This window comes from Chlamydotis macqueenii, chromosome 1 (genome assembly GCF_036417535.1).
Source record: "Chlamydotis macqueenii isolate bChlMac1 chromosome 1, bChlMac1.mat, whole genome shotgun sequence".
Taxonomy (NCBI): domain Eukaryota; kingdom Metazoa; phylum Chordata; class Aves; order Otidiformes; family Otididae; genus Chlamydotis; species Chlamydotis macqueenii.
The window spans coordinates 57341023-57461618 of record NC_141556.1 but is presented as its reverse complement, the minus strand read 5'-3'; the positions used below and the strand labels follow the sequence as shown (position 1 = coordinate 57461618).

Sequence of the window (120596 nt, the reverse complement as noted above, 5' to 3'; positions counted from 1 at the left end):
TCCACATCTTAGATATGCATCACCTTGCTGGGCCTTGAATTGCTGTGGTTTTAGTAACGAAGAATAGTGAGTAGGAGAACTTTTATTCAGCTCAGTGGCTTTTGGATGAAGCCCATTTGCATTGTGATCAGTACTCTAAGAGCTGTCTGTTGCTCCTGTCCTTCTCCACTTCACTAGGCATTTGCAGAGGCTGCTTTTGGAGACAGGATTTATACATACAAGAACATCTGATATGACCCCACTGAGAAGATATCTGAAGATCAATTCAGGAGCCTGGAACTTGCGAAGTAACATGCCATTTTCAGGCTAGGGCAGCTGAACAGTGGTTTTTTTTTGCAACTATAATGATTGATTTAGGGCAGAATGATTTTCTACTCTAGGGACTTATTGTTCAATATCCATCTAAGCATCATTGAATAAAATACGCAATGAACATTGGAAAAGGAGTCACAACCGTAAGTCTGCTGTGCCAGAGGGATCCACTTCTTACTGGGTTACAGAATCAAAACTTCCATCAACTTTGTTGCTGATCCTATGAATCTTCCATTCCCTTTTGCATGAGGTCCAGCTGCAGTGTGGGGGTACTAAAAAAAAGCATTTTACAATCCTGTAGCCTGGTGATTCAAGACTTAGGAGCTGTTTTGATTCCCAAGTCTTCAACTTCTTGATCATTAGCTTAAGCCACAAAGTTACTGTGGAAAATAAGATTGCTGCTACCTTCCCCAGTGCTAGGTACTGATATGCAGGAGAGGAATCACCATTCTGATGACTCAGGAGCCAATTATGACATGTTCCTTTCCCACTAAGTAGCCCCTCAGCCTGTATATCTGAGTTATAATTCACCAATGTTTCCTATATAGTCACAAAGGAGAGGTAAGCATCTCAATTAATACTATAAATAACATTTTACAACTCTCTATTTACATTGAAAATACAGTCCCGAAATCATTGCAACCCATTCCTTATCGCATGCCAAACATCAAAGATTCTGCCTGTGTTTTAACAGCAGGCAATTTTCATTGGTTTGAAGCAATCAGTTTATTATTCCCTTATCATAATCTTCCTCAACCAGAAATATATTACCTGAATTTGCATGAGATTAGGATAATAAGTATATTGTGACCTCAATAGTTCTAATTAAGATCCATGCTGAACTAGACTGTTGTTCTGTTTCTGGTAGCCTGGGGGTTGTCTTTTATGTAAGGAAGGAAAATAAGGCTGAATGGTTTGCTAGAAAAGGAAGCCTGCAGTGGAAAGCCCTCCAAGGCCTCAAGGAACAATAGCTGGAGAATTTCTGAGAACCCTGTATCTCTGCAGGGTAATGGAAAACAAACCCAGCCCATCCTGCCAGTCCCTGTGTAGTGTCTTGTTCATTCAGTCAAATACATTTGTACACGCAATCTTATTCCCATACAACTCCAATGAGTGGTCTCTGCCTCTTCTCCCAACTCCCTACATGCTCCCTCTGCTCTCACTACAGAGATGAAATTTCCATTAAAAGAAACCCTGTATGTTTTGCTCTGTGTGTAGGGAATAAGTAGCACAATGACTTCATGCCTGTTTTGGCCCTTTTAAAGTCCTTCCAAGTGGCTGCTAGGATTCCATATGCTCCAACCTCGATCCTAACAACTCCTCATATTACACGATGGATGTTTCACCATGGCGTCAGGTGAGTGGACCCAGACTCCTCTGCAAACTTGCTCAACAGTAACCAGCTTTAGGTCAAAAGCTTTGTAGATTCATTGTGTCCTTTCCAGTTTGTTGGTAGAGGAGCATGTGATCCTTTCTGAAGGCTAATTTGTTTGTCTAGAAAAGTAGATATAAAGCTATCTGAAACAATTGGATGGCTTTTCCTATTCTTTTTTTTTTAAAAAAAAATCTAGCTCCTTGTGCACATACATAGCAAATTTTTGAGATGAGTACTTCTGCATCTGCTGTAGCCTTGTAGTGTCCTTCTAACCTGTTTGTCCTGCTGCTGCATTCAGAGGTACACAGGATGTTGATGCATATTTTTTTTTAGTTAATTTTATTCACTGCAGATTCATGATGGATGCTGTTTCAGCATCTAAAGACACTCTTTTCTTCCCTTCTACTTGCAGCAGAGACTGTAATACAGGAACACAAGACTAACACACTGGGTCTAAACAGTCAGTCTATCTTGCCCAGTATTCTGTCTCTGCCAATATTTACACTGGATGCTTAAAGCCAGGGTGTAGTAAACATGGAAAAGTATACAGTAAATAATTGAATCCTTAACTGATATATTTACCTGGTATCTGGCCCAGAGCCTTTCTGAGTTGGAGGTTACATCTAAGCTGTTGTAGATAATATGTACTTAATGGCTCTAGTCTTCAGAGATTCAACTAATCCCTTTCTAAAACCACTTGATTTTTGGCTTCATAATGTCTGATAGTAAAGCATTAATCAATTTGTTTGTAAATAAAAACTTTTTTTTAAAAAAAAAAGCACACATTTTCCTGGACTAGTTTTGTGACAGTTGGATGGTAAGTTACTCCTTCATTCTTGTTTTAGCAGAATTGATAAACCATTATTCCTCATTCACTGTTTGAGATGCTACAAACTTTGAGCAAATCATCTCCAAGTTGTTTCTTTTTTCAAGCTGAAGAATTCCATAGTAATTAGTCTCTCTTCTTATAGATCCCACATTTCTGATAACACTTCTGTACCTTTTCTGATTCTACAGAGTATTCTCCTTTGTAGATTAAATGACAAGAACTTAATATGGTATTCAAGAAACATGTTATTTAGCCATGATAATTGGACTCTCCCATTACTATTACTAGTTGTCTCTAACAAGAGACAACTCTCACAAGTTCTTTGATCTTGTTGTACAGTCAGAATTATTTTTTGTCATATGAATTTCTATGTATTTATTAACACTGAATTGATTAATTAATTGAGAGCAGCCCTGCAGAGAAGGACTTTGGGATACTGGTGGATGAAAAATTAGATATGAGCCAGCAATGTGAGCCTGCAGCCCAGAAAGCCAACTGCATCTTGGGCTGCATCAACAGAAGCATGGTCAGCAGGTCGAGGGAGGTGATTCTCTCATGAGACCCCACCTGGAGTACTGTGTCCAGCTCTGGAGCCTCCAACATAAAAAAGACATGGACCTGTTGGAGCCGGTCCAGAGGAGGGCCATGAAGATGGTCAGAGGGCTGGAGCACCTCTCCTACGAGGACAGGCTGAGAGAATTGAGGTTGTTCAGTCTGGAGAAGAAGAGGGTCTGGAAAGACCTCATAGCAGCCTTTCAATATATAAAAGGGGCTTATAACAAAGCTGGAGAAAGACTTTTTTTTTTTTTTTTTTTTTTTGCCAGGGCCTGTAGTAACAGGACAAGAGGCAATGATTTTAAACTGAAAGAGGATAGATTTAGATTAGATATAAGGAAAAAAATTTTACAATGAAGGTGGCAAGACACGGAAACTGGTTGCTCAAGGAAGTTGTGGATGCCCCATCTTTGGAAGTGTTCAAAGTCAGGTTGGAGAGGACTTTGAGCAAGCTGATCTAGTGAAAGGTGTCCCTGCCAATGGCAGAGAAGTTGGACCCTTCCAGCCTAAACCATTCTGTGATTCTGTGGTTCTATGATTCTAATTTCATACCCGATTTATACCTAATATTTCTCCATCATCATTAGATTGGAGTATCCTAGTTAAAATTTTGTCTTTCTCAGTCACACAGATCTCTCAGGTAAGCAATCTCCACTCAGTATTCCAGATCTCCTTGGTATAATACACTAATTGGATAGCCCTCTATCTGTTTGCTCCTGGAGTTCTTCCAAAAATGCTACTAGTTTTATGAGGCATGACTACTCTCTACAAAAGCTATTTTAATTCTTCCTCAGAACATTTCACTCTACTATTTCTATTTTTTGTTACAGTTTCTATTACCTATCCTGTACAAAAGCCAGCCTGATTGGTCAGTAGTTCCCTGGATTCTTCTCTGAGTACTCGTCAAAAAGTTGCATTTGCTACTTCTTTTTCTCTCATACTGAAGCCCATTGAAGCCTTTGATTATTTACTGCAATTGCTTGTTCAGCAATTGAATTTTTAAGTTCCTTTACAGATTTTATTACAAGAAAGCAATTGAGTAAGAATGTTGGTCATGCAAGGCTTGTAAAGAAAGTAATTGCATTTTATTAAACTGAAAGATTTAATTGGAAAAGATCATAAGTTATCATTTTTCTCTATATGTTTTGCTTCATTTACTTTTTCAGAACATTAAGACTACAATAACCCTACCTTTACAGTGTGGGTAGACTTGCAAAAGGCCTAAGTTAACTTTTGAGTTTTTAAATTATTCTTTGAACAGCCCCTTTGGCACTGAAAACATTTGACCCTCTTAACAACTTCTTGGATTTATTTTTGCCAGTCTTGTTATTTTTATGTATGGCCTTAAAACATTATTGTAGTAAACTTGTGTCTTTTGTTATTTCAACTTGTACTAAGTCTCATATATTATTCAGGGATAAATCGTTTTTTTTTTTTCTTTTCTTGTGAGTACTTTCACAAATAGGTCCAAGAAGCAATCCTTTAGAGTGGCTAAAAAAGTAGAACCTGTGACTAGGTCCATACTAGCAAATAAAGTAGGCCAAGGTTAATTTCTGGCTGTAAGAGCAATTGACATGGAGAAGTCATGGAAGATTCATGTATTCAAGCTCTTTCCCCAACAGTACAAGGTGGCCTCTTTCACACTTCATGTTGGAAACCATTCCTGGCTTGCTCATTGATACGAACAAAAGCCATGTCAAAGAGTTCACTAACAATGCTCAGAGTCTATTATCTCATTCTGGAGCTCAAACCTTTGCCTTGTTCTGGTTTAGTCTACCAGTGCAGGCATAGCCTCATCATGGTTCACTGTGATGTTTACCTAGTCTAGGACAACTGGAGTGTCCCATTGTTACTGTTTGCCCTTCAGGCTCTCTGGTCATCTCTAGCATTCCACTCACCTCCTTTTGGTCAGAACATTGATAGCATAGCACTAACAGTATACCATTCCTTTTAGCGTGGAATGAAATTCTGCAGCCATTAAAATCGTGGAGTACAACACAACTGTGGACACATACTCTGTTTGACACCATACTTTCTTTAGCATTAATACGTAAATGCAAACTACTCTTCTTGTACAAAATGTATATTCTTGTATTAGTGTTCCACTTAATATCTTATTTTCATCAAACTCCCATAATGCCTATTACATTTTAGGTTTTTTTTTAAAAGGCATTTGCCAATGGTTCTGCCATTCAAACCATATTTTAAACCAGAAGTATTTGTACAGACATATTTGGGCTTTTATATGTTCTGCTTACCTGGGATATTGTTTTTCTTTGTTTTTCTTTTCTTACCTTCTATTCCATCATTTTTTCTAAGTCATAGGCTTTCCGTTATTTCAGACTACACATATATATCAATCTGAACAATTTACTTTCCATACCTGGCATGATTTCCTCGGTTTTCATTTTAAAATTGCCTCATAGTGTTTTTAATCTTAAATGTCAGCAGCGCTGATTCCATTTTGATTAGGTGTAACCCATCTCATATAAACTTAATCTGCTTCAAAAATTTACCACATACTAATAAATATAATCCCCTTTTCCCTACACAGTTTAATCAATCATGACTGAGCCTGTTATCTGACACAGTGTATAAAACCAGGCTCATTGAAGAATGCTACTATGTAGGATCGCATTTTTAGCCTCCTGGTTTAAACTTTGTTTTCAGGACCTCTCACCTGCTATTTCTTTTGTGTTTGTGTGCACACAAGCCATAACCATTTGGTCTTTCTTAGCACTTACTAAGACAATGTTTAGATTCCTTGTGGTATGCACCATCTTTTCAACTGCATGGGCCTTTTCTAGTAAAATGTTTGACCATGTTTTTATTTACTTGGTCATGATCTTGTTTAATTTTGTTAGAAATGAAAGAGATATGTTATTTTTTCTACTCCCAAAGGGAGCCTATCCCACTTAAGATACCCATCAGCCTTTCCTGTACACGGTACCTGTTGAGTAACTCATGGCACAGTGTTAGCTAGTGTTCATGTCACTCAGGAGCACTTTTTGGGGGTGACCTTCTCCTGGAGGTGAAGACCAGGTGCAGTAGATCCATTCGGCCCACCCAGGGATACCTGGCTACTGTGATATCGATCTGTGTCACCCCATGCCAGAGAGAACTTGCCTTGAGTGCAAGAGAGCCTATGGATGGCCTATACAGATATGACAAGACCCACACAGTGTCTGAAGAATGATTTGGTGTCTTCATGTCCTATCTTGGAGCTGAAAGGCTTGACTTGTCCATCCATTCAGTCAAGTTATATCTCACTTTGGGTTAAAAGATTTTAACTGGCTAGTAAATGACCTTTAGGTGTCTTGTCAATTCACAGTTCTGGGTTTTCTGAAAGGATTACTTAAAGTCTTTCTGGTCGAAGTGCCCATCACAGTAGTTCTGAAGAGATTACCACTGAATTGATGTCAATCTGTTCAGTGCTTTATATATGTATATACCCATGAATGCTGCTTTCACTGTGGCTTGGCAAACAGAGCAGGGGAAATCCAGGGATTTATAATTCTTTTGGTTTTTTTTTTTTGCCAGTAGAGTTTTCTTGAACCTCTACCCTAAATTGCTGCTAAAGGTTGTCACTGAATTTCACTTTAGGTTGGGAATGAACATGCCAGTTAAGTCCCTTTGTGAGGCCTTTAAAAAGAAAGGCATCCCTTCACAGTCTGATTATCGAGAGGAAGTTGCCTTTCAGCCTTCGGAAGCCAGAGCTCTTCAGGCCTCTGTAGCACAGGTATGTCATGGCACAGTGATTTCTCTGCAAATTAACAAGGTAACTGACATTGTCAGACTCTGCTATGACACTGGAATGATGAATTTACTATCACTGATTCAGATGCACTCCATGTGAGCTCAAGTTACTGTAGCAGTTTGGCTGAAGAGGCATGCCTCAGTTCCATCCAAGGGAACTTTAATCTCATCTTCACCAAGCATTGCTCTGTTGCAGAAGCACTCCTTCTGATAGGTAGGATCCATGGTGCCTAGGGATGCCAAAACCTAACTGGAGTAAATTACGTGAGAGGAGTAACAGAGTATTGCTTGGAATCACACACAGTGTGAGTGTGCTTAACAAGCATGAAAAGAAGAAAAAGCAACTACTTATGAAAGACTGAAGTTTCAAGAGACATAGTGCATGGGTATTCAATACCAATCCTCATTTTTCTCCACTGAGGTCTCTGCATGTAAGAGGGATAATTCTTCTGCCTGTTAAGAAGAAACAGAAGGGATAAGCTTACACTTCTTTTTAATGTGTGGAAGAATCATGAAGAGAAGGAGAGTGCATGTGTGCCCTTCGGGGACTGCGAAGACAAAAAGTCTCCATTCTCAAGGTCATGTCCATACACTATGTGCAATGATCACTTTTACAGTATATCCTGAAAATTACTGCCAAGTAGCTTTCCCTTCTTTTTTCTCTCTTTGGCTTACTCTGCTTTTCTTTTAGCATTTAAATTTTTTTAATGGACTTTCAGCTGCTACTGATTCATAAGAAATTGTGTATGCTGCGGAGAATGTAATCCAAAGTTGCCTGAACTGTGGTACTTTCAACTGATAAAGGTACTGCCCCAAACTATGGTGTTCTCTTCACAGAGACTGCAGTCCGGGTTAGAGAAAGCAGTAAGAAACTTCACCATCTCTCACTAGATGCCACCACTCCCTTTCATTTTTTCCCTAAGATTAAGAAGATCTAAATATATGTTAAACTACACTGTATCCATTTGAGTGTATATTTTCCTCACTCCTACAGATGCAGAGTGATAAATTAAAATAGGTAAATAAATTAAAATACATAAATTAAAAATTAAAACACTTAAATTAAAATACATAATCAGAGTGTGGCTTGAATTTTAATCCCTTAACAGTGTGGTTTTAGTTTAAGCAGAATCCACATTTCTAGTGCTACTATTTGGACATGGACAGTTTTATACAGGCCAGGCTTAGCAACAGCAATGTGTCTTTAAGACAACATTCACAATGTAAATTAATGTTTTATTTAATGACTGTTTAACTTGATGGCAATTAATTTCCTTTCAGAAAACATTGCACACAAGGGGAATGATGATTTAAAGGATAGATTTTGAGTGCAGATCAACAGAAAAGAGAACAAGAAGCAAAGTTCTGCCTCTGTTAAGACATCATTACATCTTATTTGCAGAAAAATTAGTCGCATTTCTTGAAACTCGTTTAAGCAAAATATAACAGTGAAAAGTACTTCCTTCTCTCTTCTTCTTGTATGACATCTTATCAGGAACCCAGTTGCTCGACCTAGGCTACAAAGAGGAAGGTCAGAGAGAAGTCAAACATGCCCCTGGTGCTGAAGACTACGACAACACAACTGAAAGACAACTAGAGCACAGGCTTATGTGAAGGGTTAAGGCTGTGGGTGACCCACTGGCAGTTGCATTTGCACTGACTTTGTGTGAGAAATAAATAAGAAAGTCAAACAACCACTTGCTGTGAAGCACCTGCTTTGAAGACCACTCAGCGTTCAGGTAAGGCAAATGCGTTGTTACTGTGGGAAAGGAATTGGCAAGGAGCCCTCTTCTCAAACAAACAAGGACTTAAAAGCCCCGTGAATCATATCTTAAAGCAAAGAAATAGGAGGATTGGATCTCTTAGTTCACCAGAAGTACTTTTTTGTGAGTAGGGGTGTCAAGAGAGGCAAGGAAGTGTTCCTCTTTGGACAGGTTCATGATTCAGTGTAACAACAGGATGTACTTTGTACGGATCAGATGGGTGAACCAACATGGGTAATTAATTCCTTCTCATAACTTATGGGTTATTTCTTACTCTCAAGGTGATGGAAGGAGGTGGAAAATCCTATCATTAGTTCCAAACAGCAAGCTTTATCCTTGTCCTCTGGTGAAGAGGCAGAAAGTTTTCCCCTTAATAAATTATCTTCATAAGATGTGCTCTGAGAGATCACATCAGTGTTGATGCAAGTGGTGGTTGGGGCCAAGAGAAGGCCCAAGACTCTTGCAGCTAATCTTGTGAGTCTTGCTTTCAGCTACAACCAGTGACAAAAAAAAAGGAAGAACAGTGACTGTGGAGCATACATTTGAGGAAAAACAGCCAGTGGTGCAGACAGTTGCTGTCTGACAAGATCATGCTTGTGTGCAAAGGTGTAAAGATGAGAGAGCTCATCAGTCTTCTTCTGGCTCCATGCTTGGTTTTGGGGGTTGGAAATATTCAAGGTGAGTTTCAGACTCTTTGCCTCTATTTTTTCCTCCTTTCTTTTCTATTATTGCCCCTTTTATTTTAGCTTGATATTTCTCCATCCTCCCTTTATCTTCTGCTTTCATCTTGGTGACAGAAAGAGATTCTGAGTATACACACATGTAGTTACCAGGGCTACACCAAACACTCCAGATGTAGGCCAAAGGCACAGTTGTGAATGGTATTTAGGCAAGACTCCAAACTTCATGGGCTAGACAATGTTCAAAGCCTGTTAGTTGACCTTAAATTGACTAGTCATGAAGTTTCATTTCTGAGTAGGCCTGACTATTATCAGTATGGCATGTGACTTTGCCTGTCCCATTGGTAGACAGAATTTTGACTTATACCGAAAGAAAATTTTTTTCCAAACTGACTTTTTTCCTCAACAATAGGTGTGCTCTACTAGGTCTGTTGACTTGTCCTGCCTCTGAGTGATCTCCTTCTCTTTACAGTTAGAGGGAGGGCTTGGCTGCTCCCTAAGAGACATGGAGCTGAGAGCTAGTTGATAAGAAAGCTGGCAGAGCAGAGGCACCACACCTGTGCCAGTGAGGAATGTAGTCATTACTCGTAAGTGTTGGAGGCTCTGAGATATTGAACGTGGTTGAGGTTTTAGCCAGTGTTATGTGGCCCTTTTGCTTCAAAGGCATGAAGTCCCATGAGGCTTAAAAACACCAAGCTTAACCCTTCTTGAAGATTAATTTTACCTATTACAACACAATTCCAGCTTTTCTTCACAGGTTGTAGACCAGAATCTTACTTTTCTTGCATGACTACTTTGATTTACAAATAAGCAGAGTCAAAAATTTGAGGCCTTCTCAGTCATAAGACTCACAATAAAATTCAGACAAATGGCAACATACTGAAGTCCAGCCTACTCTAAGAGCAGCAGCTGCTGTTGGAGACTTGTTGCTTTCAGGCTTTCCCATGAAGGGCCAAATTTTATTTGTTAAATCCATGAGCTGAACAACATCAGGGATATTCCCAGCAGATCTCATCACCCAGCTCCTCACTTCTGTGCCTCTGCCTTCTCTAGCACAGTAGCAGAGCTTGTGTTCATTTTACCATTTCCCACTACCTCCTTTAGTACCATCCATCTTCTCATTGTTTCCTCTTCTCAGGGAGCATCCCAATGCAGACCCTCCAGTGTTACAACGACTACATATCTCTTACGACTTGCACATGGATGGTGTGCTCAGAGGCTCATAAATTCCTGAATGTAACGCTGAACTTTGAAGAGTAAGTGCCTGGCTGATGTTCTGTGAAAGGTCTAAAGGGGCTTGGCTGCTCAACCTAAGAGATGGAGCTGGGCAAAAGAACAGTGGACTGGGCTTGCAGCCAGCATAGTATCCAGCTTGCAGACACCACTGTTATGTCCAGGCTAGGGAGAAAGTTGATTCTGTACAGGATGAAAAAGAAAAGGAAGAAGAGCATGCTAATTAAGTAATTTTCATTATCTTTTCAATCACTCTCCCCTGCTTTTGCTGTGAGAGCCTATAGCAGGACACATTAATTATTGCACCAGAGTGGAGAAGGATGTGTTACCCTAGATACCTACTTAATACCACCTAGATATCGTGGTGGTATTAACTAATCAGAGTGGCAAAGAAGGCTGCTTCTTCCTTGTGCCCGTAAGAGCATAGCTATGTTGAAATAATTTCTGAAAAAAAAACCTGTGAGAAAAACAGAAGTTGTACATGTTTGTTTGACTCATTGGGTTTCCTCTCAGAGATACTAGGCTACATCTTGCACTATCTTTTTAGTGATTCTGCTTCCTTTCAAGGAAAAACCAGAAGAGTCAAACTGGAGAGTATGAGGGAGAGGAACACACAGAGAAGAAGGAAGAGATAAGGGAAGGAGAAAAAAGAATAATAGCAGAAGCAGGAGATGCAGGAGTAAACAGCAGAGAGATTGGAGGGTGGGAAGAAAATATGTGAAATAAGAATAGGAAGAAGTGATCTTGGTTTTATTTTTGAGAAAGAGCTTCACTCATGAGTTGACCTGACAGCTGTTGAAGTAAATGGAGAAGGTGCTCCTTACAGTCTCTACAGTATTGAATCACATTACAAGTGTTAGCAGTTTGCTGTGGATTGAAGTCTACAAACCACAGAAGTGTTCCTGTGGCACAAAGGACTCCACAGTCTGCATGGAAATATTTATTTTGTAGGAGGATTGCAGTCTCTAGTCCTCCAAAACTTCTGTCCCAACTGCTAGTTGCATTTCTTTGGTTTACCTTCTTTGACTTCTCTAGTGTAAGCACAGCATAACATACCTATGTACACATGTAAACTGCCAACTCTACTGTTATGGAAGCAACAAACTTTGCTTGCTAAGGGAAGGAGAGCTAGGAGCTGAGGGTGTGTCCTGTTTTTGGCATGGCATAATTCCACAGTACAAAGAAAAGCAGAACAGTAAGAATAATCAGAATCATGCCAGAGAATAACCAGAAATGCTAACATAATGCAGTGATAAGCACTTATTTAGAAACAGAATAAAATAGCATGTGGCAAAGGTTTCAGAAACCACACTTTGGGTCATCTAGCAGCATCCTATTCAGATAATCATGCTTTTTTTCTGTGTAACCAGGGACAAAGAAATGACCTGCAGGTCTCACAGAGGTGAAAACCATGCTGACTGCCAGAACTCCACAATGCACTGGGTGTGTCACATCCATGGATATGAACAAGAAACCTACAACTTCAAATTTGACCTGACACTGCATGCAGAGCTAAATGTCCACTTGTTTCAGAATGGTAAAGATGAACCACTAAGTCTTGCCTCTATTCTTGAGTATTTAAAAGTTTTTCAGAGTAATAGACTGAATATCTAATCCTAAAAAGATAGTTAGGTGAGCCCTTAACCTGAAACATAAGCAAGATTGAAGTTAAACGCTATAAGGCCATACTACCACCTTCAAATTCAGTGCATTTGGGAGAGACAAAAGATGAGTCTACCTTAAATTACTACAATGGAAAAAAATGCGTGTAGACCTACCAGCTAACTAGTGTCTTGATTGGGATGCGGGGAAGGTATCAAAAAAGCCTTCTCTTTCAGCACTATGCTCTACGTGCATTACAGCACATTCTTTCACAAAGTTGCTATGAAACTGCACAACAGCACTGCCCTCCCTACTTTTCTCTTCTGTTCATGAATATACTTCATAGGTTTTGTAGACTTTGTACTTTGCAGTGAAAAAGAATCATGCATTATTTGTAGCACTCAAGGGAAACTGTTAAATATCTAGATTCTGTCATTCAGAGAACATCAGTAGGGATTTTCTTCCCTTCTTCATGTCCCTGTCCTCACTATCTCCTCTCACGGGTTGTACCTTCACCTTCCAGTTCAGACCCTCCCACCTCAAAACCTCTCAGTTCAGACCCTCCCACCTCAAAACCTCTCAGTCAGCTTGATGAGATCAGGAGACTTCTTGCTGACCTGGAAAGCACCTGATGGAAGCCAAGGGCTGGGCGATGCACTGGAGTATGAAGTCACTTATAAGAGGAAGTGGGAGTCCTGGGAGGTAAGAGTGGAGGAGCTGGGCTGTCCTGGTTCAAGCTGCACCCTTTTTGGGCAGTTGAGATCCTGTGACAAAAGCTGTGCAAATGAATGGCCTCTCTGTCCTCAGGCACTATGAGGAGATGCAACAAATGTTGCTTCAGGTCAGGTGGAAGGGTCTCTTTTTCTATTTGCAAGTGACTTGTCCAGTGAAATACCATTTGTCCTGAATTGAATGCAAAGATCTGTTCCTCACTGTAAAAAAGCACTGCACTTGGTTTTGAATTGGAATTGATTTTGCCCTGAATCCCTCCCAGATGGAACTAAAGCACATTTCAATAGGAGCCTCTGTGTTCATGTGGGAAAATAGCGAAGTACTTTTGAAGCTGCTTCCCTACGGAGGAGGATGCACTTTGGTTTTTAAAAAATTTTTAAATGTGCATATCCCCAAATTTTCAGTTTCCTCACTCCTCATTCCACCTCCTTTCCCCCAGCAACAGCAAGCTGTCTCACTCTTGCTCTCCAACACCACTCGTTGCCATCTTGGTCACAAGGACCTTGTCCCAGAGACCAGCTACGTTGCCCGTGTGCGAACCAGACTGGGGCAAGCAAGTGGCTCCTCGAGGCAGTACAGCAAGTGGAGCACAGAGGTATCATGGGAGACTCCAGAAGGTAGCGTGGAGCAGACTGGGGCCGTGCAGCAGTGGAAGTGCTGGCTGACATGCCAGACCTGTCCTGTCACTTAGCTTGCTCTCATCTTCTCTGAAGGTGACCTTCAGCCCAAGAACCTCCGCTGCCTCTTCAATGGTGCAGATCGTCTGACATGCAGCTGGGAAGTGAAGAAAGCGATTGTCACCTCTGTCCTCTTTGGCTTGTTCTTCAGGGCCACTCTAGCATCGGCGTACGTGTTCAGCCCATGGAAGCATGCCTGCCCCTTTCCCATGGTGTTTTTGCTCTGTCCCGTTCCCCCTGATCTCAGCACAGCCTCTTTTTCTCCCAATAGAGAAGAGGAGTGCTCTCCTGTGCATGAGCAGGCTTTGCCCCACATCCCATATGTGGTCCAGAGCTGTGAGATCCCTGTTAGCAACTCCAGCAGTCAGAGGCAGTACCACGTGTCTGTCCGGGCCAAGACGGAGGAGAAACTGATTGAACCCTGGAAGAACAGTGAGTTGCTGTGTTGTTTCTTGGTTCTGCTGGTTGTTTCTTGGAGAGGTGCCCTGCTGGGCAAGTTGGGCTGAGGACAGTGGTGGTGAGGAAAAATGGATGGGAAGAGGAAGAGACCAAGACAGATGTTTCAAATATTGCTTTACTATTTTTCTGTACACGGAGTGCTGTCAATAGTAATGGACAGGGATTTTCTGTTATTTAACGGTCTACTGGTTTATTGTATTTGACTAGAAAATGAAGTTGCAGAGCAACAAGGAGTGTTGAAATGCTGAGACCTCTTACATTGCATAAAACAACATTGTTTTTAGTCTCTGGAAACTATTCACAGTGGTGAAAGTGAGCGCTGGACCAGTATCTTGATAAGTACTCTGAGACATTCTGTGTGTTCCAGTTAAGGTGCTGCCACCTGCAAATGTGTCTGTAACAATGACCAACAGCCAAGAGTATGAACTGAGGTGGAAAAAACACAGTTTAAAATATGACTTCATAAAACAGAGATACCAAGTTGAGTACTGGAAAAACAACCAATACGAAAAGGTAAGTCTTTGAACGTGCCCGAATCCTGGATTTCCCTTTGCTGGGCAAATGGGAAAGACAGTTCCTCTCATCTTCATCATTTCTGCTTCTTTCTTCTCCCTAGACTGTCCAGAAGTTAAATATCAGCAACGATGAACCTCCTTACATCTTCACCCTTCAGATGCTGGAATCATCTACAGAATATAGGGGGAAAATGCGTGCAAGGGTGAATACCCCTGTGAGATATGAAGGGCCTTGGAGTGAATGGAGTGAGGAGTTCACCTGGAAGACTGAGACTGGTACTTGTATTGCAGACTACTTCTGTAAGGTTTTGTGGACAGTTAATGGCTGAAACGCCTCCATAGAAAAACATGTTCTCTCAGCTGGGGCTGAAGTTAGGTCCAGCCATGAGCTAGCTGAGGTCGTTTAACAAGGTGGCTGTCCTGTCTGCATCCTTGCAGTACAGCAGCAGTGCTAATGAAGGAGGTGAGCAGGAGTGACCTTTTAAGCTTCTTTCCTACTTCCCTTCACAAGGTGAGTACAACCAGCCATTAAGTTTTCCACATGGAGAATCAAGCAAAGATCCTGCCCAAAAGATCATTCTTGTTTCCTGATTCCAGTAGTCCACTCTGCTACCATGACACGAACAGCCTGAGACTGCAAGAAGACAAAATATAAGCTACCAGTCTTTTATATTTGCAGAGTGACTACTGGGTTGTGTAAAACACACAGTAGAGTCTACTGGAGATAGGAACTTTTACATGTTTTTGTAAAAAAAAAAACATAGAGGCAGAATGTCTGCTATCATATGGTCTTGTGCCCAAAGGAATATGATCTTCCATGATTTTTCCTGAGGAAGCTTGTAGTGGTAAGACAGTAGGCAAATTTAGACAAGTGTACTCAGGAACAAATTGGCATATTCTTAATGATCATTTGTGGCAATGAGCAGAGGAAGCTCTTTCTTAGAAAATCTCTGAGACCTCCATCTCTTCAGGACTGTACAGAGTAAGCAGACCTAAGGTGCCTGAAGACATGCCTGTTGTTCATGGTGGAGTAAGGTACCTAACCATTTTCTTATTAGCATACATTTTTTACTGTGATGTCGGGGAAAAAAAAAGAATCAGTGAAGGAAGGGATGAACTCTTTTGATCAGTAAGCTGTTCAGGCCACATTTGGTCTGTCCCATGTTGGAGGGTATCCCAACAGTTTGAAGGCCTCATGATCCTATCCCTTGTCCTGCCACCTACATTTCTGTGATCAGCTTGTGTGAAGAGTGACCAGAGTGAAAAACCTGTTACAGGAAGCAGCCACTCTGCAGCTGGATACCTATTTTTCTCTTCTCTGTTTCAGTTCTGCCTCCAGTATTTCTCCACTTGGTGCTCCCAGCTGTCATCATCACTTTGCTAATAGTTGCTTATTGCAGCTATAAGTATCTCCTCAGGTGGGTTTGCGTTGGGACGAGGAGACTTGGCAGCACGTTGGCCACGTAGGCTGCATAAAGGCTGAGGCTCTTCTTGTCCCCCATGAGGAAGAGGTCTATGTGGAGATGAGCCTTGGTGTGGGCAGCCTTGTGCATGTCTGTGCAAGGATGAAAGTTGGGTGGTGGTGTGCCAGGGCCTTGGTGGTGCCTGGCTGTGTGAAGCGGCACAGTGTACGGGGTGCAGTCTTGTCTGCTTGCAGGCACACTGAGAAGCAAATCTTGAAAACGCTGTGTTGTTGTTGCAGGAAGAAGCAAATGTGGGAGGAAAAGATTCCGAACCCCAGCAAGAGTCTCCTGATCCAGAGCTACCTGGGGGTAAGAGGAAACTGTACTTTCTAGGATGCTCCTGAAGTACAGCATGGAGTTATTCCAGGGTGAAAAGAAAGAAGGGAGGGGTGTGTTTGGGTATCTAGTTGAGGGCAAGCTGCCAACTCAGGCTCTGGACTGTCACTGAACAGACTGCTGTCCTGTCCAGGTGGATTCTGGAGCCTGGCTAAGCCTCATGAAACCCTTTACTACTGACTTTGGTCTTCAATGTATTTTCCTACCTCAGTATCCAGGACCTGAGAGTTGAAAAATACAACCCACTCCCCGCTCTGACGCATCTGGTCAGGTTTGCCATACTTTGCCTCCAAAATGCCTCCCAGAATCCTCATATATGAAACCTGTTGTCCCTAAATGGACTTGACTTTTCTCTGTTACTGGTCAGGATATTGCCTGACTCTCTTCAGTGCTACCTTCTATTATCTCTGCATGATTACTTCCTTGTGTACTCCTCTGCAGTCACTGGAGGTTGACTTCACACTGTGAGAGCTCTATTTCCTCCTACATGCTATTCTTCCCGGACATGGACATTCTCCTCCATGTAAGAAAGGAGAGGGCAAAGAAAAAGAAATTTTTAGTTTGCACAGTCATATCTTTGGAGGCATTTTTAAACGTAAATGGCTTGTTTTTTCTTCTATCTCTCTCCCTCACCCATTTCCTGATTTCATCTGCAAGGGCCATGCAAATCTTATGATCCAAAGAAATTATACCCTGGTAGGTGGATATCACCAAAAGAGGCACTGCATGGAGCATACTTGGCATTTTATGAAATAGTGGCTAGGTTCCTTTCTGGAGCTGACTCTTCCGTGTTTCACTTTCTCAGTATGGTAAGTCCACAGCCTTATCTATCTGTGAGCCTCCCCTGGAACCGCTGGATTTGTATTCAATCTCACATCTCTAATGTCTCTGTCTCCTTAAGGCAATGCTGCTAATCTCCATCCTACAGACAGGGTGCTCATGCTATTTTTGTCACTGTGTTTTATCTTCTACTTAAGCTAAATGACTTCCACCTCATTTCTGGCTCCCTGCAGTGCAAGTCAGTGATGCACAATTCCAGGGACGAGTGGTCTTTACAAAGATTAACTTAACAGTTGCTTCTCCAATTGCAACATTTTTAGCTTTCCACCCCGTCTTCTCTATCAGCCTCATCCCATACCTTGCAAGTCCTTTTGTCCCATTTTATGTTTTCACCTTAAGTGGAATGCCTGGTCTTAGCGTTGTTCTTGAGCCTGATGCATGTGGTGGGCTGTCATAGTCCTCATCTAACTCTTCCTTTGGCACCCAGTATTTCTCAGCCCCTTATTCAGTGAGCAAGCAATGTCTCTCAGGCATGCATCCAGTCAGCAGCTGATATAGGGGAAGTGTGGTACAGCAGACTGCTTTACATGATGCATATCTCCATGTTTTGCAGGATCTGATAAATCCCCCTTGCAGATCAGTCAATGTTCTAAAGTTCCTTCTGATTAATTTGGCTGTCAACAGACTTCATCAACTTATTTTTCTGCCGACACAAAATAATCGATACCAGTACAAGGCTGTCCACCACTCCAAAAAGCATCACAGTAGCTTTGTTACCTGTCTTGTACCCAGCTCTCCATCCAGAAGTGCTCACTGTTCTTAGTCTTGTGGTTTTGAGAGTTTTAAACTCTGCAGCAAATTCCCTTATCCTAAACTTTGTAAACATCTCAGCAATTCTGTTTCTCTGGGCAGTCAGCGCAGAAGGACGGTCATTTTAGCTCTACAGGTGAAACGTTGCCCAGAGTCTCCCTCATGTGCTGCTGAACCAGAGTAGGGATTGCACAAAACAGCAGCCTAGAGGTTTATTGTGACAGGAACCTGCAGCTGCAGCAGCCTCTGACTTCTATGCTGCATAATGATAGGTCAGGGATAGACAACGTGGAAGTGAAGGAATAGTCTTCTGGAGGACAGGACATACTTCGTAGCCACAGTGATAGGATTGCTTCCACATTACCATCCATTGTGACTTGAAGAGCAAAGAGAAACGCATCTCAGGTTGTTCTGGCTAGAGAATGAAGGTTGAAATGTGAAGAGGATCTGCAGATTGGAGCAAGGATGAAGGAGGGAAAAGCTGATCGAAGATGTTAGAACAAATCAAAGGAGTATGAAGGTGCCAGGAATACTTTCAGACTGGCAGTTTTTTAACCTGTAGCAATGTTTCTACTGTGTATAGGTGGGGAAACAGCATGGTCCTAAAAATGAGAACAGCAAGGTTGTTGAGACAAAAGTTATTTGGAAAAGATTACTTCTGAAACACCGGTTGATAAACTGGTAAAACTAACTATACCATGTGAATGGCTGGAAGCTCATTCTTGTCCTAGGTGTTTATCACAAATGTGCTACTAGCCTTCTTCCGCTCATGGCTTCTGGTTCTTCTGGCCTTAATGTGATCTCTCTTTCCTCAGAAGTGTTACAATCCTCATCTTCTCTCTTCAGGAATCTGTCAGCCAATGCTCAGCCAGCCAGGTGTGCTTCAATGGGCAGAATACTTCCAAGGAGTTGGAGCAGATTAACTGCATTCAAGTGCTGGATGGGTAAGCAAGCAGCCCACTCCCTACTCTTTTCTGGAAAGGTTCCTTACTAACCATGGGGTAAGAGCAGGTTGTGCATGGATATCACCCATTGTGATGGGGAGGACAAAGCATTTTCACCTATATATCTCCTCAGTCTGTGTACACCTTCCAAACATCTACGGAAATTGTACTGAATTGCTGCAGCTACAGATCTTGACTTTCCTGGCTGGAAGTCTGAGGATAGAAACCTGCTCCCTTTCTTCCTCTGTACACTTTTGTAAGTCATATGAAGGAAAGATGGATTACTTTTGTTAGTTCTTTGAAATCTTTGTCTTCTCCCTTTGTCCAGAATCACATTCAGTGTTTGTAAGAGACAGGGGCCCTTTATTTTGAAGAAGTAACTGCAAAGTATCACTGAAAGCTCAAGAGCTTCATAAATGCTGATGCTAGCAGCTACACTGCCTGAGCCTATACTGCTAAATAAATCAGGGCCAAGATGTAGTACCAAGCACTGCCTTGTAGCTGCTTGCACTGCTTTATTGTCAGCACTCTCCCTGCCACGGTTTGGCCTGTGCCAAACAGTGCTCTCCAAGATAACTTCCTGGCACGGTTTGGGAGATAGCACAGGGTAGCAAACATTCCCAGTGGGCAATATGGACACGACTGCACTTGGTTTGGCTGCGTCCAGTGTCCGTCAACAGTGTTCTAGCAGGCTTTGGACCCAGGCCATGCAACACACATCCTGTTTCACACTACAAATACAGCTGTAACACTGTGGTCACATTATGTCATGGACTTTGAACTGAAAAAAACAGACACAAAACCTTTGCTGTGTTTTAGACTGCAGAGACACTTATAGACCCAAAAGACTACCACGGCTATACAGTGTGGACACAGACAGTCTATGCCATCTTACCAGAGGGCCAAAGAATGGTCCCCAGCTCTGTTTTATTTACATCAAAAACACTACTTTTCTCAAAAGCTGATTTGTGCTTGCATATCTTGGCATTAAGAAAAGTTGGAGTCAGCAGTAAACAGTTGATCTCTTGCTGTGACAAGGAAAATGCTGAGGCTTGCATCTTCTGAGAAAGGTACCAAAAGAAGTGGCCAAATGTTCCTTCTAGTTTCTTGGAGACAGTGTACCCCCTTAGAGCATCTCCTGTTTGTATGCAGTTATCACCTTAGAGAGTTGCCAGTTAGAGAACTGTCAATAGCAGCCAAGTCCTGTGTTTTTTCACCTGAACAGGATGACTAAGAGTCCAGCAGAGTTCCATGGAGCCGAGGCAAAGACAGTGCCATTTTCCCATGCTACATTGGCTCCACAAAGCTCCTGTCAGACGTCTGGAGTGCCACATCAAACCTCACTTTCATTGTCCACACTTGTCTGCTCATTGAATCAGACTGCTGGTCCATCCTGCCTGTTTGCCAGGCTTTCAGGCAAGAGTGCTGCTCATACAAGTACTGCTTCCCAGACTTGCTTTGCTTTCAATGGGCCATACTTGTACAGCTCAATGATGTCCTCCCAGCCTGATATGCATCACGCCCTGGCAGGGGACCCAGTGGGAATCCGTGAGAAATCAGTTTCCATTCAGTATGTGACCCTCCCAAAGGAAAACAGTCCCCAGGCTCCACAGAAGCAAGAACAGCCAGGAGCAGATCTTCCACAGCCCTTCCTGCTCCCAGATCAGAAGGAAATGATGCAGCACCTTGATGATGATGAGAAAGAAGCCCCATCAGTCAAAGCTGAGCTGATCAGTGACATTGCTAGCACCTCTGTGATAACATATTTAAGAAAGGGTAAAAACTGCTGCACAACAGAAGCTGGGAGAGAGGAGTGAGAATACGTGAGAGGAACAACTCTGCAGACACCAAGTCACTGAAGAAAGAGAGGGAGGAGGTGCTCCAGGTGCTGGAGCAGAGATTCCTCTGCAGCCCGTGGTGCAGCCCATTGTAAGGCACGCTGTCCTCCTGCAGACCGTGGAGATCCATGGAGGAGCAGAGACCCACCTGCAGCCCGTGGAGGACCCCATGCCGGAGCAGGTGGATGTGCCTGAAGGAGGCTGTGATCCCATGGGAAGCCCGTGCTGGAGCAGGGTCCTGGAAAGACCTTTGGCCCTGTGGAGAGGAGCCCATGCTGGCGCAGATCTTCTTTCAGGACCTGTGACCCTGTGGGTGACCCACACTGGAGCAGTCTTGTTCCTGAAGGACTGCACCCTGTGGAAGAAATCCATGCTGGAGCAGTTGGTGAAGAACTGTGGCCAATGGGAAGGACCCATTGGAGAAGTTCATAAAGAACTGTCTCCCATGGGTGAGATCCCACACTGGAGCAGACACAAGGCATGATGAACTGACCGCAACCCCCATTCTCCGTCCCCCTGTACCACTCGGGGGAGAACGCAGACGCAGAGAAACTGGGAGTGAAGTTGAGCCTGGGAAGAAGGGAGGGGTGAGGGGAAGGTATTTTAAGATTTGGCTTTTATGTATCATTATCCAACTCTGATTTGCTTTGCAATAAATTAAATTAATTTCCCCAAGTCAAGTCTTTTTTGCCCATTACAGTAATTGCTGGGTGATGTCCCCGTCCTTATCTCGACCTACAAGCCTTCTGTCATATTTTTCTCCCCCCATCCAGTTGAGAAGGCCAAGTGACAGAGAGGCTTAGTGGGCACCTGGCAGCCAGCCAGGGTCAATCCACCACACCAAGTAAATAAGAAGACAATGCACAGAATATTGAGGTCATACAGGTCTTCAGAATACTGAAGAAAGCTGTTATGGAAAGGAAAGCAGCCAGCTTTGAGATAGAGAAAAGCCTGCTGCAGTTGTAGGGGTCTTAGATAACCAAGACAAAAATTTGAAAAATGACACCATTACAGTCCCATTTTCTTTCTACAAATACTACCTCTCCTCTCCAGCTTCTAGTCCAACACGGTGAAAGATATCAAGCAACTCTACTCCTTTCTTAGTTCTATTAATGTATTTGGTAAAAGGGACAGGCCATAATTCCTATGTACCTGCATTCAGATAGGCTCACATTCCCCTGATAGTTGTGACTGGCAAGGGAAGGAGCCAGATTTAGCTAGGGATCCTTTCTAAAAACAAATAATCAATTTCAATTCAAGGCTCTCAGGTTATAGGAAAAGAAAATTATTTTGTTTGGGCACATAATGAGCTTGAACAATCAGTTTTCCTGCTCAAGAGAAATGAATCCAAAGGTTTAAAAGAAAAGGAACTTTAATAAAAGGGATAAAATGGTAACTCAGCATAAACACTAGCAGACCTATTTACTAAAATCACCAATACAACCTGAAAGCTTCTTGGTAATGTAGCCCATTCCCCTGTTTTGCCCAGAGCTATGAGAGTCCATCTGTAAGAAGATGCTGCTCTTAAACCTCCCCTTGTTTCCAAGTGGGATGATCCCAGAAGTCGTCAGAGGGTTAAATGGAAAGCAAAAAAAAAAAGATTGGCTGGAGAACATAAAATCTTTTTAAAAAGTTATATTCTGCAGCATGATCTGTGCCTCAGCTGTGGGGGACGCATAAGCCTAAACTGGGAAATACCCATATTTGCAAGAAATACTCAAAGGTATGAGGAGAGTGCTGCAAAAGCTTGGATGTAATTGGTCTCTTCTATTTAAAATTGCTATAGTACGTTTATCTATTTTTCAAGTGCATTGACTGTTTACAGATGACTGAAACAGTTCCTAAATAGCTATTTTAGTGAATGGTTTAGCTAAATCAGAGACAAACCCATTTTTTCCAAAGTTCTGCCCTGTCAGATAAAAACATTGGCTCAGAGCTGCCACCCAATGATCAGACCTTGTAAAATCACTTAAACACAGGCTACCTGTGTTGCACAGCCTGAGTTCAGGAAGACTATATAGCAGAGACCAACTATTTTCTCACTGCACAAAAAAAGACAGTGAAAGGCCATTTCCTCCTCCACTCCCTTTCCACTCCTCTTCCCCAACATCTGCATAGCTCATAATTCATTTTCTGGCCTGCAACAAGGTCCTTTGCTTAGAAAATTTAATTTGTTAACCTGTTAACTTTGCTTTTTTCTTCTGTATTGATTTTCTGATGGTTTATCAAGTTGAATCAGTTCAGAGCATAGGCATGGAAGTGTCAGCACCAGCACAAAACAAGCAAGAAAGAATGAACTGCTGAGAGCAGAGAAATGGGTAGAAGGGAGATTTCAGCTGCAGCGAGCACTTATTTCTTGTCTAACTGCATTCAACATGCTATTTGGAGTTTCCAAAGCTGGCTTTAAATATGCATGTTTGGCTACCCAAAGCACACTAGTCAACAGAGAGTGCCACACAGGGTGATGCTCCTTGCCAAGATTCTGGCTGAATTAGTTTGTTCAGAGCACTCAGCGACTTCAGGTATTGATTGCTCCCAGTAGCTGCTCTGTCTCATTGAAAGCTATCTCAGTTATCTCTGCAGCTTTCAAAGTGTCATCCATCAGAAAGTGTTTAGCCCTGGCTGAGCTGTAACATTTGGCAAAGCAAAGAAGATAAAGGGGGATTGCCACATGTACATTCATTTGTCATCAAACAGCTGTCACCCATTTGAGTGTATTATACAATGCCAAATATTTTGTACAATTTAAGTGCTTATAAAAATATTATAACTTGTAAAAAGTGTACAAAGTGACTTTAGTCCACTGCAAGAGGCAAACAACAGTTTGTGGTAGAGTGCAGTGGTGCACCAACAAGACCTTTCAGTTAATTTCCCTTCTGATCTAGTCTCCTCATGAGCCTTTCATAGGTAGCAAAAGGCATTTGCTTCGAGCTGTACCGTAATTCTGCAGTCTGCCTTTCTAACAAACATTAGAAATACATCTGTAAATCTATATGCTGATTCAGCCCACATGTTATGTCTTGTGTGTGTATCAGCTAACTGTGTTGAGAACTGCCTGCTTTCAGGACACCAACCAGTGCCAGCAGATTTCTGTTCAGCTCCATGTTTTCTGGATTAGGACAGGCTGCGGTGTCAGAAGACAGCATCTGTTATGTACTTGGAGTCATGTTGGTCATCAGTGCTGGACGCAACACGGAGAACAGGGTGTTCTGAGAGAGCTCTGCAGTTCAGATGAAGCTGGAGTGGTGTGTGTTCAGACAGGAGCCACTTGGTACAGATGCACAAGAAAAATCCACAGGGAGGTTTCAAGAAGCTGCCATTTGACCAGTCTCCTTAATTTGAAAGACTTGGATGTGTGCCTGGAAACATCTGAATTCCAAATGGTTAATTATTGCTGGCAGAAAATGATTACCCCTTGATTATCATTAGTTACATTTTAACCTCCTTCACTACTTTTATGAAGTCAGCATATTGTTATCTAATCCCCAGTCGATGAAGGGTGAAGCAACCATCCTAATTGTGCCCCAAACCAGTTCACATCAGGGAGCAAAGCATCAGCCTTTTAAAATGGTGAAAGCTTGCCACTAGACAGGAAAGATCAGGGCATCGCTGTTCCCAGATACGTACTTTGTGATTGCTGCACCGGATTGCTATGCTTTGAAGCTGGAAGGCAGGATCCTGCAATACGGGCCATTAAATACTGTGAGAAAAACACATCAGGAAGCCCTAAAGACCCTGCACGTCCTGCATCATTCAAGCCCTTGGATGGTCCTTGGTTAAAGTCCAGACACACTCTCTGAACTTCAGATTATGCAGACTGTATGGTGGACGCATGTGCTCCTCTCTGAGAGACATTTATCTGTGAGTTAGGGAAAGCGCTGACAGGGGCGAGTGTGGCTTACGAGAGCTTCAGTAAGGGTCCATTCACATTGTGGGGTGATCTGCAGATTGGAGAAGTCCTGGGGCTTCTTGCAGCTTTCCTGTTCCCTTTAGGTGCGATAAGCTGGGTTTTTTTTGCATTGGCTTGGTCTGCAGTGTGGGCTTTAGTGAATACCCTGATGCCTCCTCTTCTCATGTGAGTTTTCATTTGCTTTCACACATTACTGCTGCTCCCTGCCAGAGTAAGAACTTTCCCTGAAATCCCCCATGTGGCAGATACAACAAAAGTAGAGTGGTGGGCAAAGCGCCCTCCTTCCCTATCCCCTGTAGGCATCTGGTGCCGATCACACAGTGTTGTGTCCCAATTATTGAGCGGACGCTTGTCGTGGTTTAACCCCAATTGGGAGCCAAGCATCAGGTAGCTGCTTGTTCCCCCTCACTGGGGGAACAGGGGAGATAAAATATAATGAAAGGCTCTTGAGTCAACAACTAGCATGCAATGGGCTTATGTGGAGGTTTACTAGATGGCTGAGGAAAAAGATCTCTTGCCGAATAATTTCCAGTCCTCAACCTTCATCTTCTAAGGCTTGTCTTTTTTCTTCCCATATTTGTCCTCGAATGCTTTCTGCAGGTTAAGATTTAGGGCATTTTTCTGATGCCATTTCCCTGTAAAGAAGGCAAATCACAGTTCAGTCACAGCCTCCCTTCTAATGTTATTATCCCCCAAGGATTTTTCTAGCTGTAGAGCTCCTCTCTTGTGAAAATGCCAATTTCTAGTCCCCGTGCACCTTGCCCAAACCCATCCATTTTCCTTGGCAGAAGCAGCACCCATCCCAGGAATTCAGCAACTGTCCTTTTCCTGGCAGAAGCCATACCTAGCTCATCAGTCTTCCTTCCGTACCAGTTGTTGGGATCCCTGGTTGCCTTCTTAATTATATCAGGGGTGTAGGAATCTTTCATCAAGCTTTGGGCCTCCAGTGCACCACCTGCAAGGAACAGCAAATAAGGAACTGTACACAGAAATGGCCCTACTGTAGTCCTGGAATTGAAGCAGAGGAGCAACGCCAGCAGTTTCAAGGGCTCAAGAAAAGGCCTATGTTGACTGCAACACGTTTGATCAGCTGTGTCCCTAGGTGCTGAATAACAGCCTCATCATCTCCCAGCAGGGATCTTTTGTTTGCCAATTTATCTGCTTTTCATCCTCAAGTATGAGACACACAGAGGGTGCCTCAAGGTATCATCTTTATTTGTATCCCAGTGCCCTTTCTTTAATTCAAGTGCCCACTTATCTCCTGTTGAATCCCCTCATTCATGTGACTAACTTCCTGTTCAGCAGTACAGCTCCACAAAAAGCACCATCTTACCACTCCAGGCTTTCTTGAGCTCTTTTTCTGCCACAATACTAACAAATAGTTCCCAACTGTGACTTCTCTTTTTATACCCTCTTGACTTTTAGCCTTTTGAGGGGGCTTTATTTTAGTCTCTCATCCTTTCCTCTTCACCTTCTTTTTTTATTGTACTCCTTCCTTGATAATAATGATTTTGAGCTCCCTGGGGAAAGATGTCCTTCCTTTCTCTGTGACTGCACAAACCCAGGACAATGCAATACACAGCAAGGTCTTGTCATGGAACATACTGTATAAGGAAAGGGTATCTGTCTCATGCTGGTATATGAGAAACAGGAATCAGAGACAATGATTTCAGAGTTTCTTGGGTACGATGGTAACAAAAATGCCTAGTTCCCGATGCTTGTTTAGATGGAGGGAGCCCTGGGGACCTTGGAAACAGAGGTTTGGAGAAGACATTTCAGAGCCCCACATCTCTAAAGGTCTTGAAGAGAAATAACATCAGTATTGGAACTGGAAATAGCTTGGGACTGGAGATCACAGGGGACATTGAATTGAAAATTGCAAATAGTGTCCATTTGGATAGCTCTGAACATGGAGAACAAGGGCCATGATATACCTTCACTTTTCAAGAGTGAAGGAAGAGAAAATAAAGGGATAGAATACATAGAAAGGGTGGCTCTAGCTTTCATTTCCTCTAGCACCACAGCTTGGAAAAGTAGTGGCTGTCAACAGAAGGAGTAAAAGGGGAAAGTAAGGGTCACCTACAGTCAGACCTCCACCCAAAGCAGTGTGGCTGCCCAGGCAAAGTGTAGATGGAACCAGCTTGAAGGTCAGGCATACGTATATGTGTCCCCTCACCTTGGAAGATATTTGACCTCAGGTTAAAACCCAGCTGGTTGTAATCAGTAAAAGATGTAGAGTTCTGGGAATATTTTAGCATTTCAGTACGGTCGCTGAGTCTTTTCTGTCCCATGATTAATGCTGCCTGGCACCGAGCTCGCTGTTCCTGAAAACACAAACAAGAAGGAACCACTGTCAGTCCACACCCCCTAAGTGCAGCAAACTCTTGGCATTTCCACTCCTGCATAGGTCTTTGAGCTATGACTAATCTCTGGGACCTGGGTCTATCCTTGAGTCTCCCTCAGCGGCTTCTGTAGGCATTGAAATTGCATAGGATAACTGGGACTGGTAAAAAAGTTGGTAATTGGAAAGGGACGATAGTGTTGGGCCCTGGACTGGGTCCTGGTACCACGCTGTTTTGCTTTGCTGAAGGCAAGGACTCTGCCTGCCTACCGGAACCTTACAAATGAAAGGAGGATGGAAAAACAAAATTAAAAAAGAGATAGGAAAGCCTGTCTACAGAATGTGTCACTGCCCCTTAGTGTGAAGCCCAAATCCATCCCTCTACATGTTTTCTAGAAACTGCTAATATCCCACCCACACAGCCCCCTACACCTAAAAACAGCCTTCAACCTGCCACAAAGGAACCATGAAATGGCTTCCTCCAATACCTCTCCATTGCTGGCAAGTTCACCTGCACTGGCAAGTTCACATTTGCTGTTAGCATGAATCAAGGTGTTTCTCTTCTCCAGACGGAGCTTCCATTCCGCTTTCATATCTGGTCCTAATGATGCTAAGGACCCTTTGGGACTTAATCTGCTGCAGGTCTCCTTAGCTTTTTCATAGCTGGCTTTGACAGCCTTCTGTGAAGACCCAGGTCCTCTAGACTCCAGTGTTTGGTGCTGGCCTGCTACTGGTTCTTTGGCATTTGAGAGGGATTTGGTGCCATCTGCTTTTCTCTGCCTGGATACTGCAGGCAGGTGGTAAATGCTGCTCCTCCTTCTTGGCTCATGGCCCGCTGTCAGGTCTTTGGTGGCAGAACTATCTTCTCCTTCCTCTTCAAGTCTTCTTGAATGAAGATTCTGCAAGGAGGGAGTTTTGGCCTGGAGACTCTGTTTGTTCTGTGTTTTAGTCTGAACACACTTCGCAGAAGTAGATGTCTGGGATTTCATAGATGCCAAGGTGTTCGCTATCTCCTGAGCCACTGGGCCCTTGGGGATCTTCCAGGTGGCTCTGCTGGAGCTTATTTGGGATGTTTCCTGTCCGCTGGGACCTAAGTCTTCTGGAGGAGGCTCTTTTTTCCCTTCCTTAGGTTCCACTTAAAGACAAAAATAATAGCTCAATGAATTTGATGCTGTTTGGATGACAAGTGGTACCATAAAAGGAGTTGGAAACAATGGATATGTCATTGCGTCATTGTCAGACAACAAAAGAAATAGTAAAGGTCTCAAAGAGGGAAAGAAAAGAAAAAAACCCAACACCCTAACTGTGTCATACCAATCTCCCTGCTGAACCAGGCAAAGGTTCCTAAAGAGTCATAAATGCTCTTGAGAAATGAACATGCACATAAGTACGGAAGTAAAAATCTTTTGGCCAAACATGCACACAAAGGTCTGTGTTTTTGTATGTGTAGGGGCCCCTCCAACCCACGATCACTCTCACACTTGTGAATGTGTTCTTAGCGTCTCTGTGGCTCATCGGTATTTGTTGATGAGTTTACAGCACAGCAGCAGCTTATTGTGTTTGTGCAGGGAGGTAGTGAGACAAGTCCACCAGTGGAGGAAGACAAGCTTGGGGAGTGGGGATTTTAACCCATCAGCCCATGGCACATGGGATCCCTGTCCAAGTAGTTTTCACTCACAAGGGTACATGCAATTCTGGACTGCACGCAAGGAGGGAGAGAATGACACACAGCTTCACAAGCTGTACTGCAAAGCAAGGCTTGAAGGAGGGACAGCTTCTCTGCCATGTTGCTTACCTGAAGTACTGTTGGCCAGCCCAAAGACATTTTCTACCACATCAGGTGTAGGGGAAGCTGGAACCCCTACCACACCCTTTGAAGAGAAACAAAGGCCATGTGAGGCTCAGAGGTGGGAAGGGGACAGTGGCCCTGCTAATCTTAGGTGACATATAGATTATTCTCACACAGATTTATTATACGCCTTCCTAGACCAAGATAGAACTGTCCCTGCCTGCCTGCACAGTTGGTTCTACAACCCACGATCCTCTCAGATTAAAAAAAAACACAACAGTTCTGCAGGATTTCACATTAATGGCTCACAAGGGACAGCCTGCCTAGGAGACGGCCAACCAGTGCCTCTGGGGAATAATGAGCTGCAAGAGTTTTTACAGGCAGTGGTGCAGACACAAGCCAAAATTGGGGAAAAAAAAAATCAGTGAAAAAGTCTTTTTTTTTTCATTCTGAAGCACCTAGAGATGTCAGACCTATTCTGTGCTGTACAATTACAACATGTCCTTCCTTTGATGCATTAAAGTAAGGCCAGAAAAATGGAGAGAGGAGGTGACCAACATAAAATGCCTATGCAGTGCTAGCTATGCAAAGGAAAGGAGACAGACTGGAGAAAGGGCTTCTTCCCTGATTCTGGCACACACTGTCCTCTCTTTTACTCTGCTTGTCCTGCTGACGTGATTGATCCAACACACAGCCTTTGCAAACTGCATCCTGCACTAGGAGGAAACTCATGTCTTTCCTGCGGAGGCAAAGCCTGGGTAAGCCTCAGAGATGTCCTGCTGATTGTCTGTGTTCTTCATCCCAGCGGGACTCTGCAGGCTCAGCCCATGTGAAACCTGGGACAGGTTACAATGGAAGCCATGGCCCACGGTAGCTGTGAGCCAGCTGGCACTAGCAGCAGTACAAATAGAATCTGGATCAGGTAGGGATGTATGTTTGCGTTTGACAAATTAGCTTATGACATGACATATACGCGTACTTTCTGCTCTTAAGACTAGCTATTGAAACGAAGACACGATTGCTGATGGGGCAGGAAGCCGACTGCTTCAAAGTCAACTCGCCAGGGCTGACATGAACCAGCAGCTCGTTTTACACCGTGCCAGTCCTTTGCAGTAGCACGTCTGGTACAATACTGAAGCTACTGTATCAGTCAAGACTCCAGGAATCAGTGCTGTGTGCTTTGCAAATGTATTGAGAGAGAACCTCTCCCACAAAAAGAACAGGGCCATAAGACATCAAGAGAGGAAGCCAGTCTTGGCTCACAAGGCAGGATTTGCTTCTTTTCCATACCGCTTCTCATTCTTTTTAAAGAAGAGCCAAACATTTACACATCACCAAAGTGCAGGAATCTGTGTTGCTAAATAAACTCCTGTGTTAACTGTCACCTCCTACTTAAAACAAACGTCTGTTTGTTATTATTACTATATTCAGTGGAAAGAACTTTCCAGTCTGCTGCTGTAGAAAGTCCCCGTCCCATTTCTTCCAGTGAAGCAGAATTTCTGCGTAATGAAGCAATGTGCTTAGTTCCCAAATTCTGTTCATTGACAGCTTTCATTTCCCCAGTTCCTCCTGGATGAAATGATGCTGAAGCCTGCAACTGTTCCTACTTTCTCGTTTGTAACTGTATATGATGTTATTGTTTTTGCTTATTGTTCACTTTACTTCCGAGCCTGAAGGTCCACAGTCGAAGTACCACTCTGACACTTCTACATCTTGATGCCAAGAAGGACTTTAAAGCCATTTGACCATCCTCCTGGATAACAGAAGCGACAGAACTACGTCTACTTATTCCTTTGCTAAGCCAATTCTGTGAGGAACAACAGATGACATACCAGAAAAGTAATATCTTCATCAAAAAGCTAAAAATGATAAAACTTGGATCTTTCTTTCCGAATGAAAAAAACACCCAAAATGTATGTTTAGTATAGCCTAAGTCTATGACTTTCCTGACATGAAGGCAAGGAGGGAGCTGTCTTTCCCAGGCAAAAAATTAACCTTATCAAGACAGGAGTAGGAATTGGTATGCCATTCTCATCAGCCACCAGATATGGTCAAGAATGGCCTCATATACCTTCCACATCTGGCCAGACCTCCAAAATATGAGGAGATTTCAGTGACTTTCCAGACCTGAGAAGCCCCATGGGTGTCAAAATGACATTGGATCTTTTCTCTTTGCCACTTTAAATCCAAGATTTAACAAGAGGCAAAGCCTCTTCCATAACTACCTCTCTCACCTGGTCCATGATCCCTGATGCGGTGCCACAGAGATGTACACAAGCAGACAGGTCCTGTGGAAGTGCAGGTATGGAGGTGGGACCAAGGCTGAAGAGCAGAGATGGTTGCTAAGGAACAATCATCCCTCTATGAGCTATGGTCTCCATGGGAACCCAAAGAAACATGGCAGAGATCAGGGTCATCCTTGCTGAATGAAAAAACAAACAAGGAGGACAACAAAAGGCTCTGGCCTCATGAAACACCTGTGCCCAGAAGTCCTCATCAAATACACAGGATTTCTTGGAGACTTTCATAACACAGTCACCATAATCAACAAGACTATTTCAGTAGAATTGGATCTTCTATCATCTCCAAATGCTTCACATGAACTTACTCACCTCCATCAGAGAGGAAGGGGAAGGTGCTTCCATTTTCCAGATGCTGGGCTGGCAAAAGGTCCTACATTCAGTCAATGACAGAACCACAACTTGGCCCTCCTTTGCCGAGCAGCCAGTGCTACATTTTAGCCCCAAACTTTTCATTCATCCTGTTCCATCATGGACCTGAGCTCTCACCAGGCCACCAGAATTTCTGCAAGTCTCTAGGGAACGATGTAACTCTCCTTCATGTGGCAAAGCTGCTTTCCCACCCAGCACAAGCCGGTCACACGCAACAGAGAAGAATTAGAAATATTCACAGATGCATCATCTTAGAAGTAGATTTTATTCATTTTGAGATACCAAAAGACTGACAGAAATCTACTGATCATTCTTAGAAAAACTGTCAAAATATAAATCAGCATGTTTTTTCTTTACTTGCAGCTCCTCCCTTTCCCTGTACCCTGGGCTGCAGACAGCTGCTAGATCTCATTGGCCAAGAAAAAATTCTTCCTCTAGGCCTTGTTGCGCTTCAACTCAGAGACCTTGTAGCGAGGTGGGGCACGGTGGAACCACTCTGACCAGGAACCATCATAAACAGCCACATCACGCTTGCCACACAGGTAGGCTGCCAAGGCAATGTGACACGCCGTGACACCTTTGCGGCATGTGGCTGTCAGTGGCTTTGAGAGATCCACTTTTTTCTCACGGAATATCTGTTGGATCTCCTCAATACTCTTCTCATGGCCAGTTTCTGTTAGGAATGAGTGGAAGGGTATGTTCACAGCGCCAGGGATGTGACCAGATTCCAGCCCTGCAAGAGTGAAAAAGAAAAGGAAATATGAGCAAGGAGACACTAACGTAAGTGATGAAAGACATCTACAAAAGAGATATGAAAGAGAGATCACTCCAGATACTCCCACTCTCTCCAAGATACTAATTTGTTTCAGGTGATGATGAAGATGCAAAGCAGCATGGGGCTAAAAAAAAGGAGGACAAAGATTATTCAACTTTGCTGAAGTAAAAACTTCAAGAATATTTAGCAAACTATTTCCCCCCTGAAAGCAATGAGAGGTAGGAATCTGAAGAAGCCCTAGACATGACAAGAATCAAAGAACTGCCACAGAAAAGATCCTAACAAAAGCATTAAGAGGATCTGAGTAAAGAGAAATGTAGCAGTGCATTTCTGACCTTCCCCAGCAGTGCGTAGTGTACACAGCTTTCAGAAGAAGAATGGGCAGCTTGTATTTGAAATTTGTGAAACTAGTTATCTGTCCACAGTTTACTCCTGTGTCACCTTAAAATCATACTTCAGAAAACTAAAGCAACCTTAAAGTTGGCCACATTACTGCTGAGGCAGCTATCCCAGGGCAATGGGATCAGAGAAGTGAGAATTTAGGTTTTTTAATCACTTTCTATTCACTCCATCAATGAAATTAGCACAGGTTCTGTTTTTCTACTGGTATAACTGACTACTTCAGGTAAGCTGAAAGTTGTATCTCAAGAACAAGGTATTTAGAGAGAAGCAGATATGATGGACAATATTTTCATCACACCTTTGAAATTCAAACCCTGTCACTGCAGGCTTAATCAAAGTCCATTACACTCCATGGAAGCTTTTGAACTGACTTTGAGAGGCTTTGGATCAAGCCTCACTGGAGCAGGAAAAATATATTAAGTTGAAAATGCATTTCAGGAAATGATTCCTTGCTAGGTTTGAACTTCTAACAAGACAGCCCTGGGAAAGTCACATAAACAGTAATCTGTTTCACTGACAGCTTTCCACTTGCCTAAGTCATCAGGGTAACCAGTCTCAGGAGATAGGAGAGATTGGGGCAGAGAACCTCTGTCATAGTCAAATGATCAAAGTATACCTAGTCAGAGATTGACATCACACATCATAATGACACTCCAGTTTCATCGCTCATGCACAGTGATATCATGACATAACGAGAGATGTCATAAGGGGAAAACAGGGCTTTGGCAGGATATTGATGAGGAGATTTTTGCTCTACTGGACAAAGACTGAGTACCTAAAAACAACCAAATCTGCTCTGAGTCAGCTTCACAAGATCTCTCCCTGTTCCAGATGGACCTTCTTGGTCTCTTGATTCATCCTCCCTGAGTGCCTTAGAAATCTGGCACTGTAGTCTACTAGTCACCTCATGCATCCTTCAGAAGTGTTTAGTGTTACAGGGAGAAGTCAGGAGAAAAACTGCTGACTTCTGGAGGGACTAACATTAAAAAAAAGGTAGGGTTTTGGACTGATGCTTTCACCACATTTTTTCCAGTTCCAGAAAACAACAGTTCATCACTTCAGCAGAGAGAACTGCAAAACTATGCTCATTAATACACTGTCTGTATGGCAGAGGGGAAATACAATACAGAAAAGAAGTGTGAGAAAACCCTGTTTGTAGTTCTCAGACTGCAGAGCTCCTTACCGGTGAGAGTTACATGACTGGGTTAGGCTACTGCCTTGCCACAGAGTGAATGGTCCTGACCCTGCCATTTGGCAAGGGATTTCTGCAAAGCTCTGCTGCAGTACTGGCGACCACCCCGATAAAGACAAGTCTGGGAGCCGCAGAACAATGCTCTCACACCATTCTACGGCACTGAAAAGTGTACTGAGATCAAGAAGTCCTGGGAGCTGAACTAGAAGGGCCAGCTCTTTCTCAAAGAAGCTTGCTGGACTGCCGGTTCAGTTCTCAGGTATCTCAGGCCCTGTGGTCATGATCGCTTTTCTAAACTGTTCACAGATCTTAAAATAGGTAGGTTTGTACCCCTCTCTTATTGGAGACTGCCATGACATACGCTCACCACTCTTAAACAACTCTTCCATTAGGAGATTAGTTGATCTGAAACGAACTGTCTCACTTTAGAGCATTTTTTAATTTGATCTACAGGGAGACTTCCTCGCTCCAGAGATTCAAAAGTTTGTTGGAGCCAGATACCACTGCCTGCACTCTATGAGTGAAAGATGGGGAATTCTGCAGAAACTGCACTTACTCATGTATGTGGATGTTTAGCCAAAAGAAAGAGCTGACATTGCACAACCACAATCCCTTGGACTCCCTAAGAAGTGGTTGATGAAGTTGTATCAGCTCTCTCTCTGCTAGGAGAAGAGGAGAGAAACACAGGACTGGAAGGCAAGGCTGGACACAGCTGGGATCTGAACAGGTGAGAAGATACATCTGCTCCTGCTTCATATGACACAAAGCATGCTCCATGCCAGACTCATGCAATCACCCTTAGAAACTCCAGGAAGGAACCCTAGGATTACACAGCCTGGCTGCCAGCTACTACAGTGATCACTTTATAAGCTCCCTCTCATAAAAGCATCCATCTCAGAACCAGTTGGGATTCTTGCCATGAAACCTCCCATATTAATTTCCAACATTAAGTTCGTCACGGTCAGTTCATACATTATTTATCCTTGAGTTAACATTGCCCTGCAGCTGAAATAGTTTTTCTCCCTTTCTGCTATTGCTCCAACACACCAACGGGGAGTCCTCAGCACTCCCAACAGCCCGTGCCCTTAGCCTAAACCCAGTAGGAGCTCATTAGATGCATTTTTTTGCTGCCTCGCTCACCCTAGAAACAGTTCTAGGTGACCACTAGGCTTCTAGGTAAGGAAGTGGCACTTCCTAGCATCTCCACTGCTGGACAGGAGGCTAATAATTGCTGTTGTCAAGACCAAATCACATCTGAGGTTCTTGCAACCAACTAATTCATCCAAGTCTTATCCTCTTCTACTGCTTCCAAATGTGGATCTCCAGCTTGTAAGAGAAACACAAGCAATTAAGTGTTTCAGGCTGCTAAGCATTCAGCCTTACTCTCCAGCGTTCTATTTCCTGTCACTTCTATCACTGCAGGTGGTAACTCACATAATACTCCCCATGTGATCATTTAAACATTCCCAAGGCTGTGCCAGCAGCACATTTCAGTAGCAACTCCCTATGTACAACACCTCAATGATTCACAAAAACATGAAATAAAACATAGAAGCCTAATGATGGGACCATGCTGGCAACTTCCAGCCCCACAGATCTGCTTTCAGCAGAAGCTCTTCTCATCTCCCTTATCTCCCTTTCAGTGAGTTTTTTTTTTTAATATAACAGTACTTGTGCTATTTGCCCTCTTCTCACACTGAACTAATAGCTGCCCCTCTGTCCAAAGTATTAATGAAGTTGAAACTGAACAAGTCTACCTCATGTGTGCTTCCAATGGCTGGAAGAAAAGATCAGATATAACTTTCAGGCATGCATGTTCCCATTTCTGTTATCTGGCAAACCAATTCTGTTGGCAAGGAAATAGAGCCCTTAGCTGCAATGCAAGTTTACCAAGGTATTTTATTCAATTTTGCCTTAATTTCAAATATTTTTTTTCTTGCAGAGTTTTTTGAAAGCCTTCCAGTCTACCCCTGTTATGAAAACAGATCAACAGCTACCTAGGTTGTGCTGTACCTCCTATCTTAAACACAAATACAAATCTTGCTAGTGTTTCTGTCCTACAGAAGCATGCTCTGATTAAATTTATTAAATTCTTGCCTCATGGAGTTGTAAAGTCATATGACTGATTTTTGACACATATTCAGGATGGAGATCATCTGCCTCTCAGATGTGAGCACATGGATATCTTTTGGTTATACTTCCTCTTTAGAAATTATATTTTCTGCTTCTTTCCCCTTCTTCTTGCTACTCCTCCCCCTACTCTGCAGACTTATCCTCAGTTGAAAAAAAATAATGGTAGCACAGACCCAGTAAAATTCTGAGCCTGTACAGAAATAATCTTTCATCTGGAACCCCTGCTAACTGCATAGCAACCCTATTTACTCTTTCTCTCCTTGTTCTCTTTTTATTCACTTTGCTCCAGCAGTTTTTGTTATTTGTTTTAATTCTTTTTGCCAAGTCTCACTCAGCTTGGCTTCTGGCAATCCTCCCTCACAATTTGTAACCTGTAATACGTTATCTTCCTCACTGCTCAATCCCCTTTTCCACATCTGTTAAGATGCTCTGCTTAAACAGATATTTTTTATGACCTTTAGATCACGTTTAAAAGTCCCTTTCAACCCAAACTATTCTATTCTATTATTTCTTTGTTCACTATTTATCTAGGTAAGACTACAGCCCCTTCTCTCCAGGGTTTCCCTTTGCAATGAAAGCTCCAGATGGAATTTCTCAACGTCAAAAAGATAAAAGACATGCCTTGTCCACATTTAACTCCCCGTGGTCTTGGAGTTGGCTGGCTGCAGATAGCTGCTCCTTTCCAAATGCCTCTGTTGCCTCCTTTTTTATCTCGCTTCCATTCAAGCTGTATGCTTTGGAAGGGACCATTAGTGATCTCACTAACCTACCACGAACTCATTGGAAAGAACACTTTAAGCTTGGTCCTGGCCAGCTCCCCAAGAGTCCTTGCAGCCAGACCAATAGGCCTTTGCCACCCACACCAAAATACTGGGTGCCTATACAGACAGAAGAGTCAACTCCAAGAACCAGCAGGGCCATGGTGCTAATTCTGGCAGCTGATGTTTGTCAGCCTTGGCACATGAATGGGCGGCTTTGGACTGTAGGTTCCTGGGGGATGAAACAGACTTTGACAAAGTCTCTCACTCTCCATGTCGCGCCTTCATGGTCAAAATAGAGCCAGTCCACTCCCAGCTGCAGACTCCACTTGGAGAAGAGAGGGAAAAAGCAGCAACATTTCATTCTCACTCCCACTACCTCTGAACATTCAAGCCGAGCAAAATCTTTATGTTTGGGGCAGGGAGGACTGAGAGGTGGGGAAATGGGCGAAACCGTAAGTCATGTATGCACAAGGGAGACAAGGACTACCCAAGAGCTGAGAATAAGAAGAAAAATAATGGAAGCTCATGAAATGACTTTGGGTTTGCTTTCTTTTTTGGACAATGGATTTCTTGCCTGGCAACTTTTCCCTCTTTTCTCAGGTGTCTGCAAAAGAATTCAGAAATTTGCAACTTTTCTGTATGCATTTGTTCAGCTGTAATTCTTGTTCCTCACTTTTCAGTGCCCAATACTCAGAGGAAGTCACCACTGATAACCATCACGTAATTATTTTTATCATCTGCCCCTGTATTGCCTGGGATTGTCTCAGTTCAGGCTGGTCCCACAGACCCGCACCCTGTAGTGCCTCAGTAAGCCGATCCTTGCAGGACCTGGGTGGGCCATTGCTGAATCATTGCTAGTGAGCACGCCCAAGTTGCTAGTTTGTCCAGAAACACAGCACTGTGCAGGGACACCTTTAACCACTCAGAGCATGGGTCAGGTCTGCACATCTGATGGGCTTACACTGCACATCATACATGAACATCCAAGCTTTTCCATCAAAAGGACTACCTGCACTTAAGACCTATGAGATCTGGCATGCAAAAATGCCATCCATTTTTCTCCACCCTGGCAATCTCGGTAAAACTCCCCCAGCAACTAAAAACTATCCACATATTACAGCTTATCTTAAATGCTCCAGAGGTCTAAATCCCAGCAAGGCAGCGTAAAAATAAAACAGGGACAACTAATTCTTACCATAAGGAACTGAAAAACTAAAGAGGCAAAAAAGTCAGCTGAAATTAGCCTCTTCTAGAGATGGAGTTCATGGAACTGGAGAGATTAATTGACTTAATTAGGAAGTCAAGAGCTGAGGCAATAATTAAACTGAAATCACCTGAGAACACAGCAAGTTCCTTAACCTCCAGACCATTCTTCTCTAAATTGCAGGCAATGTTTCTCCTCCCTGATTGGATGACCTCTGTAATTAATCAGCATTGATTTCAAATTGCTCTTTTAGGTGTAAGCGCTGCCTTTTACCCACTACTGGCTGTAGCGCAGCGACTGGCTGGCCTGGTTCAGAAGGCTGTCAGACTCCTGTGGAATGAGCAGCTGTAACTGGAGTGGTTATCCTGGTGGATCTGCTGTGGGAAGCAAAACTGGACTACCACAAATAAACTGTTCCATGCTGACTCATTTCAAAGGAAAAATCTGTTTTCAAGATGCTGGCAGTGACTGCAGTATTTGTCACCTGGTCACAACCCCCACTTTGGGAAAGAGAATGTGAAATCCACCAGCTCCCAGCGAGGAGCATTTTATCCACGTCTTGAGGCTAAAATTCAACCTTTACTTTGATGGGCTGCAGCAGGCGAAGAAAGAGAATGAGTGGTAAGCCTAACTCCCCCTCTTTCCCTGCAACAGTCTCCTGTCACTCCCATTGCCTCTCTCACCCTCTGCATTGTCTTCCACAGGTCAAGTGTGCTTGGGCAAGTAGTAGACACTTATGTGAACCACGTGTACAGAGCCATTTACAGCGAAATGCTCCTAAGGTTCAGACCCAGTAATTTATTTCAGGACATGGTGTCACACTCAATGGCTGTACAGCAGCACATACGTAAGAAAACAAGAACAGAATGACAACTGACCTGCAAGGCAGCCGCACAGCACTGCCTCAGGACCGCAGAAGCCTGCTTGCATGCCCGCTCCTCCAGCGTGGAGCTTGACTCAGACCCAACAACTGTTGCTGAGCTGTTCTGTCCTTTGTTTTGAAACCCTGCCTTTCTTTTAAAACCACTTTTCTGTGATTCCCTTTTGGAAGAGAGGTTATTCTGGGACATACCAAGGCTTAAATGACACAGTAAGGGCCTCCTTTAACAACCAACTTGAATTTAATTCCAGGCACATTGCAGTACCAGCTGTCCCCACCGCACAGGACTTCTCCCACCCCTGCTGCTTGCGTGTCCAGTGTTTGACCAAGGCAACAAAATCAATTTTTGTTCTGGTTACTCGTGGCAGCCAAAAGAGAGAGGCTGACAGCCCATACATTCAGGAAGCGTTTGACGCTTTTCTTATTTAAGCTTGTTAGATTTAACAGCAGAGAGCAAAAGGACAAAGATCAGCTCAAGCGAGTTCTCTATTTGCTGGGAACCAGAGCAAAAAGGAAAATGTCCTTTGGGTTTCTGTGTTGCCTAAAACTCATGCTTTTGCTGATGCATTCATTATTGTGAGAGGTGCCTGTATGAATACTGACAGTTTGTGCGCGTCTGCTAGTGTTAGATAGGACCCTTAAAAAACCCCTGGGAGCTCTCACCTCTTATGTTTGCATTCTGCATTCTGTCTGATTAACTTCTGCAGGGTGTGGAATGGGGATCCTGGAGCCAACTGACTGCAGACCTTTTCTGCTACTTCCTCCTGCAGCTTTACAACCAACTATAAGAAAAGCAACCTGTGAGGGCACTGGGATCCAAACGCTCAATTGCAGTTTCCTTAAGTAAATCAGTGAGTTAGGCTAAGGCATGCCTGTGCATTAAGAAAAACTGTTTGCTGGCTGGGAGAAGTTGTTATGCCCAGACTAGTATTGACACTCATCCCGATCTGGTGCAGGGCGCAGGTGCCGATCCCACCTGTGTTACCTTGGTCCAGCTCGGTCCCCCGGAACCGGCCCTCAGGGCGGGAATCCACCACCTGGAACTGCAAGGACCCCACATTCTGCATCATCTCTTCGAAGGTCTTCAGCAGGACTGTGTTCAGCTTGGCCTTGAAGACAGCCGGACTGGGCTGGCTGACCTCCGCCGTGACGGGGTGGCCCTCCTTCACCCAATTCTTGAAGCCACCATTCAGCACAGAGACCTCCTTGTGCCCGAAGGCCCGGAACATCCACCAGGCACGGGGGGCATAGAAGGTGCCCAGCTCATCCCCATCGTACACCACCACATGGGTGTCGTTGCTGACCCCCAAGCGCCCCACGTAGTCGGCGAAGTGGGACTCACTGGGCAGCATGAAGTCGTAGGGGGAGGACTGGTCCCGGCACTCCTCGATGTCAAAGAAGGACGCCCCGGGGATATGCCTCTCCTTGAACTCCTGCCGGGCATTTCGCTCCTGCGGCGGGTACCAGGAGGCATCCAGCACCCGCAGGCTCGCCCCCACCCGCCCGGCCTGCACGGCCTCCGACAGCCATTTGGCGGTGACCAGCGCCCTGCCGAGCCCCTGCCGCGCCATCTCGGAGGGCCCAGGCCGGGAGGGGGCGCCGCCGCTGGGAACACACGCACGCACACACACAAAATGGCGGCGACGGGGGGACACGGGCCGGGAGGAGCGGCCCGAGAGGGCGGTGCGGAGGCGGGCGGGACCGGCCCGCTGGGAGGGCCCCGGCTCCCGGCCCCGCTCGGTTCCCACCCTCTCCGCCGGCGACGCCATGGCTGGCGGGGACGGAGGGCGGGTGCTGCTCGGCTGAGGCCCAGCGCGGAGGTACGGGGCGGCACGGCGGCCTGGCCTGCGCTCCTTCACCTGCCACTGCGTGGAGGGAACCGCAGCCCCGCCGCTGGGGTTGGGAGTGTCCGGGGCGGGAGGGGTCGCGGCGGGGGTCCAGCCTGCGTGAGAGGCGCCAGGGCCCCGGTAAGGCCTCGGCTGGAGATGGGCTCTGGGGCGGTGAGAGCTGTGGGGCCGAGTACCTCCTCGTCGTGGGGCCGTGCTTCTTCCCGGGGCGCTTGTCCCGTGCTCAGGGTCCCTAGGGCTGCCCTGCCCATCTCTTACACTTTGTCAGCACTGGCTGGTGGTCGCCAAAGGTGGAGAGGCCAGGTGGGCTACAAGGGGGGCTGGGCGCAGGACAGGACTGTGCCATGGCTGTCCTGCTCAGGGCAGGGTTAGAGCTGAGTTCTGTGAAACTTTCTTTTCAGGGCTGGAGGATTTCAGACCCCTCAGTGTAGGCTTAGCCCGCACCTCTGTGCAGACACAGGTCTTTGGTCCCAAAATGCATGTTCATTGAGTTGCTTTTTGTAAGGCTGGTCTCTAATTTGTGACTTTCTTCCTTTTGCAGTCAGGTGGATTGAGGCAGACCCTAGGAATCAGGTAGTTTTGGCCAGGACTCGGGAACAATGTCGCAACTCCTCTACCGTGCTCTGGTCTCTGCAAAATGGCTTTCAGAAGCCATCAAGTCCCAGCAAGCTGGTCTGGCCTTGAGAATTGTGGATGCATCCTGGTATTTGCCAAAGATGAAGCGTGACCCGAAGCAAGAATTTGAGGAGCGCCATATCCCTGGCGCTGTTTTCTTTGACATTGACCAGTGCAGTGACCGTACTTCACCTTATGATCATATGCTGCCCAAGGCTGATGACTTTGCTGAGTATGTGGGGAAGCTGGGTGTGGGGAATGATTCCCATGTTGTGGTATACGATGGCAGCGACCAAGGTCTCTTCTCAGCGCCCCGTGTGTGGTGGATGTTCCGGGCCTTTGGACATGAAGCCGTCTCCCTTCTGGATGGAGGCCTGAAGAACTGGCAGCAAGAGGGGAACCCACTGAGTTCTGGGAAAAGCCAGGTAGCTCCCTCCGAGTTCCACGCCTCCTTGGACAAGTCCCTGGTGAAAACGTATGAGGATGTCTTAGACAACTTGGATTCCCACCGCTTCCAACTAGTGGATGCACGTGCTGCAGGACGGTTCCGGGGAGTAGAGCCTGAGCCCCGAGATGGTAATGTGCCTCCTGAGACATTGGCATAATAAAAAGGGGCTTCATTTAAGGTGCCCATCAGTTTGACTCCTGTAGAGGTAATGAAGGGAAATATGATTGTCCTTTATGGGATGGGACTTGAGGCAGTGTGTCCAACTGTCCTCCTTTCCTTTTGACTAGAAAGTCCTGCTCTTTGAAAATTCAGGAGTGGGGGGAAGCTGTGCATTTTTTTTTTTTTTTCCTCTCATGAGGTGCTGGGGTGAAGAACATAGCTTTTATGTGCCTCAAAGATATTCTTTAGTCTCTTCACCTCAGAAGGCCTGTGGAGGTGCTTCAGTCAGTACCTCACCAGAGTGGGTTGCTTTGATGTGGGGAAGATGTGGAGGAAACTGGGAGGAGGAACAGAACTTGGCAGGATTGTGTCCATGTGGTAACTTGAAGGTTAGAGCCATCCTTCTTGACTAATCAGTGGTCTAGTCAAGCAAAGTTTAACAAAAATAAATGTATTTATTTTAACAACATACACTAAATGATAAATATCTCTCAGTAAAAGAGAGAACAGGTTTTGTAATGTATTTGTCTTAGGAATTAACATCTACTGTCTATCTCTGTTGGTTTTCCTCCAGGAATTGAGCCTGGTCATGTCCCTGAGTCGATGAACATCCCCTTCACTGATTTTCTGACAGAGTCTGGCTTAGAGAAGACACCGGAGCAGATCCGCAGTCTTTTCCAGGAGAAGAAGGTGGACCTCTCAAAGCCGGTGGTAGCCACGTGTGGCTCTGGGGTCACTGCCTGCCACGTGGCTCTGGGGGCATACCTCTGTGGCAAACCAGATGTCGCTGTGTATGATGGGGCCTGGGTGGAATGGTACATGAGGGCACAGCCTGAAAATATTATTTCTGAGGGAAAGGGGAAGACAGCGTAATAAGTTGCTTTGTCTCCCACATGTTCACATAATTTGCCTTGAAATAGGATTTGAAACAGATGGGTTTAGCATTCCTGGTTAAGTGTCGTGAGGTGAAAGTGTTGAATAACAAGTGTGGGCATGTGGTGCTTTGGCACTTTCTCCTTACCCTACTACTGCTGCTTAGATGCATAAAGATGACCTGGGCAGTCAGCTCTAGGTGATCCTGGTTGAGCAGGTGAGGTGAACCACATGGTCTCCTGAGGTCCCTTCCAGCCTTAGCCATTCTGTGCTTCTGTGACCTTTTTACTGTATCAGGTGGAAGAGAGAGAGTGCTGGTGGCAGCACAGGGAAATAATTGAGTCAAGCCAAGCTCATGACTCAGGACATTCCACCATATTCACTCACAGGATGGTCATGCTTGTATAACTGTGCCTCATGATCCTGGTCTCTGCCTCTGTCCTAGAAGCCATCCATGCACTTTATGGCTGTTTTGAGTGCAAAACTTCTGGGAAAGACATGGCTGTTAAAGGAGCAAATATGGCTTCCAGGCTGGCACACAGGTTAGAGACTTGATTTGTATTTCTTCTTGCACTTGGACTCTTTAACTGCAATGTGCACTTAACCAGTTTTGTACCCCCCTGGTCCAAAATCCCCCTGGGGGGGGGGAAAAAAAAAGAAGATTCTGGGATTAAAAAAGGGTAAATAAACATGTGTTTCAAGGTCTCTCTGCTGAATGGAACTTACCTGGGTGTTGCTTGGGTGATTCCTTTTCAGGAACCCTTTTTATGGGATCGCTTTGTTTTAATGATTCACATGAGATGTTTTCTTCTCTGCATGAGTAGAACTACTTTTCTTACCCTCAACAAGCTTTTTGGCCACAGAAGGATGATGGCATGCCTTTCTCTTGGGACTTTTCACCATCTTCCTCCTTTCAGTCCTTGTCCATTTGCTTTCTGGCCTAAAACTCCACATTAGTCAGTCACAGCTCTGTTCTTTAAAGACTGGATGTTCACATGGTGAAAATTGGACTGCATGGGTGTTTGCATTCTTTCCATGAGACTTACCATGTAACCTTAAAACACTTAGGGGAACTGAGACCTACAGAGGAATAGCCCACAAGGGCAAGTATTTTTCCCCAAGACCATTGTCTTAAATCCTCTGGGCATCCCTGACAATGTTCAAGAATTTGTTCTCTCTAGGATTCTGCATCTACTCTGGCCCACTGGTAACTTAGAAAGACAGGTTCTACTTTTGGTCTTGCCACAACAGGTACCTGTGGACATCTGAAGATGATGGGGTCATCCTCTCTAGGGGATGCTATGGATGCTTGTGGTCACAGATTTGCAGGATCCCCTCCTAGCCCCTGAAAACAAGGGCTGGATCCTTTCCTACTGGAGAGTGTTTATTCTTTGTGTTTCCTTTGCCCTCTTTTGACTGCAGCCCTGGCTTCTTCCTGGGCTTAACTTGCATGCACACAAGCTCCATTTTTGCTCACCTCCTGTGGACCTAGAGTTCTGCTGTCCAGATGATTTCTTCCTCTGTCCTCCCCACCCACACATACAGCCTGACCCTTCTTTCCACCTTTTTCAGGTGACTGAAAGCATTCAATTTCCCTTCTTGCATCCAGTGTAACAACCTAGCTCTTCAGGGACTTGGGACTGGCATTACAGCAAGTCCTGGGTTTACATGGTGTGCAGTGGTCTAAAATGGCTGACCCTTTAGTAAACAGTGCAAGTACAGATCTGGATTAGAATAATAAACCTTTGTATTTGGCAGCTTCCATCTAGTTCTTTGGGCTTAGACTTCCCAAAAGGGCTTCCTTGGCAGGTTACAGCATGCCCTGCGAATTGTTAAGACTTTCAGTTCTGGATATAATTGATAGTTTAATTAATTTTCTTCTCCTTCCTGCTAGGTAAAGGTTTTCTACTCCCATGCTTTATGAATTTCCCCACCCAGGTAATCACTGTGTTTTTAAAGGCTGGTAGCAACACCTTGCTTATCCTGAGTAAGGTAATTTTCTAGCAACTGCTTCCTGCAGGGGAAAGGGAAGAACAAGTCAGTGTGTCACTCAGGACATCTGATTGCAGTCCGTAACTGAAAGCACTTAAAACTTTTAAAGCTAAAGTATGATGTTGACATGAAAACAAAAGGATAAGCACTGGCTAGGAACAGAAAGTGGTGCTAAACTCTCTATGGAGGGGCCTCCCAATCTGAGTGACACTGGTGCTACTTTTTAAGACACTTTAAGTTAAAGATACTTGTACAGACAGTGTTGGCTAGTATGGGATCTTATAGCAGGATCTGGCTTTTGACATATTTTCGGTTCAGGATTTATAGCTTCTCCTACCATCAGCCAAGCTAAGAGGCTTTCACGTGGTGGGTTATTAAGGTTGAGTACCCTGGGTGTGGCTGGGAGGTGAGGCTGAGTTTGTGAATACGTGGCCAGGCCCCTGTGTACAAACAGACAAACAGGAGTGCTGTGCCTGCTTTATTTCTCCAGGAGAATTTAGTTATTAGAGAAAATTGACATATTCTTTCAGACTTTGATAATCATTTTCAATGGGTGCAGCGGGCTGGCTTTTGCTCTTGTCCTTGCAGAACATCTTGCAGTGCAGCTTAAGTGCTGTGTTTCTTTTTTCCCACTGACTCCAGCAGTCCCAGTGGGAATATCTGCTTCCTCTTGAGACTGAGCTGCTTTTCTTTGTCCTTTGTGTTGCAAGAGGTGTCTGATGCAGCCCAGCCATCCACCTGGAGATTGCAAACTAAGTGAAAGATTTCCCTCTCCCCGTGGTCTACATTTTGGCTGTCTGGCTTAATGACATTTAGCAGGGCGCTTCCCTCTCTCTGGTGTGTGTGCCAAGGTGCGCAGTACTCAATTGCCCTTCTCCTGGACAGGTTTTGAACCACAAAATCTCAGCAGTTCTTCATTTTTCCCAGCTTTTGGCAAATCTTTTACCAAATGCTTAGCTTTGCCTTCATTTCCCTGCAGAGGAGAAATTGAGAACTTTCCCCCCATGACAAAATACTTTGTCTTTCTGGGGTATGCCCTGTTACATCATATATCAAAAATCTGTCCAAGAGTGGCTTCAGATATCCTCCCTCCTTTTAGTTGGGATGTGTTCTCACACTGCAAGCTAAGCACTGGGAACATTGTGGAGACCGAGACAATGTTTTCAAAGCCTGGAGACTGCAAAAACCTATTTTGAGCCATAACAGATGCTACTGGACATATGGAACAGCTGAGGGGACTTGCACCAGGACTATAAATGTTCTGCAGATCTTTACGTCCCTGACTTGGTGGGTGGGCTTCCTGTGGGAACTGGAAACTGGGAAGGGGACAAATGGGTCTGAATGCAAATCACTAATGTTTATGACTCTCCTGTGGAAGATTTGCCACAGGGAAGGGGGAATCGCATATCTTTGGGCTCACGGTGGCCAAAAAGTAGCCTAAAAACCAGCCCTGATGTAGGAAGAGGGTCACATTGACTTGTGGCTAACTTGAGACTGGAGCTCTTATAGCTCTCTCTATAAATTTGAGAATCCCAGGCCCGCATGTAAGCTCTTTATTGATTTATTGGCATATTTTGCTATCTGTAATACTTTTGTCCTGAAGCAGTTTTGGACTCTGTGAAAACAGTCTGGTCAATGGTTCTGCAAAAGCAGTCCCACAGTCCCTTGTTCCTCACATGTCTTCTTCATCCCCTGCCTTCCTTTTCCTTCCCTACTGCTGCCTATTTCACACTTCATTTCCCAGCGAACCTTTTGTCCCCCTGCAAACTTCCCCACATTCCAAAACAGCCCTTCTCCCAGCATCGCTAGTCCCTTAGCACTAATGACTGCTGCATTAGCAATGGTAATCACTGTTCCCTGCAGGGGCTTTTCTTGTTCCTCCTGTTTCTCCTGGTCCCAACTCACCAACTGGGTGCTATGCAACTGTTCTCTTTCCTCTTCCCAGCACCTGTAGAGCAGAGGTGCTGAGTGATGTACATGCACACAGACTTTACGCACTGTTTTGGATGCAGGTGTGTTGCTCACAGATTGCACAAAGCACAAGGAGCTGGAGAAGGATTAGCCGCCTGCATGCTGTAGGACCTTTTCCTGCTCAGATATGCTGGACTTGGCTGGCAGTCTGTTGGCTGCAAGTGAACTGTCTTCCTTTCACCCTCAAGTCCAGTGTGGGGAGTTTTATTTGCCCAGTTCACTGTTGGCTTAATGGCAAATTTCAGAGCATTACTTGTCCTCCTCACCCCACTTCTTGGAGAGAAGAAAGAGGAGACAGTTTTTTCTCTGGTACCTCGTGCCACAGTGTGTTCATTAACTAAACGATCACACAAGTTTGATCCCAGATGTGTGTTCGCAGTCTGCCAGAGCGGCGACACTATCTGTGCCAACACACAGTGACCCCTGCTTCCGCTGACGGTCCACAGTGCAACGATTCTCTAAGAGCAGCTCCGCAACATCAGTGATGCATCCTATTCTGTGTACTCGGCTGACTCATCAGGCTGCAGTGCATGTACGGGGCACTGCAGCGTGTGCAGCATTCTGCGGGTTTGCATTGCAGGCCTGCTGGCCGCTGAACCAGGAAGCTCTCTGCTTATCCCCTGCTGTGTTCTCCTCAACTCTCGTTCAGCCCCGTCACCTATCTACCCAGTGGCTGTCCAGTTTTTCCTGCCCCCAGTTTGTCTGTGCAATTGTGCCTGTGATTTAACTGGGTTACTCGGCTGGGCTGTACGACATTATGCAATCACACTGCCCTGTGTAAGCTCTTGCTCCCGTCTCTCTGTTTCTGTGCCTGTATTTATATATAGTTGTCATCAAAGCAGGAGGAACAGCCATTGGGTTATTTAATTTTATTTCTCCTCTGTTCTGTTGCTTGATTTGAATGGACCTTAACAAGGGCATGCAAGCTGCATCTCAGAACTGTGCCTGGTGATGGTGCGCAAATCAGGTCTGTATTTAGTCCACACCAGTGACCCACCATGGCATTTCAGTTAGTAACTCACCCCAGACTGACTTCTTCCTAAAGAAGATTTTCACGTACTATGGGGAATGCCCTGGCCTGGGGGGTTTCCAGTAAATTTTATGCTGTATGTTGCAGAAAAGGAGGCTCTGGGGATGGGAGTGGTGTACCTTGACCTCTTCCCTTACTCGTATATTTCTTTTGATTTACCAACTAACCTTTCACACCATGGCCCTGGCGCAAGCAAGACTTGAAGTGCTGGCCACAGATGGAGGCTGGTGTTGATGGAAGAATGTGTGCTCTGAACACAGATCATCCCTGACCCGTGAGGAGCATTGGCGTGGGAGAGGTTGGGGAAGAAGGCGTTGAGCATAAGAGATGGACCTAAAAAGGAGCAAGAAGCTGAGGGGCTATGAGAGGAGGAAAGGGAGACAGGGTGAGCCCTCGGTAGAAGAAGAGAGAAAACTAAGGCAGGGCAGATTTCTTGGAGGGGGAGATAAAGGGCTGTAGGCTGCCACCCAACTGCTGCATTCATATCAGACTGCCACAGTCCTCACCCTAATTCTCTGCTGGAGCTATGGCTGGCACAGACAGGGTCCTGCATCCCTTGCACACCAGAGTGCAGGGCAGAGCTCTCGGATTTCATCATAGAATCACAGAATGGTTTGGGTTGGAAGGGACCTTAAGCATCATCTAGACTCAACCTCCCTGCCCTGGGCAGGGACATCTTCCACTAGACCAGGTCGCTCAAAGCCCCATCTAGCCTGGCCTTGAACACTTCCAGGGATGGGGCATCCACAACTTCTCTGGGCAACCTGTTCCAGTGCCTCACCACCCTCACAGTAAAGAATTTCTTCCTGATATTTGATATAAATATACCCTTTTCCAGTTCAAGGCCATTACCCCTTGTATCCCTTGTCCTATCACTACATGCCCTTGTCCATCCCCAGTTTTCTTGTAGGCCCCCTTTAGGTACTGGAAGGCTGCTATAAGGTCTCCCCACAGCCTCATCCAAGCTGAACAGCCCCAGCTCTCTCAGCCTGTCCTCATAGGAGAGGTGCTCCAGCCCTCTGATCGCCTTTGTGGCCCTCCTCTGGACTCTCTCCAACAGGTCCGTGTCCTTCTGATGTTGGAGGCTCCAGAGCTGGATGCAGTACTCCAGGTGGAGTCTCACCAGAGCAGAGCAGAGGGGCAGAATCACCTCCCTCGACCTGTTGGCCATGCTTCTTTTGATGCAGCCCAGGATGTGGTTGGCTTTCTGGGCTGCAAGCACGCATTGTCAGCTCATGCTGAGCTTCTCATTTGGCATGGTTTGACTCAGAGCCAGAAGCAGGAGGGCAACAGTCCCACAGCCGAGAGCTGTGTTGTACTGTGTGATGCTGCAGTTTAGATTAGTGTTAGTCTGAGTGTCTTTGATGCAAACCAATGCTCAGGAGAGACTGGTCCAAGAGCTGGGCACTAATTTGGGTCAAAATCTGCTCCATATAGGTAGGCAAAAATAATTTTTCATCCTCCCCTGTTATTGGTTACTCTAGTGCTGACTGTCTCCTGATAGAAATTCAAGAAGATCCAGAGTTATTTGAATTTACACTCTGCAGCAGCTGAATTGTTCCTGTGCTTAAATCAGCTGGAGGTCAGCAATCTTGAAACCTTTTCCTTGTTACCCTCTCTTCCCCTCCTCCCCTTTGCACTTTTCCACAGAAGGAGCAAAGTACACACTTACACTGTCCTTGTGAAGGAAGTCCTGGGTGATTTGGGGGAAGGGTGACACTGACTTCACATCCTGTAGTAATAAAAGGGAGCAATTTGGAAGTAAAATAGGAGCAAAGGATGAGAAGAAAAGGAATATAGGAGTAAAACAATATTTCTTTTTATCCACCCTCTTCCCCCAATAAACCTTCACCTCAAAAGACAAAAATACCTGGGTGCAAGAACAATAAAGTGTCTGCAAGGCACCACGTGTCTGTGTCTCTGCAGTCCTGCATTGTCCTGGCAAGGAAGAGCCAGAAAGCCTCTTAGGCGAAGGAAAGCTTTGGGCCACACCGTTGTCCCAAAATTTGTCAACATTCAGCTGAAACATCAGCCTCTCCTTTCCATTCCTAATGTGCTCGAGCTGCTGGCTGTGCTTAGATGGGAGTGGGAAAAGCAGAGCTGCTGGAGAGAGGGCTCATTCCGGTTGTGCCTGTGCCAAGGAGTGCATCTGAAGAGTCCCATGGGGCACGAGTTGCTTGGCCGCGCAGGAGCAAATGGAGGCAGGGCTAGATTCGCTACGGCAGGATTGGCACACCGGCCTCAGCGGATAATATGTGCCTGGGGCAGAGGTAAAACTCCACGCAGAGCTAAGATCTGAGCTTTCTGTTGCCTGGACACAAACAGGCATGGCAGGAGCGCAGGGGAAGGATACAGGAGGTCTCTGTCTGGCACGGTTTGTGCTGGCAGGGCAGCGCAGAGGGGGAGTTTGCTGAGTCAGTGACTCTTCCAAGCTGGAAGAAAAATTATTCCTGCCCCCTGCCAGCACTTCGTGCAGATCCAGCACACAGTTCGCAGAAGTGTCCCTACATATGTTAGCGAGAAGACAACTGTCTGCACATTTTGCAGCAAGAAGAGCGTGGCAACTGATGCAGCACTGAGCTGTGAGCCTGCGGTAATGGATCTCCTGAAGGGAAAGCTGTGGAGCACGGTGCTGATGGGCTTGATCTGCTGACTGCAAGGAAGCAAGTTGTTCTTTCTGACTTTGAGGGAGCTTGCAGGCAAGAACCAGGACTGGAAGCAGGCAGACTAGCAGCCGCAGGGCTGGGCTCACGTAGCACAGCGCAGCCCCCTTCATTACAGCATCCTCATTGCAGGGACAGCGGGCTGGGAAAACTACAGTTCCCAGCACCCTTTTGGGCATGCCCCTGCAAACTACAGTTCCCAGAACCTTCTAACGAGCCAGAGAAGACGTCTATGGAAATTAATGCCGACAATCTTTGTATAACAGCCTGCACCTCCAAAATGCTGGCCGGCCCTTGGTTAGTGGAAACGGGAACAGGGGAAAAGCCAGGGAGTGTCAGCGCTGTGGAGCTGTGGTTTTGCCCACCCCCTAATAGCTGCAGCGATATCTTCCCGCACACAGCATCCTTCCTCCCCTCGGGACCCCCTTGGCAGTTACAGGGAGGACCATGGCCCCCAGGAAACAAAGCTGCTGCGGAGGGAGAGGCAAATAAACTACAGATCCCGGCATCCCCCCGCAGCCAGCACCTGCGGCAGTCCCTGCACGCCGGGGCGGGGAGGAGGGGGTGGGGGGTGGGGGGATGAGGATGAGGATGGAAGGCGGGGAGGAGAGGCAGGGTGCCGTGGGGCTCCACTGCAGCTGGGACATTCCGCCAGCCACTGGCACCCAGGCCAAGTGGGTGAGGCTCAATGTGGGGGGCACGGTCTTCCTCACCACCAGGCAGACCCTGTGTCGGGAGCAGAAATCGTTCCTCTGTCGCCTGTGCCAGGGTGAGGAGCTGCAGTCGGACCGGGTAAGGCAGCTGGGTTGCCTCCCGCTCCCTGCCCCACCGAGCGCGGGGAGGGCTGGAGGGATGCAGGGGTGTGCAGGGATGGAGCCGGAGCCGGAGCCTGACTGCTGCAGGAGCAACCGAGTGAAAAATGCCTCCTCTTTCTCCCCCCTCTCCTGGGAAGGATTTCCTCTTGGCAGATCCTGCCTTGCTGTGTTGTAGCCTGGCGTCTGTCTTCCTGAGCTGGGGAAAAGAGAAGCCATCTCCCCTCCGCCCCGGCTCTCCCCACTCTCCATCACCCCCCACATCCGCCGGGTCTACCCCCTGGCTGTATCTGCCTGACTAAGCCTTGTCCCCTGTAAGGGGGCTCGCTGTTTGCTCACACCAGGCCTGTATGCACAGTTGCAGAAAGAGACTGAGGCCTATTTTTTGGCTTTCTCGGTTGGTCTGTGCTGAGATAGGCATGCTGAGCATAACAATACGGGAGTTGAAATCTAGGCTGGGTGGACTTGGATAGGGGCTCTCCGTAGTCCATCTCAGGAGTAAATTGCACAGGTTGGTGCCGTTTACCATGGGTGCCGTTTACCATGTAGAAACCCAGATTTCAACCAAAACTTCAGAAAATCTGTGGTTCTTTCCCCAAAACCTGTGATGAACTTTGCAAAAAGGCCTCTACCTCACCTGTGGGTGCAGGTCAAGATGTCCCCCTGCCTGGCTGTGCTCTTGCACGGTGGCTGGCTGTTTTCCTGTGTAACTGCCTGTGCATGCATGTGCTTTGGGATCCTTATGCTTTGGTTCATCATCCTCCTGTGGATCATCTCACAAAGAAGTGGTAGTGGCGTCTTCTTCCACTGGAGAACTTTGCTGTGTACACCACATAAGTGACAGTACCACAGAGGAACTGAAGCATGGGCAGGGCCCATGGTTTCCAAGGAGTCTTAGAAATAGTGGTCATTTTTGTTTGGGTTTTATTTTCTTATAGTCTGGAGCATTTGAGGGTTGGTTACAAGTTTCCCATGGGATTTTTCTCCTCATGGTCTATCTCTGTTGCTAGGATGAGACTGGTGCATACCTCATAGACCGGGACCCCACTTACTTTGGACCCATCCTGAATTTCCTCCGTCATGGGAAGCTGGTCCTAGATAAAGATATGCCTGAAGAGGGTGAGTCTTGGAGCTCAGAAACTTCCCACTTAACATCATTACTGGAGCCAGTACACTGCAGGACTTGTTGTCGACCTTGTTTTCTCTTATTCTTCTTCCGGAGGTTGGTGTGGGGCAATTTGAGAAGGCTATCCCTGCAGCTTTTGGAATTGATATCAATGTTTCCTTTACTGATGGAGTTTGGAGTAGGTGGGAAAGGCACCCTATACATGTTGTGGCTTCATGACTGTTAGTTCAGCAGAGATGTCACTGAGACAGAAGTAGGCAAGATCTCTCAGCCTCAATAAACTGTTTTATCACTTGTTCCTGATCCACTTTTAACCAAGCTTTGTGAATGAATTTTCTGTTAATGACTGAGTGTTTCTAATTAGAATAAAACTCAGAAGACCAAACAAGACCAAAGACCATCATTAATCAATGATAGCAATGTATGCTACTTGTACTCTGATGGGTTGTTGACTGTGGCAATTCCAGAGGAGCAAGCCAGACAAACCAGTGCCTCATTTGAGGTTGACAGAGGGTCAAACAAGATAACTCAATAACATCATCATGGTGTTAGCAGCCAACAATCCCCAATGCCTTGTTATTTTTTGGATGCTAGAGTCTAACAAGCAGCCAATTCCAAAGACAGGCTGTGCTGCCCAGCCCTTGCCAAGCACAGTTTCTGCATGCTCATTGGTCTTCTTGCCTCTCTCTCTCACATATTTGTAACTAAGGCAGCAAAGTTTTCTTCAGAATTGTCTTATGAATTATAGTTCCAAAAATATATCTGAGCAATGGTACTGAATTGTAGTAAATACAATTCTGAGTTGTTTCCTGCTTGCCATTTCTTGTAATCCTGAGGTCTGACTCAGGATGAACTCATGAACTTATGGATGAACTCATTATGGAGTTCATCCATAAGTTTTAACATCAAATCTGAAGCATAAACAAGACTCCCATTCATAGCCTGACATAGCCTTTTGTTCCCGTTAAGACACTCAGACTGGCATGAAACTAACCCGTGAGCGGACTGGAAGCTGAATGAGGGACTCTGAAGCGATCTGAGTGTGTGAGGTAGAGAAGGATCAATCTCCCCTCCTGTATTGACTGTGTACTGCCCTGTGAACGTTGGCTCCTAGGCTCCTTCTGCTGACTGACCCGCTGAGAACCCACCTCCCTTTCCCAGAAGGCCTGTTAGCAAATGGGTGAGTCTCAGGAGAGGTGATGGATGCAGACACCATAGACAAAAAAGCCAAAACACTTCTCTGTTTACCTGCTTTGAGGTGAAGCACAGGGGAGAGAGCCAAAGTTGTCTGAAGTGATATGGGGCTGCAAGGTGGGTGCAACTCCAACTGTCCCAGGAGGAATGCTTGGATTTTCTAGGGTCTTATGGTGACAAGGTCAGAACAAGTTGTGGTTAAGAAGAGGGCCTGAACAAAGTAATAACTAGTGGTCGTTAAGAGAGGCTGGAGCCTACATTTATTCTTCTTGGCAGTAATCTGGGAAAGGTATTAGCAGTCCTTGGCACAAGCCTTCACTGGCAGTGCCTGTTTCTGTAGTAGCAGGCAGCATAAGGAAATTGAGGTGAGCATTAGAAATGCAATGCAGAGAACCAGGGTTCAATTTTCTGCAGTAAGAATTTCAGGCAACAGAAACCTGTTAAAAAGTGAAGCTGGAGTGTCATTTTTCCCTCGGGACCTTGTGAATCTCAGAGTTGCAAGCCAAAAAACAAAGACAGGCTGTTAACTTTCTGTCTTTGTGGTCCTTCTTTCTTTCTTAGGGGTCCTGGAAGAGGCTGAATTCTATAACATTGGTCCTTTAATCCGAATAATCAAGGATCGACTGGAGGATAAGGACTACACAGTAACTCAGGTATGCCATTTCTCTCAATGGCAAGGAAAGATAGAGTGGTGTGGATGAAGGAGGGACTGTGGAAAGGGAGAGGTGGGTCTAGAGGGAGAGCAGACTTGGGAGAAGCAGCAAGGAATGGAAAGAAGTAACTAATTAGAGCTTATGTGCTAATCTCTGCATAGCAAAATCTTGCCAGGGACAGGCTACGACCATTTTAGTTACAATGAACAAGTGACAGGTTTGTTTTGCAGCCCCAGAGGTAGTGCTGGATGTAGCCCCTGAAATTAAATCAGTTCCTCTAGCTTTTGGAAAAAGCCAGCTGGTTGCTGTGGGCTATGGAAGGATGTTTGTAAGGAGACCGGAGGCGTCATAGGGAGGAGGGCTCTGGTATGGGGAGTCCTGGGAGTGTAATCACAGTGAAGAGCATGGCGATACCTGTCGAGAAACCTGGAAGGAATAGGTGAAGGGATGTGTGTGGAAGAATTAAATGCAGAAAATCAGGCAGGAGGAATGAATCCTGTGGCACGATTACCTTGTCCTGACCAATAACCTTTTAAAATCTGTCTTGTGGGAGTGTTGACTGACATCTCACTCTTCACCATGTCTGCCTCGGGTTGTAAGCCTCCAGCAACACAGTCACTTTGGGCTTGCAAAACCCCACCAGCATTTGTGACATTTGCATAAATGACTTTCTAATGACAAATGCAAACTCCTTATCAAAAGAGCCCAGTGTCTTCTGGGGACAATGCAGGAAGCTTTCAGCTCAGTCCCTCCTCTGCAGAAGAAATAGCATTGCTCTTGCTCCCCACGACAGCATAGTAAAAAGTTGGGTTGTGATTTCCACTCCCCTTTAACCTGGCACAGGGGGAAGAGGACAGGCCTATCAATGAGGGATACTGCCACTTCCTTCTGCAGGAGGGGAACAGCCTTTAGCGTTTGACTGTTGTCCACATGCTCTGTAATTTTACTGTCAGGTGCCTCCTAAGCATGTCTACCGTGTGCTACAGTGCCAGGAAGAGGAGCTCACTCAGATGGTTTCCACTATGTCAGATGGATGGCGCTTTGAGCAGGTATGGAGAGGGTAGAGGAGGCTGGGCAGGAATTGTCTTTTGGGGGAAAGATCATGGATGCCATACAGTCTCCAGGCAAGACATCTTCCCTTTCTGAGAGTTGATGAGGGTCAGTTGATGTTGCTGTCACTGGCTCTATCTTGCCTCTTGTCCAGAACTTTAGAGGATGCTGTGTGAGGTTAAGCTGGTTTGCATCCTGGCAGACTTCTCTCCTGGTTCTCTGTGCTGCCTCCTCAGCTTGGTTATGGGCCTTTCTACTGGGGGTAGGGATTGGAATCCATCCTGCATGGTGGGCTTTGTGTCTTGCTGTAACATGCGCTTATGATACTTGTTCCCATCTTTTCTAGCTTGTGAACATTGGCTCGTCCTATAACTATGGAAATGAGGATCAGACAGAGTTCCTGTGCGTGGTCTCCAAAGAGCTGTACAACTCTCCCAACGGTCTGAGCTCTGAGCCCAGCCGCAAAGCCAAGGTGAGACTAACTTTGCTATGGCCCTGCTCCTGTTGCCTATGAGACCCCTCGCTCTTGTTTACTCCCTCTTTTGTTTCCTCTCTCCACTGTGAGACTGTGGGCTGCCTCAGGGTCTTGTCCTGGTGTTCAGCATTATGCTCGTCGCCAAAAAGGAGGAGTGCATGTGTTAAGAGTGGTAGTGTCTCACTCTGCGTGGCGAATTGCTTTAGCAAGCGACCCTGGCACTTCTCATGCTACTTTAATATCCCCCTCATGCCTCCTCATGACCATGCTCTGTGTGTCACTTTGCTGCTAGGGTGTGATTTCCCCGAAGGTTTTGCAATGTTCTCTTTCCTTTTGCTGAGTCCCAGCCTAAGGGGCAGGAGATGACCTGCTCCCCTTTTGAGGGAAGGAGAGAAATGTATGGCAGTGCATGACATCCTGTAGATGCCCAGGATGCAGGAAGGAGCGCTAGCAACTGATGGCAGTTGTTGGGCAGTGGAATTGTACCACTTGTAAGTGGGTTAGATAGCCCTGACCTGATGCTCCAGAGGAAGACAAATCTGCTCTCTGACCTAGAGTTGTCTTGGGCGTGGGGAAAGGTCCCTTTTTATTCCAGTGTCATGACCATTGCTTTATTCCCTTGTGTGTCAGAAAGAACTGCCATGGCTCATCTTCCAAGTATCTCCACTCTTTCTTCCCTTTGTCCTGCATGCTGGGCCACAGAGCACAGAGGAGGACCCGGAGGAGGAAGAGCAGGAGGTGGAGGAGGAGGAGGAGGCAGAGGCAGAAGCAGAAGCAAAGGAGAAAGGTGCAGCAAATCCTTGAGGACAATGATAAAAATAACTCCCCCAAGCATAGACCCGTCCACCTTTCTGGTGAGAGCTCACAGCTAGCAGCAGGGAAGGACTAGGGCAGGTCTGGGGTGTGGGGGCAGTGCTCTCCAGGAGCGGGAGTCTGTCTGAAGATAAAGCTCACAGGGGAGAGCTGTTACCATGGGTTCTGCTTTGTGTTTTAAGCTGTTCTGTTTATTTATGGTTTATGGTTATTTTTATTTGCAGACTGTCCATCTATTCGGGATTCCACTAAACTCTTTCTTCCTCCAGACCCCCCTTCCTGCTCCCCTCCACGTCTACCCCAGCACTGTCACTTGCCTCCCACCCTGCCCCACTCCCCAGCCTCCAGCATCTTTCCCCCTGCTCTCTTTGCCCCCCGGTGCTCAGTGTGCTCCCTGCCCCGGGGCCCTGTCTCTCTCTGCTCCTCACTTTTCCTCCTCTGCAGGTGCGTTACCTGTCCGCACTCTCAGCTCCTGCCAGCCTGAGCTCTGCATGAGTGACTCACTTCCCTCCTGTGGGTATGGCCCCCATTTGTAGAGCTTGGGGAGGGAAGGCAGGGAGGGGAGGTTGACTGATCCCTGAGGTGGCTTTTCTGATTCTTGTTCTATGTGTGCCTTTACCCCACCAAGCAGGCCCTACAGCTCCGGACCAGAGGCTTTGGCAGCAGAAAAGGAGAGCACAGCTGGGAGAAATGAAGAGGGCTGGAAATGAATGCAAAGCAGGCAGGGGGGGCAGGGGGAAGAGGGGGAAGTCTGCCATGTGTCTGCCTGACGTGCATACCAGATCGCTTTTCCAGACTGCCGTCCGCAGCTCCTTTGCCTGCCAGCCCAAGCATGGTTTGCAGAAGGCAGCTCGTGATTTTCCCTTCCCTGCTCTCGCTTCCCTGGGCTTTTCCCCCACTGCCTCTGCCAGGGTGAGAGGAGAGGGTGGTGAAGGCAGAGCAGAAGCTTGCCAGTCCCCATTCCAGATGTTCTTGCAGCTGTGTGCAAAATGAGCCTCCGTGCTCTGACTGCTGCTCAGGGAGACTGCCTGGCTGGGGTGCATGGGGCTGGGTGCAGAAAGCTTTGAAAAGGGGATTCCTCTCTCGTACTGGAAAACTGTGGGGCTCTTAAACCAGAGATGTTCTGTGCCACTCTCCATCCTGGTGCAGGGCACTTGTTAGCTGACTGACATTTCTCTCTTCCTCTGTTTGAGAGCCTCCTTGTCCATTGCTGTAGGACCTGAGTGTTATTCTCCTAAGTCAGTGTATGTTAATCATGCATTTTCCTTCCTTTTTCTCTGTTCTCCCACCCTCACTCCTCATCTTTTTTCATTTTCTTCTGTTCTCATTTCCTCTGCCATTTCCCTTTTCCTGTTTCTCACTTTCCCCACCATGCTCAATAGTTTTTTTTTTCCTTGCTGTTGATTTTCTTTCTTTCTCTCTCCTTTTCTAGCTGCTACAAGCCAGAGGTCTGAGGATGTGATCTCAGCACTCCACTCCAGCCTTTTAATTTTTGGTTTATATCTTTATTTTTGCACTGCAGTGCACGGCAGCCCCTTGTCCCACAGTGACACTCCCCAGCCCCCTTCACTTTTCACAGGCAGCCGTTCTTTTGTACAAACTCACCTCGGAGGCCTGAGCCTCAGCCCGAGAGGAGGGCAGATGCTCCAAGGAGCGTCTACTTGGATGCAAGCATCCAAGGATGCTCCAAGCCCAGCGCCTGGGCTGCTGCAGGGACCGGAGCTCGATGCGCCCTGCCATGCCTAGCAGGCTGGCTTTCCTTAATGTCACAGTGGCCCCTGCTGGGGACATCAATGATCAGCCACTGCAGCCTGCGGTCCCTTCCCGAGCACCCTGAATGCGACCGAGGCCCTGAGGTGGTGGCAACTGCTGTAGGACCAGTCCTTGCCCTTTCGCTGCTGCAGGCAGCTGGTTTGGGCTTGTGGCCAGAAGGCAAATGCAGAGCCACTGCCCTTTTCTGGGCCACCTGCACTGCTCTTGGAGTGTCCCTGTCCCTATCGCACTCCTTGGTGCTTCCCTCCCTGTCCCTCAAAGCAGCTCTGTGTTGCCAGGGTGAGGAGGAGACAGCGCTGCCCGGGTATCGGGAACACGCTGGCCCCTGATGTCGCATCTGCTGGCACGAGGAGATCCCTACCTCGCAGAGCGGGGCATTCGCTTCACTGCTGTGTCTGAGGACACCGGGTTGTAATTCCTGAATAAAATTCACAGTCTGTTCCTCCTTGCCGCCTCTCATTTCAAGTGGCAGAAGTTTGGTGCTGGTAGAAGGGAGTGGGGGCTGGAGAAGAGGAGTTTGGATTCAGCACCTGGAGCCGCCAGAAGCTGCTTGTGTCACGCCTGTCTTTTAGGGGCTGGAGATTTGTCCTGCTGCATTTGTGCTGCATCCCCACTGCAGAGCAGGTTTGCTTATTGGTGTCTGCACCCCTAAATCATAATGATAAGCAAGGACCACCAATCTAGCTGGTGTATTGACCCCACCATGCCTAGGGGACAGCTGGGAGGAAGGGCAGGGGTGTGGAAACTTTTGACAGTTGCCAGTGCCAGGATTGGAGTTTGGTCGGTAAGGTACAAACCCCAAGATAATTTTTAACAGAGTAAGGCAAACTGGAGCCAAAAAAACACCTCAAATTAATTTTATTTGTAATTCCAGAGAGTGGCCCATTGTATATATACACACACACACATATATATATCTGTATATCTTTAGTAAAAAAAAACAAAACAAACCCATAGCAGTCAGCATTGTGCCTTATCCTTCACCCCCTGGATTATCTGAGTGAGGAGATGGAAGCAGCCGAGATGCCCTCACGTTAAAGGTATTTAGGAGGGCTGAGGGAAGGGGACGGGAGGCTCCTCCAGTGTTTTTGCTGAGGGGTTGTGGCCTTTCCGTGAGGAAAGTACAGCAGTGGAGGCTGGGTGCTGCTCCAGCAGGCAGGCGGGACTCACGCTTGGGGGTGTGAGGCTGGACTCGTGCCTGGGAGTCAGTGAGATGTGAAGAGCTGCCTGGCTGAGCTGAGCAGCACGCCGAACAGCACGCGCCAGCTAAGAAAAGAAGCAATTAGGGAGATGGAAGAGGAGGAGTGATGGGAGGGGAAGGGGGAAGAAGGACGAGCAGCAGGAAGGAAGAGGGAGGCAGATTAATTTCACAGTTACTGGAATCTCTAACTACATCAGTCACATTTTCTTTCAGCAAATGTTCCAGCATAAGATTGTGGCTGAATCACATGGTTCATGGAAAGTTCAACTCCCCTTATTCCTTTTCTCAGAAATCATCAACCTGGGACCACTGTTGTGTGTTGTGTTGTTCCTACCCCCAAACTCTTTTGGATGGATGACCTAAAAACACCTTGGGATGCTCCCCGGGAAACACTGAGGGGGAAGAGGGTCTCTGCCTGCTTTCCTCTACAATTCCCAGTGCAGGCTTTTTTTTTACCCTGCTCAGAAGAGCATCCTAGGTCTGACGACATCCCACACAGAAACTCTTTCTCTGAGAGGCAAGTGAGCAAGATCAGGAATGAGTGCCATGTGAGTGTAGGTCTGATGGGAAGAAGGCAGAGATGCACTTTTCTCAGCTCATAGTTTGATTCATCCAGCCCAGCACTTGAGTGATCCTGGTGTATACTCCATAGTGATTTGGACGTGCACATCCCATTCCCCAGCTGACCAAACCAGCGAGAAACCATCTGCCACTGGGTTCCTTGCAGGCCAGTGGACCTCCAGAATCACCCTAGAAAAAGCGAAAGAAAAATAGGATGATGGTGATCCACCAGCTTCTCCTGCTCAGTGATTACACTGGGTTTGAGTCCCTCTACATGCAGATTCCTTTATCCCCTCTAGTCATGCCTAGGACATCTGCAACATCCCTTGTACCTTAGAAAGATGTCAAAAACAGTCTCCAGTGCAAACTTTTGACCCATTGTTGCATTCTTTCATCATGCAAATTCCTCCCCCTTAGCCAGCTCCCAAGTAGCTGACAGCTTTATTGTTTCCTTCTGCTCCATGTGGCATTTCCAAATATGTGGAGAGCAAGGAAGCTGGTGGAATTTAACTGGATACCCAGAGGGACGGGAGACACATCAATTCCTTCAGATTGATGGTAATGAAGGAGCAGACAGGTTACTGTGTGTGACAGATGATGAGGCTGAGGGGGAAGAGACAGATGTAGACATGGAAGTGGGAGGTAAAGAGTGAAGAACGGGCTGAAATGAGAAAAGGAGAAGTTAAAGTGTATGTGTATCCTGTTTAAGGCAAAGATGCTGGGAAGAAGTGGTCCTCAGAGCTGTTGTTGGCCACTTAGACTGGAGGAAGGGTTGGGAGAATCAGGCATTTTATAGAATCATAGAATCATAGAATAGTTTGGGTTGGAAGGGACCTTTAAACGTCATCTAGTCCACCCCCCCTGCCAGAAGCAGGGACATCTCCAAATAGATCAGGTTGCTCAGAGCCCCATCCAACCTGGCCTTGAATGTTTCCAGGGATGGGGCATCTACCACCTCTCTGGGCAACCTGTTCCAGTGCTCCACCACCCTCACTGTAAAAAAAAATTTCCTTATGACTTTTCACCCTCGTTTCATGCTATGGAGTGCATTCGGGAGACTTGGGGCACACCCCACTTCTGGTAGTCAACCCTGATCCCACAATTCCTCTGTCACCTGGCAGGCATCTTTCTTGCCCTTCTGGTACCCAGCACACAGCATCCTGGGAGTAATCATGTAGTGATAGGCCTCACTGCAGATGTCCTGCTGGATGAGCTGCACATCCACCTTCTGCAGAACATTGCTGATGTGCCCTGAGGGGTAGAGCACCAAAAGCAGCACAGGTGAGCAATGGTGGAACTTTCCACTGTTTACCATGATCCCCCAGCCCATGCCCATCTCACTGAGTGCTGAAAACTGCCATCTGAATTTCTCTTCTGCTCTCCACTGGCATTGCAGTCCCTGACTTTCAGCAGAGAACTTCATCCTGCAGTACCTTTCCCTACATGTTGTAGGCACACCAGCTTTTGGGATGAGGGGGATTTTGGTTTGAGGAAACCTCTGGGATATCAGAGTTTTGGGTTTGCTTCTCATTGAAATGGATGTTGAGCTCTCCTGACTAAGTATGCAAACAAGGAGTGTCCACTTCTGGATAGACCCCTGAGAGATTCCAGTTAGGAAGCAACTGGAACAAGTGTGTGAGTGTGAGTGAAGGCACTAAGCTGACCTAGGTGAGCACATCTGGACTTTGGGGCTTGGGCTGCTCCACATTGTGACCATGGCTGAATAGCCCCTGGTCAGACCCCTAATTCCTGAAGGGCTATTCTAGTCTGTGGACAAAGGAACACAAGCTGTTCCTGTATAGCTTACCAGACTCTCATGCCTGCCTCTTCGAATGAGGTTTCAAGGCACTCAACAGGTAACTTTGGCCAACCTATGACCCAAAATCAAAGGAGCAAACAGAAGCCTATTCTGCCTACCTCACATCTGAACCTATGTTTCCACCTTGGCTCCACCGGCAAAGACCTTGCACCTACCGCCTTCCTTGAGGGCTCCCCAGCCAGTGATCCAGCAATGAAGGCCAGGCTCAAAGAAGTGAGAAGGAGCAGGCAAGCAGATGGGCTGGATTAAGTCTGAGGTGATCACAGGATGGTCCAGCTGGAGCAGGGCCACATCATAATCATGGCTGTCCTCCTCATAATAAGGGTGGAGAAAGAGGTGAATCACCTTGAAGGACACCTCTGTGTGGCTGGTCACATTTTGAAAATATTTGCCCAAGTAAACGGTCCAGATGGAGGCAGAAGCCAATCTGTAGGACGCAACCGAGATGAAAATTAATCATATGAACTGTTCAATGGATGGGCAGAGCCTGGCTGCTTCTGTCACGGTGTTTTGACAAGTCTATGATGTCGATGATAATTTCCCTCAGAGGGGCTTCTTTTTTCACTTAGCTACTCTTTTCAGGAAACTAGGTGGGACATGTCTCTGATGCCTTGACATGCCTGTACATTGGGACTAACTTTTGGCAGACACTCATACACACAGGCTATTTGCTCGTATTTGCTTATTCTCCTTAGCAAAACAGGTTAAAAGGTGTATGTAGGTTAGACAAGCAAGTGGGGCTGGTCATGGTCAAGTGACTATGATAGTGCAGAGAGCAAGAACTGGGCTGTTGAAGCAAAGCTTCAAAGAAAAGAAGACATGGAGATGGGGACCAAGCTCTGAGAAATTTCTAAGAGGGAGTGAAGTGAGAAAAGCGGCTCAGAGGTGAGGGCATTAAAAGACATGACAGCCCTTTACCAAATCAGGGGCTAAAGCTGGTGACATCTCTGAGAACAGAACAGCTGAGAGCTAACAGCCAAGGGAGACCCTTGTTTCCAGCAGGAGGGTGAGGAGCAGAGGGGAACTCACCCTGGACCAGAGCAGGAGGAAGCAGGAAGAGGGCTGGTTTTAAACTCAGAGTCCTGTCCATCTTTTGCCTTACACATGCCATTTTCTCCCATGCTGCCCCTCTGAGTGTGAAAAATTCCCTGATTTATTTTGACCATCTCTCTTGCTCCAAACTCCCCTTCAGGACTCACCTCCAGCCTATTGCCTGTACAGACTGCTGCCCATAGAACAGCCCACCCCAGGCTGCTGCTGTTCTTCTACTCCTCATTTTTTTAACCCCTGCTTCTTATCTCTCACACCCCTTAAAATCTTGCCCTGAGAGGCACACACATATGCCATCTAACAGGGCTGTGCTAACTCCATCCATCCAGCACTGGGGCACTCAAAAATGGCCAAATTCAACCTTCATGGGCCACTCGAAAGCTCTGTTCCCAGTGGCAGTGAGCTTCCTTGCAGGGTTGTAGGACATGGGTAGGAGCATGGCAGGAGCAGGGTGAGGTGAGAGGTGTCACCATACCGAAGACAACCAGCAGCTCCTCCTCCCTGAGTTCACATGGCATAAGGAGGGAATGGCAACCGGGGAAGTCCAGCAGCAGTAGCTGGGAAGTGGGGGGATCCCCACTGGCTCACTGGTAGAGGAAAAGGGGTGTTTGGCGGAGGTGGAGACTGGGCCTGAGGCTGCACACTCCTTCCCCCACCGAGCCTTGTGACCCAGCACAGCTGTGGACCTTCCTCTTCCTCACTTCTTCCCAGTTTGAAAGAATGAGTGAACCTCCCTGATCTGTATGCTACTGCTGCTGTTGTGGTACGTACACTGGGTGAAGGGAACTGGGGGAGAGACTGTGCTTCCTTCTGAAATGGCAGGCCCTGGAGGTGGGACAGCATGGGACCCAGACAGCATCCTCTGCAGGTAATGCTATCCTGGCCCCATCCTAGCACATGGTGGTGCCTCCGTGGTTGTGACAGCATAGGGACAAGCCAGGGCCAAAGCAGAGGTGAAGCCGTGAAGTGTCTTCCACTGGCATTTCCCTCCCAAAGCTGCTCTGTGAATCCCAGCACTGTCCTTTTTTTTCCCTGCATGCATGCCCACATACTAGGGAGTGTGTCCATACCCCTTCTCCAGCTCCAAGCCATGGAGAAGCATGCCATGGGTGCCAGATAAGGGATGCAGCTGTCCTGTGACATTTTCACAATCCAGATGATCCTCCTATCATGCATGACATGCAAAGCAATGCAAATCCTCTTCTCTCCAGCACTCTCCCCTCTCTGTTTACCTCTCATCCTGGAAGCAGTGCGCAGCCGAGACCACCCAGCGGTCAGCAACGAGCGTTCCCCCACAAATGTGACGTCCCCGAACTTGCAGGCTGGCCTGCCATGGCCATTCCCCTTCCACGGAATTTGCACCACCCACGATCCTGCTGAGAGGGGCTTGCAGCCCGCAGTCTGAGGAGGAGGAGAGACAGCAAGTACTTCAGGGGAGGAAGAGAACATGATGGACTCTGCCTGCCCTTCCTTTCTTACTTAACTAACTGAAGAAGTGGACCTCTGCTCCTTTGTCTTACACAGCCAGCAGATGCTTCATGTACTGACAAGGTCAGGTCTAGCGAACACTCCCCCTCCCAGCCCATGCCCCCACTGATGCCTGCACAGCCTTACCCCACCTCCAGCTGCAGCCTGGGGATGCCTTTGGGGCAGCTTGCTGTCTGTGCTACTTGCTGTCCTGTCGGGGAACACTTCCAGCCGTTCCTTTTCGCTGCCCACAGAGGCTCCAGAAATACCAAGCAGGGAAATCAAAACATGAGCTCTTTCCCTGTCAGTGACCATGCAGTCACGGGTGATTTCCCTGGCTGGAGCCTTGTAGGATGGCATTACTTCACATAAGCCAGCACAGTGGTCCAACAGGCAGCCTGTGGGTAGGACCCGGCCTGAGAGACACGTCTGTCTGGCCTGGTGTCCCTGCCTGAAGGAGATGGAGAGCAGCTGTCCAAAGAGCAGACAATGCCTGCTGGCAGCTCAGCACAGAGAGCTGGCTTGTTGCTGCAGCCAGGGCTGCTGCAGAATGGAGCAATGGCGCTGCGGGGCCAGAGTAGGGAGATGGTGGTGTGACAAGGGAGGGTGGGTGGATCTGCTGGGGTGGCAGGGGGAATAGGGGGTGACCTGCAGCTGCCTGGCATCCTGAACCCGCCTGGCTGACATGCGACTGAGCATTTCCTCACCACAGCGCTTCTCGTCGGACAGGTCCTTGCAGTCTGCAGTGGTGTCACACAAGGGGTTGGGCTTCTTCACACAAGTCCCATCTTCACAGCGGTAGGTGAAAGGACCACAGGGAACCCCTGCAAAGAGGAAAGGGAGACAGGGCTGAGGGAGCGATGCAGGTTGTAGGTGCAGCCTGAGTCCTTCAAGTGCGGGGGATAAAGGCAACAGAGAGCTTGGGGGAACTCCATAAATGATGACAGGGAGTTTCCGGAGCAAACTTGGTCAGCTACAAACAGAGTAAACATTGTGAGCAGGTCAGGCACGTTAACTCCCAGCTGGTGCCCTTACCTCACAAGAGCAAAGTACGCTACTAACAGCCTTGGATCCAGCGTGGGGGAAGGTATTTGTCAACCCAGTGCCGTCCCCTCCCTACCTTCACCGCACTGCTCCTCATCGCTGCCATTGACGCAGTCCAGCTGCTGATTGCAGACCCGGCTGAACTCGATGCAAGTGCTGTCCTCGCGGCACTGGAACTTTGCAGGGCACACTGTGCGAGAGGGAAGTGCCCGGGAATTAGGCACCCAAGACAAGGCATCAGATGTGAGTTCAGGGTCCTCAGTGTACCAGCAGGCTCTGCAACCTCTTCCTCCACCTTGTAAGTTGTGCGTAAGCCCAGCTCTGGTATAGTGCAGCTGTGTAGTTTTTGCCTGATCTATGTTGTAGGTATGCCTGCACTCTGTCTTACACTGATGTTGACTTAATTTTCTCTGACTTCTTGGCTTTGCATCGAACTCCCTCATCACTATGGACTTGTCTTGTGGTCCCTGGACTCTTGGTTGACCCTGGGTTACCATCACCAAACCTAACCTGCTTGTCTTGTTCAGGTGCTGTAGGACTGCATCCTGTCTGGTGAGGTCACTGTTCTTCCTGCCTTGCTGTCACCCTCAGCTCCTGGGTCACCTTCCCCTACAGAACAGCTGCTCCCCTTGCTCTCTGATGGGTAAGTCCTGAACATCAACAGATTCCTCAAAGTCCATGAGCTCTGATAGCTGCTCAGGATGGAGATGTGCCTAAGGTACCCATCACAGAGTTTGACTTCTGATTGTACGTTTTCATAGCAGGAACTTGTCCTGTGTTTGTGTGTATCTATGTGCAACACCAAACATGATGGGCTAGTACCTCCCGGGCGTTTTCTTACTGCAATGACTATGATTTCTTCAGTAATTAGTGTGAGGCTTCCAGATGACTAAAGGCAGATGAAGGTCTGAGGCAATGTGAACACTGATTTTAAAGGCTGAGACTGTTCCATACAGACATGGAGTGAACAAGCAGAGATGCAACAGTGGCAAGAGTATAAGAAAGGAAGGAAATAACAATGTTTCTTTTCTCAAATATAAAGGGATGTTTGAAAACACTGAGAAACAAATACTTTTTTTTTTTGTTCAGTCTTGGTCTGTGTTAACCTGTAGAACTGCATGACACAAAATATTCCTGGGTCCAAGAAGCTAACAAGATTCAAGAAAGGCTTAGATATTCAGAAGGATGCACATGTATCCATGTCCACATGAGGGAAGCGGGCAAGCCCTGATGTCAGATGGATGATGGGACAGAGTACACCGTCAGCAAGACTGCAGACAATACAAACCCCAACCTCAGCCTTCCTGTGAGAGCTCTCACATTTCCAGCACTGAATTAAAACTTTCTTGACAAAGACTTCCCCTTCCTTTCACTTTAGACTCTTCTATACCTTCCTCTGAATCTTGCAGAATTGGCCACTGTTTCTAGTGGTTTAGGGACCTTTCTGTCTGTGAAAAAGCAGCTGTAGGGGACAACTAATGAAAAATTATGGCAGCAGCAATGTGTTGAGCGCCCCCCCGCCTCCCGCTAACACCAGGGATGGGAGAATAGATAAATTAGGTGTCATGCCTGAACCTGAATAGCTGTCCCTATGAGAATGGGGCTTTGCAGGAGTCCTGGAATGCTGGGGATGGTGTCTTCATCAGCACTAACTGCTGTTGGCATGAAAAACTGATGGCTGACTGAGGACTTAGATGGTCCCAAACTGGGGCACAATAGATGGGTGAGGATCTGTTCAGATCAAGTGTCACAAGTGGCCTGGGGGGAAAGGGGAGAGAGAGCAGCAAGTAGCAGGGTGGGCTTGGGGAGCTGTGGGCAAGGTGGGAAGGCTGGGAGGGGGATGCTGAATGGTGCGCTGGCAGACGGGGCTGTAGGCCAGGGCTGAGGTGGATTGTAGGGCCTTGGGGGGCGGAGGCGAAAGCAGGACAAAGTGGAGATAGTGTGGGCGGGGGCCGTCTTTCAGGCTGCCTGGAGCTCTAGGTGCACGGATACTAGGGGCTTCTCCCAGGAAGACTGTGCTGTGCACAGGAGCAAGAATTGTTGCTGCTCCTCCCTGAGCAGGCTGAAGCCACAACGCAATGGGATGAGGCTTTTAAGGATGCAGAGGTTTAGCTCCTGGGGAGGAGGATGTACAAGGCTGCACCTAGGCCAACTGAATCCTCCCCATCTCTCCCTACCTTTGGAGGAGCAAGTGGCTGTGTCCTGCTGAGACCAGGGACCAGCAGGGAGAAGAAATCACTCACCACAATTTCTCTCATCCAACCCATTGGGGCAATCTTTGATCCCATCACAGGGTGGGACGCATAAGCCGTTCACCGAACACAGGAACTCCCTGGGACAGGCTGTGAAACCACCAGAGAGTAGTTAGTCCCCAGTGACTGGAAACCTCCTTGCAGCAGAGCTCTGTGGCTTGAAAGTGGAGCGTGGAGCTGCACGCTTTCCTGACCACACGTGTGCTGCAGCAGAGTGTTGGCAGCACTCGCCTGGCTCCCCAAAATCTTCCATGTCATCTGCTTTGAACAAAGGCAAATGGAGCCAGGCTATGCAAGAGAGGAAGGAGGGCTTTCTCCCTGCTTCATGTTGTACCAACGGGCGAAAGCCAGAACAACCACCCACCTGGTGTGCTATACATCTGGTGTAGCACTGTTTCACGACTCCTGAATGCTGTGGGAAAGCCGAAATACATTCTTTGGAGTTGTTATTAAAACTTGGTTGGGGTCTTGAAGGGGTTGGTGTTGCCATGTGCATGGTGTTGCCATGTGCACGTATTCAGGGACTGGTATGCGTTACAGGCACCCTTTAGGTGGAGATGGAGAAACCTTGGAAAGACTGACTGTGGGTGTGCATTTGCATATGGGCATATGCGTATTTGTGTGTGGTTTTATTTGTCTCTCACTTGCATGGATTCCAAGATGAGCTCTCTCTAAGAGCTCTTATAACCGAAATAAAAGTCACCTCAAGCCAGAGATGGTCTCACATTGAATTCCCAAGGCCAGTCATTGACGTGGGCACAGGTGTGAGCCTGCAGGCAACTCTTCAAAGCCAGGCTGTGGCACATGGATGCTCTGGCAACAGGAGGCAGGGCCACATGTGCAGAAGCAACCTCCCCTCTTCTTTCTGGCAGAGCTGCAATGTGTGCATCACTGCATTTTGTGAGCATGTGCCTGAAGGGCAGGTGGCACCTAGGGCTCACAGGATGTCTTGTGTTTCTCCTAACACAAGCCAAGTGCTGGCAGGCAGCTGGGACCCCCACCACCGCACTAAGGAGCGAGAAGGAGCCTGAACTTACGATCAGATTGGTTGTACAGGCTGTACGCCGCCTGCACGCCGGGGCCAGTTAATGAGATCTGTGAAGTGAAGGTGATGGCGATGTCGGCTGAGGATGTGACTGGGATCCGCTCAGCATAGGCTTGCAGGGTCCGCAGGCCACACAACCTGAGGAGCAAACACAGGCAGGATGTCCTGGGTAGAGAGGGAGGAGGAGACAACAAACTGGGGCAAGGGGGTTCAGTGGGCCTGGGATGTAAAGGGGGCCATGCAGGCTGGGTGTGTGTGGGAAGCCGGGAAGGAAAAGTGCCTTCAATATGTCACGAGATTATGAAGGATCAATGGGAAAAAGCTACGATTTTAAACCATGACCTGTCAACACATGGGAGAGCTGACACTGGGTTTTGCTCTGCCTGGTACATCTTGGTGACTGAGCAAGGCCAGGACAAGGAGGGAGTAACCCTGGTGAAACAAAGGGTCCTCTCTGGGTGCAAAGTGGCATAACTAACCTAGGAACTCCCCCAAAATGGCTGAAGAAGTGAGGTGAGGAAGACTCAGAGTTAAATAGGGACAAAAACACCACCACACATGAATGCTGTAGTGGAAACTGATGCAGAGAGAGGAGAAACAACTGGAATGGCTGTGATATTCAGCACCAAATAATGAGAGGCAACAGAGCAAAATGAGGCCTTGACAAACAGGGTGAATACAGTCTATGGGTATGGTGACCCAGTTCTGCCCTCATGCCACGTGTCAGTGCAGAGTGACCCTGCAATCTCTGGACATTTCCCACTTTCTGGGCAAGCACTGAATTCAGGCCACACAGAGCAATTCAGTTCTTAAATTTTCTTCCCTAAGAGGCTATGTTGTAAAAACCGTGGTGTTGACAGTTTAAGAGAGGAGGGCAGGGAGAGGAAAAGTGAAAATCCTAAGTCAGGGGAATGTAGCTTCTGGATCAGATTGTGCAGAGTGAAATGAATTACCCCCATAGGAGCAGTGGAGAGGAAGTTAATGAGATGGGCTAGGGGAGGTTTTGGAGGGAAAGGGGCAATTTTGCAGTACGTGGGAGGAAAAACAAAAGCTATCCAGCTCAGACCCTGCTTTGAGGAGATAGGAATGCAGCAGCTCTCACTCCTTTGCACCTGGGCAGTGGTGGCAACGGCTCCAGCTGTGTAGGGATGCTGCTTTTGGGAAGTCCCGCAGGGGGAAGTGGCTGTAGGCAAAGCAGGAGGATATGGAGCTAGGTGGAAGATCTGTACAGAGGTGGATGTGAGGCAATGGCACATGCAGATAATATTGCAGAGGTGGTGACAGTCAGATTTGCAAACAGGAGACGTGGGAGGACACCAAGGTTACACAAACAGGGGAAAACTAGGAAGCCTGATGCAAATAACAAGACAGAGAAGGCAGGCTGGTAGCTCAAAGCAAATTTGTAAGAAATGTGTTCACTGGGGAGCCTGCAAACAAGAGAAGCTGAAAAAGAAGCAGGCAAGCAAGAGACACCAGCAAAAACAGTGGCCCTTGAGAGTGGTGATAGGTTCTGCTTTCTCAGACCTGGTTGCTGAAGTGAGCAGGGAACCTGCAGAGGTTTAATCACAGGTGGGAAGTGAGAGACAGAAATCAGGACCCCAGCACACACCTTCTGTTCTGGATTATCCACTGGCCTTGGGTACAGGGCAGATCATGCTTCTGTCTGCTGAGTGCGTAGGCTTCGAACCACAGAGTGACCCCATAGTTGAGGGATGGGACCTGGAGGCAAGGGGATGCAGAGCAGAGTAAAAGCAGAGGTCTCAAAGCATGGTAATTCCTAACAATCTACTTCTGCCTTTAAGAACTCCTCTGGAGATAAGATTTCAGATTTCTCCTCAGCTATGGCATCTCTGTGTCAGCATGCGATACTAGACTCCTTCCCCTTCAGAAACACATGTTATGTAGAGGCTAGGCAGGCTGCCACCCTCTGCTTGCTTCTCATGACAATCTGACTGAGACCACTGTCTGTACCCCTCGTAATGTGGGGAGTGCTGCATGGGTTTCAGGGATAGTGTGGATGCTTTTGTGAGAGCTGGCTCTTACCGTCATGTGCCAGGTGCACTGCGTGTTGGGTGAGTAGTAACTGGGGTAGTGTGGGGTGCCGATCTTCCCCTGCTGCTCCAGGCCTTCCTGTAGAGTTATATTCACTTCACAAGCTGTAAAAATAGATATTCAAAGCCCTCAGCCTCAGCCTGGGGATGCCATTTACTCATCCCATTGTAGGAAGGGAGAAAAGGGGCTCTAAGACCTGATGCTAAAGGTGACTGAGATGTTCCACCACCCTCCCTTCAAAGGGTCATTTCAACCTTGCAAGACTTTTAACCTCCTCCTTTTGTTCAGAGAAGGGTAATGGTAATGTATATTGCTGCTTTAGATTCTTATATTGGATTTACATTTATCTGTGAATGCATCTGGATGTGATGTCCAGGCCACATCTGGTCTGTCCATGCATGAGAGCTTGTGCTTGCTCCTGAAGTATCGTGATCACTCAGGCTCTGCTTGCCAAATGCTAATGCACGAGTCCAGGTGAGGGAGCAAAATCCAACCTGCTTTTTACTGACCACCTCTACCCTTGCAATCTAGAGTGAATTCCGCCCTTAATGGGGATGGAGCACCTCTAGGAGCTGTGATGTTGTAGGAAATAACCTGTCTCCTTCCTGCATCTATGGCCTCCCTTCTCCAGCCTTCCTCACCTTTGAGGGGCACTGCCTGTGCTGAGAGGATGAAGGGGTCATAGTAGCTGTACATGGCTTTCTTCCACACAATGGACATGACAGGTCCGGATGAAAGGACTTCCACAACGGGCTCCTGCCGGCTGCAGCCATAGATCCTCAGCGGAAAGAGACAAAAAGATGGGAGTGAGGCAAGCAACAAGCAAATGAAAGAGGAGAATGAGGAATAGAGACAACGGAGGTCTGTGTTATCCACAGCACACGCCTGCTGTGAGGCACTAACTGAATCAAATAAAGGGCCAGCAGAGAGACAGCTCATGCTGCTGTGATCTCTCAGGCTGCACAGCTGGCTGTGTGATATCCCACATCAGTGACTTCAGCTGATCAGTGAGAGGCAGGTTCTGCATCAAAGAGAATTTCCTCTGATGTAGTCTAACACCTTCCCCTCCTGTGGTGTGTCGTGCCATCCTGCCTGGCTTCCCCGCCGTGCTCGCCCTGCTCAGGAGCTACCTACGAGGTGATGAGATGTTTCTCCAGGGGCCCGGCTGTATCGTACATAGCCAGGCGATCCCTGCAGTCTGGGAGAGTCCACTCGAGGCGTAGCTTGATCATGTAGCCCTTGAGGCTGTGGAGGTGCCAAAGACAACTGGAGGCCAAGTAGTCAGGGCCCTCCAGCCTTAGGATGTCATCCTCCTGGACATAGCTGTACCTGTAGCAACCTGAATCCAGGGGAAAGATACAGGGATTTAAACATCAGGGTGATGTACATGGAGGCAAAGTGGGGCTTAGGGGTGGTTTTAAGGGAAATTAAGATCTGAGATTGTCACTTGTGATATCAGTGTGGCACCGGTCCCCTTGTACCAGTGCCCCATTTTCTCTCTATAAGAACTGTCACTTCTTCCTTGGTTAAGCCAATACTACCTCAGGCTTTAAATAGCAGCACAACATAGTTATCTTCCATTGCCTTAATTTTCTTTTTCATATTTTTCTCCTCTCACCCCCAAATTCTTCCTGGATTTAAATCCCTCTCATCTGATTTCCAGGTTTCAGCAAGCTCCCTGTCCAGGATTTTTGAGTAAAATGCAGCTTGAAGGTGAGTTTCTAATAGCATGTCTAACGCGAGCTGCCAGCCACAGCACTTACAACACCACCTGAAATTACTAAAAGCATCTTCAAACATCGCTAAAGCAACAGATTCCTAAATGACTGACAGAACATCCAGTGCAGAGCCACACAGGGAAACCCCTACCCCACTCAGCAGAATGTCGTGGGGTCTGGAATTAGCACCATTGTACCAGTGTACCAAGCTATTTGACAGGACCCATCAGGACAAGGGCAAGACTAAGGTGGCTGCACTGCCCCTGGGAGCTGGTATCCGTGCACAGGGTTGTGCTGCCGGGGCAGAGGTGTCGGGATGCTCAGAGCAGTCCAGCATGTTGCCGCGTCATGTAGTTTGGATCTGGCCAAACAGCGGCAATGGTGCTCCCTTGCTACTGTGCTCATCTCCCCTTCCCAGGATTTACAACTCCAGGAAGCCGACAGACTTTGTCCCTTGTAAAAATCCCTCCCACAAAGCCACAAACTCAAAAGGAACGGAAAATATAGCCTACCCAGAGTGGATTTCAGCACTACTATGTCTTTCACACTGGATTCTGTTAGAAAGGAAATATATAAAGGAAAATAAACAAAAAGATAAACTGGCAGTACCCGAATGCTGGCATGGCAGATGATGACTCCTTTCTTTCCTGCATCAATGGCTCATAACCTCAGCATGGGACACGCTTCAGGTGTTTGTCTGCTTTCAAGGACCAGTTTCAATCATGCCTTCCCTACCCCATCTCTCTGGGAAATCTCTCAAACCTCTGCCCCCAATCCAACAGCACCAATTCATGCTTTCCAGCCCACCACAAACTTCTCTGCTTCTTTATCTTGAGTGGTTTTGTGTGCTATTTCAGGACATCTTCCTAGGAGGGATGGGCATTACCTCAGGCAGCCACCCCCTTCCTCCGCCAGCCACACCACAGAGTACAACCCCATTTCCCAGAGCCTTCACCATCTGCTTACCCCTCCCCTGCTCTCCCAGTTTAAATAACCCTCACTGAAATGCATGGGAGTTACTGAGGGTGGGGAAGGAGGTCTCCTTTGATGACCACTGGTTGATAAGCTACTCAACATCCTTATAGAGTCCACGTCTGGAGAAGAGAGATGCAGAGAAAACCACCAGCAAGGACTACATATCTGTGCAGAACAGAGTCACAGGGTGGACAACGCTTTTAGGAGAGCCGGGCTTTGCTCCAGCCTCCCAGCTGAACTGGAAGCGGCCAGACGTCAGGTGCTATTGGGAATAATTGCCAAAATAAAAGGCACCATGAGGTCAGTCGGGTGTGAGAATTACTGTTGGGGGCTTGCCTAGGTCAGGGCTCCGGTCTTTTGTACCTCCTAAGCAGCGCTTGCAATTCTGTGGGGATAGCTGAGCAGTTTTGCCATGGTAAAAACAAATGTTGTGGAAAAGATGATCCTGCAGGCATAAGGCAGGCTCCTGGAGAAGCTCATGTGCTGTAGGGAAGGACGAATGCTGAGCTGATATTAAGTACCCTTTTATCTGAAGGTAATAAAACTGAGTTTCTGTAAGAAGAATGATGTCCTGAAACTCTTTGGGAGAAAGAGGAGACTGGTGTCCTGGGGCGAGTGTAACTGCTAGGAAAAATAAAGCATTGGGGAGGTTGTAGAGGTTCCTGTGCTCATCAATAGTTTGCAGCTCTGTGTCTTAAGGCAGGCTGCAGCAAGACTTAACTGTCAGAAAGCAATGAAGTGCTAAAGACTTGCTATTAGCTAGCTAATTTTTCGCTCCAGTTTTATAAAGCAAATGAAGCCAGAGGTTAAGTCACTGGCTTGAGGTCACCCTGGCCCAGCTGTGTAAGAGGCTTCTGGCTTTTGCCTCAGTTGCTAGACTGTGCTTCTGACTGGAAGAGGGAAGCAGAAAGGGCTAGGGAAAGCAGAAGAAGCTGGAGAAACTACAACTGGTGTGTTAATTCCAAAAGTAGTGAGTGCTGCTGAAATGAACAAAACATTGAAACAGATCCAAAGGGAATAAGGGGGAACTGGAAACAACTAAAAGAATGGCACCATCATTTTTATTTCTTCATGAGTTACATTATGAAGTGAGTAAATGAAGAGAGAATGCTAGATGGGCTGACTTGGAAGCATTTAGCATATTGTCTTATGATAGCTTTCTTAAGAAAGTTAATTTAAATTGGCTGAGCATCAGGTCTAGTATGCTGGAAACAAATCATAAGTAGAAGTAAGTGACTAATGGTAACTGAAGGAGGAGATGTCTTCATGAGATGCTAATGCAGCTTCAGAATAAGATCTGGATGAGGGAGAGAAAATAATTTTGAAGAAATAAAATTTTCTTTGAGGACATCAGAAAACTGACCCTCAAATCAAACCAGTTGAGATATGGAGGCAGAAGCTAAAGGAAATATGAGTGGGATATATTAAAACAAGATCCACCTTACAAAAATGCAAGATAACATATCTGGGGAAAAAAAAAACTTGAAGATGTAACATTACATGGGAAGAAGAAACTTGGAAATGAGAGTCCCAAGGGGAGAGAAGGTTTGAGGCTCTGTAAGAGCGATCGGATCAGGCTGAGAAGTTAAGTCTTGCTATAAAGACCAAATACAAATTCCATCAGACTTCAATGCATTGAATGTAGACACATCTCCTAGTCCTTTATCTAACACCTATTTTAGAGCAGTTTTGTAGTGGTGGCTTTTTAAGTAGGCTGTAATCTTCACTTTGGGCAGTGATAAACAGTCCTTAAAATCATATACCAGGAATTGAAGTGGCAACAATGCTTTATTTCAGAGTAAGGCTAGTGATGACTTGGGTACATTGCCTTTGTTCTTCTCTCAATCAAGTAGCCTGGAATAATCTCCCAAAGGAAAGCAGGAAACCTAATTGCTTGCTATTTTTGAGCTGAGCCAATAAAAGTCATGACCTCTGTAGGATCTTACTCCATAGAAGCCAAAACTGATAGAAGGAAAAAAAAAGTTACCTTGCTGGTCTTGGTCAGCTCTATCTCCAACAATCTTTAATCCTTCCAAGGAAGGATGCTTTTTAAAATCAAACTTCAGTTCTCCTCTATCAGGAAAAAACATGTGTAATTGTATCTCGTGATCCTCACGTCTTCCCTATCCTATTCAGTTTTCCTCTATCCCCTTCAACAGTGACCTCTGGCCTCTTCTAACTTCCCTTCAGCACCTTATGAACCTTGGAGCATTCTTGCCCGCTCAGGCCACAGCTGAGCAGCTGGTACTTACCCAGCAGAACCAGCGAGTCTGGGTTGACCCTGTACTCCATCTGGTAGGACAGGCTGCCCGAGCTGTTGAAGCTGGTGGAGAGCTCTTGGTGGAGCATTGTGTTTACCCTCTCAGTAGTCATGTCCTTCTGCTGACTCTCGGGGATTTGGAGGGCAAACCAGAAGAAGAAGGTGAGAGCCCCCTCCCTAACAGAGAAATGGCATGTTAAATATCCTCTCTCTTCCTCTCCAGAATCACTGGAGAGGCAAACCCCCACCATTAACGTTCCACTGTTTTTCCACAAATTAGACATATCTGTGTGGACTTTCCAGCTCACTGCTGCGAACCAGAGGAACCACTCTGAGTGGGGCAGGAGAGCTGCTATGTCCATGGTGCTAGTTAATGCTCAGTCCTTTGGGGGAGGAAGTAATTTTATCCCATCTGGCTTTAGTGATGACCGTACGTAGTCAAATTAATGTGATAATTAATCAAAACTGGTCTAATGAGTAGATTCATTTCAGGTAAAAATGACCTTTGGTTACTGCTGACCAGGGATTCAAAAGAAACACTCAAGACTTGATTGTCTCATCTCCCAGTGGTAGCAAGGGGATGATTTATGACTCAGTACCTTACCACAAGCCATTAATGCTGGGCAGGCTCAAGCTGCAGGAGATTGTGACTGGGAAAGCTCTGTTCCACCAACTGGCAGAGAAAATTGGCTGGGGGAGGGGGAAGAGATGTTGAAACAAACCTTTGTTCAGTAAAAGCTAGAAGAATTGCAAGTGAAACTTTCTTTCCCCAGTTGAAAATGGAGTTGCATCAAAATGTCAACTTTCCTTAGCTGAAGGACAAATTTAGGGGTGTAGTTTTCCATGGAAAAAAAATCAGAAGCAAATGTATACGTCAATTTGGAAGTTATTCCTGTTTTCTTGGTCTACTGTGATGACCTATAAAGCTGTAGTCCCACATCTGTCCCATTCCGCTGTTACCCTATTCCCAGGTGAACCATGCTTCTTGGCTGGAATACCTTTTCCATGGTGCATTCTAGCCTCTCCCTTCTCATGCCTAGAATCAGGCCATAAAATTACATTCTTGAATTAGATAAATTAATTTCCAGCTGCTTAGTTTCTACTGAGAATTCCAAGCCTAGATTTATTTTTTTTTTTCAGTTCTTTACAGTCAATTTTTTTCCTCTCTTGAACTTTTGCCTCTCTGAAAAATTTCTCAGTTTTGGCATTTCATCACGACCTTGGATGAACATTAACATGAAAATATCCCCAGCTCTGTCATGCTGGAACTATTCTGGATCTGGACTGCCCAGCCTAGCCTAGAGCCCATGATGAAGACTGCAGCAGTTTATTATGACTGGATGTCAGTGAAACCAGAGTACGATTGACTGAAAGCTTTGACATATGAACAAGCAAAAATGCTCTGGGTGCTACTCACCCAAAGGCATACACTGTGCTCGAGTTGTAATATCGACCCAGCTCCGTGGCATGAATCAGTTCCTTCAGCTGCAACGAGAATGTCGTCTGATAACCACCGCGCAATGTTACAGTGGAAAAGGACCTATGGTCAAATGGCCAACCCTGTATTTCATTCCTCTTGCTGTACAGACCCACCAAGTCTGTCACTTGGATGGGAGTACCTGACCCCTTCCTCCTTCTACTCAGTGAACTGCCTCAGGGCAGCTGTGGTCATGAAATTGCCCTCACCATCTTCTGGAGCTTAGCTGACTCCAACCAGAAGGCTCTGGACTCCACCTGCCCAAGGTCCGGGGAGTACTGGCGGTTGAGAACCTGGAGGCTGCCACAGTAAAACTGCAGGATGGCCGGTTCCAGGTGCCATGGTCTGTAGTCTGCCAACAGAAGACACTACTGGATTACCTTGCTGATATGTAGGAAAAGGGGGTTTACCCCTATGTATGAGTCTGTAAAGATCACCCAGAGCCACTAACGCACTTTGGGCTGGGCATTGCCTTGACTACACTCCATCCGCCTCCTGCGTGGGGACAAAACATGTTGAATTTTTACCTAGGAAATACCAGGTTACTGCAGCAGCTCCAGCCAGCAAAAGAAAGACTATCCCGAGGGGCACATAGCGGAGGCAGTCATGTGACTTAGTCTCTGATCCGTCCTTTGAGAGGGAGTTGGCATCTTCCTCCTGTTCCTCGGCCTCCATCAGGGGCACCTAGTGACACAGCACACCATGGTCAGGCTGGGTTTTCTGTATCCCTTTACATCTGTCTCTGGAGGTCTCCTGCCATCTCTGTGCTCCTCTCCCAAGATCTATAGCCCAAAGAGATCTATGTGCTAAGCATCAAAGACTTTGCTCAGCAAGTGAATATGAGTAAAACTCCTCATGCAGTGTTAGACAGGCTTCCAGGACACTGTCCTGTCTATGCCTCCTGGGTTATTTCTCAATTTTCAAAGGCATTCCCTAGGTTTAGCTTCTGCCAAAACCACAAATGAATACAATAATGAATTTATCCAGAGACAAAAGTATTGTCCTCCCAGGCTGGGAATGGTTTTAAAACTGGTATTCTATTGACCTAGAAATCAATGCAAAAGAAAATCTGTGACCTCAAGGGCACACAGAAGTTGCACACAACAGCCCAGCCTGGGAGCCTGAAGTTGCACTTTGCCTGCTGTCCCATTTTGCTCTCAGTCCCTGAAAATAAGCAAACTTTGCTGTTCCCACCAGACCATGTGTCCCAGGGCTAAGCCCATGCTGTCACTGACTCACTGCCCGAGCTAGTGAGGAGAGAGTGCCTGACCAATATTCAGCCCTCCACTACCCTCTGCTTGTGCTGGGAGACACCTTCTGGCTTCCTTTGCCCCTCATCTACACCAGGCTGCTTCTTTTGCTTTACCCTGACCAGCATCCCTTCTGTCAGCCCCAGTCTCTGAGGGCAGGAAATGCCATCTCCCAAGAGAGCCACCTTAATCTTCGTTCTCCATCTCACCCACCTTCCTTCTCCTTTCCTCTGCCATCACCCAGTGCACAGCTGCCACCAAAGGCTTTCTGTGTTTCTGTAACTGGAGAGGAAAGGGATGTGAATGCATCCATGTGGGAGGGCACAGAGGACTGTGGGAATGCCGGTGCCGTGTCTACGTGTCTGTGAGTCGTCTTCACACACAGCGGTGTGTGTGACTGTGTGGGCATGAGTGACAGGAGGGGCTTGTTGCAGATGTGGGAAGAGATGGTTGGCCTCGCGCCCATTTTAGCCTGCGTGGATACCCCAGAGCGTTCACATGTTAGGTGCGAGCCATCTTCTCGATATCCCTGCTTTCCACCAGTTACTGAGCCCTGAGCCCTCCAGGCTGCCTTGCAACACAGAAACATGCTCGCAGAATGTAAGCACCAGGTAACTCACTCTGAAACATTAAACCCAGCTTGGTGAGCATCGGCACTTGGACAATCAGCCGCACATCTGCTTGCTGTAATGCACCCTCCCAGAGAGGCATGCGGTACAAACAGGCCTCACACAGGCTCCCCTCCCTTGCTTCTCAGGGCCCACCTTTCTGTGCAACCCCTGGGAAGGATCTCCTCCCCAGTGAACCAGGGCAGGTGGTCCTGGGAGCAAGGGCACTTCTCTGCTATCACAGCATCCCTTCAGAAGCAGCAGGCACAAGCAAAGAACCGCAGACGGAGAGGTGGGGGGAAGAGGGCAGGAAGCAGCAGTAGAAGAGCCTCTTTGTTAGAAGATTTTATGGTAGGCACTGGGGTTTCCCCCAGAGCTGCAGACCTACCTTTGAAACCTGCTGTTGCCTGTGAGGCCTGGCCCACACCCCCTACACGAGCCAGATCACACATACATGGAGCGAGGGAGAGAGAAGGACATCTATTTACCCAGGCTCAAGGTCTCCTCAGTGATCAATAACCCGATGCCATGTACCTTCAGCTCGGCCTTTGTCCTGCACCCTCCCGCCGCGATGGGTCAGCACGCCTCATGCAATGGCTTTTTTCTTTTCTGAAATGGAGGTGCTGGAGGCTTGCAAGGGGAGAAGATCCGCAGGCTGAGCAGAGGGAGCCTGCAAGAGGTCAGGGTCTTCTGAGAGATCCTCTCTCCAGCAGTGCAGAGAAGAACAACCCAGGAGGCTGGTGCAGATAGCTTACATTGTCCTCCTCAGGGGACAAGAAGTTGCTGAGCAACTGCTGTATTTCTCAGCTACCCTCCTTGGTCCCATTGGAGGGAGAGGCAAAACGCAGGGTGTGTGCTCTGCAGCACAGAGATGGAGCAGATGCTGGCTGGCAGATGTAGATAGCTTGAAGGAGGGAAGATGGCAGTAGACAGCGGGTCTGGTTGCCACAGCGGTCATGCAGATGAAAGCAAAGCACAGTGTCTCTCAGTCTCCACCTGTAAGAGTTCCTCTGGTCTTCTTGTGCTTCTTGCTGCCCAGTCTCCTGATGCTGGGGTCCCCACACTCCGTTGCACCACAACTTGCTCCTCCCTGCAGCATCTGCTTTTCTTCTAGCCCCAAGTCCTCCTCACCTACCTTGCCTGCACCACCTTCTGCTTACAGCCCCACAGCTCTGTACATGTCCCTCCCTTTTTTTTTTTTTCCCCCCAGAAAAAGCAACCACACTCTAGCTAGAGCAGAGTAAATAGAGTTATTCTGTCAATAACCTGGGGGAAGGGGATGGGGACATGGGCAACTCTTGACCTGTGGCTGAGCTCCAGCCAGTGGCATTGACCTGGGGCTGAGCTCATTTGGGCCAGGGCTTATTTGGTCTCATTTTGGCAGTTGGGCAGGGATAGCTGTTTTCAGCTCTGCCATTTGGTTTAGGCTGGGACTGCACGAAGACCAAAAGCCATTGCTCTAGTTGCCTTGTGGTGGATTCTAGTAGATAAATGTTACACGTGAATGAAAAGCTGCAGTATTTGACTGGGAATGTGTCAGTGTGGTCATCCTGACTAACTCATTGGTACATATATGGGAAACTTAGGCATGCAATGAAGTAAGAAATGCTTTCAGAACTGCTTGAGAGATTTAAGAGACTAGATTTCACTTTTAAAAATTACTTTCAGCCAAAAGGTCCCCAGATAACTGGAGTCTATCTGCATCTTTAGGCATATATGTATATGGCTTTCCCAAGCTTGCACTATGAGGGCTTGGCACAGTGGGCCAGAACCCAGCTGAGGGTATTTCCCGGTGCCAGAGACCTTACTTTTTGTATCCATCTTTCCTGGAAAGAACATTGTCCTTCTCTGGTGTTTTCAGCAGAACAAATAGTATAGAATCTCAATCTGATCTATCTAAGTAAACATACCACATCTATCACCGCAGGCTTTTGAATCAACCAAGGACCCAAAATCTTGATCAGATTTGACTTCAGAGGAATTCCTTTGCTGCAAGTACCCTTTACCTTCTGCGTCTCCACAGTAAAAAGAAGGAAGGGATGTGGGAGGAGGCTGAGAGTGATGCTGCCTATTTACGAACAAGGTATCCTGGAAAGAGGGAGATGAGAGATATGACAGCTATCTTTGCTGTCTCCAGGGTTAAGATAAAGAGAGGACTCATGTCTGTGGCTAACATGTGGAAGAAAGATCTTAATATTTTCCACACAGTACTGGAGTTCAGCTTCGATTTGCCTCTGGTACTGATGGATGCCATTGCAGCATCTTTCTTTGGTTTTGAGAACCGCACACTGTGCGTTCACATCAGCTTGAGAGGGGACCGCTCCCTGTGCGACATTTCCAAACAAGTCTTGGGGATCCAGCAGAGAAAGGGCCCCATATCTCTGAGAGTGTTATGCCTTTGGTATTCACAACCTGGGTTACTCACATACGAGGCCACATGATCTTGTCTTCCTGGAAGAAAAGTCCGGTTATCACCAAATCTGATGTTGAGCACTTCCTGCCACAGTGTGTCACATTCACACCCTGCGTGGCTGCGAATGCAGTGCCAGCTTGAAAGCTGTCAGCATTTTCACAAGGAGGGGGTAAAAACACCAAGCCAGCAGGATGGTCCTCTGGGGCTTGCAGCAGGATCCCTTCCAACTCTGCTTTCTGGTTTAAGTGGCTGAGTCCCTTGGGGAAGGGATTAGGAAGGAGTGATAAAGGTATATTGGTCTGGGAAACACTTTGCCTAGTCCCCTATTTAGAAAAGCTGTTAATCCTTTCCCTCCGCCCCAAAAGACAGAAGAACACTGTAGATTCCTTAATATTTATTTTATTTACAAAGAGGCAATTTTTTTTTCTTTTATACTTATTTAGCAGCAAGAATAATTGAGAAGCTTATGAAAATCTACATTGGGACAGGTTAACCATCAGTATAACTAGGATCCTTGGCCCATGTAAGACAGCAAATTGACCATCAAGGGCAAGGGATTCAGTGTCTCTTTTTGAAGTCCATCTGGGAAGATTCTCAAAGTAAAGCAAACAGCTGGCCAAGCCTTGTACTTCCTTATCTGTGAAGCTGTGGGGTCTTCTTTACCTGCTGTCTCCTGAAGACAACAGAGCAGTCCACATCTTGATACAGGTGATGAAGAAATTGATGAGAGGAGAGGTATAGCTCCCTCAGAATCTCAGCTGCAGGCAAGCTCAACTCCTTTGAGCTGCTCTTTTGAGGTGAAATCCAAGCTGGTGGGTGACCATGTAGCTGGGTCTCATAATGACATTCAGGCTGCACAATGCAAGGTCAGGTAATAGTGTGGCACCAGGACAAAGGGGAAGTTCAACGCTTGTACAGACAGGTAGGGAACAATTAGTTCTGGGTCATACTCACAGAAGTGTCAGAAGTACCAACAAGTTCAATACCCTTGACCTTTTTGATATAAAAACTCTTAGAATAAAGGTCTTTAGCACAGGGCTGGTATTTTCCCACTGCTGAATAGTCAAGAAATATGGCAAGAAAGCAGACAGAGAGTACAGATGTTGAATACAGGGATGGATGTAACCAGAACAGCTTGTCTTCCTTTGCCTTACCACTTTTCTTCTGTGGTGTGCTGCTTCTTTTCAACCTAGATCAGCAAATGCAGAGGAAAAAGAAAGAAAGAAAAAAAAGTAGTCTTTGCTATCCCTATTCTTTGTGAGTGGATTGAGGTTTTCTTTTCAGCAAGGGTGCTGATTTGTGGGTTAGTTTTCTGGGCTCATTCACCACATCTTTGCTGCTAATTAGGCAATGGTTTCCCCTGAGCAATGGAAGGAACGGGCAGCGCTGTTGCGATGTTTTCCACTAATACAGGATGTGGGATGAACTATTCTGCAGTCAGCTTATCATAGTCAAATAACCGTATTTTGCCAGCAGGGCAAAGAGGCTTTCGATTTCATGAAAAATATTACAGCAAGAATAGGAAATTGTGTGCGTTTTTTTTTTTTTTTATTTTACTGCCATCATCAGACCTGGGGGAAAGAAGAGGGGAGGAGGGGATTTCCCCAGTATTTTTAACCCAGTAATGGGGATTTCTTTTTACACTACCCTGCTTAGACAGTTGACACAGTTGTGGCTCTGAGATGACCTTAGAGACTTGAGTCTAAAGCTGGACTGCGTAGCTCAGAACGTAATCTCTGATTAAAACCTGAAGTAGAGATATCACAGAAAAAATTACACCCTTGGTCAGTCAGGAGAAGATGGCTTCATCCATTTCGTCGTCGGCCCCAGCACTTACTGGCAGTGCTACTGTCCCTTGCACAAAATCTCATACCCGCCTCTTCAGGCATCTCTCCCTCCCTTCAGAGATTTTTAAGCTGGGACGAGGCAAACGGACCACATGCCTCAAAGTTGAGTGCTATTTTACACCAAGATGCAGAGCATGGAATTGGTGGTACAGGCTCCTACTGGGAGCTGCGATGGAAAAAAGCTGATGAGGTTCAGGACGGCAGTTGAGCTGTGTAGCAAGGGGTTTCTATGCCATTGGATCCAGTAATAACAGAGGAAAAGGTTCAGTTATGAAGGTGAGTCCTTGTTGGCCTGTATGCCTAAGAAACAGGCTTCTACATCTCCATTAGCTGTGTAGCCACTGAACAGCTTTAATGTGCCTTTATCATTCTCCATGTGTTGCTTTACTGTCCACTAGCCCAGTTCTCTATGCAAAATGTCCTTTCATTGCCAGCAGTCTGTTTCACTAACACTTTACTTTGGGAACTAGTGCTGTCCAAGTAGCCATTGATGAATTTACACCTTGTGCATCCTGTCCCTTTTCTGCTTTTGCAGCCCTCTAGAGTTTCTGTGTTCTCCAGCCTCATTAATAAATGGTGCCAATGGGTTTGATGCTGAAGTCATGCTCATGTCCTGAATAGAAAAACTGTCCATCTAGCCTTCTTCCCTGCAGAGAAGGCCTTTCCCACCTGTGGGTTTCCTCCAGGTAGATCCTAGACAGAGCAATGACTGTACTGGCTTTGGAGGTCCCTCAGAGAAAGGTAAGCACCAGTGTTTGGTATCTGGCTGGAGAAGGCTGTTCTGCATGGATCCTCATCCTGGCTTTGCCTTAGAGGTGGAGGCTGAGAGAAAAAAGAGGTGACGTGGGCTGCTGGTGTACAGGGGTCAATTGGAGGGTCTGCCTTTCCACTCCTCTCTGTTACATCAATAATATCACTGTCATGCAGGTCTGGGTCAGGAAAGTCAGTGTCCAGCTGGCTCAGGACCTCAGAAGGTTGTAAAGCTACTTTGTCCATCACCTTCTCATCCTGTTTCAGAATTGGTGTTGGTGAAGTGCCTTCACTTGACTGGAGAGCCCCAGAAATTGCCACAGCCCTCTGGGCTTCACCTTCTATCTCTTCCTCAAAGGAGGTATTTTGGAAGCCTTGGGTCGCCTTGATACAACGAAGGAAGTTGTGGGACAACATGGGCATGTCTTCCGCCAGTGTGCGGACGTCTGGGGAGGGGAGATCATGGTAAGACTCGCCATCCTCACTACCACTGCCCTCCTGGGTGAAAGGCTCATAGGTGAAGTAGACCTGACAGGGCTCAATCTCAAAGGAGTTGGGAAGGTGCAAGAAGAAGTAGCCTTGGTTGGTGAAGCAGCTGGATACAGAGTGCCCACTGGTTTCTAAGGGAGGATCAGGAGTCAAGGTTCCCTTGGAAAGTAGAAACTTGGATTCCTGGTCATTCTTCTGCATCACCTCGAGCACAGAGATTTCTGGGATTGTGCTGTTCACACAGTAGGAAGATGTGGAGAATGGAGAGGAGAGCCATTTCTGATGGAGAAGAAACACAGGAGAAAGACTGTTACACCCAAAGTATAACACATTCAGTGAGGAACCAAAGGTTTCTTCTGATGAGTGCCCACAGCAATCAAGTGACCTTTTCTCTGTCCAAGCAAGAGTTGCCAGAGGGGGTGGTAGGGAGGAAAATTCACATTCATGATGTCTCATCTGCAGGATTTTCAGAGAGAGTATATCTTTCTGACAGTTCAAAATCAAGAGAGGATCTTGCAAACCTATGTTTTGAGACTTCTGGAGGGGGGAACGGAAGATGGAGGATTAAAGTGAAAGGAAGAAAAAAAATTACAAGACCATAAAATGAAGTGAAGGTGGAAATGTGAAAAGCAGTATTGAAATGCATCTCCTGCAGTCTATTCCTAGGTGCTGAACAAGTTTCTGATACATCTACATGGCCCTATGCAGATTTCTTGTCTAAAGTGCTATTCCAGGTCCTTTCTGCCTAGATTTCCACATTCACTATGAGTGACATCCTGCAGTGCATCATTATCCTTAAAAATAAACTGGTTTTGATAACATCCAACTTCATTGCCTTTCTGGCCAGTAAAATCACCTTTTCCTAGTTCTTTCTGCACTAAGAAAGCATATTCAGTGCCTGCCTCACACCCCTGTCCCCCTACTCCACACTCTTTCCCTGTAATTTAAGCTTTCTAAGACTTTTTACACTTAGGCTTTTCCAAAGCTTTGCTGTCCTCTGGACCCTTTGCAGTTTGTTTCCACCCTTCTTAAAGTGAGACGCCCCTTGGGATCACCTCCCACGTCTTGCTTCCTACACTTCCTTTAATACTGCACAGAATGGTAATTGTCTCCTTGCAGCTGCCCCAAGTCATGGAGATATTAGGTGAAGAGACAAAGTAGGGGTGGAGAAAGAAGGGAAAGAGACAAGAATGCAGAAAACAGCTAAGTGCCATCCAGCGTGATGGCAATTCACATTAGGAGCAGAGGAAAGGCTCACAGCCAGGAGGAGAAGATCACAGCAGGAAATCAGGAGAAGAGCTGAGCAACGTAGGACAGGCAGGGAGGGATCGAAGTGGGGTGGAAGGCCAAGGTCCCTCCCGCAAGTCCCTTGTATTCTCTCAGGCTCCCTGTTAGGGGAGCAGGGTGCTGAGGTTTGCGTGGTTTGCCATTTCTTGGTTCTGTAATGAGAGACACCTCAGCCAAGTGTCAGGTTTTAGAAGGTCAGAAAATAAAACTCGAGTGGAGAACCCAGCAGCTGGTACTACAGGCACGTGTGTCGTGTGTGCACATGTAGGTCTGACAACTGGCTGTCGGTCCAGGGCATGTGCAGCTGGACCCTTCTTTCCCTCATTTCTCCCTCATAACCACATGGCTCCATCCCCAGTTACGTACCTGAATGTCACCTCCATGAACTGAAACGAGTGGGGGAAAGAACTTCTCAGGGTCTGGGATGTGAATCTTCAGGATGTTCTTAAACCTTGAGAAAAGAGAATGAGAAGGAAGAATGAAGCAGGGTCTGATTCTGAGCAATCCAGCACTGTGGTGGGGGTAGGAGAGAGCATTGCAGCTCATGGGTACTACCCCGGTGTGGGGAAGATGTGAAATAGTAACAAGCCTGAGGGCTCTCCTTGTTCTTGAGTGGTCTGAAACGCAGTAGCTGAGGGGTGGGAGGTATAGAGATGAGGCTGTTAAACCTGACATTGGAAAATATGCTTCCCTCAGCTTTTTCCTGGGGGAAGCACAACAAACAATTCACTGGTTTCTTCCCTGCCTTGGCTGGTCACCTTAACCTCTCCACTTGCCTCCTTAAGCCTCTGTCCTAATGACAAGCTGGGCAGGTGTCCCGTGTTTCCAAGCTCCAGCTGCTGTGAGCTGCTACCTCTTTGCTTTGCTGCCACCACAACAGCTCAGAGGACCACATAGCCTGAGTGGGACCATCACTGGCAAAGCTCTGCCGCAAAATCTCTGCCCTGTTAGCAGGATGCTGCATGGCATAGCTAGGACATGCTGGCCATGCAAGCCATCTGACTATGCCTTGCATCAGTCCAGAGGCCTCTACTTTACTGAAACCAGTGTGTTCTCATCCTGAGGCAAGAAGTGATCTAATCTGCTCTTCAGTCCCTCAGAGAGGCTGGCTGATCCTGTCAGCTCCTTGCTGAAGCTTTGCTGTGGGATGCACTGAGGAAGGACCCTCCTGACCTCTGGAGGCAATCAGTGTACTCTGAAGCATCAGAATTTGCTAGTTCTTGCATATAAACTACCTTACATCACTGCAGATGCTATTTTTATTCATGCATGTCTAATCCTTCCTTGGATCTTACCTCAGCATTATCCTCTATTCAGTTCCCCCAGGTTAATTATACTCTGTGGAGAAAGGAGGCCTTTTTATGTCTCTCTGTGCCATACCACAGCTAACTCTGTGCTAAGCTAACGCTTCCTCACCTTTCTGTTATGACTCAAGGCAAAACACAGTGACCAGTGACTTTCTCAGTACCTCTCTTTCTTCAATACGCTTCTCTTTCTTTCCTTACAGAGAAGCCATCCAGCCTCTACTGTCTCCCTGCTCCCTGCCATGAACATCAGCACCCTACTTCTCTGTGCCCTGAAATGAGAAAACTTGAGGTTGTTTCTAACCTCATCATGTTGACACATCACTCGCTATATTATTGCATGGGGTAACCTTGTGGGACACTTTCAGTCCTGAATAAAAGCAGTGTCTGGGTAGAAATGCTGGCAAAGAGATCTTTAAAGCATCATGTAGATGTTCACCAGCATGTGATGAGACACTTCAGGACTGCACAGACCATGAAGAGGAAGAATTATACTCCTCACTCAGGAGTTTTAACCTACAGACCAAACGTCATTGAGCTCTTGATGGAGTGTTTAAGTAAGTAAGAAGTTAGTAGTACCTAGGCTTGCTTGGTCTTTTCTACTGAGGCAGTGCTCAACTCACTGACCTGCTTTTTAAGAGACAATTTTGGTGCATCCCTGCCAGGGAACAGCACTCTAACGCATGGGCAACAGAAGTGCTTGAGGCAGTTGTTTTTAATTCAGGCAGAGCACTGCACCAGCTCACAGGAGTGTAGCACATATGACGACGGTGGTGAAACCACGTCATGTTGGGTGATGATGTGGCTCCCCAGACAAACGTCAGCCTCAAAATGTTGGGCATATTTTTAAGTCACTCTCTATCCTGAGTAAAGCCAAGCAAAAAATAACCCTGGTTTTGAGAAGACACACAGGATACAGGAGAGGAAAAGAAAGGAAAACTTGATTCTCATTTACCATTTCAGGGTCCATAAGTTAATAAGGAAGGCAGTCCCAATGATCACGAAGATGCAAGTGCTCACTATAAGAGCTGGCAAGACCGACCGGGATGTTTCTGCAAGATGAGAGGGAACAAGGAAGTTTACCCAGGATTCTGGAGGTAGGAGCTGCATCCCTTCCATGGCTGTTCAAGCTGATCAAAGTGGACCTTTATTATAATTTTATATAATACAATATATAATATTGCAGAAAATTATAATATATAGGTCAGATAAATTAGCTCCTCTGTGTTGTGTAGGATGCCTTTGAGCTGAGATGGGTTTCAGAGTCTACTTGGCATGGCTTAATAGATAATTTGTGCTGAACAGCTTGAACTCCCTCCCACAGCTGAGGGTTGCAATAGATGAGGTGCCACAGCCTACTGGTTGAAGTGTCCATCAACCTGTCTGTTTTGTTGCAAACAAAAGCAGAGAGTCCTAAAATCAGTGTAAGTGGGGTTGGGCAACTGAAACACCATTATCAGTCAGTGGGGGAGACAGAGTCATGGGGTTCACGGGTCTTTGATAAGGCAGGAGGACCAAGGATGGAGAAGGTTAGAGATCAAGGGGCTGGCTTCTTTCTTTGGAGAGGTGTAGGAAAGCTTTAGGAGGGTAGGAAGGTTACAGCTTTCCATCACTTAATGATTTTGGTACTTGAATTGTAGGGTTAGGAAAAAGAGACCAAGTTCCCACATTGCCAGCACTGCCAGCCCTCCTCGAGCTTGTGTGGCATTGTCTCAAACTTTTCTTAATCTGTCTCTTTCACACACATCTCCTCAGTGCACTTTTGCTTGGTCTTGCTATTCTGGTGCCTGCCTCCTCTGGCTGCCACCCCCATCTCTCTCCACCCCTAGTAACCCTTGGTCTGGGCCTGCAGAACTCCTCTGGAGTAGTTGTGAGGGAGCAGAGAAAAATAAAATAAGGAGACATTTTCAGGACATTCTTTCTTTGTCTGTCCTTGAGATGCTACTCAGATCAGTTTGTCTCCTCTGCCTCTGGTACCCTGGTTATCTTTGGGTCTTGGTTGCTATGACAACTGGTTGCGGCTGTATCCTATTCATTGACATCACACACTGTCAAAATTTGATCGCCACAGCAACACAGTGCCCTTTCTAAATATAGCTCCTCTGTTTATACCAGCACCAGGCACAACAGGGAGGGGTTGAGCAGGGGCAGAGTTGGAGTGGCATGAGAAGGAATAACATCTATCTGCTTATTTTTTGGAAAAGAAATGACAGACATCACACCCAGTGACTTACCAAAGAGACTTGCTCAGGGCACTATCTTTCAAGGCTTAAGGTGTCCTCCGTGCTGTGGTTCATGGTAATGAATGATGCAAGTCTCAGCAGACCTTTTTGGAAGGGACTTACATGCGTGTAAGTCTTTTTCATTCTCCTTTGATTCAAGAGCGGAGTGCTCTGTTTCACTATATTCCACTGATTAATGGCTCCAAAGAACTGGGCCATTTTCAAAAGCTGGATTTATGTTCCTAGGTCACAGGAGCACCTGGGAAAATGCCAGTCCTGGCCACTGCTTCTGCAGGTCAGACATTTGGTCTTACTGCTCTGAGGAAGCAGTCCCTGATTTACATCTTGTGGATTTTGCCTGGCTTCTGGAAGTCAGAGGGGGTCTTTTAGGGTCAGGAGGTCTTTGCCCTTAAGCCCTGTTAAGCCAGCCTGACCTAACAGATTAGGAAGGACAGATCATTTCTGACCTTTCTATTGCTCTTTGATTAACACAATCTTCCCCATCCATCTTCCTCCAGCTTCCTAGCCTTCTTGGCCCTTCTACTTTATTTTCCCTGAGTCTCCTTTTTCCCCTCCAAGCCAGACTGTCTGACTCCGATCCTTACGGTTAGCATGTGTCCTCCACAGTATTGTCTCGCTCCAGTCGCTCCACACGCCTTTGTAGTTACTTGAGGCACTCGGCCTTGCACGGACAGCTGCCTCATATTTCAAGTCGGGGGAGAGGCTCTCAAACACCGCCCACATCTGGTCCTGCACAATGGTGAAGTTCCTGGCCTCCTGGGAGTAGGGCAAAATTAGAGCATCATCAACACCCTGGCTTACAGCCTCACATACCCGTCTCTCCCAAGGCCCTCAGAGATGACCTGTCTCAGATCCCTACAACTTGTGGACTGCTTGTTCACCCTGGAGGACAAGTCTTCTTCACTTTGCTGCTTTCATCCCTTTCAGGTCTATCCTGGAGCTATCTGGATTTCTTTGTGACAGCACTAAGTAAAACAGGATTCCCATCTGCCTCCATGTCATCACCAAACACTGGCAGCAGGTGACACAGATAAAAGTGTGGGAGGTGTCATCTGCTCTCCAGCTTTACCAAAACTGATTTAATACTCAGGGGAGGTGCAGGAGCAAGTGCTGGGTGACGTAAAGAAAACAAGGATTTGTATGGTGACGGGTCCCTTTGCCCCACTCCATACTCACCTCCCAGGACTGACTCGTGGTTCGGTACCGCACTTGGTATTCCCGCACTCCATCCAAATAGTGAGAGGAAATATTCAGGCTCCACGTTAAGTTATATGTGTTTTCAGCTCTGCTAACCAGCCGAAGATTTCCTGGAGGCCTCAGTTTTACTGGAAAGAGAGAAGGAGCAGGGCTGATACCTCTGCACTCTCTGCCCACAGCAGGGCTCCACCACAAACCCCATTGCAGCAGGGTTCGTGTCTTGGCTGTGCTCATAGACCCCAGCCAGCCACAGCCACGTGAGATGGTTAGTGAGTTCCCCCTCTCTGTTCCTCCTTCTTCCCCAGTGTCGCTGAAGGCAAAAGGCCTGTTGTCTCTGGACTGCGTTAAAGGCAGCTCCTCCTGAGACCCCGCAATTAGTGCAATCCCACATGGCTGTGCATTGTGTCTTGTAGGGATGATGCACAAGGCAATTGTACAGACAGGAACAGAGCATGGTTGAGGTGATGGCTGCTTCCCAGTTGCTCTTTCAGAGAGCTACAGCCCTGTGGAATGGAGTTACATGGACTGTCTGGGCCAATCCTTCCCAACCCCTGACTCCAGTCATGCTGTCCTATGCCACACCTTGCAGCAGCACTATTGGACCTCTCCTTGAACCAGGTACACTCACACATCCAGCAAAAAAAAAGACCCAAGCAGATGTTTTTCTGCTGGATTAGTGAGTTGAATCCTTTCAGCAAAGGCTGATGCATGCCAAAGCTGGCTTAAAGGAGGGTGGAAGCACATATCTGGTAAGAGGGGCAGGGGAAGAGCAGCAAGGCTTTCCCTCCTTCTTGCAGTGTGTGTTTTTGAGGAGAACAGCTGAGCTGCCACTGCCTGTTTGAAGCCAGAACTCCTAGTGCAAAGCACTCTCATTCAACAGTGTCCCTGTCACAGGACAGGGCAGGAAGTGGCCGGCATGACATTACACGTTAGCGGTGCAAGTGGCAGGAGTCAGCGTGGCTCACCTCTGCTAGTTGTAGCAGGAGACAAGGAAAAGACACAAGTCTAAAATCAGCTACGGGTGTTGCATAGGAACCGATGGGGAGGAGAAATTAGCTGTCATCTTGGGGAGAAGCTTCAGAGACTGCAAGACAGATGAGTACTCACTATTTGCAAGTGGACTGAAATCTTCTATTCGCACAGGTATGAAACTATTATTTTCGACCTGGCAGTGTACAGACATGGTCAGACGGTCTGAACTGGTGAAGCATTGAGTCTGCAAGGAAAATTTAGCATTAGCAACATCGAAGCCTCATCAATAAACATTCATGTTTCTAAGCATTCCCTACATATAAGAAACTTAGGAATACTTGATGATAAATATGTATGATATTTGTGGTTGAAAGACATATGCCTCAGTGGTGAGTAGAAGAATCAAAGATTTATACTCGATGTGGCTGAATTTTTTTTTTGTTCGTTGGTGAGAAGGGCTCAAAATATTGTGATATGCTAGTTTGCTAGGATTGCTGTATGTGCTGATTAAGCAGGAAAAAAGTTACTTTCTATGAGTGAAATTTGTTGAGAAAAAATATTTTTACTAAAACATTTTGTGTTCATTGGTAAGCCTGAGAAACATCAGTATGAAATATTACTCTTGCAATGCAATGATACTAATGGGCCACATACACCATACAATATTAAATAGCAATAGAAAAATTAGCTTGATTAGAAAGAAAAGGTTTTGGAGCTGTTTATCAACTCTACAATTTATCTTTGCACATGATGTACAAATGTAAGAAATCTTGTCTGTCGTTTGAACAGGTTGTAACTTTATCAATAAGGAGAATCAGGTCATATTTGGGTTGGGTTTTTTTTTTCTGAAAGAACAAGGGCTACGGTAATTCTGGGTATGACTGAAGCAAGTACATAATGAGTTTTAAAAAGACTGATTTAAACAAAGAATAATAGCTAGAGAATTTGCATCATCATTAGCTCCTGTGATGTGTAGCTGTTGCATCTTGCATTTGACACATCTAACCAGGCTTCACGGTACTCAATGATCTGGAAAATGGTAGTGACCTCTTCAAGGAAAATGAGATCAAGAGGTGACCTCAGAGCTGGTGATGCTGTCCATCCCTCCTCAAAGGAAGGGATTGCGGCCAAACCAATTTAATCGAGAAGTGAGAAACTGCATGTGATCTGTCTGTTCTGCACCTCTTCTGCATGTATCAGGACAGCATGGCCCAGCTCACAATGAAGCCAGTCCTCCCAGCAGGGGAATCCACAAGGGCGATGTAGTATCAACAACACAAAACTTCAAGCCAAACCCCAGGACTGAAGTCAAGGATTAGGTTTGGGCTTTTTATACTGCTCTTGGGTGTCACACCGTTTATACACCCCAAATCCACATACAAATCTTGTCCACCTTGTCATTAACCAGAACATCCCAGATGAATTACTCACATTACTGTTCTTGCTGAAGGACTTGATACATCTCCTCAGTCCTGTCATGTGTTCTGCCTGAGGTAATTCACAGTACTCCTTGAATTTCTCACAGAAGGAAAATGAGCTAGGTTTAAGCAAGAGAACTCCAGTGAGCTGGGGAGGCTATTTTGTATTTAATCAAATTTCATGTAACACCAAAGGCCTTTCAAAGCCTTTTGCATCCTAACATGTTTGCTGAACACCTTACAGCAAGGGTGTAATCCCACTTTCCCTTCCCATTGCATCACTTGGACAATTTTTTTTTGTGCTAGTACGCAGAGAATCAATGCATCCCAGTTATTTAAAGCAAAATATAACAGTAGGTTTCCAGCTTCCAAGTATTCACAAAACCCTCTTGCTACCTTCTCTGCTTTCTGTTGACATCAGAGGGCATGCAGAGCCCACAACTGCGCTAACATAGCGCTGAAGACAGGTGCCTGTTTCAGCCCCTCTATGGTTTACAGGTCTCCTTCAAGCCACTGACAGTCCTGTAGGATCTCAGATACCCAGTGAGATGTATCTTCTGAACCAGGTCATATCCCAAGCAACCACAAATGTACATCACACTTGGCAGCGCTACACCATGACCTCTATTCTGCTCTGACAAGTGCGGCTGGACAGCCTAAGCTGAGCGATAGCACACAGGGTGGGAGAGCATCTGTGGGGTTGCAGCTGAGTGGGTATCAGATTGAGCTGGCTGCTCCAGCTGCAAGGTCAGATCAAGCCTGTGACTTGTTGATGACTGGGAGATGTGGTGTCCTACAGCCCTGATCAAGCAATGGCACAGTTCCAAATCCAGCCCAAATTCCATCCCCAGCCCTCATGATTCAGTCCCACAGAGCCACAGAAAATTTTTGGCTTTCTCAGTCCATGCACCAGGCCCCAGAATATGTTTACCAATCTCACCTCATTGGAGGTGTCCCTATGACAGCCAGGAGCAACCTACCCACTGCCAGAATCACACTGAGCCTCTCCTTATGGCATGCACCCAGGAAAGTCCTGAGGTGGTCTGGTAAGTGTCTTGGCTGGAGATGTCGTACTTGGAGACTACAGAGACTTAGCCAACCTCCACTCCAGTAATGGTCATACATCTACTTCTCTGGTGGGAGATGTGTGGGAGGGGAAAATATCATGAACCAAGAGAGATGAAAGGGCCAGGAGAGATAAGGGAAACAATATTTTCCTTCGTTTATCATCACTCAGGGTACAACATCCCAGCTCATCCTGGAAATGGGTAAATGGTCTCTGTATAACTTTAATTCCATCTTGCTCTGCCCCCTCTATATATTCTCCTTTTCCATTGAAAATACCTTTCAGTCCAGAGGGTGCCTCTGAAGGAAAAGGTATTTTTGGAAAATGAAGCACAGACAGAGCTATGGAAGCTGGAAGATGGGTTGCACTAGACAGTTTGGGATCATCAGATTACAAACTCTGAGCAGTGGCCAGCATCTCAGCCCAGGTGGGATTAGAGATGGAGTTCAAGGCAAAGACCTTCAGCTGTGTGACTCCACTACACCTGGTCTGGGGAGGGGGAGCCTACATTTATGTTAAATGGTAAACTTTCCAGGACACTTTTCATTCAAAGCATTGGCTTTCCTCAGCTTCTCCAGTCACCTACCTCTCAATAAAAGCTAACTTTGAAAAAATCTCCAGCTGGCATTTTGCTTCAACCAGGTCCCTGCCTGGATTCCAGTCACAGAAGAGAGCCGCCCGCGAGTCATACCAACACGTCAGGCTGGAGGCACCTGCCAGCAGAGAAGAGATGGACAGTAGCGTGGCTGAATTAGCAATGATGTTTGGCATTAACCATCACCCCAGAGAACTCTGCCCCATCCAAAACCACAGACTGTCCTCTGCTGGATAACTGTCTCTGAGCAAGAAAGGCAGAGCCACTCACTTCTCTATGTCCTTGGAGGTCGATGTGCTCATAAGAGACCTTTAACTACTGCAACCTCCTCTGGCTGTGCGTTACAACTGCACAGCAACACACCGTGGCACAGGCACTCCTCCGGCTGACCCCCCTCCCTGCTCGCCCAGCCAGCACGGGTGATGGGAATCACTTCTTACCTTGTGGCGAGTCTGATACCCCTGAGAGAGGCGCGAGGCTGAACAGCCAGAGGTGACACAGAAGCAGCAAAGAGGGCTTCATCGGTACCGGTGACACACTGAAAGAGAGAAGACGCCCCCCCTCAACACAGCTCAGCAATGCAAATTAGGGAGATATCATCTCAGAGGAGGGCATCCACTCTCCCAAGGCAGGGCTCAAAGCCAGGGCCAGTCTTCCAGGCATCTACTCATCCCCTTTCCACTCTGGAGTCTGTGCTTTTCCCTCAGCACCTCATCATGTTCCCACCTTGGGTGCTTTGCTCAGCACTGAAACTGTTCGTGGTGCAACACAGACAGGTTGTTTGCAGGAGCAATGCCTTCTGGAAATGTGCGTGTGAGCGCAGAGCTGTTCGCATTGTTTCAGCCTGCTTGCTGACTCAGGTAGAGAGTGCTGCCTTGGCTTCGCATGGCTTGCATTTTGAAGAGCTGCTTTTCTTGGTAAGCCCTAGGGCTGAAACAGCTAGGTGCTTGCTGAGTAAGAGGGGTCTCTGGCTACAACTGACAAAAGTTAGTTGTAGAGCTCACGGCTTAGGGGATAGATTTTGAATGGCTTGTTTAGGACAGGGGAGAAAATCAGGGAGAAGAAGGAGTTTACCAGGTTGTGGAAAGTCAAGGCTTTACCGTATGACAAAATATGACATAGTCACACAAAAACCATGCACCATCCTCTCCAAGTAGACTTGGTGCTGCCCTGGAAGCTGTGCTTTTAGGTGTAGCAGAAAATTCAGGCTTTATAATTAGGAAACTCTGCAGTACCCCTCATCTACGTGTGGCACCCGGGGAGACTCCTTGTCTTACAAAGCCCGTACAGCCATGCTCCATAATAGACAGACTGGGCTTACGGGCTTCTCATCCAAGCCTTTCCCCATCCACCTGGACACCTGTACCTCAAGGTCTGCCTCTGCCCACAGGGGAAGGGACCACCCTCACCTCTCAGCAAGCCGGGAGCTCAAGCAAGGCTGAGCAAAACAAGACAGAGCCCTGCTGGACCTTGCTGGGACTGCCAGGGGAGTGGGAAGAGAGGGTTTATAAAAGGCTGGCATGAGGCATAATATTGATTCCCGTTGTGATAAAAGATTAGGTTCAGAGGAAGAAAAATATGACGACAACACAGTCACAGAAAAAGAGGAGAGAAAGAGAGAAAGAAAGCAGGCAGTGTGGTTGTGAGATGCGGGGTATGATTTGAGAGAACTGCGGAGAGACAGAGAGATAAATACGTGCTCAGCCCTCCCCAACGGTGAGATTCAGTTTGTCAGACCGAAACTCCCTCCAAGACGCTTTTCAGATCAGCCACCCCCATGTGGGAGAGAGCTGGCATCGCCCCCTTTACCTTCCAGCTCCAGGCACTCGATGGTCCAGATGAAGGGAGTCCCTGGGGACCAGGTCACGGGGTTGGATGGAAGCAGGTACTCGATGTCAAACTGCGAGGGGAGCGGGGAAGTGGGGAAGGAAGAGGGATGGAGGTGGGTATCCTAGCTCAATGCATGTCCAGCTGTCAGCCAATGCTGCTGGAGTGAGAGCGATGCCTCTAGCCCGGCAGTTCTGCTGCAGAGCTGTTCCTCTCATATGTGTGTGGTCTCTCTGTCTTCTCCCCCTCACCTTTGCACAGGAAGTTGCTGCTTACTTGCCTTGTCAGACTGAGACGAGGCCCTGAAGTATCGAAAAGGCTAGAGAGGCCAAGAATAAAAAGCCCCAAACCACGTCCTACTTCCTGCTGGTAAAGCAATAGGTGCAGAAACAAGGGTGGAGGGATCAGGTGTTATATTGTGGTACTCAGATATACTGGGACCAATTTGTAACTATTGCTGGGAAGCAAAAGAGAGAGAGAGAAGGACCTGTCCTCTTGGGACACCATCAAGAGACCCATAGCTTCCTCTTTCAGACACACAGACAGACCACTCATATCGCTCTCAGAGTCTGCACACGTGCACAGATCAATTTGAAACCGAGGATAGGAGTCAACCTGCAGTAGAAATACCGTGGACCACTTTGTGAAAAATAACTCGAGTCATTGACCTAAGCAACACCAGAACGAAACCAGCCTCCCCACCAGTGCCCCAATTTCAGAGGATCCATCCTGGGTCAGAGCGGGAGTGGAACGAGGGCAGTGCTGAGTGTGTGCAAGCTTGAGGCACAACCCTCATGTCTGCAGATGGTGTGACACCACAGGAGCATCCATCCCACGACCTCCCTACCCGACGTGCTCCACAGAAGGAAGAATCACCCTCTCCGACCTGAGCCTCACAGCTAGTCCAGACAGGCAGCACCTCCCTACAGTATCTGCAGTGCCTGTTTGGCATAGCTTGTCCATTCAACAGGCCGTAAAAGGATGCAAAAAATATGTCCACCTTCTTCCAAAGCTTCATGTACCCTCACCTTTGCCAACAGATAACCCCTCACAGACCCTGCAGGGCACATTTAGTTTTAGAAGATCCTTTTACCACAGGCAGATGTCTTCCCCAGCACATGTTGCCCTCACCTCCCAAGCCAAGAGAGATGCACAAATGCAAATCCATAGTCCAGTGGTTGCCCAGTTCACAGATAGGCATGCACATGCATACGTGTCCCCACAGGTCTCTCTTTTTCCATACACAAATATGATTCTCTGAAGTGCAGCACATCACGTTTCCTGTCTGGTCTGGACTGCACGAAGATGGCCGCTGGTATAGGGCCAGATTATGAGAATCTCCTTTTATACACACAGTGGTCACCACACTCTGCGCTCCTCACCTTTCTCTCCTAGAGCAGCTCAAAGCCCAAGCTCAGGTCCAGCAAGCAGATTTTGCTGACCAAAAGTTGTCAGAGGCTAATCTCAAGTCTCCAGGCAGTTCCTTTTTAAGGACTATGTAAACTTGGAGGATGTGGCCTCCTTTAACAACTAAGGGATCTTGGTTTCAGGTAGTGGAAAAATAGTGTGGGAGGACGATAAGTTTTTAGTCATAGGCAGCTCAGCCGAGAGACTGGATCTCAGAAGATATCAGACTTCAAAAAGAAAGAGTGTTGGAGAAAAACAGTGATTTGAAGGCATAGATAGAACCATTTTGAAGAAGACTTCAATAGTGCATCCTCGTGGCCATTTCTAGGAGAATCATAGAATGGTTTGGGTTGGAAGTGACCTTTAAAGGTCATCTAGTCCAACCACCCTGCAAGAAGCAGGGACATCTTCAATTAGATCAGGTTGCTCAGATCCCTGTCCAACCTGGCCTTGAATGTTTCCAGGGATGGGGCATCTACCATCTCTCTGGGCAACTAGTTCCAGTGTTTCACCACTCTCATTCTAAAAAATTTCTTCCTTATATCTAGTCTGATACAAAGTCATTTAAACCACTACCCCTTGTCCTATCGGAACAGGCCCTACTGAAAAGTCTGCCCATGTCTTTCTTATAAGTCTCCTTTATGTATCGAAAGGCTGCAATAAGGTCTCCCTGGAGCCTTCTCTTCTGAGGCTGTTGAGGCTGAACAACCTCAAGTCTCAGCCTGTCCTCACAGGCGAGGTGCTCCAGCCCTCTGATCATCTTTGTGGCCCTCCTCTGGACCCATTCCAACAGGTCCGTGTCTTTCCCGTGCTGAGGGCTTCAGAGCTGGACGCAGTACTGCAGGTGGGATCTCACATGAGAGCAGAATAGAGGGGGAGAATCACCTCCCTCGACCTGCTGGCCATGCTTCTTTTGATGCAGCCCAGGATATGGTTGGCTTTCTGTACTTCAGGTGAACATTGCCAGCTCACTGCCAGCTCATGCCCGGCTCTTCATCCACCAGTACCCCCAAGGCCTTCTCCACAGGGCTGTTCTCAGAACATTGCATTTCAAACTCCACTCCAGCATCAAGCACCCTTAGCCAGCGGCCTGGAGTGCAACACCTCCTTCCTCACCACACAGGACATGGACCAGCTGTCTGAGAGGTGTCATTTGGATGCTTTTGCTAGTCATCTGAAGACTCCTTTTATGGCCACCCTTTGTGAGGGCTGGGAATCTGACCAGCCAGCCTCTGTTGTAGAGGAACAGGGGAGAGGATGGGCTTCGTGCTCTCCTGCATGCTCTCCTGCTCTGGAAATCACTGTGTGGTAGCTGCACTTTGGAGGCTCCCACCAGGGTGGAGCTGTAATGGCACATATCACAGGCACAGCTCGTCTTTCCCAGGACCTCTGAAAATGAATGCAGCTTGCTCTGGTGCAGAAGTCCTCAGCAATGAAGTGCTCTGTGAGTTAACTCTTTGGTATCACCAGCTCTGCAGCTGCAATGCAGTATTCATGTTAACCATCATTTCTCCTGTTTGTCCTTCAGACTGAGAAATCTGTGCCCTCCTTCAAACTAGAGATCACTCTGGGAAAGTAAGACCATAAAGCACCCATTTATTGTTCAGCTTATCAAGAAAAACAAAACAAAACAAAACAATTCCTTTTGGTTTTTTTTTTTTTTTTAGTTTTTTTTATTATTGTGTGAGAATCAGATGAGGCTGGTTGTACACTGTGGTACCTGAAATAGTGGAAGAGGAAAACTTAACATGTAGTTAGTCCCTTGAGATGAGTGGCTGCTTGCTGAAAACAAGGATTTATCTGGTCAGTCAATTCACTGGCAACTGTTTTTTTTTCTAGATCTGGGTCCCTACAACAGATTCTTATGCAGTTTTTTTGCTATCTGGTAAGGACTGCTGTCACATTGAAGACTTTCCCAACAAGAGTCCTAACAGAGAGCCAGCTCTCCTCTATCCAGCCACCTTTACTTAATAGTAGTAAGGGATAAATCTCTTTCTTTGTCAAGTGTGACTGGAATTTATTGACTTTTCCAAAATTGTGGAGGGAGGGGGAATGGTCTGACGGATTAGCTAAGAGACAGCCAAACAACAATGCGTGGAGACATAGATTGCCTCAGCATGTTTAATTTCCACTGGAAACACAGTTTAAAATGGACTAAAACAACAACTGCATGGCAGAAGTAAGAAAGGGTTTCCTACACAGGCATGATACTATGATTGTGTCCAGACTCCATCTGATACAGATAAATACACTTTCTATTAGCACAGTTTTCAGACTTGATGTTGCGTTACTGAGAATTTGGCACTTTTTTTTCTCATTTACACCAACATCGTTACGAATGGTGCCATTTGCAATGTGAGAAGCTAAACAAAACCACACTGTTAGCGAAGCGTGCGAGGTGTTCTTGTGATTACCTTCCTGACCCCATAATCGTGACCGAGATGGGTGACCTCACTAGTCAGTGTTGTTGTTCAGTGTTAAAGCACCAGGTAAAAGTGTGGTGTTGGAGGTTTGATTGAAGGCGTTGTTTGGGCCAGACTGGTGTTTCAGAAGCAATGTAAGGCTGGAACAGGTGCTTACACACAGGCTCATCTCCCCCCCTCTCCCCTGTTTTCATTAAAGAGCAGTACTGCTGAAACTTCTCATTTTCAGTTGCATGTCCACTGAGAGTCTCTGCAGAATGGCAGAGGTGAACAGGAGAGCAGAGAGAGTGAAGTCTGGAGGGCAAAAGTACTACATGATGTCAGATTATCCCGTGATTCATCAGCTCATTAGCTGCCATTAGGCTAGGCACATCCCTTTGCTGGCTCTCGGCTGGGACTGGAGTCCCAGGCTAACTGGGATGGCCTTGCCTGTGGTTTACAAACTACCCAGCTCACCAGGGATGAGCTCAGTGGAGGGCTCAGCAGATCCATCTCAGTGTCCTGTCCCCATGACAGTGAAGCAGTGGGAAGGGAGCAGAGCTAGCAGGACGTGGGTGGATGAAGGCAGAGATACCCTGATGGCCACCAGAGTTTGCTTCCTGGCAGGATACATTGTGAAGATGTCTAGACATTCTGTAGGTTATTTTTGGTACTTTCCAAATAATGTTGTTTTAACTCTAACCTTTACATTGAATTTCCTGCCATTCATATATGCGTGCTTCTCAAAACTACGACATTGTTCTATATCTGCCGTTGTTTTCCCCTTAAATTGTGGTTCTACTCCGAAAAAAGTCTGTTAAAATGGCCCTGTGGGGAACCACTGTTTATTGTATCAGTGCGCTCTTTATTGAATTTGTTCACATTACCAGGGTTTGCTTTGTATCAAAATGGCAACCTTGGGCTGACATTAAAGAGTCAAGCTGGTTTTTTTCCCTCCTGCTCTGTGATCCCTAGGGATATTGCTGCTATAGGCTAAACTCTGCCCTCAGGTTACTCCCCATCACTGTGTTTGAGTGGAGGGGCATTTAACCAATGGAGTTTAAGTTCTGGGATCGGGTACCACAACGGGGTAACCGTGCCGGGCAGCAAGCATTAAGTCCACGTACTCAGCAGGTTATAGTCCTGAGTTTCTTCCCTTCCAACTTCTGTCTCCCAGAGAGTGTCCTCATAGATCAGCTTGATAAAAGTCAAAGACATCAAATATACAGAGAAATACACAAAATATTCAAAAGTAGGGATTCCCTAGCCCTGCAGGATACAGATGGAAGTGGTAGGAAGCTGAGGCACTTGCAGGCACTCTCACCCGCGGCAAGTCTGGGGACAGAAGTGGGAGGGGATGGAGGAGTTCACTTTCACTCCCTGCTAGTGATGGTCACAGGCCCAGAGAAGTGGGGAAACAAGGCTGGGAGGGGAAGCATGCTACTTTCGAGCAGTTTCACTCTTAGCCTGCCTGGCTGTGAACACAGCTATGAACTCATGAGCATGGGACTGTCATGAGATGCCCCTACTCAGGACCTGAGCCCTGCCTCCTTGTTGTGTTTGGGCAGAACTAGACAGTGTCAGGACTTTAGTCTGAAGACCTGGAGTTCACGCAGCAGACTCAAGTCTTAAGAGAGCTCCTAGGTGTGGATGGGTGCTTGTGGTGCCAGAAGGGCTGCTCAGACATTGAGTCCCTCTGTAGAGACACTCATTGAAGACCTGGCTGTCACCCTGGGCCTTACACTCCATGTCCCTCAGTACTCTTGGGCCCAGCAACATGAGGGAAGATGAATACTTACGCCCTTGTCTGAGTGTGTGGATATAGTTTGGGAGGGACAGCAGGCATTTAAGCCACAGCAGTGTGGCAAGTGATCTCTGTCAGCTGAATCACGGTGTCTGTGTATGCAGATGGCCTTAGCCTGGCACAGCTGCAACGGAAAACTCACCAGCGTGAACTGGAAGGAAAGCAGTGTACCCATGGGACTATCAAAGTATCTGTACAGTTCTCACATCCTCTCGGCGTCTCAGTTTCCACAGCAGAAAAAAAAGCGTAATGGACATCTTTCCATATTCAAGAACTCAGATTCACAGACCAGGCACCAGATTCTGTGTCACACACAGGTATCCACTGCCCAGATCTGTAGGGACACTATTGACTTCTAGCATTAAAATGTCCCTATACAAGTCCTTAAGGGTTCCCGTTGCGCTGAATGCTGAAGAAGCACGGCCAGAGTGCCTCATGAGCACTCAGAGACCTTTATTAAAAAGGGGGTACCTGTGCGAGGTATATGATCTACAGGAGGGCAGCACTGCATTCAGAGACCAGCCTTATACCAAATCTATGCCTGAGCAAGACAGTAAGCTCAACACTGTCCGATTTGTTTTTCAGCATCAGCGACCACTACCATCCTTAAGGGAGATTGTTACCTTGTTATCTGTGTGGTCTTGGAAAGATAAAACCCCCCTCTGTTTTGCAGCTTGCCAATGGGTCACATCTCTCTCCATTTAAAGTTAGAAGTGCTTGTGTGCAGATGCCTGACAAGCTTAATATGAAACAATGATCACTTCCAGACCTAATAAATTGAGAAGGATTCAGAGATTTATTGTACATTCAAAATTCATTGGAGGCAAGACATGATATTGCAAGGAGATTCTTGGGAATAAACCCTCAGGTGCTTTGATTAGCAAAGCCTGCTCCCAATTTAATCCCATTTCCCTTCCCTCTCTAGAGGAAAAAATCATTACAATAACCACCCCCACTCTGCTCAGAGCTCTCCTTGCTCCTTCTCCATTTTCTTCATCTCTGTGCCTGAGCAGTTTCTAGAAAGGGAGTTAATTAGATTGTTGATTTTGTTTTAAATTATGCTTGATGATGTCATACTTATCCAAAGGCCAATTTGCTGCTCACCCTTAAGCCCTTCCGAGGGTTACTGATTTGTGGCTATGGCAATTATTAGTATTCATGTCATTAAAATGCCTGAACAGAAGTGACTTGTTTGCAGGCAGCTGCCTGTCTCCCTACAGCTCGGTGCTCAGGAATTGTGCTCCTGTCTCTCCCCTGGGCTCAGCCAGGACAGCCATTTTTTCCCCTGCTCTGTGGTTTCCCAGGTTCAGCCCCCCTCCCATTTCCCCCTCTAATGTTATGTGCATGAGGACTTTACCCTTTCTTCCCCACCTTGGGAGGCAGAAGATATGATGAGAAAGGCAATGGCCACCAGCAGTCTGCCTGGGTGGAAGGAATGGAAGGGTGAAGTCCAGGTCCACAACCTGACCCAAGGACTTCAGGGGAATTCACTCCCCTGAGTGATGTCCCACTTTGTGAAACAGGTCAGCCCCAAGGGCTCCTCATCTGTTAGGGTTTCAGCTGTGGGCTTACTCCTCTAAGCACTTTCCCCCCTAGCAAGCCCTCGTCTGAGGTGAACTGTAGCAGAGTGGCTTGACAGAGCGGCTGTGCAGCTTGATGAGGCTTTTGGGTACAGCTGCACGCAATTGAAGACCTCGTTTTCTGGCTATGGGGGCTGAAGTGGGAAAGGCTGCTTGTTACTGGAGACTAATAACCAGATCATGGTGGACACTGCAAGACACCACTTGGAGAAAAAACAAGCAGTGTGGAAATTACTATTTTCCCCATTATGGTCTCTGAGGAGCCTGAAGGTGCTCCTTGAGAGATGCGACACACAGCCCTTTACATTTCACATTTGTTGCTATAACTCAAAGCCCAGGCCACATCTCACCACATCTGCCCCATTGACTGCACCTGTATTTGGGAAAAGAGATGTGGAGGTCTCAGGGGAAATGGGACTTGGTTCCTTGAGAGAAAGACAAGACCAGGGTGTCACTTTCCTCCTTTCTGTTTCTAAGAGTGGCATGCACGGACAGGAGGGGAACGTCCTTTTCAGTATCACCCTTCCCTGTTGCTGCAGGACCTCCCACATGAGAAGCAGGAAAGGGCACAGAGCATTGAAGCAGTTCATAATTTCATCCTCCCTCTCCCTGCACTCAAAAGAACAACTGCAGCCCTCGCAGCCAGCACAGGGCTGGGAGGGCTGCCTTAGGCAGGGTGCCGTGCCCCACAGTTGGGAGCAGGCTGTGGAGACAGTCTTGGGGACAATGCCCTCTGCCTGCACCTGTGCACACATTCGTGCACATGAACACACACACACACGCACGCACACCATGGCTGCAGCCGAGTGGGGAAACACGGAGGGGATCAAACGCTTGGCTCCACTTGAATGCTTACCCTGGAAAGAGGCCAAGGGCAATACATGTCCCCAGGCACCAGGGTCCCTTCCCTTGGCCATGGTCTACCCCAGTGAGACCAAAATTCTAAAGGGAAACTTGCACCATTGCTTTTATCTTTCAAGGACGAGGGTGTCAGCACAGTTCCCCGGTGCTGACCTTCTCTGCACCCCAACAGAAAGGATCCCCTCTTTCTTCCTGTTCTCCCCATCTCCTTTGCAGGCAGCAGATTCCTTCATCAGAGATGCTCACTGCCCGGAGGGAAGGTGGCTGTTGAAAAGGACTGCCCAGGTTGTTTTTTTTTTCCTCTTCGGTCTTGGAAATTATGCTGGCAGCCTGGTGCAGTATCTCTCCCTCCTTCCCCCCTCCCCTGCCTCAGCCCCCGTGAGGGGGGAGGAAGAGCGTGGGCGGTGGAAGGAGTTGTGGTCCCCAGATGTGTGAATTGTTGCCGAGTAGAAATAGCGCACCACGGACAAACAGCAGAGCGGCTGAGCCGAGAGCCATCGCTTTGGGCTTGCGTCACTGACCTTTTCCTCTCGCCCTTCTTGGTCCTCACCTGACCCTCCCACTGCTTCCCCTGCACTTTGCACTCAGAGATCTCTCTGCACGGTGCTTTGCAATGGCGAGGGGGGCTGGCACAGGAATTTAAAGGAGGGGAGCAGTGGAAAAAAAAAAGCCCTGCAGCAAAGACAAGGCAATGCAGTGATCCTCTCTCCATTTCCCCGGAGCTTAGGTTGCTGTGCTGCAGGACAAGAGACTCACAGGCTGACCCAACACACCACTGTCCCTGCCTGGTCCAGGAACTGTGATGAAGGCATAGCTGTTTTGCCTCCACAGCTGGCAAGACTGGGGATGGGAGGAGGGAGGAGAAGCAAGCCTGTCCTAGGGTCAGGGGAGAAGTGGGAGTCAGGCGAAGTAAGGGCTTGGGAGATGTTTTGGACTGTGGTAATGGTAATTCTGTGCGCCTTTGGCCCAAAACATCTGCCAAATTGCTGCCTGTGGCTGCAGGGGACAGGGCTCGGTTGCCTGGAAAGTCCTTTCTAGAGCTCAGCTCCATTCCACTACTTCAGGGGAAGAACTGAAGACACATGGTGGGGAAAGGTGTGTGTAGCAGCAAATGGGAGAATGCCATCAGCCCACAAAAGCATGTTTGGGGTGAACAGAATGCAGTGAGCCTCAGGCACCTCATGTCAGATGTGTGCCTAAGTCTTGCACTAGGACATCGTTAAATCAAACACCTGGAGACTGGTCAGGACTTTAGAGCAGGGGACCAGAACAGTGAAAATGATGCCTGCAGGATGGGTGCAGTTAGACAGGAGATCTGTTGTACTCCTTCCTCTCCCTGGGCATTTCCTTCCCCTGGCTACTTTGAACCACTGCAACTGTCCTCAGTGGCAACCAGTGAGGCCTGGACACATTTCCCACCTCAGAGATGCATTGCAGTTTGCGTTGCCTGGGCTCCCTGGGAGTCGAGGCACCTCAGCAGCTTTGAGGTTGACGGAGATCAGCCTTGCTTCTTGAAGGCATGGATGCAAGTAGATTAAAGTAAATCAAGAAACTCAGCCCCTACCTCCCACTTACCTGAGGCTGGATTCCCAGCTTTCCCAGGTGGATGGAAAGCCCTCTGCTCCTTAGCTTCCCCAACCCAAGAGCTCTCCATCCTGCTTCCTCCCATTTTAGTCATTGCAAACAGAGACTGGGAAAGGTGGGATTTTGCAATAATTCTCTGGTCATTTGTGAGTTACGTGACTCTAACTCAAGAGATGAGACTGGTCTGTGGGTTGCGAAACTGTCAGAAGCCTTTGATTTAAACCTTCTGCCCTGGCACTCACTGTGGTATAACTGTGGGGAGAGAGATCACAGAGGGCTTGTGGGAGAAGAGGGGAGGCATGTCATGAGGTAAAGAAGCTGTGCTTGTACTGAAGAGGACTGGAGCCTCAGCCCCCCTCTACTCACCTCATGATAGCATCTTCAGTGAGCCAGGCTTGCAAAGGGCAACAGTTTCCGTTGGCAGGAAGGTGAGAGATGGCCATATGGGGCTGGTATGTGTGTATGCATACATGTGTGGGTGTCATAGCAGAGCACAGCATCGATCTGGCCTCTGAAGCCTGGCATGGCTTGGCAAACACCCATTTTGCCACTGTGGTCAGAGGAGGGCCATGCCAAGCGAGGCGGTGGAACGACGACGCTTGGCAAAGCATCTGTGCTCCATCACCCGTGCAGCCATGGGGTCTACATCCAGCTCTTTGGGCCTAACGGTAGTTCCCAGCCGGCAATGGGAAAGGGAAGGTGAGAAATAGAGGGGTCTGAGGCAGATTCAACCCATTGACGACATCCAGCTGCAGTGCACAGGATGGAGGGAAGCAGGGGCTCTGCTAGCATATGCTGGGCTCAGCCTTGACAAAGAGCCAGGGGAGATGCAGAGCCATGTCCTGCCATGCTGCACCTCTGCCCTCCCTGGTGCTTTGGGTGGAGACACGTGCGCCTGTGACCATTTGAGTGCCTGCAGCAGGGTCAAAGGTCTCTTTTTATAACCCCTTTTCTTGCCCTGCTTCTCTCTTCCCCTTTCCCACAGCTATCATAGCTCAAGGAGCTATTGCAGGGCCTTCACCTTCTCCTGAGCTGGCCCTGACATGTGCTTCCTTCCCCAGAGACACCACCATATCCTGCCCTTTACCTCCTCTCCCTCTCCCCCTCGCCTTTCATACCTGTGAGACCACAAACCCGCAGGAAGCCAGTTTAAAGGGCCAACTTCTTAGCACATACCTTGAAAAAGCTTGAGACGCAGCCGCAGAGCCCTTTGCTGCAGAGCATGGACCTGTCTTTCAGGGGAAAAGAGAGGCATGGCCCCAGGGGTAGCTCTGTAGCTGCCCACTCCAGGGCACGCTTCTTACTTTGCCCAGGAGAGAGGTGCTGGCTGTCACCCACCTCAGGCTTACATACCAGAGCGCAGCCCCATTGCATGGAAAAGGACCCAGCCCTGGGGTGAATGAGGCGACTGAAAGTCTTATGGCTGTCAGTACGTGGCTGCATCCACTGGCAGGGCAGCAGGGCTGGTCTGACCCAGTCTAGCCCTCGTTCCTTCAACAGCATTGTGGGGTCCACCTTGACTGAGCTGAGCCTCACCTATGGCAACTCCTAGCCGGGCACCCATTGTGTGAGGGGTGGTGGCATGATCTACAGACTCCATTTGTCACGTATGCATCTAAGCCCCAAGGGAGTTGTCTGAAGAGACTCTTCAGGTGGCATTTTCTTCTCCAAGCAGGCAGGGTGAAGGATTGAACTACAGAAAACTTTTCTAGAAGATCTGGCTACACACTTCCGTTCCTCCCTCACTCCTCACCTTTTCTAAGTGTGACAAAGGCACCTCCAATCTACCAGCATCTCACCTCAAGGGGCCAGAAACATCCACAAGTACAACCTCTGCCCTTCTTGAGGACACGGTTCTATCTGCTTCCTCAGAAGTAAATAAAAAACCCAAAGGCAACTCGACGCCAATCTGCCAGAGTATCACACTTACTAGGATATATATGTAGCCTTAGCTCTGGGCCTAATACTGGACCAAAGTGGCCTGTAAGGATGAGTATGATTATATTTTCCACCCCTTGCCAAAGGAAGCGTCTGGTATGTGTCAAACCACAGAAGCAGCTATGTGAAGATGAATTAAATTTAAAACAACAGGTCCTAAATGGGTGTCCTCTCTTGTTTTCTTGTCTATTCCTCCACTCCGCAAGAGTCCCCTCAGTCCAAACCCCAAAGATGCTAAACAAATCTGCACTTACCTCTTCGACCCACACTGAGACCTCCAATAGGCATCTCCCTGCCCCTCCTAGATCTTCCACTCAAGCTTCTAAGTGGAGGACTGGAAGGGGGCCTCCTTCCACTCCCCCCTCATCTCTCCCCATTTTCCCCAACTTTATGGGCAATTGCCACTTGTCGTTCCACCTCTGACCTGAATCTCAAGCCTTTCTCATCACACCCAGCTCTTCCAAAAATGTGTGCCCAGCTTAACTCTGGAACTGCCACTCACCCCATTGTTAGCAAGCACAAGTGTCTACTCAACAGCATAATGTCCCTCTTATGTCTGTACTTCCTGGCTTTCACCTCTTGGCAGAGAAAAGAGAAACACCACAGGGAAAACGGAAAACACACATGCTTACTAAGTACTTGATTGAAGGATGTGCTAAAAACTGAACAAGATAAAGAGTCTGATCCCCCTTAACAGAAATCCAGCATTAGCCCAGCCTTCCTCAATATAATTAAGTACTCAAAGCCTAATCCTATAACCCATTTTATTCCCCCCCCGCCCTTTTTTTTTTGTAATTTCCAAAGAATCATTCATTGAATTTGCTTAAAGCTTTCCTAGCAAGGAGGAGAGGGTTGTCATAATTAGAAGTGTTCAAGCAGTAAATATCTTTAAGGTAATGGTTCTCCCAAGAAGATTACCAAGGATTGCCCAGGGAAGTTTCAGAGCTGAGTTTGACTTTGTACCTGTCTCTTTCAGGTCAGTGTCTTTTCCATCACACTATTTGGCATTAATCAGTGCTAGAAGGAAGAGGCTGGGAGGGAAAAACAGATCTAAGTGCAAAACAACCAGGGAAAAAAGTTTAATACCACTGAAAAAAAATATATATATACACAAAAGTTCTTGGAGTTTGGTTTTGTGACATAAAGCACCATTAATTCCACAGTACATTACAACTCAGCCTACTACACCTTCCAGAAAGCACCCAATACTCCTAAAATCTCATTTAGCACCAAGGGATTGCCATCTTGTTTAGCACCAACAAGCCTGTTAAACACACCCTTTGGTTCCCCTGCCCTCCTTTCTCATGTGCATCAGGTACCATCTGGCTGCTCATGGGTAGCACATGAGAGCTATCATTGGCATTCAAATGCCAAATAGAAAAGGAGGAAGAAGGAAACTTGTTCCTGGAGATATTCAGTGTTAGAGAGGCTTGTGTCTCTTCAGGGAGACACAGGGGCACTACGCACTGTAAATAGACAATGTCTGGGTTTGCAGCTTGTTGAGGAAGAGAAAAAGGGATTCTATCCTGAGCATCTACTCCAGCATGCTGCTTCCTCTCTACTGCCTGAAATGCCATCTCTGAGCAATTCCACATGCTTGACCTGCTAAGGGAGGGGAAGAAACTCACAGTCTCCTTTAGTTCCCATGATCCTACCATCACGTTTCCCTAGAAAAAAAAACCAGCTTTATGTATAAACCCTGTATAAAAACAAGGTTAGTGAAACCTTGTTTTTATACCCATTGCCTCAGTGACAGCAGTGGGAAGGATCCAGGGCAGAAAGTGCCTGAAACTCATTCCAGTCTGTACAGGTTCCTTAGCGAAGCAAGGAGGGTAAGTAAATACGGCAAGAGAGAAAATGTCCTGCAATTCTCTCAAGTTCATTTTTAATATTTAGCCTGGGTCCCTGTGCCTTTGCCATCCTGGGCTGAGTGTACCGGACCTAGTCCTGTATAATGATGCTTATCTCCTCTGGTAGTCCCAGGTACTATAGGCAGAGACCATGGCTAATCATGAGGCTGCAGAAGCTGGGTAAGTTAGAAGACTTCATTATCATTGATGGGCAGAGGAGAAATACAGTTTCTCCTGCATGTCCTGTCCTGAGACTTGAAAAAGAGACAACTCTTGGCATTGCTCTTTATGGGCGCATCACAACATGTGGTGAGTCAACCTCACCTCCTCCCCTCCCCGGGAGTGCAGCATTCCCAGAGGGATGTGAGTGAGAGCAGTGCGAGACCAGTACAAATGGTACTAGAAAACTCTACCACTGGCATTCCTTTCCTACCGCGCCATTTCCAACCTGACAAGAAGAGCAAGGGTTTGTTTTAGCCACATGCTTTTCTCAGTTGCTCTGATAAGATTGCCAGAAAAGGGCACAGAGCATGTGGCAGGGAAGCCTTTAACCCTGGGGCAAGCTGCTGTAGTCTCATCTCTGTCTCTTTTCCATCACAGAGGCAAAGAGGTGCCAACTTTCCCAGGTTTGGAACTGATTTGACTGCAATTGCCCTTACAGCCTCCAGCTCAGGCCCTGAAACAGCGGTGCTTCAATACCAATGTAGGAGAACCACCTTCAGGAGGACAATGTAATGGCATGCAGGAGCCAGGGCCTGACTCTCCCCACACACCAGCAAGTGCGAGGGATGACTGCTGATACCAATGGGAAGGCATGGGTACACATCTGCCAAAGAAGAGAGTAAATTCGGGTTCACTGTCGGGACTAGCTTTCCACAGCTGGGGAACCAAGACCAAGTAGTCCCCCAGGGGAGGTTTGGGAGGGAGGTTTGGTAGGGTTGTTGCTCTCTCTTGTTCTGCACTTATTCCCTAGTGGGAATAGAGTGGTGGGCTCTATTGATTCAATAGCAGATGCCTCTGAAGGGTCTGGCCCTTCATCTCTTCGAAGAGATAGAGCTGGCGCACAGGAGAACAATCCCACCAGGCCTATATTTTATAGCCAACCTGGACTCTGCGACCCAGAAGGGTGTCTAAGGAAAACCAATGACATACTGCAGAAGGTCAACAGTCCCCTTTTTGGAAAGACATTATCATCTCTCATCACTCCTACATCTTCCTCGTGCTACAAGGAGGCCATAGACCTTAGTCTGCTCTCCAGACTACAGGTGTAGGTGTGAGAGGTGACATTAAAGGCCATATTGTGGGCTGCAAAACTGGCATGTCTAGTTGGGACAGAGAGAAGCCAGGATGCACCTGGGCACTGGGGACTTTCCATCCCTTTCTCCAGGAGTCTTTTGTGTATGAAGCCCCAGGGAGGAACACATCCCCAGGAGCAGCATTTTAGCTTTCCTCCTGCTCTAGGACCCTAAAGGCCAGACACAGTTCACTGGCAGAGTTAGAAGAAGCCAATAACCTAAGTTGGGGTCATGAGGTGAGGGGGCAAGAGATGGCAGTGTCACACTGTAAGTGGGCAGATACAGGCCTGGCTACAAGAATGCATGAGTGGGAGCCAGTGTGGCAAGTTTCACACTCAGGGCCTGAGACTCAACAGCCCATTTCCAAGTGATTTGCAGTGGTTGCGGGCAGTAAAGAGAGAGAGAGGAAGATGGAAAAGGTCAAGGAGGCCCCAAGGAGGAGGAGAGGCAATTAGTCAAGGCTGGGCTTGACCAGGTACCCACTGAAGGTGATGTACACGTCAACATCATCACTGTAAATGGCATTCTCCCGCTCCCGCTTGTAGAGTCTCACCCAGATCTCATCATTTTCCTGAAGCTCCAGCATGAGGCTCTGGCTCTGCATGATGCTGCGGTCGCTGGGTTGGGCATACAAGATTACTGCCTCTTCTTCATTGTGCATGATGTGCATGTAGGTCTCCTTGAAGTTCCAGGTGTGGACGTTGAGGCTGAAATAGTAAAGCCCACCTACATAGCAGTAGAATTTGCCATTGAACATGTCAAAGTGGCTGTAGAGGTTGACGAAGACAGTGTCAAAGATCAAGACCTGGAAGCCCTCGCTGCTGTGCAGTGCTTTCTTGCGACCAACAGAGAACGCCGCGTACTGATGCTTGCAGGGTTCTCCCGCTGTGCCCATCTGTCCTTTACTGCCTTTCTGGCCCTGGGCACCCCGTTCACCTCGTGGTCCTTCTTTGCCCCATTTCCCTGGCATCCCAGGCTCTCCCCGATCTCCTTTTTCTCCTAGAAGAGGAAGCAGAGGACACAACTCCTGTGTGATACCAGAGAGATGGAAGCAGTGGTGAGAAAGCCTAATGAGGAGGCAGAGGATTGCTCATGGATGGGGAAATGCTAGAAGAAGAAACACTCCTGAGGGTCACAATATCATTGTGCTTCATGGGAAAGGAGCTAGCAGAGCTCTGGGTGCGACTGGGGTTTCTTCTCTCATGAATGCCCCCGCTCACCACATGATATGGCCTTTGCTGGAGGCCCTAGGACCTATCCTTAGGAGAATTCAGCCTGAGAGGGAGCCCAGCAGTACAAAGTACCACCAGGGCCCTTGACCTCTTCTTCCTCCTCCACACTCCCTTACCTCCACCACAGCCCCTGCCCTCTTACACACCTCTTCTATGACCCAGTTATCCACATGGTGTGCACAATGTTCTTGCTGTTGGCTGGAGAGGGGGAAGAAGTGCTAATGCTTGTGGGAGAATATGACTAGAGAGGGACAATGAGGTGGATCAAAGATCCAAGCTGGACTTGGCAGATGGTGCAGTGCAAATTAGAGGGATGCTACTTTGACAATACCAGCATCCTTTGGGCATCCTGTATAATTATACTGTGGTTCTACCCTGGGGTTTGTGTGTTGCCTGTCACACACTTGAGCAGGCATTGGTATAGAGAGAGAGCAGCACCAGAACATACTTTGTATATAGAGAGAAAAGATGGGAGTCAGAGCAGCCTCCAGCAGAAGTGACAGCATCTCAGATTTGTGCCTTGTTCTCTTCCTCCTCTCCACCTCCTGCATGATATTGCAGATCCCCCTGCAACACTCCGCTCTAGTCCAGGCCTCTGTCTGCCTCAGACACACTTCTGAGCTTTGACGGATTGCAGCTATTTCCAGGCTGGGCAGGGAATGGGGAGCATCTGCCCAGCTAGCCCAGAGGAACCACAATGCAACAATAAGCAAGCAGAGCAGGATCCTGCTGGGAACAGGCTTTTGCCCGCAGCAAAGGCTAAAAGGGGAGCCCTGAAGGGAGGAGCTGATCTAAAACAGGGAGCCTTTTCCCGTTAGCCAAGCCAGCCACAGCAGTGTAGAATGAGCTGGGGGTCACTGCCAGTTAGCCTGGAGGTGCTTGCAAATAGTTGCTGCCTCCCCTTACCCTCCTCCCACTCCAAAACACATGTGACCCATGGAGCTGGAGAAGGTTTCCCCACAGCCTTCCTGGGTGCTAACACCTACCTTCCAAACCTGCTTATTTTGCAGCTGGGTAGAGACTGCTCCTTCCCTCAGGCACTGGAGGACTCTGGAAGTCTGAAGGAAGGAAGGTGTCCTCCCAGATTGGCAAGATGCTGCTGCTGCCACTCCTATGCTAGCAGGGAGGAAGAGCTGGTAGCAGGCAGCATCCTGAGGCACAGAAGTCACAGCACGGATAAGCACTGACTTCTCTCCCCTCAGGCTATTCTTGATCACAGCATAAAACATACAAACCCTCAATGAATTGTGTGTGGGCACATACCTTTCAGGATGGCATCTGGCAATCTGTTAGCATAACCAGCATGCCAGCAACCCAGCTGTCACCTCCACTGCAGTGCCACCGGTCCCTGAGCAGGCCTTGGCATCCCAGGGCCAAGATGGGCACTTACCCTTCAGTATGGTGATGTTGATGTAGGGACGGACCTCCGGCATTGGGTAGGGCAAGTGGTGGTGGCTGGGAGGGAGTGGTGGGGCATCTGCAGAAGAGTCCAGTGGGTCACAACAGCGCTTGCAAGCACCAGGAGCTGGTTCTGTGAGGTTGGGTTCATCAGTAGGTGCCCCAAGCACAACAAGAGGGAGAAGAAGGAAGGCCAGGGGTGTGTGCAGGTAAATTATGTTCATGGTGACCTGGGAAGATATGAAGAAGTGCCAGGGTGAGGTATAAGAAGGGGAGGACATGGGGGATGGAGCAGAGATCACTACAAAACAGCATCTCTCTGTGGCTGGAGCCAGGGGTGGGACAAGATGGCATGTTGAGGGCGTTTACATACTTGAAATCCTTGGAGGTTCAAGGCTGCAATCTGAGTAGCAACCACATGGCCCAAAAGGATGCCCCACGCCCTTCTGCCCAGACCAACGGAGACTGGACAAAGGCTTGACCTTCACTAGGCAAACTACTGGAGCCACTAGAAGATTCAGTCCCAAGGCTGGGGTAGAGGAAGGAGACATGGCAAACCACATGGCTTCTTTAGCAAAAGCATGCTACTGTAGGCTGCTGAATCTGTGCGGTGGACTGTGAAAAACTTCAGCAGTCCTCCAGTCCCTAGGCATCAACTCTTTATGGGAGTTAAACCAACACCTCCCATCCCAGCTGGAATCTAACCCACCTCTGTGGACTGGGAACTTAATTTCAGCCCCCTCCTCCCCACTCCCCCCACAGATCCCATCCCACTCTGTGCCTCAGCCCCTTCCGCACCAATGCTCAGCCCTGTTCTCAGCCAAACCCCAGCACCTTCCCAAAGGGATGCCCCGGGAGCGGAGCGGAGGGAGAAGGAAGCAAAGCTGGGAGCAGGCAGCCTGCAGATCAGCAGGCTTACGAAAGACAGACACGCAAACAAGCTGGGAAAGCCCCTCTTCCGGCCTCTGCCCCCCATTTCCCTCTGCCTGCACCCCAGCACAGCGTGGTAGCTCACCCAGGAGGCTGAGGGCTCCCCTCTGGGCTTCCCAGCCCCTGCTTGCGGGTTCCCCTCGGCCGGTAGAGCCGGCCCCCGGGCCCATGGATTTAAGGAAGCTGGCTCTTGGCACAGGAGCTGCCGAGGGCTGGCTGGGTGCACAAGCTGGGCTGGGACCTGCTCCCTCCCCTCTCCTCTCCCTCCCTGGCTTTGGGCGCTCTCCATTGCAAACCGGCTTGGGTTTCCTTGCGCCTTTTAACTCTTTCCTAGGTAGTTCCTTTCCCTTATATATGTTTTTTTTTGTTGTTGTTTGTTTGTTTTTTTTCCTTCTTCTCTGCCTTTTTGCTTCTGAACAGCCTAGCCTTGGTCGGCAGAAGATTGCAGCCTGTACAAAGGGTGGGTGGGCAGCAGGGCAGGGTCCCACCCTCTGCATCTCAGAATGGGCAAGGTGGGGTGTGCATCAGTGCAAGAGGCAAGATTTTCCTTCGTGTGGGGTGGTGCAGGGCTCTGCCCTCACTCCCTTGCATTAGTCCCTTGTCCCATGCCTTTAACCATGCTGGCCCTGCTCTTTCCCCAGCCGTGCGTGTCCCACTCATAGTCCCCAAAGTTCTTCATCTTCCATTTTCTCCTGCATTGTTTCTTCTGCATGTCCCTGTCACTGCAGCCTCTCGCCCTACATATGGTATTATTTCTAGCAGGCTCATCTGCCAACTGGGAGAGGCGTCAGTTTTTTCCCTCTCTGGTCATCCCCTCTCCCTGGGCAGAGCTCCAAGCCTGGCACCATGGCATGCGTCATCCCCTGGTCGCGTCCTCCAGTCAGGTCCCAGGCTGAGCAGCTCGCACGGGAGGGATGTCCCTGGCCTGAAGCACAGTCCCACTGCGGGGACCTGCCTGCCAGCAAGGCTGAGGATCTGGAGCAAACCCTGGCCGTGATCTTTGCCCCCAGCCTGGCGCCGAGCTGATGTGCTTCTGCTGTTGGGATGAGCACTACATCGCTGCACCAAAACCCGGGAATTACTGCATTTTGGCGGGGAGGAGGAGTGCAGGGGCACACAGAGGAGACTTTCCTCACCCTGCAGAATCAGCTGGGAAGAGGATTTTGGGGGTCTTATGCTGCAGCAAAACAGATTTGGGAACTTACACCCTGTGGGGGTGCACATATGTATCTTTGGGAGGCTGAGGGAAGGATGGGCAATAGCTCTCTTCTGTGGGGGCGAGAAGTGCCAAGTCAGCACTGTGCCTCCTGCAGTTTGTGAGAGAAGCTGAAGAAGGCTCCAAGGTTTCTGAGGGGGAAAGGGTTTTGTGCGTGCCTACGTGTGCTTGGACTTTTTTTTGTTTGTTTTCCTTCTCCCATTTGTTCGGTTTGGGAATGGGAGGCCCCCGCTTCCCAGATTGTGGTTGGCGTTTGGCAGGACCCCAGCACCACTGGAGAAGCAAGCGGAAAACTCTGGGAAAATATGTGCTGCAAGCTGGGGGGAAGGGAGGAAAGGGGGCTGGGAGGCCTGGAGATATTCTCAGGCTGCCTGTCAGCCTGGAGCTCAATGAACACGGAGTGAACATGCCTCCCAGCCGGGATGGGAAGAAGACCAAGAAATTCGCTGCTGTGCTCGTGAATTCCTAGCTGGGCTCCAGTGCTGACGTGCAATGAGATGCATTGCAAGTCTCCCACGTTTGCCTGTGCCTCAGTTTACTCTTTTGGAAAATGAGAGGGGGAAGGGTTAGGGCAACGCTTCTTGCTAATGGAGCCTTGCCAGCTGACAGAAGCGGGTTTTTGTGATCAGTTGTGTTGTCTACTTCTGCCTGCTGCTGGTGGGGATTTTGGCAGCTGGCAGAGCTATTGTTGAAAGCCAATAGATTTTATGGGGTGCACGAAAACTCAGAGACTGACAGTGAAGGCAACGTTCCTCACTGCGCCACGAAAACTATTGCAGCAGCTCACTCCCTCTGGTTTTCCTGCATGGCTTATTTCCAAATATGACATTACCCCCTTTTGCAGCTCTCTGCCTTATGCCTGGCCTCCTCCACCTTTCCAAGGGGAACAGGTATTGAGGAAGGCCATTGCCCTCATTTCCATCCCACCTTTCCAGCTGCGCTCCCGAGTTGCTCACAACCAAGCAAACATTCTTTGTGGAGGACCTCATCTGCTGAGGCCTTTGCCTTTTTCTCATCCGAGTGCAAGAACAGCCGGCAGTGGGCAGTGAGCAGGACCTTGTATCTTAACATCTCTGCTAAGCTGAACATGGACCAGCAGGAAGCCAGCAGACAAAGCCTTGCACTGGTGGCACTGCCCAACTGGGCAGCATCTTATGCCAGCAAAGACACTTTTGCCAGGGTAATATCACCCTGCTCCCTGAAAGGAACTGGCTGTACCAGCAACATTTTGCCAGGACAGCCACATTTACAGGAGGTTTTGGCTTGCACGGCTGAGTGCTCAAAGAGACGAGTTTTGAGAATGCTATCCAATAAGACTGTGCCAGCCACGCTTTTAAGTGTAACTCAAGCCTGAAGGTACCATGTGTGCTTAACAATCTTCCCTCTTCCTCATCGCACACTCTGCTTTGGAGGCAGCCCAGGGAAGCTCTGTCCAGATTGGACTGCAACTATCCCTGCTCAAAAGCAGCTGCTTCATCCTCCTTCTGCATTTCCTCCCTGCTCCTGCAACCCCTCCAACACGGGCGAAATAGAGGGATAAAGCCTGGCTCTCCTCCAGTGGCTCCCTGCATCCTAAAACCCCCTCTACCACAGGTACAGAAGGAAGGAAATTCCTCTGATGTTTTCTCCCCTTTCCAGCCCCTGTGTACAGCTCAGCTCCCCTGCTGCACATGTGCACCCCCTACCCTGCTATATTAACACACGTGTTCGCATCCATCCACAGACACCCACACACTCACCTTTCACGGCTCCTCCCTCACCAAAACCTCCAGAGCAAAGGTATAGTCTGCACCAAGAGGTGGAGAAACAGCCCCTTTTCTTCCCCTTCCTGGCTGCTTCTCCTCCACCACAACCAACTTTCCTTTATTCCCACTCCACTGCCCCCACTCTCCAAGAGCATCACAAGCCGAGAGGGGAAGCAGAGGATCTCTTACCTCCGCTCCCCTCCGAAGGGGTCCCACGCTGGGTTATCCGTATCCTCAGCTGCTCCTAGTTAGCAGCATGGGGAAGGAGGGCTGGTGGGGCCCAGCTGACTCCAGCCAGATGCTCGCCAAGTGCTCTTATGTAATTACTGTCTTTTCCATCCTGCCTCCGAGGCTTTTGTGGGTGCCTCCCCCTTTGCTCTGGCCCGTGTCAGGCTTGGCTGTCCCTCCCTCCTTCCACCCAGCCTGCGCAGCATCACGATTTGCTCAGCTCAACAGCTGATTCCTTCTGGAAGCAAAGTTCAGGCTTTTTGGCTACTGCCGGTGCTACCCTTGGAAAGAGAGCTCACACGTGTTTCAAGATCTGGGACGCGATGGGCAGCACTGCTCTGAGGTCACCTCCTCTCCATCACTGCCTGATCGCAGCTGAATTCCTTCGGCTTGCCCTTCCTGCCTGCAAATGGAGAGGGGGACACCTGAGACACAGAAAGATGGCAGTGTGTTTTTATGCTTCAGTGCTTTGTAATGCCCCCGGGTTACCCTGTAACAGCAGTGGGTCCTCTGCCGTATGGGGATCACTGATCATCTCCGGCCAGGCTGCAGAGGGGGTTGGGAAGATGAATCTTTTCCAGCCTGCAGACTCCAAGGCTGTGCACGAGGCTTGTGTAACAGCCAGCCCTTGTTACCCAAGAGCAGCAACACCGAATGAAATTACTGGCCTAGAATATCCTGTACAGCTCTGAGGATGGGCAGGCCTGCTGGAAGTCAGCTGCGTGGCTACATTTCTCTCATAACTTCTGCCCATGTGGGGCCTGGATCAAGCAGGAACGACACATTCCCTGGCTTTACGCAGGCTGCCGCTGAGTCTGAGGGCACTTCTGCCAGCAGGGGTTTCTGCTGCAGGCTGCTCAGCGGCCTGGACTGACTCACACGGAGATTAAGGCCTGGCAAAGCCACCACATTTTTTTGCTATGCGTTGCTGAAATGCCACGTGGCTGAGGAGCAGCTGGAAGGGCTGTTCACCTGTACTCATCACTAGAGCAAAGCTGTTGCTAGACCTGGCTGTCTCTGGCACTGAGCCTGAAAGCACGATCTTGTCTCCCGCTTCCCACTGCCCCCACAGCTGGTCCAAGACACCGCATGTCTGCCAGCCACAGCTGAACGGTCTGTCAGAGACTGGCTGACAAGCTGCATCACTTGGAGATGCCTTGCAGCTAAAGGTGCATCACCCGGCCTGCCCCTCTCCCCATAGGTAGCTCTTCCAGCTTGAGTGTCCCATCTCCTACCCTGCCTGTGGGACATTCTGAGACAAAAAAACGGTGCCAGTGTCCACCTCAAAAAATCTGCCATGTGACTACATGCACTAACCCTATAGCAACTGGCAAGACTTTGCTGCCTTGTGAACATCTAGGTCCGACAGCTTGGCTGGGTGGGAGACACCAGATGACATTGCAGCCTTGAACCAGTTCTTAAAAATAATCTTCTCCTTCTCTGCATCTGAACGCCTCCTCCTCCCACTCATTCCTTTGTAGACCCAGGAGTTTTTATGCCTTGCCATTCTCCCCTACACACACTCCTAGCCTTGCCCTGAGCAGTTGTTAATGCTAAGTCACTATTGGGGGCATCTCAGCTCTCACAAGGAATGCTGAGAAAGGTGGACAGTGGCTAGAGCAAGGAAATTTTATTCAGAGGTACCCGTGAGCTTTCTTACTGAAGAAACAAGCACTTTGTGGCAAGAGGGGGGAAGCTGGTGTTTCAGGGCCCACAGAAACCCTTGGATCTGTCATGGCTACTTTCCACCAAGGGAACCACCCTGACACCAGTGGGGTTTGAAACAGAGAGGTTCCACCATCACTTGGTAGCACTGTCCTGAGTCTGGTCCTAAAACCTGTCAACAAGGCAAGAGTCCTGCCACATTCTCTGGCCATTTGATCCAGTATGGGCATGTTCATCACTCCGTCTCCACGGTGTAGGGCATGGGCATTGTTTGATACCCATGCACTAAAGTTTGATGCTTTTCACAGCCACAGATCTCTGCTGAAGCTGTGTGATGCCTCGCAGTAGCTACCACGCCTCTGAGAGCATAACAGAGGGTTCTGTGTGGATCTCCAGGCCCACACACCTGCATGGTGAATATATGGGATTTCCAAGAAGATAGTGGTGGCAGAGAAGGGTCTCGACAAAAGTCCTGATGATATCCCTTGTTCCTGCGGTCAGCACACTGCAGGGCACGTGGGGGTGCTGGGAGTGCCCCATTCACGCAGCATCCCAACCAGCCACAGCCCTGCCTCAGTGTCTTGACTGTCTCAAAATGAGACAAAGTGAGGGTGGGCTCCCCTTCCTTCGTCCTCTCTGCAAACCCCCGGCTGCAGCTTAGCAAAGACCACTGAAGGGAGCAGCAACAGGGCACAGGGTGTGCACGCAGTTCATCAGCCAAGGCATGTGTATTTCCTTTCTGTGTCGCCCTGTTTGTCCTGTATCGATGGACACGCTGCAGCCCAGGCATGTGTCTTTAGCTGGTTGCATTGACGTGCCAGGTACGTGTGCGCATGTGTGTGTGTCTGTGTTTGTGCATGACGTGGTTCAAGTGTGAGATCCGAGTGAGCTGGCTGCATCGTGCATGGCGTTTGCATATTTTATGCTTGGGAAGGCAAAGAACACCAAGTTTTCATGAGCAAATATTTGCATATTTTCCACTCGTTCGAGCAGATGATAAAGCATTTTAATTCTCTGTTGAATCCTCAGGAGAGCCAGGAACATCTTTTCAAAGGTGTTTCC

General features: G+C 47.6%; 8 protein-coding genes across 17 annotated transcripts; 3 read left to right on the top strand and 5 right to left on the bottom strand.

Moving 5' to 3' along the window:
- Positions 1–10419: 10419 nt before the first annotated feature.
- Positions 10420–20669, top strand: LOC147602117 (cytokine receptor common subunit beta-like). Its single transcript, XM_086746028.1, has 13 exons — positions 10420–10526; positions 11071–11205; positions 11874–12040; positions 12629–12807; positions 13277–13454; positions 13551–13683; positions 13786–13946; positions 14341–14486; positions 14590–14764; positions 15816–15906; positions 16191–16260; positions 18724–18821; positions 20047–20669. Exons 1-13 carry the CDS (start codon positions 10420–10422, stop codon positions 20636–20638), a joined length of 2232 nt encoding a protein of 743 aa, XP_086602154.1. The 3' UTR covers positions 20639–20669.
- Positions 20670–22394: 1725 nt separating this feature from the next.
- On the bottom strand, positions 22395–31152 carry CIMIP4 (ciliary microtubule inner protein 4). Its single transcript, XM_086753506.1, has 6 exons — positions 30934–31152; positions 28706–28781; positions 27399–28045; positions 26746–26893; positions 25414–25524; positions 22395–25204 (listed from the first exon to the last, which is right to left on the bottom strand). The coding sequence occupies exons 1-6, from the start codon at positions 30940–30942 to the stop codon at positions 25119–25121; spliced, it is 1077 nt and encodes a 358-aa protein (XP_086609632.1). The 5' UTR covers positions 30943–31152; the 3' UTR covers positions 22395–25118.
- A 465-nt stretch (positions 31153–31617) lies between these two features.
- On the bottom strand, positions 31618–40323 carry LOC104479078 (thiosulfate sulfurtransferase). The gene is made up of 2 exons (XM_010119630.2): positions 39704–40323; positions 31618–32104 (listed from the first exon to the last, which is right to left on the bottom strand). Exons 1-2 carry the CDS (start codon positions 40287–40289, stop codon positions 31806–31808), a joined length of 885 nt encoding a protein of 294 aa, XP_010117932.2. The 5' UTR covers positions 40290–40323; the 3' UTR covers positions 31618–31805.
- Positions 40324–40380: 57 nt separating this feature from the next.
- MPST (mercaptopyruvate sulfurtransferase) lies at positions 40381–43365 on the top strand. The gene is made up of 3 exons (XM_086753486.1): positions 40381–40538; positions 41107–41756; positions 42362–43365. The coding sequence occupies exons 2-3, from the start codon at positions 41165–41167 to the stop codon at positions 42658–42660; spliced, it is 891 nt and encodes a 296-aa protein (XP_086609612.1). The 5' UTR covers positions 40381–40538; positions 41107–41164; the 3' UTR covers positions 42661–43365.
- A 7530-nt stretch (positions 43366–50895) lies between these two features.
- Positions 50896–58654, top strand: KCTD17 (potassium channel tetramerization domain containing 17). Of its 9 annotated transcripts, none has more exons than XR_015259197.1 (8): positions 50896–51108; positions 52139–52247; positions 54010–54101; positions 55055–55150; positions 55498–55623; positions 56257–56480; positions 56884–56956; positions 57872–58654. XR_015259197.1 is itself a non-coding variant. In XM_086753429.1 (8 exons), the coding sequence occupies exons 1-8, from the start codon at positions 50902–50904 to the stop codon at positions 57891–57893; spliced, it is 810 nt and encodes a 269-aa protein (XP_086609555.1). In that variant the 3' UTR covers positions 57894–58654. The 9 variants fall into 9 exon arrangements, 8 of the variants coding, with proteins under 8 accessions (XP_086609544.1, XP_086609555.1, XP_086609533.1 ...); XM_086753429.1 differs by having other exon boundaries at positions 50902–51108; positions 56329–56413; XM_086753407.1 differs by having other exon boundaries at positions 50902–51108; positions 56257–56413.
- A 398-nt stretch (positions 58655–59052) lies between these two features.
- On the bottom strand, positions 59053–77826 carry TMPRSS6 (transmembrane serine protease 6). Its single transcript, XM_010129910.2, has 17 exons — positions 77661–77826; positions 77343–77485; positions 77074–77141; positions 75649–75833; positions 72934–72975; positions 71838–72042; positions 71345–71481; positions 70695–70807; positions 70261–70370; positions 68644–68789; positions 67598–67696; positions 65431–65544; positions 65018–65134; positions 64076–64244; positions 61949–62220; positions 61089–61225; positions 59053–60163 (listed from the first exon to the last, which is right to left on the bottom strand). The coding sequence occupies exons 1-17, from the start codon at positions 77806–77808 to the stop codon at positions 60005–60007; spliced, it is 2364 nt and encodes a 787-aa protein (XP_010128212.1). The 5' UTR covers positions 77809–77826; the 3' UTR covers positions 59053–60004.
- Positions 77827–81832: 4006 nt separating this feature from the next.
- On the bottom strand, positions 81833–96687 carry IL2RB (interleukin 2 receptor subunit beta). The gene is made up of 10 exons (XM_010129909.2): positions 96382–96687; positions 95013–95110; positions 94564–94690; positions 92925–93030; positions 91629–91737; positions 90501–90649; positions 89909–90080; positions 88037–88133; positions 86144–86228; positions 81833–84769 (listed from the first exon to the last, which is right to left on the bottom strand). The coding sequence occupies exons 2-10, from the start codon at positions 95092–95094 to the stop codon at positions 83945–83947; spliced, it is 1752 nt and encodes a 583-aa protein (XP_010128211.1). The 5' UTR covers positions 95095–95110; positions 96382–96687; the 3' UTR covers positions 81833–83944.
- Positions 96688–109068: 12381 nt separating this feature from the next.
- C1QTNF6 (C1q and TNF related 6) lies at positions 109069–117923 on the bottom strand. 2 transcript variants are annotated; one of them, XM_086753390.1, is made up of 3 exons: positions 117831–117923; positions 113743–113980; positions 109069–112119 (listed from the first exon to the last, which is right to left on the bottom strand). In XM_086753390.1, the coding sequence occupies exons 2-3, from the start codon at positions 113972–113974 to the stop codon at positions 111572–111574; spliced, it is 780 nt and encodes a 259-aa protein (XP_086609516.1). In that variant the 5' UTR covers positions 113975–113980; positions 117831–117923; the 3' UTR covers positions 109069–111571. The 2 variants fall into 2 exon arrangements, with proteins under 2 accessions (XP_086609516.1, XP_010128210.1); XM_010129908.2 differs by lacking the exon at positions 117831–117923 and adding an exon at positions 114766–114856.
- Between the last annotated feature and the right edge of the window lie 2673 nt (positions 117924–120596).

Coding starts and splice junctions, on each gene's coding strand:
- IL2RB (XM_010129909.2), bottom strand. CDS start 95,094: ATGAAGCCCTCTTTGCTGCTTCTGTGTCACCTCTGGCTGTTCAGCCTC. Junction 91,738..92,924: donor CCTTCAGCAAGAACAGTAAT/GTGAGTAATTCA, acceptor TTTTCCTTGCAG/ACTCAATGCTTCACCAGTTC. Junction 88,134..89,908: donor GTGGAGGACACATGCTAACC/GTAAGGATCGGA, acceptor CTCATCTTGCAG/AAACATCCCGGTCGGTCTTG.
- C1QTNF6 (XM_086753390.1), bottom strand. CDS start 113,974: ATGAACATAATTTACCTGCACACACCCCTGGCCTTCCTTCTTCTCCCT. Junction 112,120..113,742: donor CAACATCACCATACTGAAGG/GTAAGTGCCCAT, acceptor TTCCTCTTCTAG/GAGAAAAAGGAGATCGGGGA.
- KCTD17 (XM_086753407.1), top strand. CDS start 50,902: ATGAGGATGGAAGGCGGGGAGGAGAGGCAGGGTGCCGTGGGGCTCCAC. Junction 51,109..52,138: donor AGGAGCTGCAGTCGGACCGG/GTAAGGCAGCTG, acceptor CTCTGTTGCTAG/GATGAGACTGGTGCATACCT. Junction 52,248..54,009: donor TAAAGATATGCCTGAAGAGG/GTGAGTCTTGGA, acceptor TTTCTTTCTTAG/GGGTCCTGGAAGAGGCTGAA.
- CIMIP4 (XM_086753506.1), bottom strand. Junction 28,046..28,705: donor GCTGGCCAACAGTACTTCAG/GTAAGCAACATG, acceptor TTTGTCTTTAAG/TGGAACCTAAGGAAGGGAAA. Junction 25,525..26,745: donor GAGGTCAAATATCTTCCAAG/GTGAGGGGACAC, acceptor TGTTCCTTGCAG/GTGGTGCACTGGAGGCCCAA.
- TMPRSS6 (XM_010129910.2), bottom strand. CDS start 77,808: ATGGAGGCCGAGGAACAGGAGGAAGATGCCAACTCCCTCTCAAAGGAC. Junction 71,482..71,837: donor GAGAAACATCTCATCACCTC/GTAGGTAGCTCC, acceptor CTTTCCGCTGAG/GATCTATGGCTGCAGCCGGC. Junction 68,790..70,260: donor TGGATAATCCAGAACAGAAG/GTGTGTGCTGGG, acceptor TTTGCTCCTCAG/GTTGTGTGGCCTGCGGACCC.
- LOC104479078 (XM_010119630.2), bottom strand. CDS start 40,289: ATGGCGCGGCAGGGGCTCGGCAGGGCGCTGGTCACCGCCAAATGGCTG. Junction 32,105..39,703: donor GGGGACCGAGCTGGACCAAG/GTAACACAGGTG, acceptor TCACTCTTGCAG/GGCTGGAATCTGGTCACATC.
- MPST (XM_086753486.1), top strand. CDS start 41,165: ATGTCGCAACTCCTCTACCGTGCTCTGGTCTCTGCAAAATGGCTTTCA. Junction 41,757..42,361: donor AGAGCCTGAGCCCCGAGATG/GTAATGTGCCTC, acceptor GTTTTCCTCCAG/GAATTGAGCCTGGTCATGTC.
- LOC147602117 (XM_086746028.1), top strand. CDS start 10,420: ATGCAGACCCTCCAGTGTTACAACGACTACATATCTCTTACGACTTGC. Junction 13,684..13,785: donor AGGGCCACTCTAGCATCGGC/GTACGTGTTCAG, acceptor TTCTCCCAATAG/AGAAGAGGAGTGCTCTCCTG. Junction 13,947..14,340: donor GATTGAACCCTGGAAGAACA/GTGAGTTGCTGT, acceptor TGTGTGTTCCAG/TTAAGGTGCTGCCACCTGCA.